General features: G+C 57.9%; 6 protein-coding genes across 27 annotated transcripts in view; 2 read left to right on the plus strand and 4 right to left on the minus strand.

Moving 5' to 3' along the window:
- Positions 1–9626: 9626 nt before the first annotated feature.
- On the plus strand, positions 9627–11410 carry IL17B (interleukin 17B). The gene is made up of 3 exons (XM_074604480.1): positions 9627–9683; positions 10632–10918; positions 11145–11410. Exons 1-3 carry the CDS (start codon positions 9663–9665, stop codon positions 11401–11403), a joined length of 567 nt encoding a protein of 188 aa, XP_074460581.1. The 5' UTR covers positions 9627–9662; the 3' UTR covers positions 11404–11410.
- A 999-nt stretch (positions 11411–12409) lies between these two features.
- PCYOX1L (prenylcysteine oxidase 1 like) lies at positions 12410–15778 on the minus strand. Its single transcript, XM_074603635.1, has 6 exons — positions 15643–15778; positions 15096–15302; positions 14449–14623; positions 14148–14359; positions 13910–14050; positions 12410–13318 (listed from the first exon to the last, which is right to left on the minus strand). Exons 1-6 carry the CDS (start codon positions 15731–15733, stop codon positions 12660–12662), a joined length of 1485 nt encoding a protein of 494 aa, XP_074459736.1. The 5' UTR covers positions 15734–15778; the 3' UTR covers positions 12410–12659.
- A 2864-nt stretch (positions 15779–18642) lies between these two features.
- GRPEL2 (GrpE like 2, mitochondrial) lies at positions 18643–31230 on the minus strand. Of its 2 annotated transcripts, XR_012589465.1 has the most exons (5): positions 31096–31230; positions 25655–25823; positions 24685–24766; positions 22472–22928; positions 18643–20975 (listed from the first exon to the last, which is right to left on the minus strand). XR_012589465.1 is itself a non-coding variant. In XM_074603640.1 (4 exons), the coding sequence occupies exons 1-4, from the start codon at positions 31152–31154 to the stop codon at positions 22573–22575; spliced, it is 666 nt and encodes a 221-aa protein (XP_074459741.1). In that variant the 5' UTR covers positions 31155–31230; the 3' UTR covers positions 18643–22572. The 2 variants fall into 2 exon arrangements, 1 of the variants encoding a protein (XP_074459741.1); XM_074603640.1 differs by having other exon boundaries at positions 18643–22928.
- Positions 31231–32293: 1063 nt separating this feature from the next.
- AFAP1L1 (actin filament associated protein 1 like 1) lies at positions 32294–56833 on the minus strand. 3 transcript variants are annotated; one of them, XM_074603637.1, is made up of 19 exons: positions 56770–56833; positions 42489–42617; positions 41856–41939; positions 41384–41481; positions 41109–41220; positions 40614–40712; positions 39706–39917; positions 39172–39351; positions 38359–38445; positions 37996–38089; positions 37698–37850; positions 37032–37243; positions 36492–36637; positions 36012–36090; positions 35764–35878; positions 35427–35591; positions 35004–35182; positions 34612–34740; positions 32294–34265 (listed from the first exon to the last, which is right to left on the minus strand). In XM_074603637.1, exons 1-19 carry the CDS (start codon positions 56783–56785, stop codon positions 34242–34244), a joined length of 2313 nt encoding a protein of 770 aa, XP_074459738.1. In that variant the 5' UTR covers positions 56786–56833; the 3' UTR covers positions 32294–34241. The 3 variants fall into 3 exon arrangements, with proteins under 3 accessions (XP_074459738.1, XP_074459739.1, XP_074459737.1); XM_074603638.1 differs by lacking the exon at positions 56770–56833 and adding an exon at positions 44089–44217; XM_074603636.1 differs by lacking the exon at positions 56770–56833 and adding an exon at positions 44075–44212.
- A 3194-nt stretch (positions 56834–60027) lies between these two features.
- On the minus strand, positions 60028–116412 carry ABLIM3 (actin binding LIM protein family member 3). 12 transcript variants are annotated; one of them, XM_074603794.1, is made up of 22 exons: positions 115978–116404; positions 84005–84142; positions 81487–81670; positions 80975–81087; positions 78353–78479; positions 78121–78214; positions 73185–73272; positions 71721–71779; positions 71101–71172; positions 70533–70688; positions 69332–69361; positions 68624–68753; positions 67634–67732; positions 66181–66231; positions 64722–64841; positions 64410–64474; positions 63914–64061; positions 63194–63223; positions 62694–62752; positions 62121–62186; positions 60706–60786; positions 60028–60284 (listed from the first exon to the last, which is right to left on the minus strand). In XM_074603794.1, exons 1-22 carry the CDS (start codon positions 115988–115990, stop codon positions 60171–60173), a joined length of 2037 nt encoding a protein of 678 aa, XP_074459895.1. In that variant the 5' UTR covers positions 115991–116404; the 3' UTR covers positions 60028–60170. The 12 variants fall into 12 exon arrangements, with proteins under 12 accessions (XP_074459895.1, XP_074459892.1, XP_074459894.1 ...); XM_074603791.1 differs by having other exon boundaries at positions 64722–64856; XM_074603793.1 differs by having other exon boundaries at positions 84005–84145.
- Positions 116413–127776: 11364 nt separating this feature from the next.
- The window catches only part of SH3TC2 (SH3 domain and tetratricopeptide repeats 2), a 21823-nt gene continuing 12960 nt past the window's right edge, over positions 127777–136639 (plus strand). For 2 of the 8 annotated variants that reach the window (XM_074603928.1, XM_074603931.1), the window contains exons 1-5: positions 127830–127930; positions 130526–131001; positions 134446–134691; positions 135720–135824; positions 136080–136207. In XM_074603928.1, the coding sequence (XP_074460029.1) occupies positions 130968–131001; positions 134446–134691; positions 135720–135824; positions 136080–136207 (513 nt within the window). In that variant the 5' untranslated portion in view covers positions 127830–127930; positions 130526–130967. Of the gene's footprint in view, positions 127931–127971; positions 128457–130525; positions 131002–134445; positions 134692–135719; positions 135825–136079; positions 136208–136639 lie in introns of those variants that run through there. The other 6 variants (XR_012589482.1, XM_074603930.1, XM_074603933.1 and 3 more) reach the window with 5 other exon arrangements.

The raw sequence follows: 136639 nt of genomic DNA on the forward strand, positions 1-136639 counted from the left end.
GGCACCCCTGCCCACCTCCCCACAGTCAAGTATCCCGGCAGAAGGATGCTGGAGGAGCCACGCTGTCCCCGTCCGTCCCTGCCCATGGCACGGGACAGAGCAGGAGCACCCATGCTGCCGGGGACTCTCAGCACCAACCGCCCCCCATCCCCGCTGCCCCACGCAGACAGCCGCCCCACGCACCCGTCCGCACACCCACCCGCTCCCTCCATCCGCGGGCACCTACCTGCCGCCCCACACCTGCGGCGGGACACCGTGGGGACATGGGCACGTGCCCGCCACCTCCTCCTGGCACATTATAACCCGCCACTGGGACCCTGGCGCTGCCAGACGGGGTTTTTTAAGCGGCTGGCATGGGAGCCCCCGGCGAAAAACTCCTTCCAGGCTGCTTAGAAGCTGGAAAACCTTTTTCTTTTTACCTTATATGAGCTGCAGGAGGAGGCCAGGCTGCCGACGGGCACCGCTGTCAGGGGCGCCGAGGGGATCCATTGGCTGGGGTGCCGTCACGTGGCCCTGCCGCCGCGACCCGCCGCCGCGCAGCCGAGTGTTGCTTTTACCCCCTAAGGAAGGGCTGCTTGACAATTTTCATATTTCTTCTAAATTTGGAGATTTCAGACAATGCTGGGAGGCTTGGCTCGGGATGCCAGAGGCCCATGTGGAAGTCATTAAGTCGGAGAGGGGGAGCGAGGGAAGGAGGGCTGGGGGGAGCGGGGGGGAGGAGAACGGCCAGGGCTGCGCCGGCTGCCAGCGACGCTCCTGGGAACCCAGGCCATCCCGCCCGGAGAAAGTTGTTTGCAATAACTGACTTCCTCCCGGTCCCGGGACCGTGCTCGGGGAGGGGGGGGACACGCACATCCCACCGCCGTTGGGCGGGGGTCCGGCGGGGCAGGCTGGCCGGGGGGACGGGGAGCCGGGGCGGCGCTGGCATCTGTCCCGCCGGCCGGGGGAAGGAAGCGGAGATGCTCCCTGGCTCGGCTGGAGGTGGCTCGTGATTCCCATTACTTTGAAAAGCTCCATCTGGCCTGGGAAAAAAGGCGTTTTGGCGGCCCCAGGGCTCTCTCCAGGCTGCCTGCGTGCACAGGGTGGGAGCCCTGAGCACTGGTGGGGCTGGGACCCCCGTGGGACAGTGGTGGCGAGGCCAAGGCTGCAGGGCTGGATGCATGTGGCCCCTTTGGCTTTTGGCAGCACGGGGAGCTGGTGTGGGAGCTCCATCACCATGGGGCTGCATCAGCCCTGGCCCCTCCTGGCCCTGCGTGGACCATGAGTCCGTGTATGGCCTCGAGCCGGCACTGGGGGCCCGTTAATAAGCAGCTTGTTGGCAGCTCGGGAGGGAAACACCCCACGCCAAAGTGCCTTCATCTTCCTGCACCAGCCATCAGCCCCTGGCATGGCCAGGAAGGGGGTCACCTCTGCTCCGGTCACCACTGCCCTGCCCCGAGCCCCGCCGGGTGACAGAGCTGTTTGCAGGGCTGGGCTGTCCCGGGCCATGAAGCCGCAGCAAAGGAGGAGGAAGCAGCCGCTGCGGGGTCCTCTGCAGCCAGCGGTAACCGAGGGAGAGCTGAGGAGCAAGGGAGGGGGGCACCACTGGCGTCTCCTCTGGGTTTTCCAAGGCAGTGTCAAGGGGGGAGTAAAGAGCTGGCCTCTGGGGTGTCTTGCCCTGAGAGGTCCCCTGGCTCGTGGGAAGGCGCTCGATCCTGAGCCATGCACAGGCACAGCGGTGGCAGCAGCTGCTGAGCACTTCTGGTGCCCGGGGACGTGCGTGCCCTGCCCTAGCCCCAGCGGGGACAAACGTGAAGTCTGGCATGGCAGGACTTCCACTAGCAACACATTCTGGAGGGGCCAAGAAAGGAGAGGGGTTCTACCATCCTCAGACCCCCCGAGCCTGGGGGCTGGGGACAACCCCAAAGCCAGGACCAGGGCCCCTCATGCCACACTTCATACAGGGACGGTGTGGAGTGCTTGGTGTCCCTCCTGCTCCCCCCAGGGTTACGCACCACCTCAGCACTGAAGCCTCTGCTGCAGGAGCAGAATGTTCCTGTAGCACCTCTGTGTCCCCCATGGGGCATCCCTCACATGCTGAGACTGTGGCTGGCCACCAGCTCCATCAACCCACTAGCCCCATGCCCCTGTAAAGTGGGTGGCCGCCAGCCTGGCATGGCTCTGGATGGCTGCGGGCATCTCTGGGGGACGAGGGCTGGAAAGGAAGCCCCGCTGCCCACCGCTGGCAGGGAGATGGGTGCTCAGAGTCATCCAGCTCACCTGGGGGAGGTGAAAGAAAGCAAGCAGGCAAAGCCAGCTCTGAACTGGCTGGCCTGGTTTGGCTCAGCTGCTGGAGAAACACCCACTGCTGGAAAGAGGGATTGTGGGCAAGTCACTTTGGGAGATAAAGAGGTGAGGAGAAGAGGCAGCAGCTGGCCGGGCTGCTGCAGAGCACCCAGCCGCGCCAGCTGGCTCTGGGGACGGAGCCCTGAGGTGCGAGCTGGGGGACAGCGGGGAGCAAAACCAGCGCAGAGGAGTTGTAGCAGCAGCAGGGTTCAGCCGAGGGAGGGGACAAGTCGTCCGGGAGGTTACTGCCCTGCCAGCTGCAGTAAAGAAGCAGCAGGAAACGAGACTGTGCTTTTTGCACCACTACACACACGCACACGCTCTCCCTCCGCCCCAGGCACCCTGCCGCAATGAACACCGCGGCCAGGCCATCACAAAACAGGCAGATGTAGGAATCGCTGAGTGCTCGGCCCTGCTCCCTGCTCTGCAATGGGGACCGCGGGGCCAGCGCTGCCCGGCAGGGTGGGGACAAGGCACGGGAAAGCAGCCACCAGCACAGCCCTGTGGGATGCTCAGCAGCTGCCAGGAGAGCAGGGACTGGAGCGGCAGTGCCTGAACCTGCCAGCAGCACGCTCAGACCCAGGGGAGAGAGGCAGATGGTGCCCTCCAAGGAGCCAGAGCCACCATCGAGGTACCTGCCCAGGAATACGAGGGCCTTCCCTGGCAGCAGTCTGGGGGAAAAAAACAAACCTGCCAGTTTCATCCCCTGCATGCAGACCGGTCCAGTGGCCCCGTGGCAGGACAAGCCTTGATCGTGCCATGGCCCAGGAGCAGCCGGCTCCCAGCCATTCTGCCCTCACTCAGCGGGGCACGGGGCCGAGCCCAATGAAGCTGGGCACACGAGGGGAGCACAGCCCTGCCGCTCGCTGCCCCACAGCAGGGGCATCCCCCTCCTGCTGCTGCAGATACACACAGAGCTGGGACAGCACGTGTGGCATGTCCCCAGGAACACGCTGGGGCTCCTCCCTGGGCACAGAACCCTCCCATGTCGCGTCTGACCCCCGTAGTCCTCGCTGTGTTGGGCATCCCAAGCCTGCGGGTACCCAGCTTATCCCCATCCCGTGCCCTGGGAGCCCAGCAGCCTCCCCGGGAGCGAGCACAGAGCCGGCATCTCCCAGCCCCCCCACCTCCGTCCCTCTCCCCTCCGCACAGCCGTCCAGCCCCTGCTCTCGGTGGGCTGGCTTTGAGTGAAGCACAACTAACTGCTGCCATTAAACAAACCCTATAATTAGAAACCAGGTTTCCTAAATGAAGTGAAAAATGTAACGTTAGCCTCTGTTTGTTCGCTGGATGCTGCTCTCTTGTTCCATGACCCAGAGGGGTCATGCCCTGTGGTTTCTGAGAAGCCTTAATAAGGTAATGTTTAGGAGGTTACTATCTTTACAACTCTTGTCTTATTACAACTCCATAAGAAAAACATTTGGGGCAAAGCAGGATTCCTCGGCGCGGGTTTGTTTTTGTTACTCCTTCGCTAAGATGCTGCCCAGCGATCCCTCCTCGTGGCAGATTCAGTTTCAGTATCTCCACAAAAATGCTTTTTTTTCCCACCCCCCGCCGACCTCCAGTCTCCTCGGCTGGGTGCAAGGGCCCGGGTGGCCGGGACAGCCCCTCTCCCATGCCGAGCAAGCGGTGAGGGGGACCGCTGGCTGCCAGCCGCGCACGGGGCGATGCCGCAGGGCAGTGATGGAGCTGGAGCCCCTGGGCAGGCTCTGCGGGGATGCTCCCTCCTTCCTGAGAGCCCAGGGAGCAATAAGAGAAATCCCTCTCCTGCGAGTCCTGCTAACATCCAAACACACCATATTTACAGCCTTTTCATCTGCTGCCCGAGATCAGAAGGGGCTGCTGGGGGGCAGGCAGGCGTCTCTCAGCCTGTATATTATTACAGCCCCTGCCTCCCTCGCCCCTGTGCATGCGCCGTCTCTGTTGCAGGGGCAGGATGGCGTGATTAATGGGTGAGCTGGGCTGGAGCAGCTCTGAAGGTGACCTTCGGGACTGGCCTGTGCTGCTTTGTAAATCCCTTCCCTCCACAGACTGCTAGAACAGCAGCACGTAGGAGCAGAGGATGGGGAGCAGGGCCGGAGACTTTCTGCCCTGACTTCAAACCATGGGTCCCCCCCCTGGTGACGACTGCCCAGGAGCTCGGGGGTCCTTGCATGTGCTGCAGTGGCCCTGAGCCCAGGGCTGCAGGGAGGAGAGGTTTGACTTGAGCACGACTCCTCAGGGCAGACGTCAGTGCCACCGTCGAGCTTTCCGTTTACCTCCGCCTGCTGCCTTGCCCTGGGAAACTGGGAACTTGGACGCCTGCCCACAAGCAAAAGCCACCAAAGCCCTAAAAATAAGAGGCTTTTTCCTCACAGACCCTGGAAGCACGTCCCCGGGAGCTCCCTCCAGCCCCATGGCCTTGCAGGGAGGGCAGTGGGGATGGCTCCAGGCTGCTCCGTGCACCCCACAAGGGGCTGGAGGGCCAGCCCTTCCCGCAGCCAGGATGCAGAGGGCGAACTGGCAGGACAGTGTCTCACCTTTGCAATCCAGCATGAAATGCAGCCAGCCCTCCAAAGCGCTCAGGGGTTGGTGTCCGACCACCACGTTGGCTGCCCTAGGCTGCAGCGGGGAGAAAAACTGAGTTGTTTGGAAACCCAGCATTGCCCACCTGTGCTCTGCGCCGGTGGGCAGCGGGGCACAGCCAGTACGAGCTGACGCCAGGAGCCCAAAGGGCTGGGGAAGGCGGGAGGGCAAGCGTGGGGGAGGTGGATGGAGCAGGGCATGGGGCCAGGTGCCCATCGGGCTTGGCAGGTTGATGGGGCCTGTGCCCGGGTAGTGCCTCAGCGGTCCCTGCAGCCTCCCTGTCTGGAGAAGACCACGGGGTCCATCCCATGGGGAGCTGGAACTGCCCTATGCAGAGCACCCAGAGGTGTCCCACTGGGATAAGGGTCTGTCCTTGCCGTGCCCTCGCACCAGCCCCTCCAGTCCTCCCCCGCTGCCACCGTAGGGTGACCTGGATGCAGGGCAGCAGGGGCAGGGAGCCGGCGGGGCAGCTGCCTGCGCCACACCGGGCGCTGTGCCGGGCAGGGGCGGAAGGAAGCGGGTGTTTCCAGCACAGGAGAGCAGGCTTTTTCCATCAGGTGCTCTCTGTCTCCAGCAGCAGAAAGGAAAAGAAAACAAAAGGCAGGAGAGGAGTGGGGCAGGAGGAACCTGCACGTCTGGATCGTGTAACTGGCGACGTGCTGTAAACGCTGGGCGGCTGATGGATGCGCCGGCGAGGCCGCGGCAGGATGTGCTGGACACGCACCCTCCCTCCCGCCCCGCCGTCCTGGCGCTGCCGGCACCGCTCTCCCGACGCCTCTGGCCCCCCTCGAGCCTCCTGCCCGGGGGCGGGCAGGCTGGGGTGCTGCCGGCCCCGCGGCCCCCAGCCCCAAAGGACACCCCTGCAGAGCTCTGCCTCCCGACGCCAAAGGCTGGCTGTTATCTCACGCGCGTGATCCAAAGGGCGTGATTTACTGACAGCCCGGAGCATCACCCAGCTCCCCGCCCGAGGAGGCAGAAGGGCCGCCGAGCCAGCCGGATTAGGGCTATATAAATAATACCGTCCTTTGATGCAGAACTGAGGCGCAGGGAGGCCCCGGGCTGCTGACAGCTCGTCCAGCCCCTTGCGCAGCCACCGCAGTCACCCCTCCTGCCTGCAGCACCCCAGCACCTCGGGGCGGCTCCGGGGCTGCAGCACCCACATCGGGCAATGCCCCTTCCCTCCCATGGGAAAACCTTTCCCGGCCAGGGTGGGGACTCTGGGGACAGCGCCGGTATCACAGGGGTGTGGGAGGAGAGGGGTCCCTGTCCCATGGATGGCTGCCCAGGGGAGGGCACCCACCCTGCTCCGTGCCAGCAACAAATTCCTGTCCGCCCTCGCCAGCTGGGTCGTGGCTCTGTGTTTATGCAACGGCAGAATTAAGCACTTTTTGTTTTTCCCTTTTTTGAGAACGGGGAGTTTTAATTCCCACCAAACAATGTTCTTTTTCCAGCAAGCTTAAAATAAGCCTTTTTGGCCCGGGTGTCTCTGGAGCCGCTCACGTGCTGAGCGGGCCTTTGTGCAAATATGGCTGTGAGCACCGTGCCACCGGCTCGGCCGGGCACTACCTGCTGGGAGACGGCGGGGGCTACTGGGAGGGTCCCATCCTGGGCCCCCACACCGACAGCCCCAGCCCAAGCCCTCCTCCTGGCCATGGCGCAGGGCTGGCTCTGACGAGGCCAGCTCACCAGAGTACGCTTACGTTTGATGAGTGGAAAATCTTGCTCATGTGGAGATAGGAGGTGCCGTGGCCGCGCCGGAGCCGGCCCCATCTGCCTGGTCCACGGGTGGGTGTGTGCTCAGGTGCGCTGGGGCATCTCAAACCCCGCAGAAGGTCCAGGAGCAGCTTGGTGCCTGGAAAAGCAGCCATGCCCTGCAGCGTGGCACCAGCAGTGATGCTGCCCACTGCCCGCCACGGGTGGAGGGGACCGCAGACCCCCACATCAGCGGCTCCCACCCTGGCAGGGACATTCCTGCTTGTGAAAAAAGGCAAAAAGCTATTTTCCGCCAGCATGGGAACCGTGGTCTGATTCCCTCCATTCCCTTACCCGTGGCCCCCGTCGTGTTCTCTGCCACGTGCTCCCTGGCCAGCGCATCCCTCCTGCTGAGCACGGCACAGCACGGCCACCCTGCATCCCTCTACCCCAGGAGCTCAGGCACGGCAGCGGGTTCCATGACAGTTACCCTGGGAAACGTGCGCCTGGGTTTACTTGGGGCAGGTAGAGCCTATCTTCACAGACCCTCCTGCCCTGTTTGGGGGCCTGGTCCCACTCTCCAGGCTCTGCTTTCCACCCAAGTTTCCTGCAGCAGTGGGGTGAGATGGTGGGGAGGTAACAGGGATGAGCACATACAACAAAACCTGAAAGCACATCCCTTCTCCCCAGGGGAGCCATGCAGGGATTTCCAGCCTTTCCCGGCCACCCGCTCCCTCACCTCCCCCCGAGGGGCTGACTGCAGCGCATCCCGCTCCCGCAGGGGTGTCACTGGGGCTGGCACAGGCACACGGAGCCCGCCGGCCACCCTGTCCCAGCCTGGAGGCAGGGGCTGGCCATCACCCAGCTGCCCGCGCACCCTGGCCCCTTCCCTCACGCGAGGCCGGTGGGGAAAAGCTGCCTGCGCCCGCCCCCGCCTCCCCCAGCTTATCAAATTTGGCCATGTCTGTAAAGCCCTGGTTTCCTTTTCACCAAAAAAGATCAAAACTGGGTAATTGGCTGCTGGCGCAGATGCCTCTGAGCCTCTCTCATGTGTAAACAGCATTGCCGAGCGCTGACACAACGCAGGCGGCTGCGGCACACGCAGGCAGCCGGCACCCTCCAGGCACCCCAGGCCCGGGGCTGCTCACTGGTCCTTCTTGGGGGATCATGGAACAGGGGCTGAAAGCGCTGGGGTGCAGGCTCAGCACCCCAGAAAAGGCTGGTGGCGGAGGGCTGGGTGCTGCCGTGCTGCTCGGTGCAGCAAAGGCAGGTGGCTGCAGGGCCCCTGCTACAGCCAGGTTCCCAAGGTGACAAAAGGGACACGCTGTGCCCAGTGCAAATCATCAGACTTCACCCAAGGGGATGGCAAGGACCCCGAAATGCCATGCTGGAACTCTCCTTGGGGATATTAATGTGGGCTGGGGCTCCCCCGTGGGCGGGAGCAGCTGGGCCGCATTCCCTGCTGCACCCCGGGGATGGCAAGGCTAGGAGGGGGAGAGGGGCAGCGTGAATTATGGGGGGGATGCAGTGAGTTTTACCATATTTGCGGTGTTTTTTCTAGAGGCCCAGTTCATGGACTGGGAAAAGAAGGTGGAAATTTCCTACTGCCCTGCAGATCACAAGGGCCTTCAAACCCCTCGGGAGGTACAGCGAGTCGGGGGGGGGGGCAGGGGGAAACTCAACACCTAGTGCTGCCACAAAAGCTGGTGGTGCTGGGGAGGGAGCGTGTGGGGGGGTGCTGCTGGAAAGAGGAGGCAGAAAACACCAAAGAGAGGTGGAGCAGCCCCCCCAGCGCCGCCTGGCCTCCGGGCACAGCAGCCCTAACGGTGTAAAGGCCCTTCCAAAGGAGCAGGGCAGACCCTGCTGCCCCTGAAGGTGGGGAGCACCCCTGGCTCCCGGCTGGGGCTGGCAGGGGAGGAGGGATGCAGTGGGGGGCGGAGAGGAGGAGGGATGCAGGGATGGAGGGAGGGATTGAGGGGAAGAGGGATGGAGGGAGGGAGAGCTGGAGGGGAGGAGGGATGCAGGGATGGAGGGAGGGATTGAGGGGAGGAAGGAAGTTGCGGAGGAGGGATGCGGAGGGGAAGGACGGCGGGCTGGCGGTGCGGTTGGGTGGAGGACAGCACCATCGTGTGGCACAGCGGCTGCCTGGCCGCAGGGACGGGGACAGCCCGGGGAGAGGCGGGGGGGGCTGCGATGCCCAGGCTGCTGCAGCCCCTGGCCCACGCCCAAGGCCAGCCCCGTGTCCCCCATCCCTGGGATGGGGCATCACAGCCGGCATCCCCCTGCCTCAGTTTCCCCCACCGCAGCACCCTGCATCCCCAGGCTCGGCCCCGGGAAGCCAGAGCAGCACGGCGTGGGGTGGGAGCAGCACCCCACCACTAACACCCCCCACCCTGTGGCCCTGGAGATCAGCCCCAAGGCCGGCTCTGAGCAGAGCTGGTGTGTCCCCAGGGGTTGGGGACAGGTTTGAGGACAGCAGGAAGGGAAGGGTTTGGGGACAGACAGACCAGGGGTGCAGGAAGTCATGGGTGCTGTCGCCTCACTGCTGGGCAGAAGGGTCAGGTGGCTCCTGGGGACAGCAGAGCTGGTGGTGGCACACAGATAACGTCAGGCCCTCAGCTGTTCCCACAGGGACAACAGGACAGCCCCAGGCTCCCTGCACACCTTGCTGCCAGCACAGAACACAGCCCACCCCCAGTCCTCCCGCGAGCCCCTGCTCCCCCAGCCCAGCAGCTGTGTCCCCCCTGTGACCATGCTGGTGGCACCACCAGAGCCCAAACCCCCTCCCCAGGGCAGGGCTTTGCCCATGGAGCCCCTCTGGGCTGCCCACTCCACTGGGGACCCGCCACCGTCCACGGTCACAGCCGCAGGTGGAGCCAGCGCCCGGGGAGGCGGCGGGTGGCCGAGTCCCAGACCACGCTGGCCCCCAGCCCCGCCGGCGCCGAGGCTCCCTGGCACCTCAGGGACCGGACACACCTCCGGCGGAGCGGAGACGGGGGCTGGGGCTTTCCCTTTTTAGCTCCCAGGCTCGCCAGTGCCAGCCACACTGCAGGACGACGGCCGGCAGCCCCTCTGCAGCGATGGAGAGGGCTCCAAACCTGGTAGGTGACTGCACCAGGCTTGCGCCTTGTTTTCCTTCTTTAATATAATTACTTGCACGCTTGTTTACCTGGGTTTGTTTGCTTTGGAGATGCATGCTGTGGCCCATCGCTCCCACGCCTGCCATGGCCGGGATGCAACAGCCTTGGAGAGCAAAGCCGGGACAGTCCAACCGGACAGTCCGGCACCGAAGGGGGAAAACAGCCCCGGCTGAGGGGTCCCTGCCCGGGACACCGCACGGCCGTGGGAAGAGCTGCAGGATGGCAGGCAGGGCTGCGGGACAGCAGGCAGGGTGCTGGGCTGGCTGCGGGGACACGAATAGCAGGGAACAGGACTACAGAAAGCAACTTTGTTCACCGCTGGGCAGCCTGCCGGGTGTCAGCACACGGGAACTCGGCCCTGCGAGGCCGGAGGGAGAAGGAAAGGAAAAAGCATCTTTCTTTCTCTCTCACCGTCCTCGGAGCACAGAGGGAGGGAGAGGAGGGTTTGTATAAAGATCCCATTCTTGACTGTCTCATCTCTAAAGCTCTTTTTAGACCAGAGGCTGCCCAGGTACAGCCCGAGCTGAGGGTGTACCCATCCCTCCCAGCACACAGCCACCTCGGGGTGGGCAGGGAAGGGACCAGGCACAGCTCGGGCAGGGGGACTTTGGGCAATGCAAATTGCCAGCTGCAACCAGGGTGAGGGGCTTTGCAGCCACACGCATCACCTGGGGCTTGGGCTAGGGGCTCACCATGACCCTGTGCCCACCACCCCTGCAAACTTCCCTTGTGTGCTTCCACGGTCTTGCCCGCAGGGATAGAGTTGCCCTTTAGGGGTTGCGTGTGCCACCCCAAAGTCATTGTGGTCCTGCCATGTCCCAGTGACCCATGGGAAGTGGGAGACCTCCCCTCCCATCCCAGCCCTCCAGCCCGGGCAGCCACATACCAACCATCCTCCTCCTTCCTTAGCTTCTCCTCTGCATCTTCACCTTTGCCATGGTCCTAGTCCCTGAAGCAAAGGACCAAAACAAGGCAGCGAAGGGCAGGAGAAGGGGCCCGACGCGGCCCCCCACGGCCACCCCTGCCCTGGCCTGGGCCCCGGATGACTCCTACACCTCCATGGCAGACTACGAGCGCAGCATCCAGGACATGGTGCGCCAGCTGAGGAACGGCTCTGAGCCGGGAGACACCAAGTGCCAGGTCAACCTGCGGCTCTGGAGGTCCAACCGGAGGAGCCTGTCCCCCTGGGCCTACAGGTGAGCTTGGGGCAGGGACCCTGGGGACATGCACAGTGGCTCCGTGCTAGCAAGCACCATGGCAGCCACAGCTCCAGCATCATGAGGCTGCGGGGGCTGCTGGGGGGTGCGATGCGACACAACACCCCGTTTCACCCCCAGAGGCATTGCCCTGCCTATTCCCAGCCACCCACTGCCTCCCATCTTACCACCTCTCCAGCCTCATCTTGCTTTCCCTCTCCTCCAGCATAAACCATGATGCAACACGGATCCCGGCAGACATTCCCGAGGCCCGATGCCTCTGCACTGGCTGCATCAACCCCTTCACGATGCAGGAGGACCGCACCATGGCCAGCATTCCCATCTACAGCCGGCTGCCTGTCCGACGGCTGCTCTGCCAGGTGCCAGGCGAGGTCGGGCACAAGCCCTCTGGGAAGAAGAAGTGTCACAAGAAGTACCAGACGGTCATGGAGACCATCGCTGTGGGCTGCACCTGTATCTTCTGAGGTTGCAGAGCTAACCCCTGCAGCCAGGCATGGGCATCTAACCAGCTTGCTCTTGCTTCCTGAGCTTGTCCAGCCCTCTGGGAGAGGGTCACAGAGAGCCCCTATGCAAGGAGATGACAGCTCCAAGAGCTCCCCAAAATTCCCCTGCACATTCCATCAGCCTCAGCCCAAGCAGCCACTTTGAGGACACCAAGCTATGCAGCCCTGCAGTTGGTCTCGCAAGACACCCCCCCAAAGCCTTCTCACCTCCAGAGAGGAGCTCATTAGGGTGGCCTGGGGAGAGAGGGAGGTGGCTGTCCCCAGATCCCTCTGGCTGGGCTGCATCAGGCCTCCTCCCTCCCCAAAATCCCCATGTGCTTTTGTCCACCCCATCGGCGCAGAAGTTCTGGGAGCGCCTGGTCCTCCCCAGCCCTCCCCTGCCCACCTACAAGTTCCTCTGCGCTGGGCCAGCCAGCCCAGGGACCGGGACAAGCGGCCGGTGGTCTGGGTGGCTTCTTGAGGTCCTCAATAAAGTGCATCGCTGGCCCCCGTCTGAGCTGCCCCTTGCCTCAGCCGGTCGCGCTGTCCCTCCGCCCCTGCCCGCCCCGGGGCACGGGGCTGGGTGCTGCCCAGCTTCTCCCAGCAAGGCTCTTCTGCCCGCCAAAACACAGCCGAGCCCCAGGCTCAGGGATGCCTGGAAACAGGGAGCACCCGGCAGCAGGCACTTGTCACTGCAAGCCATGACCTGTGACAGCCCACCCTGCACGCCCATCCCCGGGGCGCCGGACCAGTGAGCGAGGCTAGGCCCCATGCACGCATGGCATGGGAGAGGTCACGGGACCTCCTGTCCCAGCCGGGGCCAGCCCTGCCGCTGAGTTTCCTGGGGACAAAGCCGGGAAAGCAGGAGAGCCTGCGGGGCGAGACAGGCAGCTCACCCATCTGCTGCTGATCTGCTGATGTCAGCCAGCCTTGTCCTTGAAAGCCCCCTGATGTCCCTCCCCAAAACAGATGCACAGTGACACTTTTTCACAGGAAAAGGCACAGGATCCTTTCCAGTAGAACCTGGGGAGAGGGAACTGGGAAACTGAGGCACGCGGCACAGACACACAGCAACACTGGGCAGGGAATGTATTCCTGAAGGTGACGCATGTTTGAGTCACGCGCGACACAGCCTGTCCCTTCTCCCCCAGCCCCAAACCCCCTGGTGTCCCCAAGGCAATAAATACTCCCCAGGCTACTACACGCAGAAGCTCCCAGCCCACCACCTCCCCTGGGCGTCACAGCTCGGTCTTCACCTTGTGCATCAAGTCCTTCTGGTCGATTTTCTCCAGGTCCTGATGCCAGCGGTTGTAAGCCAGCAGGGCCACATTTTTGGCTGCCACCGCTATCATCTCCATGGAGCTGGCCACCCACTCCACGCCACTGAGGTAGAAGAGGTTTTCATGGAGCACGATGGGGGGGAGGGACTTGGTGGCATCGTAGCGGGGATACGCCTGCCACTCTGTCACCTGCACCGAGTAGTAGGACCTGAAGAGGGTCTTCAGCTGCTGCTTGTCCAGCGGCTGCTGGGAGAGGACACGCCACACCGCAGCCTCCTGGGGCTGCTTGCGACGGAAAGCTGCTGAGATGTTGACGGGACAGATGTTGTCCATGGCGTTGAAGAAGAGGTCGGGGGTGTCGGTGGTGAGGATGCTGGCAAAGGGGAAGAGCTTGGGGTCGGGGAAGCCGAAGTAGGAGGAGTTGAGGTAGCCGTGCACCACGGAGGTGACGGAGGGCTGGAAGGCTCCAGGGAAGTCGGCGATGGGTGGCTCAAAGTTCTCGAAGGTGAAGTTGCTCCTGCTGGGGCGCAGGGGAGTTGTCACAACCACCATGTCGTAGAAAGCTGAGCCCTGGCCTTCACTGCCCTCATAGTGCACCTGGTACAGGGATCTCCCCTCTGAGAAGAGATGTGGACAGTTAGGTGTACCCATGAGCCCCATGCTGTATTGCCCTGCCCCCCTTTTTTCTAGCACACCCTCCATCCCCTGGTTTTCCAGTAAACACCAGTGCTGGACCATAGCACTTGACAGTTATGGATGAGTTGATGATGCTTTAGGGTAGCGGAAAGAGCATTTTACCAAGCCTGTGGGAGAAAGCTTCCAGAGAAGCCCAGTCCAGTGGAGCCAGGAGGACTGGGGAAGCACAGCCCACCCTCCAAACCCTAGTTACCAGCCCTTCTGCTGTGCTGGATGGGGGAGCAAGCCTGCAACAAGGACGGTGCCATAAAAGAGACCTGAGGGACCTCAGGAGGGAGGGAGGGGAACCCCAGGGCAGAGGTCTGTACCGCAGGGCCCCGACCACATTAGATGAGGGGAGAAGATGGACAGACCCTGGGGCCATTGCCCAAATGCTTTAGCAGGACCAGGATGCTCTCCAGTCTCTCTCCCACGGCTCCCTTCTCTGCCCCAGCATCCCCATGCTGCCACCACCCCACCTCCTGCCCTGATGTGCTGGTGGCACCCAGAGCAAACCCCATGCCCAGGCTCACCCGAGCTGTGCAGAGAGATGCCCGTCACCCTGGCTGGGATGACATTGGCTTTGGTCAGCTTCAGCAGACCTGAACACACCAGCTTGTTGCCTCCTTCCACTGCCCAGGTGCTGCCCTGGGCCCCCGCCAGCGACATGGCTCCTGGGGAGAGGAAGAGGAAGGCAGCTCAACAGCCTGCCCAGGGAGGGGACGCTGGGAAGGAGAGTCACATGGGAAGAAGAGGGGTCCCCGGTTTCACCTGCAAAGGCGGGCACCAGCACCGATTGCCCATAGCTTGAGCGCAGGACGGCCGCAATGACGTCATCCACAAAGCGCTGCGTGACGCCCACCTCTAGCAAGGACTCGGCCACTGAGCGCTGCGTCATGTTGATGAAGGCATCACCCCCCAGCGAGCGCAGCAGCTCCTCCAGGCTGGAGAAGGCGTAGCCGTGCGCCTGGTACTTGTAGATCCTGGAGGGGACAGGAGCATGGGGTACCTGCTGATGCCCCGGTGCTGGGGAAGCCCCCCTGTGTCTCTCCATCCACCCAGGCTCTCCTACCTCATGAACTTCTCCATCACCTCCTCCACCCACATCTGCAGGCGCAGGAAGCTGATGCCATAGTGCCACCAGAGCCGGAAGAGGTTGAGCAGGTACCAGTCGGTCTCCTCCAGGACAAAGTGCTCCCCACTGAATATGGCACTCTTCCCCGCCACTTCACGCCGGTGCTTGAGGCCTGCAGGGAGGAGAGGGGCCTCAGCCCCACCAGGCTGGCAAGCCTCCCTGGGCATGGCCACCGGGAAAGGCCAGCGCCAAATGCCACTGCAGCAAGGATATGGGCAAAGATGCTCTTGGAGGAGCATCTGGGAGCGTGAGATCCCAGGACACCGGGACCCCAGCCAGACCCTATATGTTGGGGCAGCCCATGGAGTTGCTGCTGCCTACTGGGACAAAATGGTAGGAGTTTGTGAACAAATCCCCCACATTTATTCCACCGGGACCCCTTGCCCTGATGCTCTGCTGGGCCACCCCCTCCCTTTCTCTTCCAGGGTACAACAGGGCTGGGGAGCAGGGACAGCAAGGGGGTCTCTCCATGCCCCGGGGTGCCGAGGCAGACTGGAAGCAGCCCTCCCCACGTCGCCAGGGTGCAGCCCCCCGAGCTCAGGGAGGGAGGGAGGCCATGCAAGTGCCGGGGTGCATGCGCTCACCCAGGATCTTGACGAAGTCCTGCATGTGGAGGCTGAGGGCGTGGATGGAGGCTCCCCTGCTCTCGTACTGCTGCTTGTTGACGGTGACGGTGGCCAGCCGCCCACCCACGCCCGCCGGCTCGTACACATCCAGCTGCACCTGCGGCCCGAAGTGCTGCTGCAGAAAGTAGGCGACGGCCGAGCCGCCCAGCCCGGCGCCCACCACGGCTGCCGGCGGAGAGGGGCGAGGGCGGCCGGGTCAGCAGCGCGCCCCGAGAGAGCAGGGGGTCACGGCTGCCCCCCGCCCGGACCCCGGGGTCCCCGGCCCCAGGATGGGTGGGGGGTGGGGAAGGGGCCAGCGCCGCCTGCGGGGACAGGGATGCAACGGGGATGGCGGGGGGATGCAGCTGGGAGGGCGCGGGGATGCTCCCGCCGCGGATGCGTGCCGGAACTCCCCTCTCCCACCCCTGGAGACAGGCAGGGAGGAGGCCGGGTGCTGCCGGTACCCGCGATGGGTGCCCCTTCCCCGCCTCCCTACACTCCCCCCCTTCTCCCCTCCCGCTCCTACCGATGCTGCGCGGCGGGGCGCGGGCGGCGGCGGGCGCGGCCAGGAGGGCGGCGAGGGCCGGCAGGAGCAGCGCGGCGGGCGGCGGGGCCATGGCGCGGACGGCGGCGCGGAGAGAGGGTCCCGGCAGCGCCCGCCCCGGCCCGCCCCTCGCCGCAGGCTCGGCCCCCGCCGCCGCCCCGCCCCGCCCGGGCACCGGCTCGGCCCCCGGCGAGCGGAGACGGGCCTGCCCCGGCCGTGGGAGCCCCGGGGCAGCGCGTCTGGCGGCGGCGAGGAGCGGGGCGAACGTGGGGAAGGGGGCGGGTTTGGTGCCGCAGGGCCTCGCAGGGCTCCCCGGCTGCGGGGAAGCAGTACGGGGGCAGCGGGAGGCTCACCGGAGGTGCAGCAGCGGTACAAAAGCCGAGGCCTTGTGATAAGTTATCTCCCAGCACTCAGCCTGCGGGAATGACGCTGAGGGTCGGGGGAGACCCTCAACATCCCAAAGCCACAGAATCACAGAATGGCAGGGGGTGGAAGGGACCTCTGGAGATCATCTAGTCCAGGCCCCCTGCCAGAGCAGGGTCACCCAGAGCAGGCGGCACAGGAACGCGTCCAGGTGGGTTTGGAATGTCTCCAGAGACGGAGACTCCACCACCCCTCTGGGCAGCCTGTGCCAGGGCTCTGCCACCCTCAAAGTAAAGAAGTTCCTTCTCATGTTTAGGTGGAACTTCCTATGCTCAAGTTTGTGCCCGTTACCTCTTGTCCTGTCCCTGGGCACCACTGAAAAGAGCCTGGCCCCATCCTCCTGACACCCACCCTTAAAGTATTTATAAGCATTGATAAGATCCCCCCTCAGTCATCTTTTTTTCCAGACTGAAAAGGCCCAAGTCCCTCAGCCTTTAGAGATGTTCCAGTCCCCTAATCATCTTGGTAGCCCTTCGCCGTACCCTCTCCAGCAGCTCCAGCCCCGGGCACAGCCACAGCGGGGATCCTCAGTGCCCTCCCGTCCTCACACACCAGCTGCACATCCACCAGGATGCTCAGCAGCATCCCACTCACAACCAACCCCATGGTGATCCAAGAGCCCAAAGCCAGGAGCTCCCTCCTGGCACCACCTCTCTGTTACTGTGCCTGAGGGCAGCACTCGGGCCAAGCTGCTGATGGAGCACGTTTTCCATGTGCTCAGTCTGCACATGGGCGATGGCACAGGGTGCCCAGTGCCCGGCTGAGGGGAGCAGGCTGGATCCTGCGTGGGCGATGCATCAGCAAGGGCTTTTCAGGCTTTCGCTTCTACTTTCTGCCCTTGGCAAAACAAGGTGCCTGACAGCAAGCACATTGTGCCATAGGCATCCCACCTGGGAGCCTGCTGCTGGGATTACAAAGGATAGCAAAGACGGAGTGAAAACTCCAGAACAGGTAATTACAGACTCAGAGCCTGCTGTAGCCCAGGGCTGGCTCGGTGCCAAGTCGTGAAATTTAGTTTGGAAACCTGTCATCAGAACTTTGTCTCAGGAAAAACACAACACAAGCCCTGGCCCCATCCTTTCTCCCTGCCAGGGGCTGCTTCAGAGTGCCTGCAGGTGGGAGCACCCACAACCCAGAAACTCACAGGTGAACATTTTGGGGAGGCACAGACAAAAACTACCGTTGCTCAATCCTTACAATGGGCAGTATCAACCCACCAGGATGGGGAGGCGACGTTCCCAAAGCAGCCTAAAACACAGCACACACTTATCTTTGCAGCATGCCTCGGGTTTTAACAAGCTCTTACTTAACCGGTCTGATTTCAGCATGGCTGTGGGCGACGAGAAATCTGTCTGTGCAGGCAGGAAGGCTCCTGGGAGTGCGGGTCAGCACCGCTCCCATCGCCTCCCTCTCACGGCAGACCGTGCCCTGCTTGCAGGCGCTCTGCAATACCTGTCCCATAAGCAAAATGCTCTTCCCCTTGCTCACACGCTCCGACGCTTTTCTGCAGAGGGGGGTGGCTGTGGTTAGAAAACTCCCAACTCTCACTGTCGCTGGCAGAGAAAAACCAGCAGAACCAGAAATGACTTGTGTTAGGCAGCAGTACTGCCGGGTCCAGTCCGGCTAGCGAACACCAAGCAATGCCCACACGTTTTGGGCAGGATGAGGAAGAGCCCCTATCATGGGCCGTGACCTCTGTGATCACAAGGGGACTTCGCTGGCAGACCTTTAACACAGAAATATAGATCTCGCCCCATCTGTAAATGGTCTTTCGCAAAGTTTTTTGCCCGGGGCATTCAGAGTTTCAGGAGAACAAGGCAAGGCCCGTTGACGTGGCACCAAGTGTTACGAGACCAAGGAAACACCAGGAATGGAGGCCTGGCTATTTTTGCAGAGGACGCGTAAAGGGAGAATGAGATCTGTTACAACACACCCCTACAAAGCCTGTTCTTCTCTCCAACAAATCCTTGAGATCATAACCCGCCTGCGGATACCACAAGCGTCAATGCAGACTGTATATTAAGCCATACGAACCGAGCTGCCATACAGCACGACTGCTACAACGCACCACACACAAAAGGCAAAAAATGCAGCAAAGCGGAACAGTGAGAGTACAGAATGACAAAAATAAAACCAGGTATCCAGTCTGTCAACTGTTAGCAGAGCTCTGCAGAATGAACTGCCACTAAAGGCTGGCAGACAGCATTTCTCTACGCAATGGTCCACGGGTGGGACTTACCAGGAACAGAGAGAAAAGCAGGCACAGAAGTACCAGAGAACGACACACCTGGGCAGTTTATCAGTGCAGAAATCCCAGACAACTCACCTGCGCGAGGGAAGATGACACACGTGCATGTGTGCATTTCTTGGAGTTCACCTAAAAGATTGTTAATAACATCTTCGACAAAGTTCTCCAATACCATGGACTATAGCCCTTATTGCAGACAACCAGATCAGGAATAGCCAGAAACATTTCAATCCACAGTCCCGCTTGATTAAAGTAAAAGTCGGAATGAGCTGCAGTTTGGGGCAGGGGAAAAAAGGAAAAAGCAACTGCAATTCTTTTTTTTTTTTTATTAGCAAATGGACAGTATCTGGACATCTAAAGGAAATCAGCCCTTTCCAACATTAACTCAAATGTCGTTGTCAATCACTTGCACCGCCCCCACACTTCAGTCTTTGTCTTTCATATAGCCAGAACCTTTGGGTAAACAAAGAGCACAAAAACACACAAAAAAAATACAATATATACAGGTTTCCCACCAACTAAATGGACTTAGATTTTTGGAGATTAGCGACACTTTGTTCATTTGACTTTGCAAATAATATCAAAACATCTCAAGTTTTAAAATAAAAAAATACTACAATATTCACACTATAAAACTTAAATACATTTGTTTAAAAATTAAAGGACTGCTAATAGCTATTGATTTATCACAGCTGTCTCTTTCAACAGCAGCTCTGCTGACGAAGCGCTGAGAATTTAAGGTTCACAAAGCGACATTCACATTCTGCACTGCTCCTGGTCAGAGTTAAGACGCTGCCATGCTCATGAGGCAGTGACACTCGCCCAGGACTTCAACTCAAATACGTCCCACTGTCGGGGTATGGCAAGGTCACAGACCAAGGCAAACACCCACGTAGAGTGGGGCTGCCCGTCCCCCGACAGCGGGAATGCAGGTCCCCACATCACCACCACACGCACGTCGTGTCTAGTTGTCTGCCTGCCCAGCTCGAGCTCGTCAGTTCACGGCTGGGCGAACAGAGTGGAAATGACTAAGAGGTACGTGACACTTCCTCTCCTCTCCTATTCCGTCCCTGCTAACGCACTCCTGTGTTTTATTTAATAGTCATTGAATAAAGCGACCGGAGAGAAAAAGCTCCTCTCTGGCGTAACTCTGCAGAGTGCAACAGAACGGCACCAGCGGGGACTCTGTCCCGGCGTGCTGAGTGTGCAAGCTTTACACAAACAGGGCGGACGAGGGAGCAAGAACCTACAAAGGAGAAATTCAATCCATCCTTACGCAATCTCATCCACGATAAAAGAGATCATTAAGTGTGCTTGAAAGGCAAGAGAATCAAATTTTGCCTAGGAAATCTGGATTCTGTGATGGAATCCAGGTTTGGTTATTTCATTTTCACTTCACCATTTAAAGGAAGCAGAAACTAGGACAAACAACAGCTACAGTATTTTATCTCTTTGGTAACTTCTGTAAAAGTGTCTCTAAGCAAAGGGTACATCTTACAGTAATCATCATAAAAGCCCGATAAGATCCTGTAGAAGTTTCATAGATTGAAAAAAACTGGGGCATGAACTGGGAAAACAGCTTGCCCAAAATTAAACAGGGCCTGTGGGAGAGTGAGGAAGATCCCACAGGAACTGGATCCCTCAGCTTGCTGCTCTAGCCACACAACAGTGCCTCAGTGAAAGCGGATCCCCGATACACAAGCTGAATCAATAACCTCTTATTACAGACAGAAGGTCTGGAGTGCATTTTAGGATATTTCTTTAAGGCAAAAATGGGTGAATACTAACTGCGGGGACAGGCAGGCCTGCCAAAAAGTCCAAAAGTGGATCAAGTAGGTGTAGTATACTTTCACAGTCAAGTGGCTCCATGGGCCAGTTTAAAGAGGATCTGTATTTCACCACTTCTGGCCACACACTCCTTTTAAATCCAACTCAGGTAAGCCCCAGCCTTTCTATAACACAAAACTACTTGCTGCGTAAAATGCCTTTGCTTTTGTTTAGTTCCTTATAAATAAAGTTTCACATTCAAAGTTAGTTTCCATAACCAGCTCTCCCCTCGTATTGCAAAAAGACTCAGCTGATAGAGCAGGGGCTGAAGAGGCAGCAGAGATCCTACCGCACCTTCTGGCTGAAGACAGTTTCCCCAGAACAGGCTGCAGACAGTCTTGAGGCAGAACAGCAAGACTTGCATTGCCACGCTTCGCATTTTCCCTGTTCTTTCATAACCTGGTGACCCAGTCAGCATGGAGACCAGCAAAACAAGGAACACGAAATCCTGTGTATCTCTGAAATTTCCAACAACGTGATAAAACAAGAGCACGGAACAAGAGGTTTGTCCAAAGCGATCTCATGCTGCCATGAAGCACTTTTTCAGGGTTGAAATCTCAAGTACCTGCCTGAAAAACTCACTATGCAGAGGCAGAAAACCGCACTTCAGAAAGTATCCACTACTGAGTCACCCCTGTACGGCTGTCACTAAAGCAGCTTGCATGGAGCATATTAGAAATGTGCGTCTTCCTTAAATTTCTGGAATGACAACCACCTAGCTGCACATAGCCATCCCAGATGAAAGACTGTCGATAACTGCTAATTGAAGGCTGAGGTAATCTTGAAGTCCACCACAAAAGGATCATGCAACTGTAGCCTGCAAAGGAATGGGAGAAGAATAAGCTTTCTTCCAAACCAGTGATGACATCCACCATAAGTAAAGAGTTTTTTGAAGCGGATCTCAAGTTAACTGTCAGGCCACAGATCCAATTCCAGGAAGTAAAAAGGCAGGAATTAACGAATCAGTAAGAAAAAATCTGAAAACAACTATTCCTGCCTTGGTTTTGTGTAGTGCAGACCATAGGCTGGTTTATGTAACTCTTCTGTCGCTATACTGCTTGCTGCTCTGTAAAGGGTTAAATTCTGATCTAACTGGGCGACTGCATCCTTTCAGCTGAGATAAACGGACTCCCAGGCAAAAGGACCACTGGGAAGTACATATGCCATGCTGAGACAACAACATGCCTCCAACTAAGAAGATGGCTTGAGGTCAGCTTGCACTTCCCTCAGCCTTCTGCTGCTCTTGCTTTCTTGTCACCGCTGCTAAAATTGGTTCAAGGGCACTTGAGACTTTTAGTAGAAAAGATTTTTCTCCTTGTGTCAAAACCCAAAAGGTTTAATATTTACTATGACCACGCAAAAGTAGAATCCGAATGTGCACTGGAAGTTTGTGTTATCCAAGTACCATTATTAGAGAGCTGAGAAAATAAAACAGTCCAGATTTCCTGCTTAAGGGCACATCTCCATTTTGCCAGCAGCTGCAACAACGAGCATATAGTTTATCGTGCTTGAAAGCTGCACAAATACCCATCAGGGAAGAAAGATTACTCTCCTCTAAAATATACTTCTTCGGTGGAGAAAGAGAGATTTGATAACAGTTTTCTGGCTCGATCAAGAACCACTACTCCCTGTTTTACCTTTAGAAACAGGGAGGCAAGCTGAAGTTTTACCTGGAGAACAAATATTAACACGTTAAAGTCTGACCTAACAACTGAATTCTCTTTAAAACCTCATCCTTATTCACCTGTAGAATGACAGAGATTTCATTAATTCAGGATTGTTTTCCTGAAGTGACAAGAGAAAAAGCTGCCCCTAAATGTCATTTCAACTGATCATCCCCACCTGAGGGGTCTGGGGGACAAGGGAAGACACCAAAACCAGCCTGGTAATAATACTCAGCCCTTTGGGCTTGTCTTCTTCCGAGTGCATTGCAAAGAAAAAGCCTCACCACATCCCTGTGAGGTAGGTCAGTATTATTAAGTTCCCTTAATACAGATATGGAAACTGAGGCAGAGGAGTTACTTTCCTGAAGGCCACTGCAGGAGTCTGTCTCAGAGATGGAAGTGGGAGACAAGATCCCTTAGCTCTCAGAGAATTTCCCTTTCTCTCCCGTATCTCCCCTCTTCCCCATACAAGTCTCAATGGAGAAATGAGCAAAGGAGAAAGGGGCTACAGTGCCACGTTTCTGACAAATAGCAGGACTCCTAGTTCTACTCCACGTACTCCAAAAAGGAACATTAAATATACAAGTACCCTAGAATTAATGGCAAAATGACTGCACACATTATAAAGAAGCCAACATACAATACAAACCTAGCTTAATAAATAAGTAAAGACATGCAGCTGCACTTGTGACTGAGTGCTGAGGGGTCCTCAGCTCAGTAAGGTCCCAGATGCCAAAGGATAAGCCCATGTCATTCCTGTGACTCTACTGCCACGCCGACGAGCGCGTGTCTTATAGTGCGACCATGGAGTTTATAGCCATCCTGAGTCACCAGTGCTATCGTGCCCGGCTGCATTCCCTCGGCTGGTACATGGCAGACTATTTCATGGTCATAGGGATCATATTTGCCACCAACAGGGTTCATCTTCTGAAGGCCATGTTTGGCAAATACACTTTGCAATTTGGCCTCTATGAGAGAGAGGCCTTCATAGATTTTCTTCAGGGTTGGATTTGGATTACTAGGTTCCGCTTCTTCTGCGGCACTCTCGGCAGTCTTCTCCAAGATATCTGCTACCTCCACAAGGTCCCTGCAGAAACTCTGGATCCCTACAGGCACAAGGAAACAAGAAGTAAATGAAGGGCAGTTTATAGAACATACAGAGCTACAGCACCAATGACAGGCACAAAGTCACAGCAGTTTGAAAGCACCTTTAAAGCTGCTAATTGATGTGAACTGCTACTTTAGTGAGAGCAGACAGTGTCTTTTGTATCCTGTAGCCAAAGCTTTATCATTACATGGGTAAGTAATCTAAAGACTCATTTACCAAATCAAGGTAAATGCAGAAAAGGTACATCTATACACATCAACATATATATATATATACACACACACACACAGAGTATACCTGACAAAGCAGAACATTAGTATTTCACTCCAAAAAGCTTTTGCAACTAAGATGTGCCATTTAGGACCCTGTTCCACACCCTCTCATACAGTCCCGCAGATATAAACGTTTTGCCAATCAACTCGCACAAATGCCTGTGCACATGGGGAACAAACACAACAGGGGGAAGTAAAAAAAACTGAAAAGTAGATCCACAATTTTATTCAGAAGTTAAAACTACTGTGAAAGGACTGGACAAAATGGTCCTTGGATCAGTCATGAAAAAGTCACGCAGTCTTTTTCATTAGAAAAATGGGTTTAGATCATACACATTTGCAGAAGTGGTGTATTACACTGTGCAGAAATTTCAGAAAAATCAGGCTCCCTCAGTTACACAGATGCCGTAACTGACTTACTGGAAAGACACATTAGGAAAACAGAGAAAGAAAAACAATACTGTGGCGCTGTCTATACCTGTAGACACATGTTTAAACATGCACGGAACAAAGAAGCATGAAGGAGAAGCAACAAAGGAGCAGACAGAAGCAGACTGATTACCAACCATTTCCTCTTGCACCACAGTCTGTTTTAATGCTCTACAGACCCCCGTGCCTCACTTTAGGAGCAACTTCTAGTAAAGAACCGCATTTTTCTTCAAATCTGAAGCATAATGCATCTAAAATTCAAAGAGCTAGAAAAAAAACCACCAAAACACCCCAAAACCAATGGTGCTGATTATCCCAAAACTCAACAGCCATTTTATAGCACGATGGGTAGAATGGTAAGAAAAATATAGCAGCTCTAATTTCAAAGCTACTGGAATTAACTAACAAAATGCCTCCTAAGGTTCACGCATCATGAGGAATAACAGTTTCTCATTCTCAGAGACGGTGCTGGCAGAGTCCAACAATTAAATAGCAGTTTCTTCCCCCTTCACCTGCCTCCGTTGCCAAAGCTACAAATCCAGCTCACTTCATCGATGCTAACATATTTATTACAGAACTTTTAAAGAACATCAGATATAAGAACTGACAACCTTTGACCCACGCAGAATCTACCTCCTGAAAGCTAGAGCAGAAGAAAAGAGGCTGTTAATATAGTAAAGGATATCACAGCCTGATGACACAGCTAAGGGCATGAAATACACCCTGCCAGAGGCAATTCTCAGGGTACAAAAGAACCTGTAATTTCAACCAAGTCAGCAGAACTACACTTAATTGCACTGGGCCTGTTTTATTAAAAAAAAAATAATATAAATATTAAAAAACAGTCACTGAGATAAACCTGATAGGACACAGCTGGACGTACAGAAAAAATAGCGAGTAACCCAGGAACACCAACAGTCCAGGCCAAACATCATGCCAGACTTTACAATGAAAGAGGGCGGGACAGGGGGAGAGAAAAGCCGTTGGTCAGCATGTTATGCCCAGGCAGGCAAGCCACTTGCCGTAAATACAGCTCTGCCTCACTTTGCTTACCAAAGAGCTTGGCATCTTCCACAAACTTCTGCGTTCTCCTACGGACATTCTCAGAATCTGCCAAAGCTTTCCGGTATCGCTCCTGTAACCACAATAGCAAGGGGAGACATCAAACAAAGAGGTAAAACCCATTTCTGACAAGCTGACAAACCCTTAGAAACGATTTAAAAACAGCCCGTTTCAGGTCAGAAGGCTGTGCTGGGCTCCTGCATTCTCATCACATGCAAACCCAAGTCCCCCTCCTACTGATTAACCAGCACAACTGCAACTCCCTCAAAGGACCCAAGTGAAGGCCAGAAGCATTCAGGGCGCAGCGCAATTCAACACCGCAGTGTCAGGCTGCTGCCTTTTGCATGACTCACTGCGGCTACTGAGACACTCCTTTCTCCAGCGGGCAAACTGGTGGTCTCAGCAACAGATCGGCAACCAGCTGATTTATCACTTGGTGCAGTAGTACTCTCAGGGCGATTATCTCCAGAATTGCCCACCCAGTGCTGCGGTATTTAATCCTCTCCTTAATCACATCTCTTCTTCAAAGTCCCTGTAACATGATCCCTACCATTTCTACCACACCACTGTCACTAAAGAAGAGCTTCCTTGTGCGACCATCTGGATCCGGTGAGACACAATGTGTGATGCTAAACTAGGACAATGCTATTGCCATTCCCTCCACACAATGCTGTGGAAGAATTGACCAGACCACCTCCAACATGCAGTTTTGCCTGCCAGGACCATACTACCAGTGTCTTGCTCCTAGGTACTACCGACAGACGGTGTTTCTGGGGAAGGCAAGACCGTACCTTCACAGGGCACTCTCTCACACTTGGAGCACAGCTGCTTTGAAGGCTGCTATAGCACAGCGGCGTTGTGTGCATGTTATAGATCTTACAGAAAATGCTAGGGCTGAAAGACAGACCAAGTCAAGGGGACTGAGCAAAAGCCATTGTGATGCCACCAGCAGCATACTCACAGTTAAATCCCGGACTTGTTCTTCCAATTTGATCGCTTTGTGCTCTAAGGCACAATCAGAAAGGGGGTGTTTGGGCTCATCACGGGGATCTTCTGGGCCACACTCATCTCCCGTACTTCTCTGCTGAGCTGCAGTGCTGAAAACACATGGGGACCCCCTGAAATACAAACTAGTGACAAAGAAGGAAAGTTAAGTAACAACAGGGTCAAGACGGAGGACTCTAGTTTAGTATCATTACTAAAAGCAGGCTCTCTTAAAAAAGGTACATAGGACTCTAGATAAAATTTTAGTTCTTTTCAGAAAATATGGACAACTAGCACAGAAACATAGACACACAGATGTTTTGGAAAATTCTTTTATTTTAGACTAACATGTCACTACAGAGGCTGTATACCTTGAAGACAGTCACATTTTCATAGGAAAAAAAGTTGTGTGTTGCATTTCTGCTGACCTCCCAGTACCCTGTCCTAGGTCAATACTGGATGACAAACTTCAGAAACATTTTTGCAAGGTAGTCTTGGAAAGGAAGCAAGTGGCATAAAGATGTTTTTACAGTTATTTAAAAAACCCCAAACGTTCTGAGCAAAATTCAGTAAGATGTGCAAACTCATGGCACTTAATGAGCCTAGCTTGCTACTTAAGATGGTACCAGTAACTGCACCAGCGGAATGGCTGTGCATTTCTGTGCAGCAGTTCAACGAGCAAGGAAAGACATACACATCTCAAACTGCTGGATAACAGAGGATCCAATTGTCTGATGCTCTGACCTGTTTTTTCTCCTGGGTGTAAACAGACATACTACTTAATGTGTTCGGTTTTCTTCCTATTGAGTGGAAAGGAGGAGAGTTCGAACCTTTTGCCAATCAGTTCTTCTCACAAAGTAGCAATCGCTAGACTGTACCCTGCTTTCATGTGCACTGCACAAAGAACAGTTAAGAAACTAAAGAGAACTGTCAGAGACATGACCAAGGTGAGTGCAGCCCAAATATTCTGAAGCCTCCCACCAGGACCTTCACAGCTCCATTAGTTGCGTTTGGAAAAGGGACTGAGCATGCCAACTGAAAATTGTCCCTAATATTCTTTTATCTCAACTGGCAATGAAAGAGTCCCAAAGGCAAAAAAAACCAAACAAAACAAGCCCAAGCCTACCTTATTTCCAATGACTTTTTCATCCTAAGTACACTTTCCAACTAAAAAGCACACTCATCAGTGGTTTCTGTTGGTACAGCAGGTGGAGCTCACCCAGGAGGCTGACTCCACAACTTGCAGATGAAATGATGAAACAACCAAAGAGTCAGATAATTGGATTGAGCTCTATAAACACTGCCTCGCTGCTTAGAAGCCTATTCTATACTGTAACAATCTCACAGGTTTCCCAAAAACTAGATAACAGAAGTCTGGTTGAAAACAGTTTGGTCAAAAGGTGATCAAAACCAGCATGCTAGACACTTTGAAAAATAAAGAAAATGTTTTTCAGTTCATTCTGGTCTTTTCTAGAAAGCCCATCGCTTGTGGTAACAATGCTGTTACTCCAAGAGCGGAACAAAGAGTTTTCACTCCCCTCCTACACCACCTGCTTTTAAAAACTGACCTAGACAGGACCCGTTCCTGCAGCATGAGGCCAAAGCCTCAGCCCACCTCCCTCTCATGCCTTTCACCAGGAACAGAGCGCGCAGAAGAAGGTTCAATTTACTTCCAAAACAGCTCCAATCAGGAAACATTTAGTATACGCTTAACAAGGAAGGGCGTTTTGTTTTTTGAGAACACCTGAGCTCTTTCCCTGAGCAGGGCTTTCAACATCCCCTTTAATAGAGGGGTTTTGCATATACTAAGCGCACATCCACCCAGTGAAACACAGCATGGCACAGAAATCACTGTGCTGGCACCGACTCAAACTTCTCTGTTTATACAGCACAATTCAACACTGCACACAGATGCTAATTTAGGCCCCAGAATCGATACAGCTGAGTTCACGTTACCAGGCCTGTACCATTAAGCTTTCTTACTTTTCAGCAAGGCTCTATTGCTTGGGTACAACGTCGCAGAAGTGCACAGCTTTTGTTTCTGGGTCTATCAAATCAGTCAGGAGACCTAAGTGCTGTTCAGCAATCCAGCTAAGCTGAGCTTATAGAGGCACCTGGAAGGGACAGGTTTGTTCCCCTTATTCTACTACTGGAGCTGTGCAGAATGAAGGTTCAGGGAGTTAAACCAGCTGAAAACTAACCCTACAAAACAAAAAGACTTTTCTGTCTATGTCCCCGAATAGGTTTTGCTGACAGATCAGATGAGCACAAGTGCCAGTACAAAAGAAAAGACAAACACGTGAAGCCTGGTGAGATGTGGGAGTGAGAACTGTACCCCTTTGGGTGGCAGCCAGGGCTTAGACTGGCTCAGCTCTATGGCCAAAGGACAGTTTAAGAGATTCATATCTGCCCAAAGACCACCAAGCATCTCCTACCACTCCCTGCTTAGCAGCCCAGATGTTCCCTCATTTTATCTTTAATACAAGGTTGCTAAACATCCCACAACAGTAATGACAAACTTCCTTTTCCCACCTGAAGACAGTTGCATATGCAATTTTTTTATTAAGTGGGTACTTAAAACATGATCTGTATGTTAAATTGCACCTTTTCAACACATTACATGCCAAATGCAAGTCTGAAAGTGCTTCTGCGATGAACACTTGCTCTAGAATAGGACATTCCTTGCACTAATCTTTAAAGAACCAGGTGAGTGGCTGTCACTAGGCTCCTTTCAAAAAGCTGCCCAGCCATGGCAGTTTTGGGTTCCGGGAATGCCAACACAGAAGAAAACCCTACATTTTAACCCTGGCTGCAGAAAGATCTGTTTCAGGGCACGAGACCCCATCTTGAATGATTTTTAAGATGTTTGTCACATTTGTGTTGCTGATTATAGCACTTTTTCAAAGTTACACTGGAGGTGAGGATGGAGAAGGACCCCCTTCACCAAGTCTTCAAAATCAATCTGTAAAGGTTTAAATAACTGCAAAGCTTCCTTTGTAAATAAAAGGTGTGTCTGTGGTAAGCACCAGCTACAAGCTTTGTCCTTTATCATCTTGCATTTCGTTTGAAGAGCTGCAGGGATGGAAATTAGCCATGCTACAGATAAACCTGAAATGCAGCTGAGAAAGCAGCCTTGCTAGGGACCTCACAGGTTAGACTCCTGTGTCTTAACCAAGCTAAACAAATGAGTTAACTTTTCTGCATCCAAGAAGCAAAGGTTAGCGAGTCATTTCCCTCTGCAAGTGATTTACACTATACAAATGGGTGTGTTTCGGCATGTAGGAGGAGAGGGGCATGAATGAGCTGGTGCCTCAGCTCCGGGGACCTGCCTACGTGAAGCAGAGAGCTGCCTTCATGGATCCTTTCTCCAGCTTGTGAAACCAAGTCACAGAACACTCCCCCGTGCAGTGAAATGCTCCGGGTATCACATGCTGTTCGGACAAGCCTGCCTTAAAAGTTGTAGCCAAGAAACAAAAACCACAGACTGACTCCAAAGGGAATTCTTAAGGAGGACTATTATGCAGAATTGAAAATGCCGCTCAATTTGCTTCTTCCTCCAGGATGAAAGAAATACTCCACTAAAAAGGGCAAGTGCTATTTATAGTCTGTCCACTGCACTGTGCTCCATCTTCTAAACACAGTCACAATCGCAGCAGCACCAAAAATAGGCAGAAATCCCACTGGGGGAAGTTGACACATCCTGAAGTGACAGACACGTGGAAGTCCCAGAACATGTGAGGGGATTATACAACTAAGCTGGTCATACAAAAAGATTTACAAACTGGTGTCACAGAAAGCCAAATAGATAAATGAGGCAGAGACATTGATGGTATCCATATGGTTTAAGCCATCTGTCCTTAAAAGATCAGAGTTTAAATGATGAGAACAGGTCTCTCTGCTTAGAACAGTAGTATCACTTCTCCTTCTGGAGCACCAGCACGATACCTGACCATCCCAAACTGACTGTCATGTTCCCTCTGAACACAAGGGTCTGATCCCACCTCTCCTTAAACACTTCCCCTTCCTCCTCCTCCTCCTCCCAAATCAGCATGACAAAGCACGCAAGTTCTGGGACACAAAGAAACATCTGCATTAGTGTTTTAGCACTGATGAGTGTGCTTTGGAAGGAAATCTCCTAATTACCACCAATTACTCTGTCTCATCAGGGAGTGATACCAGAGATTAATATTATGTGGATTCCTCTTCCATGAAACTGGAGAACAAGCTTGTGCGGCCCACCTTAACACAGAATGGCTGTACAAGGGCAGTAGGCTCCCAGACTGCAGCCAGTCCGGGGTAGGAAGCCCCTGAGATGCCTACAGCACGCATGTCCAGGCCCCACCACCCACCGCTCTGCTGAGTAGAGCTGCTCCTCCTGGCTGCGACGCAGGCATGGCCACAGAGAACGGGTGTACAAAGAGGGGTTTCACAGCGGTGGCAGATCCTGGTGATGCTCCACGAAGGAAAGCTGCTCAGCTCCCGCCGGACAGTCACCTATTTCAAACTTGGTGCGCGTTTTGAGAAGGGAAAAGCAGTTTTCACAAGCAGAAAAGCACGACTTTCAGACATGCGTCTTTACATTTAGTCCCAATCACAGATGCTTCCATTATGTGCTGCAGAATTTATTGTATTTAAATGGTCTTTTGGGTGTTTTTTTTTTTTCATAGAGAAAACTCTAGGATAAACTAGCATGTGTTTTGACTTTGTTTTCTTCTCGCCTGCCCACTTGAATAACCAAAACAACTGTTATGGGTTTCACTTTTAGAAGCCACACTCCACAAGGTCCAAAAATATGACTGGACACTGTTTTTCTGTCTAAATATTGACGCAATTAAATGGACCCTCGTCCTGTGACCATCCAAAACACGCTGAAAGTACAGGCGCCACACCATCACCAAAAATAAAACTTGAGGAGCACGTTAAAACACATAGCTGGCAAACAAACGGTCCAGATGGGCAAGACGCAGAAATCCCCCGTGGATACGCAGGAAACAACCTCGCAACGTGACTTACCCACCACAGAAAACGCTCTTCCCTATAAAACGAAATGATTTTTTTCCCCTCAGGATGCCAGTTTTCCCAGGAAAGAGCTGGCTTATTGAGGGCCTATAGTTTGTCCCAGGCCCTTCTATAGGAGCTGAAGGCCAAGGGGTGTCCCTCATGAGGGGTAAAGAGGGGTGAGGGGATGGCGACCTTCCAGGGGGGACTCGCACCGGCAGACATCGCCCCGGGCCCGGACCCGACGCGGGGCCTCGTCCCCGCCGCCGCCGTATGGCAGCGGCGGGGACGAGGCCCCGCGGCGGGCCCGGGGCGCTGCCACGTCTCGCCCCGAACTCGCCACAGGCGAGGAAGGGGGACGGCCGCGGCCGTTGGCGACCATTAACGGCTGAGGGAGAGGGGTGCCACCGCCTCACGTACCTGCCGGGCCGCGACGCGCCGAGGACGGTCCCGAAGCACCGCAGGGAGCGGGCGGCCATGGCCCTGCCGGAGCGACTAAGGGAAGGAGGGAGGGAAGAAGGGGAACCAGGCGCCGCCCGCCCAACTACAGCTCCCAGGAGCTCCTGGGCGGACTACGAGGACCGGCGGGCAGCGCGGCTGGGCGGGAAGAGGCTCAGCCGGGGGTGTGGGCCGGTAGCCCGGTGATGGCGGCACCGGGGAGCGCCTCAGCGCGGGGTGTCGGCCGGTAGCCCGGTGATGGCGGCACAGAGGAGCCCCTCAGCGCGGGGTGTGGGCCGGTAGCCGGGTGATGGCAGCACCGGGACCTGATACACTGCACCATCTGTGCAGTTTAAGGGGGATGATAATGCCACAGGTTTCACCTCTTGCTCAAATGGACTGCGAGAGGCTGAGCTGTGGTGGAAGAAACTGCGTTTCTTTGCCTCACGGTGAACTCAGCATTAAAAAAACCCAAACCCAAATCTTGGCCAAATCTACCTTTCAACCTCCCCAGGGGGCCTACAGGGAAGATGGGTGTTCTGGTTTGAGCAACACAGGGCTAATTTCTCTTCTAATGCTTGGGAAAACTGCACTTTAGAAGACTCTAGTGCCTGAACTTGTGAAAGTATTTACTTCATAGCCAGCTAGGCTATGTGGGTTTCAAGATTTCCATGTTTTCGAGCCTTGCCAGGTGCAGGGATGAGGAGGAGCAAGACCTGGGCACTTGACCCAGGCTGGCCAACAGGATTATTCCATACCATGAACGTCACATTCAATATAAATGAGGAAGTTTGCTGCATAGTTTCTCTCTCCCTTGATGGCATCGGTCCAGAGAACTTCTTGCCCGGTGCCGGACCCCTGAGCGCTTCCCTTCCTCCAGAAGCTGCAGTGCTCGCAGCGTCCGACATTTGCTGTCCCCTGCTGGGAGTGCACAGCTTCCTGTGATAGAATGGGCTGAGTATAATCCTCGTATATTTTATGTTGGTATCAGGATCAATATTGATTCTTTAGTATTATTAATGTTAATTATTTAGTCTTATCCTATTAAACCTATTTATATTTCAACCCTCATGTTTCCTTGTTTTTCCCTGATTCCCTTTCCTGGGTGGGGAGGGATCATCAGGTGATAGAATAATTGTCTAAACAACAATAAATTGTAGGTTTCTCAAACCATAAAAATGGGGAGGGACTCTTTATCAGGGAGTGTAGTGATGGGACGAGGATTAACAGTTTTAAGAAGGTAGATATTAGGAAGAAATTCTTTACTGTGAGGGTGGTGAGACACTGGCCTGGGTTGCCCAGGGAAGTTGTGGATGCCCCATCCCTGGAGGTGTTCAAGGCCAGGTTGGACAGGGCCTTGAGCAACCTGGTCTAGTGGGAGGTGTCCCTGCCCATGTCAGGGGGTTGGAACTAGATGATCTTTAAGGTCTCTTCTAACCCAAACCACCCTATGACTCTGTGACATGCTTTCACAGGCTGTGGTGGTCCAGCTCCATTTCTCCCCACTGTGGGCACAGGCTCCTCGTTTCTTTAGCAGGAGAGATGATGCTTTGAGGAGAGGGTTTTCACCCTTTTCTGAAGTGAAATGGAACAGTGCGGCTCCAGGTCCCAGGGGGACAGGAGCAGTGACAACCAGCACAGGAAACTGCTGCCGAGAGGAGGACGAGCACGGTCAGGAACGGGGCTTTCCTGCACCTCCTCCCTGGGAGATGGGGAGCCCCTGCAGCCTGGGCAGCAAAGCTCACGGCTCTGAGCTGACCACCCTCGCTAACCTGGCAGCGTACGAGATTCACCCAGCCTGCCCGCCCCGGCAGCCGCTGCCCAGGTGTGCCAAGCCTCCCCTAGACCCTCCCAGCTCACTTCACTACGAGCAGGAGCTGGTCACCCACCCTGCTCCCTGCAGCCAGGGGAAGGGGACGACCAGTGCCAGCGTTTTTATTAAAAGCTGCTTACCTAGTTACTAACAAGAGGGCTTTGAAAGAGTGAGCTCCAAAGGTTAATTGTGGCAGTTGTTAGCATGAGTGGGCAACAGGCCTGCTCCCTTGTTCCCGGCACAAAAGCCTGGACCTTTCCTTTTTATTCCCGTCCCTTGTTTCTGTGTGTGCTAAATGACCTTCCTCTATTTCTCTTTTCTTTTCCAGTCCCCTCCTTTGAAAGCACCTTTTTTTCAAAAAAATTTTTAAACTTCCCTTCACTCCATTTTGACCACATGCCTTGGCAAACTGTGTCTGACTGCAGCAGCAGTGTGTGAATGTGCTGTTGGCCAGGAGACAACCCTGTCCCTTTGCCCGCTCCCCCAAAAGCTGGCATGGGGCTAGGGCCGAGAGAGCTGGGCTGCCTCCAGCCTCAGCCCTTTGCAGCACTTCTAAGCTGTTTAGCAAGGTTGAAAGGTGTCCGCTGTTAATTTGCTTTCAAATGCTGACACGTGAACTTTGTTCATTCCCAAGGGAAGACAGCATGCCCTCATCCTTACTGCCTGGAGGACAAGAAGGAAATATTGGACAAGGGCACTTGGTTGAGGCACAGTGAGCTCGAGACATGAGGAACCCTGAGATGAGACCCTGTGGAGCTGGGAGCAGTAAGCAGGGCTAATGATCAGCGTCTCTGAAGTGTCCGGTCCTGAGCAGCTCATGAACTCCAACACCGAGGCAGCCAAAAATCCCCAATGAGTCCGTGGTTACTTTGGAAAGTGTTAGCCTGGCCTCCAGTGTCCCCAAGGTGGCACACGCTGATCCTGATAAATCGGAGTGCTGGCCAGGCAGCGCCGACTGCCAGTCCCCCGGCAATCCCCTCCTTCCTTCTGCACCACCATGGGCAAACACACCATGCGCCGAACTCCCGGCCCCGTGGGAGGCTCCCCCTGGAGACGGGTTTCTCAGTAGTATGCGACCCTGATCCACAAAGGACTCCCCTTCCCCACCCGCCTCCCAAATCCCCCTCCCGCCCCCTTCCCCATGGTTTATAGTGTTGCCCACGAGGCAGACGGTGCCGCAGCGGTGGGGCGTGGGAGGGTGGCTCTCCCCCCATGCCTTCCCAGCACCCTCCCGGCGCCTCGGAGAAAGGGGGCTTGTAGCTTCTCCATGAGCCCATGTCTGGCGAGGGCTCGGCAGGCATTCCCACAGCCTGGCTTAAGTCTGCTTCTTTTCCCATTCCTGTAGAGAAAGTTAAAAAAAACAGGGGATGAGGAGACCTCGCTGGAGAAGCGAGCACTGAGCCCTTCGAGGGCATCCCTCCCTACTGGCTGCTTTGGACCACCCCAGCATCTTCAAAGGCTGGGGTCACCGCTGCCCTAGGCATTGTAGAGGTGATGCTCTCCCCTCTGCCCACCCAGCCCTGCACCTCCCAAACCTCCCTGCATGCCGGGCTCATGCCAGCTTGAAGGGGGACCCTGGCAGTACCCCTCGCTTCTGCGGTAGGGAGTATCTCTGGTCCCCAAATTTCATGGTCAGCAAGGAGAACCCATGGGGGCCAGGGAGAAGAGGGAGAGCGAAGCAGGACCTTGGCCTTCCGCAGCACGTTTCCCTTGTTGGCAGGGAGGATGGAAGGACTTCTCTTCCTCAGTTCGGCTGCACAGTTAACAGGGACCAAGTGCTCAGGGGAGGTCCCGTTTGGCTTGTTTGTAGCTTCCTGTGGAAAAGGGGCAGCAAGAAGGAGGAGGATTTAGGAAACCCAGGGAGTAAAGACAGACAGGGGGAAAAAAAGGACAAACTGTCATGAGTTCAAAACTGATGTGGCCAAACCTAATTGGCACTTTGCTTCCCACCTCTGTCCACAACAGGACAAAGCAGCAGGGATGTCCCCTCTTCTCCGCGTGCTGCTCCCACCACCACCCCAAGCACTGTTGCTGGGGGAAGCTGGAGCTGCGAGAGCGAGGAAGAAGGGATGCGTACCCCATTCTCAGCCTTGCTGGTCACAGCCAGCCCCAGGGCTGGCCCTCCTGCCAGCGACTGCTTCAGCCGCTCCTTCACTTCAGTCAGCTTGAGCTCCAGGTCGACGCGGCGCTCCTCCTTCTGCCGGCACTGCTCCTCCAGCACCACCACCTGCTGCTCGAGGTCCTGCAGCTTCGTCCCTGCTTGCACAAGAGCACCCAGCTCAGCGCCTTCTCCCAGGGAAGAGGCCACAGGGGTGGAGAAGCCACCCATCCTCCTGGATGGGGACGCTAGATGGGGCTGCCAGCCCAGCAGTGTGCTGCAGCCAGCCTGGCTCACGGCCACAATGTCACCGCCAGCACAGTGTCTACATCCCGCCCTGGCTCTGCAGCCTGTACCTGAGTGCCTTCGAGCAGCTGCAGTGCTCGGATGGCACCAACCTACCTGTGCTGCCCTTCATGGCTTCCCGCAGCTCTCGCTTCTCTTTCCGCAGCAACAGCAGCTCACTGCGGATCGATGCTTTCTCCTTCTCCAGCTTCTCCTTCTCTGTCAGAAATCGTCTGGCGTCTTCCTCGGCCCGGTTCTTCCCGTACCTGTACTGGTTAGCATCTGCACACAAAAGGAGAGCCTGTCATGAAGGCTCTGGGCCTGGCTGCATCGATGTCACCTGTGCAGCACAACCCATCGCTCATGTGCCAGAGCCGGTCAAGCCCCAGCCTGGCCACCAGACCTCCTGCACTGGTCCCCGCACTGGGGTTTGTGTCTGAGAGCCCCCACTCACTTGACGCATGTCTCTTCACTTTGACTTGAGGGTCCACCCGCCGTGACTTCTCGCTGCAGGAGGAGGCATGGCGCTTCACCTGGGCTCCTGCCGGCCGCCCCGGCTCCTCCTCGGCCTGCGTCGGGGGCAGGAGGGAGAGCGTGCTGAAATACCTATGGGGCCACCGCAACCCAGCCAAGGCTCCCCAGAGCGTCTTCTGTAGCCTGGCCACAGTGATGGGAGAGGGCAAACCACAGAGCCACACTCACCTGAACCTTCTCGTAGGGGACGTCATCATACACCACACGTGACGAGTCTGGCCGGTGGTCCTGGGAGGAGCTGGCCCACCTGCACGAGAAGGGAAGGGGTCTTTCTTTCCAGGACATCCTTGCCAGCCCCTCAGTGAGCTCTTCCATCTCAGAGGGCTTTCTGTGTTGCTCTCCCAGCTTCACTCACAAGCACTCTACCCTACCCTACCCTTCCCACCCTACCCTATCACACATATTCTTTAAGTCCTTCCTCAGCGTTGATGAAACACCTTCTCCCTTTCATCCTGCCTGAGGGAAGCTGCCCTGCTTTGGGTACCACCAGCCCCTGAGGATGCTGGCTCTCTCTGAGATCACAGCACAAACTGTGTCCCAGCCCACGTGTTTTCTAGGGAGCACACAGGGGTCACCATCCCCAGCCCAACGCTCTGCCCCTGGCACAGCCCCTTCCCAGCTCGTGGAACAGCAGGAGAACAGCCTTACAGGTAGGAGTGCCTCACAGCCGTCACTATGTTGGCAATCGTCTCCACATCCACGTAGTCGTAATGCAAGGCCTCTGGTGCCGTCTGTGAGCCCGTCTCCACCAAGAGGAGACCCAGCCAGCGACCCAGGTCTTCGGAGCAGCTTGCCTGCAGGAGATAGGAAGGGTTGGGATGCATGCCCAGCTGCCGTCCACTCGCCCTCCATGTGAAGAAGGGTCCTCCGACACAAAGCATGTGTGCAAGACTTAGGAGGGTCCAAGAGAAAGTGCACAGGCACGTGCGGGAGGTCCCAGTCCCAAACCCCCAGCCACCCTGCCTGCTTCAGCCCTACCAGCCTCCTCCCTGCCTCCAGCCTGCAAATACCTGCGCGGCTGCCCCCGGCTCACCCAAATGATGCCCTGGGCTTCCTTAATGTGCAGGGGAGTGGAAAAGAAGGCACCATTTGCATGCAAGCGCTGATCATCACAGGAGATGCTCCCCCAGCTTGGCAACTGCCTCCTCACGGGACCGGCACACCCTGCCCACCCCACTGCCCGCTCACCTCCAGCGCGGCCACCTCCTGCCCGTTGCGAAGGATGCGGAAGGCGAAGGGGTGTTTGGGGCCCAGCCCTGGGACCACCTCGCAGCCCCGAAGCATGATGGCGTTCACATGGGTCCGCAGGTCAGTGCGGTCCTTGTGGAAGTAGAGGGTGTTGCCCTTCAGGCGACACCAGCGCTCCTTCCAGCACTGGTTAACCAGGACGCTGAGGTAGCCTGGGGGTGGCAAGGCCAAGGGGAGGGTCTCAGCACCTGCTCAGACAGACCTTGGGCAAGCTTTAATGAGACAGGCTGGCCAGAGATTACGGTATGGCTCCCTACTGTTTTGGTCCTTCTGTGCCTCAGTTTCCCCACAGAGCAGCAGCTGGGACCCCTGGACGCAGACAAGGTGCCAGCTGAGTGCCACACAGTCACCCAAGCCTGTTTTCTGGGAGGACATGGGTGACCCCTTGCCCCTTCCCCACACACCATAGGAATTTGCAGAGCCAGGACCAGGCACCATTTCGTATCCCAAAGGAATGTCACAGTTCTCCATCAGCTCGGTGAGCCTGCCCCCATCCAACCACCTCCTTACCCCCATGTGGCCAGGCCTGGGGGGAGGATGCCAGCTCCCCACCGCTCCCAGCCCCATGCAAGTTGAGCCCCATCTCTGCCCCCCGCCGGCACGAACCGCAGCAGGGGATGTCCTCCTCCGTGGAGGAGGTCTGCGTGTCCTCAGGGGAAGGCTTCTTCTTGGAGAAGCTGATGATCCTGGTGATCTTCTTCCCCGCTGCCCGGCTCATTGAGCCCTTCAGGTCAGCCAAGCCACTCTTTTTGCCTTTCCCTGGAAGGACAACAGGGTAACTGTGTGCCCCCGGTTCATGTCACAGCATCCCTCCTTGCCGGGAGAGGATGCTCCCCAGCTGTGGTGCACACAGCTGTCCCCCCCGGCAGCGGACAACCCGTCTGGCTGGGGGCAGGGGCCGTACCATGCTCGCCAGGCTCTCTGCGGGCTGCTGGGGAGCCGGTCTCACCCGTTGCCACACTGTCTGAGTCCGAGGTGTGCTTCTCCTGTGACAGCCGCTGTGGGGGGAGCAGAGCAGGCACCCTGTCAGCAGTGTCACCCTGTGTAGCCCCCAGCGATGGCCGCTATCAGCCCTTCGTCCCTCCCGCCTGGGGCTAGGACATCTCCTGGTGCCAGGGGAGGCCCATAAGCCCTGCAGACCTGCTGGGAGGATGGGAAGGGACCCCGCGCAGCACTGGGAGCTCAGTGCTCCCCCTGCTCCCCATTCCCCAGGCTTGGCTGCAGCAGCCCCACGCAGCACCTCGTCAGGGCGGTTAGAAACCATCACCTTATCCAGGTCCATCTTGCACGGCATCACTGGGGAGGTGGGGGCTTCCATCCCGCCCGCTGCCGGGCTGCTCGCTTCCTTTATCACCTGTGGAGACAGCCCCCAGCAGCCATTCAAAACGGACCCGAGGGCCAGACCTACATTCCGTGGCTCAGCACACTCCTTTTTTGCCACCAGAGCCGGGCTGAACCATGGAGAGAGAGGTCCTGGTCTCTGCAGGACAGGACAGCGAGCCCTGCTCGGGGCACTGCCTGGTTTGCCTGGGGGATTGCACACACCTTCACCCCTTCAAACCTGCAACCAGTTTTGTTAAAGACTTTGGAAATCTCAGAGGTGAATGACTTGGGTGCCAAGCCACACAGCCATCCTGCCAGTACAGGGCACCTCAGCTCTCCTGTTTTACAGGCAGGCACAGCGTGGCTTGCCCAGGCCGTGTAAAATAACCCTGTTGTCCCACATTTGGGGTACAGCTGAGTTTGTGTACAGAGGCTCCTTTCCCATCCGCAGCTTCTTCCCCATGGCCCCCGCCTCCTGCCCCTGAACAAAGGCAGGAAAGGGCCATGGGGAAGAGGAGGGGGAGAGCAAACATCCCCACCCCACAGGGGCTATCAGCGCCGGAGACGCCCAGGCCCTGGGAAGCAGCTGGCCAGCCCCCCCGACCTCGACTGATAAGAGATGGGAGCAAAGCCCCCTTCCCCTTCCAGAGGGGCAAGGCTTTTCCCAGGGCATCCTCCTCCCTGCCTCATCCAGGGAGGATGCCAAGGAGGGTCTGCGGCCCCCCCGGGCGAAGCGGGGGACAGCCATAGTTAGTACCTTCAGCCACTCCTCAGCCTGCTCCTTGCTCTGCACGGCCAGCACCAGCGCCTCAGCCCCCGGTAGCGAGAACCGCAGCTCATGCTTCTTGCGCCGCCCATCCTTGGGGACATAGATGACGTTGCAGGTCCCCAGGGGCACCTCCACGTGTGGCTGCCGGTCCTTGGAGCTTTTGTAGCACTAGGGGAAGCAAAGGGAACTGCTCAGGGCTTGGCCAAAACCTGCCTGTCCCGCTGCTGTGCTGGGCAGAGCTGGGGTCCCTCTCAGGGTCCCTCTCAGGTGGCACAGACAGAGGTGGCTCAGTCTCTGCAACAGCCTCGGTGGCGGAGGGCTGCGGGGTGCCCCCCTCACTCCCCAAAAGAGGGGAGCCCTCCATTTGCTTGCAAGGGAAGCGAGGGCAGCCCCTGCACGTGCTCTGCAGGGCAGCCTTGGGGCAGGGTCTTGGCTTGGGTAGTACTAGTTTTCTTCATCCTGGACCTGACCTCCCTCCCAGTGCACCAGTGGGTTTCTGTCCCCCACCAGCTCTGGGCTCACCAGCAGTTTGCTGTCCCGTATGATGGTGAGCTGCTTGGCCCACTGTCCAAAGCGCTTCTTGCGCAACAGGAAAGCGCAAATCCTACAGTCCTTCACCAGGTTCATGGAAGCTTCCTCCGATGGCCACTGGTGTGTCAGCTGCTGGCTCTTCCCCTCCTCCTCCTCCTCGTCATACGACTCGTAAGAGCTGCTCATCGCATCCGAGTCATTGTCTGGAAGGAAGCAGGCGAGTCACCCCGAATGGCACCCCGGGGCTCTGCTTGCCAGGCACGCTCACACACTGCTAGAGGTCCCCGTGCCCGGTGGGCTCCAGCACAGGGCCTGGGCTGGGTGCCGGGATGGATGGATTCCATGTCATCCTCTGAAAACAGCAGCATTTTGACCCCAGCCCTTTCCATTTCCCTTCTAAACCAGGCAGGATGCTCGTGGGCCAAACGCCAGTCCCAGGTGCGTCTATCCAAACCCCTGGGCTGCATTATTTCTTTGCAAGCCTCAAGCTTTGAAAGCCTGGATTAAAACTTCTACCTGCAACAGAGGATCACCTGCCAGCCCTGGGGGCATGGAGAAGCAGAGCTCTGCAGTGGTGTCCCTGCCCCAGCTCTCCTCCGCCATGGCAGAGGCAGCTCACGCAGGGCATGAGAGCTTCATAGCCAGGGACACCTCTTCTCCATGCTGGTGACAGACACGGCACTGATTTCATCCATTCCGCAGCATGAGGGCTGTGGATTGCATGACAAACAGCACTCCACACTCTTTGCTTTTTGCCCAGCAGCTTCTGACACGTGAGAGGTCCTCCAGCCTCAACCCCACCGGACTCCGGCCCAGCCCAACTGGACCTCAAGCCCCCATCTTGGGATTGGACTTTGCCAAAGTTCTCCCCTCCCTGGAAAGGGCACCTGGATACCTACAGGAGTTTTTTTGCTCCCCGTTCATCCTGGTGACGGGGTAGTTGCTGTCTGCATCCTCGTAATAGCCATCCTCAATGGAGTTGGGGGGGCTGGAGCTGTCTGTGGAGGAAGCAGAGGGCAGCTGGGGCTGTTACACCTGGTTTTCCCCCAAGGATGCTCCGAGCAGCGAGCCTGCAAGCTGGGGCAGAGCAAAGCACACCCTCCCAGGGCATCTCAGCATTGGTCCCCCCACGGCTCCAACCTCTCCCCCATCACCCCCTTCCCAGTTGAGCCAGGGCAAACAACTCATTGCAATAACAGCGCAGCAGGATGGGAAGGAAGCGGGGCAGGAACGATGCCGGTGGGAGCAGCAACGTTTCCTTCCCCAGGAGGAGCCGTCATGCCCGGCCAAGGGATGCCTGCTTTGCCGGGCGGGCAGGCAGGCGGGGGAATGCAGCAGGCAGCTTGCGGGGCTCCCCCCACCCTCCTGCCGCCCTGACATGGAGCAGGACTCACTGCGGGAGGTGATGTACTCGGGTGCCTTGCCGGGGCCCAGGGGCAGAGCTTCCTCATAGTAATCCTCAGGCGGGGGAGTGGTGGGCAGTGGCGGAGCAGGGTCCACAGGAACCTATGGCAGAAACACCACCGGCATTAGCCAGGCAGTGGAGAGGGTCATGAGTCCCAGCAGCTACTGTGGTGGCAAGGGACAGGAAGGGGTCCCAGCCCCGGCCACCGCTGCCTCCCCATGCAGGTGCAGGGCAGACCTCGCAGGTGGCCATTCAAGGACTTACGGCTTTTGTTGTCTGGCTCCTTGCCAACTCCAAGCCAACACCATCGCCGGTGTCCCCCTCCTCCTCCTGCATGTCCTGGAGATCCCGCAGGTCACAGTCTGCCCGGGGGTAAGCGCAGAGGGTGAAGGGAGCAGGAAGCCCTGGAGCTGGCCTCCCCAGCCATGCGCTCCAGGGATCCCCAAGGCAAGTGCCTGTGGCCCTTCACTGGGAAGGTGCTGGGAGATGGGCACCACTGGTGAACGCAGCTGGGCCAGAGTGTCTGTGGACCCCCCATGGCCGGTCCCCAAGCAGCTTCAGGGGAGTGGGAACAAGCACCTGGGGTGATGGTGCCCACCCTGGACACATGGATGCAGCTTTCGCCCTCCTTCCCCAGGGCACCCCAAGAGCCCCTGCTGTCAGCAGGGACCCCAAGGCCAGCATGGCACCCACCCAGTGGGACCCCTGGGTGTCACTCCGGGTTGGCCACACATACCGAACTCCTCAAAGAGAGACTCCACGAAGCTGGTGCCGTTGCTCAGGGACGCTGTGTTGACGTACATGTAGTCCATGTCCTTCCCTGGGAGAGAGGGGGATGCTTTCAGCCCAAGGGTGGGCAGGGTGGCAGCCCCCCTCCCCGCAAACACCAACCCAAGGACACAGGCAGCCCACCCCACTGTGCCACAGGGTACTCCTCCGGAGCAGGCACCGGGGGAGTGGAGGAGTCCCCAGGGATGCTGCCACCCCCTCCCCAGAAGGGCAGGAAAGTGGGAAGGCTGTGAAGCCCCAGGTGCACATCCCTCCTGGCCTTCCCACGGAAACCCCCGCGCTCAGCAGAAACCGATGGCAGGAAGACCTCTGCGAAGCGGCGTTTCCGCAGGGAGCAGCCCCCCCGCAGCCATGGCAGGGCTGACGCCAGGGCTGGAAGAAGCTGGGAAGCCACAGCAGGGAGCAAAGTGCCCTGAGGGGGCTGAGCAGGCGCTGGGTGCTGGGCACACAGGGAGCTCGTCCCTGCCCTGCAGAGGGTTTTCCCAGGTTTTTTCCCTGGGGTTTTGGCCCAGGACAGCTGCTGGGGACACCCACTGTCCCTGGGGACAGCCACCAGGCACTGCGGGAGCAGGACACAGACCTGCGGGTGGCTGCAGCTTCTGCAGGATGGTGGAGACGGCCATCTTCTTCTCTTGCGTGGTGGCACTCAGGTACTCATGGTCCAGCAGCTTGAGCAAGACGCTGAGCTCTGGCAGGAGCTGGTCCAGCACTGGGGGGAGCAGGGAAAAGCCCGTCAGGCAGGGTGGTGTCGGGGTGCTGGGGTTGAGACATGGCAGAAGGGTCTGGAACGTGTGGGAGACCCCAGGACGGGAGTCTCTCTCAGCTGGCCTAGCACGGCTCAGGCAGTGTTTGCTAAGCGCATACGTGCTCCTTCCACGCACAAGCTCTTCCACCTGCACGCAGATGCTGGGATGCAGCCTGCTGAGCCCGTGAACGGAAACACCAGCTCTGCAGGGCTACTGGATCGCTATCAAAGGGCTCACACATATTTTTCCATGCAGATAAAACTACACCTCTCTTCCCCCGATAACATATCGTTGCCGCTGGTGCTCCCTCTCTGTGACAGGCACCGGGTGGTGGCGGAGAGAAAGAAGGAAGGAAAGAAAACCCACATGCCATCTCCAGAGCCACCCGGCAACGCCACCCGGCAATGCCACCCAGGGAGACGTCCTCCCACCCCTTGCCTGCTGGGGGACATTCTTATTCCCCTGCTGTGCTCAGACCACCTGTGACTTCCCAGCACAGTGCCACCTCCTCAGAGTCCCCATACACAGGCTACAGCCTTCCTCCCCACACTCACCAACAGCAGCTCCTCTGTTCTGCTGTCACTCCTCCCTGTATCACATCCCAGCTCATCCACACCACTCCAAGGCCACCCCACTCTTCCCTCCAGGCATGGAGTCACTACCCCAAGGGACAGTCCCTGCCCCACACAGGTGGCCTGATAGGTGCCCAGGGAGGGGACGGGGACTGCAGCACAGGAGGGGCTCTCCCCATCTGGCTCTGTGTTAGCCGAGCCTCGGTCCAACACACATGGCCCCAGCAGCGGCCAAGAAGGTCAGAGCAGCTGAAGTCCTGGCCAAGAGGAACCGCACCAGAAGCCGCTTCTTATCCGCTTTCCCGTTGCTCTGCCAGATCCCAGCACCTGGCAGCTCCCAGGCTGCCACCACACCTGAACACAGCATCAGCCCAGCAGATAGAACCAGGCAGGAGACATTGGCAGAGCCACTCACCGCAAATCACCGTTACAGGCACAACACATAAAAGCATGGGTCTTCTCTTTGATGTTGTGATTCATGGGCTAGTTTTTAGGAAGCCAAAGCACACTGCAGCTGTGGGGTTACCTGTGCAGCAAGGCTCCAGAAAACACTTGGGGGTCTGCATATCACAGCAGGGCTACAAAAAACGTTCATCACTGAAAGCAGCATTTATGGTGCTGGCAGCAGCTGACTGACAGCTCTGGGAAAACATGTTGGCCAGAGATGGGAAGGATGGGGAGGACTTGAACAAGGTGAGCTCTGGACTCCAAATCTCTCATGAGCTCCCACACCCCCAATTCTGCACATGCACCGACATCCTCATCCCAGGTCTCTTCCTGTACCTTATCTGCTCCAAGCAGGATAAGACAAAGCTGAGCTGGATCCAAAGCCAAACTCCCACTTTTACCTGGTACCACACACCTGCCCGGCTCCACTGGCATCCAGGGTAGCTCCTGCAGGGTCCAGTGCCTGCGAGAGACAGCCGGCATTGGAGAGGCCAAGCTCAGAGACACCAGCAAACCTGCAGCTCTGGAGGCTACAGAGGGTGGGGAAAAAAAGCTGCTGTTTCTTCCAGTGCAAGCATGAGCAGGATCCCTTCTCTTGGCAGCAACTGAAAGTCATCACGGCACAGCTGGGGCAACACGCAGCTGGCTTTGGGTCTCTAGGGACAGGAGGAGAGGCCAGAGGTGAACACAGAGGCAGCTGGGATGTGCTGACTGATGGGGATGGTTTGCAAGGAGGGGACAACATGTGCCCCAGCAGCACGGACCACTGAGGGCACCCTGCCTGGGCTGTACCCATCCCTGCCACTGCCCCTCGGGGCTCCCAGAGGAGCAGAGCTGGGTGGCAGCAAGGGCTGGCACGGAGTACATTTCCCAGGGGAAGGGCAGGATGCTGTGCTGCTGCTGCTGGGATCCTCGTTACTCATGTTCTTTAACGAGCTTCCACTGGGCCCTATCCAAACACCACATCCACTCTGCCCAACACCCATCAAAAACTGGGCTGCTATGGGTTTGACTCAGGATTTTGGGTGCCCACCTTCCACCCCACAAGCCACAGCCTGGAGCATGGAGTGAGTCCCACAGGACCAGGCTGTCACTGCTGCCCAAAGCGGGGACAGCGCAGCAAAACCAGCTGCTGTTTCAAAGCTTTTTGGCTGAAGGGGAACCCAACAGGAGCCGGTTGATGTGGATCAGTGCCCAGCCAAGACGAGCCCCCGGGCAAGGAGACAGAGTGCCCGGCTCCAAATCGCTGCCTCCCCGGGACACAAGGCAGGATGCAGCTCACAAGCCTCTTCCTGCTCCCCCAGCCGATGGGCTTCTATCTCTGCAGACCTTCTGCTTCCTCCTCCCTCCCCAGCGCCAAGCTAAACAGCAGCCTTAGCTCTCTCAGCAAGGGCAGCTTTGCCAGCGCCCATCTCCCAAGGGCAGGCCAAACTGGGACAGGTAGCCCCCAGGCAGGGGGAGGAGCCTCAGCACAGCTCCAGAAGGAGCAAGGAAGCCTGGGGAGCTGGCAGCATCCCCCAGCCCACGGGAGAGGAAAGGACAACCACAGGGGGAGCAGGACTCCTGCTCCCAGAGCTGGAAAAACACCCCACAGCATACAGGCAGCCATGGGACCCAGGTTCTGCTGATGCTCCACTTGCTGTCCCCCTCCAGCATGCACCTCCTGCGGTGAGCACCTGCTCTGGCCACGCGAGAGCCTCATGTGTGTGATGAGTGAGCGTAAGCACTTGGCTCCACGGCCCTCTTCTTGCCCCTCTGCAGAGGCTGGGAGGGAGGGAAGAGGGGCAGATCCTCCCTGGGGTGTTTGCAGAGCGCTGCACAGGCAGGACGGGAGCAGGCTCCTGCTCAGCAACATGGTGGTGGTCCCCAGGTGAGACATCCTCCCCTGCTGTGCCCAGGGCACAGCTGCAGGCCTTGGTGGGGTATAGGGCTAGCAAGGAAGTAGCCGGGACAAAGAACAAGATGCCCTCCTGTCCACCCAGCACCTGCAAGCATCTGTGGAGACACTGCCCCAGCTCAGAGTCTTTCAGCTGGCCATGAGCTTCTACAGAGGAGATGGGGACCACGCACACACCCTCCATCACTCTCCCACCGCACACCGAAGCCCAGGCTATGGTGCTCACCAGCATCCCCATCCCCTGCCATGTGCAGGACATCTCCCATCACAGCCACCAGCTCCTGCGTCAAGGCTTCGGACCAGCTGAGGGCAAAAGGGTGAGGGGGTTTCTATTAATAGCAACAAAGCAGGCGGCGTGCGTGGCGAGGGGGGCAAGGAGACCCCCCCTGCCCAGGAGAAGCGAGGGCGGCCGATAAGCGTGGCAGGCGGGTGAGCTCATCAGCAACGCCCCGAGCGCCAGCTCTGAGCCGGGGCGCACGAAGCACAGCGAGCACTGAAGGCGCCTTTGTTTCCCCCCAGCTGAGCCGTCCCCTCCATCTCCCTTGTTACACAGCCTCCCAAATACAAGGCGGGGGGCGGGGGGGGGGTGTCAAGTCAAAGAGGCCTGTGATCCTGGGAGGGTGCGCGGCCCGCTGAGCCGAGCCTCTGCCCGGGGGAGCAGAGGAAGGGAAGGAATTAATTTCCTATGCTCGTTATGCTCCCAGCCTAAATAAGGTTAATGGGGTGGCAAGGGGAGATTGCTCCAGGGTTGCTGTGTAGAGGACAGCTGGTGACAATGTGACCGACCCAAGGTCACCCGGCGAGCAAGGACCAGCACATTACTTCTCCAGTGGCCATCAGGAGCAAGCGGAGACCCCGCACCAGCCTGCGCTGGTGCCCACGCCACAGCGGGCAGGGGATGGGGCTCTGGTCCCGGTGCACACCCTTGCCCTTGGGGCTGTGGCAACCACACCACGAAAACACAGAGCCTGGGGACGGGGGCGGTGGCAGGACATCAAAGGGCTCCTGGGGGGAAGGCGGCACGACATCAGAGCGGCCATAGGCGCTGAGCAGGTGACCCAGCGTCCCCCACCCACAGAGCCACGTCTCACTCACAGGACACCTCCGGCCTCACGCCTGCCTCTGGCACTGACAAATGGCTCCCACCTGCTGCTTTCTTCAGGGGCTTCTCTTGAAATCAAAATCCTGTGGGACTGCACCGCTTCGCTGGGCTCAGGCTTTGGACGCCAGGACAATGAGCGACGCCAGCCTCCCCTCCTGCAAACTCACTCCTCTCCACGTTTGCAGCCTGATGGGGAGATGTCAGCGAGGTCTCCGAGCCTGGGAGGCAGGGAGCCATGGCAGCCGATGGCTTTAGTGTTAGCTAACTGGGGCTGGATGGGCAGAGGGGACCCAGGGCAGCTCTGCTGGGACGGGGTGAGCCGGGGGACCAGCACCAGGACGATGCTGCCGTTCAGGACAACGGGGCAGTGTTTCCCCTGCTGCTAAAGCCTGCCCTAGAAGCAACACCAAGCACGGTGCTGGCAGAGGAGCTGCGTCCCCTCTAGCACCCCACCACCTCTCTCCACCCTGCACCCAGGTCAGCTCTAATTTTAGACCGCGTGAATGCTATTCCCCTCGGGGACCCACTTCCACAGTGCCGAGATAAGGGTCCGGGCACAGTCTGCAGCCGCAGAGCCCATCTCCCCCTCCCTGGCCTCTGCTCTGTCACAGGAGCAAAATTCAGGTCTTGCGCCAGCAACCTGCAGAGAGGAGGAAGAGAAGGAGGAGGAGGAAGAGGCTCTGGCCAAGCCAAAGCAGGAGTTTCCTGGTTTACAGACCCAGCTTTTGCAGGGGAAGAGATAAGGCAATGCACGTGCGGTTGTCAACCCAAGCAAAGCTGGTCTGCGGCCTGAAAGAGAGCCCCAGGGAGGGGAGATGCTGTTTCACAGCACCATAAGGCTGCAAGGATGCTGCAGCAGGAGGTGCATGAGGACCCCCATCCTGTGGCCGCCGCTCGCTCGTCCTCCGCCTGCCCCAGCCACGCTTCCTCCCACACCAGGTGAAGGCTGGGGGTGAGGGGGGCCTGGGGGAAATCGGATGTTGGGAGTAACGACCATTGTTTGTAGCTAAAATAAAAACCAAGGAAAAATAAATCCTTCCTGTTGCCGTGGGCAGGGCCCTGGGACGCTCTGCCTGCCTGTGCAGGGCTGCTTGGAGTCGCCACCGGCAGTAAACAAACGTTTATAGCTCCTGGGATGCCATAAATAGGTGGGGTGTGGGCCAGGGAAGGGGGGACAGCCGGGGGCTTCCCCAGCACCCAGTGGCAGCGATGGAGACGCCCCAGCCCCAGGAGGAGCCCTCCAGGGAGGTCACCCACCCCGTGGGACAAACAGACCCAGCACCGCCAGAGGAGCTGCTTGCAGCAGACAAACCACTCTCTTCGCCATGGGCTGATGTTGAGCCGCCTGCAGGAGACATCCAGGCACTGGGACGTGTCTCCAAACCTCCCTGCCTGCCCCCAGCATCCTCCTGCCCCAGCATGGGATGCGGCCATCACCAGAAGGGTGATGCCCGAAGTGGGTGTTGACAGCCTCCTCCAGCCCCAGCGTGCCATTTCCCACACCAGTGGGGCCAGCTTTCCCCCACCACTGCTCCTTGAGGAAGGCCATGGCCACCCGAGCCCTTTGCTGAGCTCCCGAGGCTGTTCCTGTTCCCATCCCCATTCCCAAGGAGGTTCCTTTCCGACGGGGAGGAGGCAGGCACGCAGCCGGCGAGGAAGTGCCTTGGCGGGGGTGGCGCGGCGCTCCCAGAATTGTTCCTTTGTGCAGAAGACAGGAGGAGAGACTGCCGCCTGCCCGCACCCTGCCTGCGGCCACTGCTCCCCCGGTGCAGGCAGGAGCAGCACTGCCAAGCAGGCAGGAGACGGGCAGCACTCAGCCCCCGGGAGGCGGCAGGGGCAACCAGGGCATCCTTGCCAGCTGCCTGGCCAGCCATCACCCAGATGGGTGTGGGGCAAACTGGGATGACTGGGACAGGCTGGTGGGGGCCAGGAATTCCAGCCTGGGAAGCACCTCCTCTGCCCAGCGCGGCTGTCAGCTATGGAGCAACTTGGCATTCTCCAACCCAGAGGGTTTTTAAGAGAAAAGCCAGCCATTAATGATCACACTTGAGATCTGACAACATCCCGTAGCAGTGGAAGATTTGCTAAGGGGCCACTCCATGCACATGAATCATCTCCTCCCTGGAAACAAGGGCCCCTTGAGTGGGGCGGATGGGGGGAGCGCCTCTGACTCGGCATCCAACAATGTCAGCAAAAGCCTGAGTGCTTGGGGCTAGCTCCTGGCGTGGCTGGGAACCCCCCCACCCTCCCCAGCTCTCCAACTGCCCCAGCCGGTACGTTTTCCCGCCCCTCACTGTGATTACCATTGCCATTAGCCCCAGGACCCCAGCTGCCGTCCCTGCTCCCCCAGCAGCTCCCAGCTCGGTCACTCGGGTGCTGCAGCATCCCTGAGCATTGTGGAGCTCAAGGTGAGCTCAAACCTTTTGACTTGTCCCCCAAACACCCAGCACCTCCCTGCTGCCTCCCCACCACCCCACGGCTCACCCCACAGCCCGCCAAGCCAGGCTGCAGCAGGAAGGGCTCGGACACACATCTCCTGGGGATCTCATCATCATGACCTTAGAGTAACTAATATCCTTAGCTGATAACCTTGGGAAATCAATCCTGGGAGAAGAACGTGAAACTCGCTTGCTCAAGGGGGCAGAACGTCCCCCACCAGCCCTCCCTCCCGGCAGTCGCCCAGGGGCCTTTCAGGGCTCTTCCATCCCGCTCCAGCCCTGGGAAGAGGGGGAGATGAGCAACCAGAGACGTTAAATAGCAAGAAGGCTGCCCTGGCTGTGTCTACTGAGCCACCTTCATCTTTTCCCCCCATCTGCTCCAGATGCACACCCCAACAGCAGCTTGGGGCAGGGGGGGGACACTCGTTTCCCAGCAGCACAGCCGGCCCAGCCGCTTTCAGCAGCATTTGTGTGAAGTGTCCCGTGTCTGGCCCCAACGCCTTTGACAGCACCAGCTCGTCTCCCCAGTATAAATAGCTCTGCAGAAAGCCTTATCGCATGGCCTTGCTCCCAGCCGCTTGCCCATCCCGGCAGAGACTGGCCGAGCAGCAAGTCCAACCCGGGCCAGTGGCAGAGCTGCCCTCTCAGCCAGGCTCTCCCCAAGCCCTCCTGACCCTCTGTCCCAAAGCAGTTTCTTGGAGTCCTTGCCACCCCAAAAAGCGGAGAAGAGCAAGGGGAGCAGTGGCACACACACGGGGCCGGTGCTCTGCCCAGTGTACCCAGCCAGTGCCGAGAGCGCGGGCACGAGGGAATTGGCTGCAGGAGCGAGATCCCAAACGCCCCCATCCTGATGCACTCTTTTCTGGAGGACAACCAGTTTCACATCCTCCCCACAGCCTCATACATGGAAACAGGAGTCCTGAAGCGTAATTACAGGCTGCCAGAGCTTGCACAGGGCAGAGATTATCACCCGCGTTCACGCCCCGGCCAGGTCACACGCTGCAGAAACCATTGCTCACTGCAGTGGGGCCAGTCAAACCTCTTCTGTGTGCAACTGGATTAAAGGAGAAACTGGGGAACAAGGGGATCATGGTTGTTCCCTTCCCACCCACGCCAGCAGCGCACCCCTGGCAGCGCGGCCCTGAAGGAGGGCTGCTGCCCTGCAGCGAAGCCCCAGGCTGGGCTGAGGCTCTCCCGGCCATGCCCACACTGGGTGCACGGCTGCGGGTGGAAAATCTCACCCTCAGCGGCAGCGACCGCACGCCCAGGGCTGCGGCACCCTCACCCCACCGGCTCCGCTCATGGAGCAGTGACTCACAGAGGGGTGTCACCTCCCCAGGGAGCCCCCAACGGACCTCGGGGCATCGGAGGGGCCGAGGCTCTCTGAACTGGCATCGCTGCTGGAAGAAACCCCGAGGGCAGCTCACATTGGGCTGCAGGGTACGTCCTTCCTCGCAGCAGCTTGCATCAAAGCACAGCAGCTTCACGAGCCGGTGCAGGTAATAATTAACAGGCTGATTAAATCACCTACAAACATCTCCCGTGACGTGACCCAGGCAGATAACGACCCTCCAGTGCCCCGTGCTGCCGCAGGAGTCCTGCGCTGGGGGCCGTTCCCCCTTCACTGATGGCTTCGCAGCCCTTTCTCTGCCTCCTGGAGAAGACCGTGGTGGTTTGCTTTAGCTCACCAAAAGCAAACTTTACCCCTCTAACCTGAAGAGGCGGCAGCTGCCCCCAACCCAGAGGAGGAGGGGGAGGTTTCTGGCTCTTACTGCTGAGCACAGCAAGAGGTCGAGCAAATAAAAACACCCAGGTGAGATATCGCTGAGTGACCCTGCTTGTGTCCCGGGGCAGCCGCCTCCCTCTGCCCCCTGCGCCCCAGGGGGGCTCCCAACCCCAGGCACAAGTTGTTTCCAGCCACAGCTCAGCCCAATCAACGCCATTAGCTCTGCGTGGACCAGATTCAGCGCTTCCAGGAGACATTTCAAAACTCGGCGCCAGCCTCGGCAGGCGCGTGGCAGGATGCTCTGCCAGGGCAGCCTGGGAGCGGGGCTCAGAGGCTGCTGGCTGGAGAACACGTTTAAATAACAAATGAAAAAAGAGAGGTTTGAGATGCCCTTTAAAGGAATAGTCAGGCAGGGGCGAGACCTGCTGAGTAATGTATAAAAAACAAGCTTCAGGCAGAGGGGAGATGTTAGGATTAGTTAGAACTCAGAATAAACTGTCTTTTCTCCAACCAAAATTTTGGCGTCGGTCTTTTCCAAACAAACTCTCCAGTGCAGGGAGCGGCAGGTTGGCCTGGACTCGCTCCCGACACCGGGAGAGGCTCCGGGACCGGTGCCACAGCCATTTGCCTACCCCTGCGATGGGCAGAGCACCGGGAATCCTCCATGGGTCGCACCTTCCTGCCTGCAGCTTGCTTGGAGCTGGGCGACCTGAAGCTCTCACCTCTGTAGCCCTTCGTCTCGCCTGAACCTCAGCCTCCAGGAGAGCAGGAATTACAGCTAATTGCAGGGATGGGGATGGGAAACCCGCCGACTCAGCACCCCTGTGCCCAGGCAAGCACGGCTACGTTACCACCCAGGGCCAGGCGGGTCCTCCAGCGCCCAAATCTCCCAAATGGACACCCCAGCCCCACTGATGGGAGTGGAAAGCTCTCTGCATCCCAAAAGGCTGCTCTCCGTGTCCCATACATCCCCATTCCCCGAAGCCCAGATCAAAAACATCTCAGATGCAATACCCGACCCACAGGAGTGAGACACAGGGAGGCTGGAAGGGCTGATTCGTTTGTAGTAGGAAGAATCACACGAGGTGGTTGTGCACGGACCCTCAGAAGCAGAGGAGGGTATGGGACCCTCACCTAGCAGGGTGCAGGCAGGGAGGGCATGAGATTTACAGGAAGGAGTTGGTGGATTATCTGCCAGCCAGCTCCACTTTCCCAAATGCCTTCACCCATGTTGCACAGCGCAGACCCCTCTTTTCAGAGGAGGTGGGAGGAGAAACCACAGACCCCCTGTGGGGAAAATACCCCCACAGGGTCAGGGGGAGGGAGACAAGCCCCCAGCCCCCAGCCTCCTGTGTTAGCAGGCGCCCGGGGGCATCCCTGCCCCAGCCCCAGCCAAGCCCAGGAGCCCCAGGGCACTGGGGACAAGTCCCCGCTGCCCAGGACTCAGTGTCCACCCCAGGCCTGTCCCTGAGGGAGAGCGACGTTCCCAGGGCGGTCAGGGCATGGCAGAGGGTCTCTGTCTTGGAGGGGGCCCTGCTGCCCCAGAGGACCCTTGGAGGGCAGGATAAGCGTATTTTCTCAGCTGAGAACAGCCCTTCCGTTTCCTTCCCTTGCCCGGCTCCGCCGGGAGCATCAGGTGCAGCAGCAAGGCCACCGGCCGACAGCATTTCCTACCCGCTTAACCCCTGCGGCGCGGGGGCGGAGGGGCAGGAAAGCCAGTTTGTCCCGCTGGGAAGCTGACAAGCCTGAGCACTGGGGAAGGTGCGACTGCCCTGGTTATTGCCGATGGCTCCGTCGGTGCCGGGACTGGTTCACCATATCTGCTTTTAATCCAGGACACAAAAGTCAGCTATCAAACCTGTTGCTACCTAACTTCTATTCCTGGCTCCGTCCTTCCCAACCTTGGTTTCCCAAAGTGCAAGACGACACTGGGGCGACACAGAAACGGGAGGCTGAACCCACTGGACAAGAGCCAAAAAGGTGCTGTTCCCCCATCACCAAGTTGAGTGGGTTTAATGTTAAAAAAAAAAAAAAGCCTAGAGGAAAACCAAAGCCGTTCTTCAAGCTGCTCCTTGCACATCTCCTGCTAATTGCCAGCGATCAGAGCATACCAGCAGCTCCCAGAGCTCCCTCCTATCACTTCCAGGATCACATACACATGAAACCCACTTCAAAAAAAAAAAAAAAAAAAAAAAGTATTTTGAGCATGGAAATCCCTTGCAGCAAAGATCTGTTTTCGTTCCAAACTGTTACGAAATGTCAGTGTTTTCCCCTGCCTGCCAAAAAGCCTGCCTTTGATGAGATGGGAAGCGTATCAGGAGCAAAAAGGGGCTGCAGCAGCCGTGCCGTGGGGGGGCCCTGGGGAAGGGAGGGCCAAAGGAGTTATTTTCATCCTTCCCCACTGCGGAGGCTGCAGATCATCAGCGCGGCGGCGTCTGCGGAGGGACCTGAGCTCCCCAAATGCCGCCGCTTTCAGCGCCGCAGGGTGATGAAAGGCAGGCTGTTGGTGGCCGCATGGGTGCCCTCCCCGCGGGTGGCAGGACCTGCTCTATTCATCCCCGGGTGCCCTGGCAGCGGGTGCCAGCCCCTCGTTTGCACGGCAGCAGGACAGGGCTGGCAGAGACAATGCAGAGCTCCTTGGGAGGTTTCCAACCAAAGTGTCCTGCTGCTGCCCTAGAAGAGTGATATTTAGTAGATATTTTGCAGAACTGACAGCTGTGCCATTAATTTTCACTGGAAGAAGGTTCCTTATATGCAGGAGATGTGTGTTCCTTAGGAGAGAGCTTTAGCTGTGCCAGACTAGAGAGTAGCTGGTGTAGGGAAGGGTTAAGGGCTTAGGACATTGGTCTGGGATGCCAGAAACCACTTCAAGCCTCCACTCTGCTAAATCATTATCTCCTGTCCCCAGCAAGTTATTTGGCTACTGAACAACAGGCGAATCTTGGGTCAAGCCCAGTTTTCGCTCCCTGTCCTCCTCTGAAGAGCCTTCCCACTGTTTGGGATGAGACAACTTCTTCAAAATCTTAAACAAACTTTTCCTGGGCTGGGATAAGCACCACCCGCCAGCTGCAGGCGAGAGGATTTCAGGCCCATCGTGGCTCAGTGCTGCTCCATAGCAAAGGGCACGTCAGCCTCGCAGCGCAGCACATTTGCACCGGAAAACAGCATTTCCAGGTCAAGAGCAAGCGTGGAAAAGAGGCAGGTTTTCCAGACAGCCCGGGCAGATAGGACAGTCTGCAGGGTCCCCGGCTGGAGAACGCTACCCCCTCAGCAGTCAGTAAGGGCACCAGCCCACTCCTCTCCAGAAGCCTCTGCCGCAGCAGGAACTTGTGATGGCAGGTCTGAGACCCCCAGCGGGGATCCAGTACCCACAGCGAGACCCCTTTCCCCCGGCTAAGGGCAGTGTTGCACATAGAAGGATATTGGAAGATACAAAGGGGCAAAGAACTCCAGCGCTTCCCCGCTCCGCTCGGCGCCACCATCCCTGGGGCTGTCCTCCCACCCCTCTTTGCCCAGCACGGTGGTGCCGGGGCAGCCCGTGGGTGCTCAGCCCCCTTCCCCGCACGCTGCCCGGCTAGAAACAGGCGGTGGCCCCGGGCAGCTGAGTTTCCAGCGGAAGGAATGGCTGCAATGCGGGGGAGAGCTCGGCACTTGCCTGGCGCGCTAACAGCTGGCCCGATCTGTGTTTCGCACCCACTCCGCACCCCCTTCCACCGGGCTACGTGCGCGGGGCGGGAGGGATTCCTGCCGCCAGCTTGCAGGCGGCAGGTCGGGAATGATCCCGGCTCCCTCCCACCAACCCTACAGCCTTTCCATTCCTGCGGGCGAGCTGGAGCCAAGTTTATCCCTGACACATCTCTGCCGGCTTTGCTGGATTTAGACCCCGGATAACTTTGGTGCAGGACCTAAATTCTGGTGGCACGAAAGGTCAGGGGAGAGTCACTAATGAGGAGAAGCTAGAGCAAAGGCTTGTAGCACAGAGCACCTTCCAAATCATGCACTTCTCCATCAGCACAACCTGAAATAACTCCACAGACAGCCCACAGCACCGATTCCCTGGGCGAGCTGCTGGTGGGAGAGCTGAGCCCCACACTGGGTGCTGCCCAGCCTGCCGGGGCAGGCAGCAGGCTCAGCTACAGCATGGAAAGCTATAAAGAAGCTGGTGGATCATAAAGTAAGAGCAAGTCAGGATATACACAGGGGCTGAGCGGAGCTCCAGGTGAAGAGTGGCTCTGCCAGAGAGCAGGCCTAGGCTGGGAACAGGGCACAGAGCTCCTGCCCACCACCAGACCTAGCTCCCCTTGCACTAGGGAAGGGAGTCTGGCGAGACCCCCACACCTTCCCCCCATGAGCCGCAGCCCCCAGAGGGATCCAGTGGCTCTGGGCGATGAGCGGGAGGGTCTGGAGGAGGTTTACATAAAGAGCCATCCAGGAGGTGCCAACAGCAATTCATTACAAGCACTCAAAGCAAAGCAGGCACTGCCATCGCTACCATAGAAGGCGCCAACGAGGGGGATTAAAGAGCAGCTCTCCCCCCTCAGGGCCAGCCTGCAGAGGGGCTGCACCATGCCCGGGTCTGTCTCCACAATGCTCCATGATGGTTTCCACAGTGTGCTGGGCATCCCCTGCGGTGAGGTCCCAAGTTTGATTTTTGGGGTGGGCTGGGATGCAAACAGAGTGGCCTCCCACCAGCTCACGCAGCAAGAGAATGGGTAAGCCGAGACCCTCTGCTCTCCCCATGGGTGGGGTCCTCTGGGACCTTGAAGGACAGCTCTGGCATCATGTGTCATTTGATAACACTCCCCTCCCTCAACAGCATCCTTCTTCAGAGCTCGAAAAGCTGCTCTGGCTGGCTGGCAGGCAGGGCGAGCCACAGCCACAGGGGAAGGCTGTCCCTGTCACCATCCCTGTCCCCTCCCAGGCTGCTGGGCACTGGCCCTGCTTGCCGAGCACCGACACCACGAGCGGCGGCCCGAGAGTCAAACTCCTCACAACCGTGTTTCCACTGCGGAAACGCCACCCCATCCTTTTACATCGGGAAGGGGAACTCTTGACCCTCGGGTCTTTCTGGTGCTGACCCAGAGCTGCAGACGCAGCACTGCCTGAGCCGCCCTTGGGACTCCAGCGTGGTCCCAGCCCTCAGAGCCAGAGTGGTGCCCCTCGCCCCCCGTTATCGTTTTTGGCTGGTGCCTCTGTAGCACCTTCGAGGACCAGTCAAAGGCCAGGACCTTTGTGCTACGCCATGTCACCACCTGCTCCTCCTCTGCAGCCCCAGGCCACCATTCAGCAGCAGCAGGCAGCAATCCCCCTGAAACCTCCCTCTGGTCCCTCCAGGGACCTGCCAACCCCAGCGGAAAGCCAGGACCTTCTCTGCAAAGTTGGCCCAAAGCCCCGGCAGGTTTATTCATATCCCAGATCAAAGCCTAACAGCTACGTGAGCCCCATGCCACAAGCTGCAGGCGGGAATCGCACACATGTGGGAACGCAGCAGCTTCCCAGCAGGGTGGGGATCAGGCCCTCCATGGCTTTACGAGACCACCGGCATCTTCCCCAGCTAGGGAATCTCTTTGGATCCCATCAGCTCCAGCTAGAAACACCAGCCACCTCCCCTTCTACAACCATAATTTCCCCTAACAAGTGCTTCCACCCCCACAGGCTTGCTGCCTTCTCACCCGTCTGACCAGCAAAGGGGAACTGGTACCAGTTTCTCCCTAACTGGCCCTGCCGCAGGGCTGCTGGAGGGGGGCAAAGGCACCCGGTGGGCAGGGTCCCACATCAATCCGGTGAGCTACACCCGCTTGGTTAGGAAGGGATGCGAGACCCCCCAGCCCTCCGGGACCGGGACCGGCATCCCCTCTCCCCGCCGTGCCGAGTCGGCACGGCGGGGAGAGGGGATGCCGGTCCCGGTCTCGGTCCCCGTCCCGTCCCCTTACCGCTGAGACGGTCCATGGTCCCGGAGCCGCGGGCAACACCGGCCGCCCCGGGAGGCGCGGGTGGGCGAATGCCAGCGGTAGAAGCCGCCCAGCGGGGCCGGGTTTCGGCTTCGGAACGGCCAATCGCTTCGTCCGCCCCTCCCTCGGTGCACGGCAGCGCCGAGCACCGGCACGGCACGGCACGGCACCGAGAGACCTCCTGGAGGGGTGTCCCGGGGTTCCTCACCCCACCCTGCTCCTGGTGCATCTCCCCCAGGTGATACCCCACACCGGGCATGCATCTCCCCCTGCTCCCGGTGCTGCCCTACACCGGGTGTGTTGTCCCCCAGGTGATACCCCACACCGGGCATGCATCTCCCCCTGCCCCCGGTGCTGCCCTACACCGGGCATGCGTGTCCCCCAGGTGCTGCTCCATGCAGGGCATCCAGCATCCTCAGCAGCGGCAGCACCCGGAGATCCCCCCATGGAGGGTGGGGGTCCAGAGCAAGCCACCTCCACCTACCCATGGGGGTTGCTGGTTTGGGCAACTTCAGTTTGGGCAAAGATCCAGAGCCAAGCCCCCCGCCCCGACCCGGCACTGAGCAAGGACAGTGACCCTACACCTCCCCGCTCACCCCTACTCCCCAACCCCTTCCTATCTGCTCCCTCCTGCTGTCCCCTCATGTGCCCAGCCTCTGCCTGGCCATGGTGCTCATGCCACCCATCACTGTCCCTCCCCAGGAAGGACCTCAGGGGAGACCGGGGCTTGGGAGACTTGTGGAGTGTGCAAGGAGCGTCCTGCCCATGGAGAGCGTGTGGCAGCAGGGACCGTGACTCCTGATACCCTCAGGACAATTCCTCATGGCCTCCAGACTGCAGCTGAGCCCTCTTCTGGGGACAGCAGGCTGCGACAGAAATGTGATTCGGTTTCACACGTACCCAATTATCACTTGGCAAAGCAGTAATGGAAACACTAGACATGCATTAGCAGCTGGCCTCCAGGGCTTCCCCATTTGGGGCACTCTTAGCCCAGGACATTCGGAGGCAGTAGCCCCCCTCACACCGCCCCGTGCCCAGCGGGAGCCAGCTCTGCCCCGCTCTCCCCAGGCAGCTCCTGCCAAGATGCTGCTCCCTGCCTGGCCCGTGTTTGCTGGTCCCTCCCTTCTGGATCGATCCCCATTTCCTCTCGTAACACCAGGTCGCCTCCAGGGCTGTGGTCAGGCCACAGGTGGCCAGAGGCACTAACGCCGCCACCCGCTGGGCTCCGCCTGCTTTGTGGTTGGGACTTGCAAAGTAGCCAAAGGAGAGTGTGGGCTCAGGCAGTGGTGACTTCCAGGGCAGGCGCGATGGGTGCTCGCTGCGCACCCCAGGGTGACAGGAACCCACAAGGGTCCCATGGGGTGTCTGCTGCCCCCGACCGGCCTGGGCTGGAGAGGCTTCCTTGGCTCTGAGAGATAGCAATGAGCCCTGCCTCAGTTTCCCCATCTTTGCCATGCAGGTAGTTGTGGGGAACAGTTAGTTACTGTCCATAAAATGCTTTGAAAATGAAAAGACTCCCTCTGTTGTGTTATTATTATTAATAATAATATCCTCCAGGCTTTATCACTGAAACTGCTGCTGGAGATGGAATTTTTTTATAGCCACAAATGGTTGAGCTTGATTTATGGAGCTGTAGTTTATATGGGTGAAATTATTATAAACACAATTGGTTTATTTACTGCCGCACTAAAGCAGACGGCAGCAATTACCAGTGCAATATCGCCATCTCCACTGCAGGCCCCAGCTCCTTCCACACCAGCGTAAAGCACCCGGAGCTGGGGGCTGCTGCTGATGGGAGACCTCCTGCCCCGAGCACCCTGGCAGACCCCTGCAAGGGGCCCTGTAAGTCTCTCCTGCGTCAGAAAGGAACCCCTTGATGGCTTTTTTGGGCAACAAGCTGGGCGGACTCGGCACCCAATGGTGGTGGTGCTGATGGCAGGGAGCGCATTCGATCCACCTGATGGGAGACACCAGGACAGGAGGGTTTCAAAGACCCCCAGACCAGGCAGAAGCAGAGCTGGCCTGTGGCACAGTGAAGGTGAGACCTTCGCTGTCCCCTCAGAGGAACCCTGCTGACCCAGCCCTTGCAGAGGTGCCCCGTGGCTTGCTGGCCTGTTTGGGACTGCTCCGTCCTGCGGTGTGCCTGAAAATTGTTCCAAACAAGCAAATAGGAAACCATAGCACCACCGATGAGACCAGGAAACATGTTTGTGTGGAAATAACCCTATTAGTTTAAAAAAACGCAATATGCAAAAGCAAAAAAAAAAAAATCCCAATAGTCTGCAGTGGAGTGAATGCTGAATGTTCCCAGTAATGGCTTTAATTCCTGGAGGTTGCAGAGGGATTCATCTGGGACAGACATCAGCAATGGGGTAACTCAGGAAAACCCCCACAAAAAGGGCCAGCAGTTAGTGGGACTGGCATCCCCTGCCCCAGCCTTGTCCCCAGCTCCCGGCTGGACTGCTCCCACCGCTGCTCACATGGGTGGTGGGGTGGCGAGACCCCCAGGTGCTCACACCACCCCTGCAGGGCCTGATGCGTGGTGGCCCAGGACTGGGTGGCATCAGAACTTGTCCCCTCTTGAGGCTTCCTGGCCCTGGACAAACCTGAAGTGCAGCAAGAAACTGCCCAAGGGAGGAGGTGGCTTTGGCTGTTTTCATTTAAGAAGGGCTTGGTTTTGGGACAGCCTGGAAAGCCACCATTCCGGCACTTTGGGAGGAGTAGCCTCCCAAGCTCCCTCTGTAGCAAGACCAGGTTTGCAGGGAAAGCCACCAGCTCAGGCTGTATCAGGGCTCAGGCTGGCACCTCGACCCATGGGGCTGCACCCTGCTCCCCACGGGGTCCCCACCGCTTGTCCCCTGCCCCAAGCTCTGTATTTCTGACCCTGAGGGTGAAGCTGAAAGTGTCCCCAGTGCACGGCCAGGTTAAAGGCTGGGAGGGCAATAAGGAGCCCATGGTGCGATCTCTTTTTCCTACAAATGTACCCAGGACATTTTCCATCCCGTAAGTAAACACATGGACCAGTTGAGCAGAGGGAGATAGGATGCTGCCATCCCAGCCCAGAGCCCCATTCCCCCCCAGCCCTGCGCGCTGTGGCTGCTCCAGGAAAATCCTCCCCTCTGGGGCAGCAGTGACAGACGCCAAGTTGCTTTGGGACCCACGTGGCTTTAGCCCCTGGGAGAAGCCAAGGGTGCACACAGAAACAGTGTTGGAAAAGAAAAGAAAACAAAGAGCATAAAATGATCTGCGAGACTCCAATTCACTCTCAGGGGTGCAGAGGGCGCCTCTGCCACATACAGCACCGAGAATCATACAGAGCTGCAATATAGAGATCTTTCTATGTATATATTTATAGGTATGTATATATTTATAGTGCACTGCATTTAAAAGAGCCGGGCCTGCTTCTTCAGCTCGTTCCTCTTCCACAGGGCCAGGCGGTCGAACTCGGCGATGGTCATACCGAAGATCTGGTAGAACTCCTCCTGGGAGAGGTGGCGCTGGGGAGAGAGGGGATGCTGGGCCAGGGCTGGGGACCGTGGCCACCACCTGGGGCCAATGGCCACCACGTGGGCTGTGTGGTTGGGGAGGGCATGCGAGGGGGGCCGGCGGCATCCCCTGCCCAGCTGGGTGTGATGGGGTGCTGCAACCCCCATCAACGCTCACTAGGCAGAGTGGGAGCACCCAGATGCCTCATGCCTTGGGCACGGGAAACAGCTCTGCCCGGCCAGCACAGCAGCAGGACCACCGTGACAATGTGGTGGCACATGCATGCTCCTGGGGAGCTGTGAAGATGCTCCTCACACGTCCATGAGCCCCTCGCAGCCCCACACTGCCTGCCAGAGCTAAAGGGACAACCCATGGGACCGAGTCCCTCTGAGCCCCGAGGAGATTGTCCCTGGTGGAAAAGGCTCTCCTCACCTCTAACCGAGTCCTGTCCACATCTTTGGGCAGCTGGTTCCTCCCCCTTGTCTTCACCAGGAGCAGCTCATAGGGGTATATCTGCACGAGGACAGGAAGACCATGGGGTAGCTCCAGAGCCAGAAAAGGACAGTTAGGGCACACATGGCAATGAGACCTTGGGGGCGACCAGGACAAAGTCTTCCCCCGCCATGTTTAGCAGGTTTTGGGAGGCACAGCTGCCTCCAGCGCTTGGATGGGACAAGACAGAGGGGGTACTTGCTCTCAGGGTGACGCTAATCCACCTTAAGTCACCTCAGTGGCTCTGGAATAGCCTGCTCACTCTGCGAAACCAGGAGTGACCCAGGGACAAGCGTGAGTAGGGAACCACACGCACAATCACCCTTCTCTGTTCCTCACCCAGGAGACAACTGTGCTTGGCCAAGTGCTTGAGACCCTGGCAGGAGGGGAAGGACTCTGGTCCGAGCCCCACAGTCCTGGGACAGGGCTGTCAGCTGGGGGATGAAGGTAGGATATTGTGGGCATAGGACTAAGCTTCCTCCTGAAGGGCCTGGGGACACACAGACATGTCTCTGGGACTCCCTCTGGGTGGTACTCGCAGCTCCAGCTGCAGCTGCTCCTTGGAGCGGGAGCATCTTACCTTGTACTCTGTAGAGAGAGAGAAAAGACAGGAAAGACATGAGTCACGCTGACCCCTCCACTGCCAGGATCCTCCCCCGGGGCTGCAGGGACCCCCACCTCTCTCCCCTCTTCTCCCTCCAGCCTGAACCTCGTTATCCCCCTCTACTCTGCACTGGTGAGGCCACAACTGGAATACTGCATCCAGTTTTGGGCTCCCCAGTTCAAGAGGGACAGGGAACTGCTGGAGCGGGTCCAGCGTAGGGCAACTAAGATGATGGAGGGACTGGAGCACCTCCCTTATGAGGAAAGGCTGAGAGAGCTGGGACTCTTTAGCCTGGAGAAGAGAAGGCTGAGGGGAGACCTTATTATGGCATACAAGTATCTAAAGGGGGGCTGAAGGAGGATGTCGCCAGACTCTTTTCATTGGTTCCCAGTGACAGGACAAGGGGCAATGGGCACAAGTTGGAACATAGGAAGTTCTGTTCAAATACACGGAAAAACTTCTTTACAGTGAGGGTGACAGAGCACTGGAACAGGCTGCCCAGGGAGGGTGTGGAGTCCCCTTCTCTGGAGATTTTCAAGACCTGCCTGGATGCAGTTCTGAGTAATGTGTTCTGGGCAATCCTGCTTTAGCAGGGGAGTTGGACTAGATGATCTCTAGAGGTCCCTTCCAACTCTGAAGATTCTGTGATTCTGTGATCCAGAGCTGCCTGTGGTGGGGTAGGCAGCCCCACGGCATCTGGCTCCATGCCTACAGGGTCCCCTGCCCACGCTGCTTCCCAGCCCCGCAGCGCCTTACCTCGCATCCCCCAGTTGACTGCGTTCGTGCTGTCGTAGTGGAAAAGCTCGGCACTGGGAGGCTGCAGGTGGGACACAGGGAGAGAGGAGTGAGAGGGGACACCCTCCAGACACGCAGCACAGCACCTCCCATGGCCCCAGCAGGGAAGGGACCCACCCACCCCAAAGAAGGACCTACTCCCACACACGGCAGTGGGGAAACCGAGGCACGAGGCGGTGAAGTGACAAGCCCAGGTCACACGGAGGCAGTACCAGATCTCCCGATCCCCAACTGTCGCTGCCCCAGGGTACAAAGCAAAGCTCTAATCCTGGGAAGCAACACCAGAGTCCCTCTGAAATGTGCCTGGCAGGGTGTTCAGGCACCTCTGTCCTGCAGTGCCTGGACAAGGCACTTTGGTCCCCAATAAGGGTCATTTTGGATTGGCACAGACCAGCAGCGACAGCAGGGATGCAGAGAAGGGGGGAGCGGGACACCCTGGTCCTGAAAGGGGGCTTTGAGGAGTCTGAGGAGAACGATGAAGGGTGCAGAGACGCCTGGCAGCGGCAGAGCACAGGCAGGAGGCACTTACCCTGTGCAGCCCGTTCCTCCTGTAGGCAGGGAGGGACGCCGACTTGGAAATGAGGGGATCTGCAAACAAGCCACCAAGGTGCATAAGGGAAAAGGCAGAGGTGAGCCCCACACTCCAGGAGAGCACCCCTGGGCTAACCTACCCCTGTGCTCCCACATCCCTGCCCAGCTCCAAATTCACCCAGCTCTGTCTCTTTCCAGCTTCAACCCATTTCCAGCCTGGCTTCTTCCTGTGCTGAAATCCCTCTCCCCAGAATCCCTTTCCCACAGCAGCTCTCCTGCCTCACCCTTCAGCTCAACACAATCTCCTCTCAGTTTCTCTGACCCGTCCTCTCCTGGCACTGCCACCAGCTCTGCCCCGGTTCAGCTCCACCCTGGCCCAGCCTTTCAAGGGCTCCTTCTTCTCTTCCCTTCATTGCCCCCCCGGTCCCAGCATCTCCTCCAGCTCAGGCTCTGGACCTCACAGCCACGGGGGCTCAGGCTGTGGGCTCACACACTCACCGCTGTCAGCCAGGTAGTGTGTCCGGGGAGCTGCAAGGAGAGCAAAACTGGGTGTCAGGGAGGACTGAGTGCCCCACGCCACGCAGAGGTGCCCGTCTGCCAGCCCCACGGGTCCTCCTCGGGGGTCCCGGGAGCCCAGCGGGGCTGAGGGGATCCCTGAGCATCCCCGAATAGCCCCAGCTCCGTGAGGGCAGACGTGCCATGAGGGAGGAGAGCACGAGGCGGGCAGGGGTGTCTGTGCTGCCAGCCTCCCCAACGCTCCCGGGACCCCCTGCAGCCCCGAGGGGAGGGGGGCCAGGTGCCCTGGGTGCTGCATAGTGGCAGCACTGCAAGCAAGAACGGCAACCCTGGGGACAGCCAGCAGGTCTGGGGTGCCAAGAGATCCCAGATGTGCTGTTAATGAGGAGGTACACAGGCAGTGAGCCTAAACCAGTGCAGCTGTGCTGTGAGATTTCCAAGGGACCCTTCGACCACCTGGTGAGGCACTTCACCAGGCTGCCCAGACAGACTACGAACACCCACCGGGCGATGCCCCATCCCAGCCAGGGCACAGGGAACAGATAGAGTCCTCCAGAGAGGAAAAGAGCCTCCCAAGCCCAACTGCGGTGCCCAGCATTTCTCCCACCACCCCTTCCCAGTCCCCTTGTTCTTCCCTCTCCACCCCCTGCAAACTCCCGACAGGGGCTGGGGCCACTGACAGACGGACAGGGTTGTCCTTACAGCCGTTGAGGGAGCCCTCGTAGCCAGCCGTGTGCAGGGCTTCTCTGCTGCTGGCCGAGCTGCGCGGGGGCGTCCAGGGGTCTGTGTAGGAGTTGGACCGAGCCTTCATCTCTTCCCTCAGGATCAGCCTGCCGATGCCACTCTGGATCTGGGCAGGGAGGGAAAGCCACTTCACGTCCCACCTTTCCCTGCCCAGCCCTCCCTGACCGCTGGCACATCGTGGTAACGATGGCACGGCACCTCCTGGCATGGACTCGGCATCTCCTGTCTGCTCCCTTAACCCCAAGAACAAGGTGCCGGGGTGGGGTGCGCTCCCTCTCCTTCAGGCCCCGTGTTGCGGGTGGCCAAGGGGGAAGAGACAGCAGAGGGCAACAGGGATGGTGGTGGCCCCTTCTTGGGTGGCGCAGCTGGGCTGAGCCTCCTCCCCAAAGCCAACCACCATGGAGGCAGCTTGCTCCCGGCTGTCCCCTGCCAGGAAGGCAGGGAGATCACTCACCTTGTGCATGCCCCGGTCGTACCCGTCCTCCTCACCTCCCGACGAGAACCTCCGGGCCCGGGGGGCTGCAAGGAGACACGTGGAGGGGTCAGATGGGGATGAAGGTGGAGGCAGGTCGAGAGGAGACACTCCCCAGCTGCATGGGAACAGCTGAGTCCCAAGGACTGCTAGGATTTTGGGGTCGCTTTGGCAGGTATCTCGGCCCAACCCCAACTTTGGGTCCAGACCCAACTCAGGGGGGATTCCCTCCCAGGGAATGGCCGGGTTTGGGGGCAGGAATGGGTTTCCCCCAGCCTATTGCGCGGCTGTTACCTTTGGGGGAGCCTTGGAAGGACCAGTACTCCGACTCGGAGTGGTAGTACGGGTCCGGGGAGTAGGCAGGGCTGTACTTGGATGACTGTGCGATGTCTTCGCTGGTTTTGCTTTTCGTGGCTGCAGGGAGGTTGTCTGCGAAAGGATGAGGCAGAGCTGTAACAAGGACCCTGCCTCCCACCAGCAGGACTTGCAAAGATCCACCCCAGGACGAAGGCGAATCCTCTTCCCTCCCCTCTCCCCAGTGGCCCCCAGCAATTTATGTCCGGGACAGCACAGAGCAGAGCTGGGAATAATCCATTTTCAAACTGCTGACACCTCCTGGAGGCAAGGGTGCAGAGGCAGACAGTGGGGACAGTGACAGGCAGAGGGGCCGTTGGGAAGGGACCTGAACGGTTCAGAGCCCGGAGGACCACGATGAGCTCTGGCTCCTGCACGGCGCCCCAGCCCCAGTGCCACTAATCTCCCCGTGCCCCAGGCTGTCCCATCACCCAGGGGCTACGACTGCACAGGCGGGAGGGGACGCAGGAAGGCTCCGTTCTGGCAGGGGAAGGGCTCTCAGACGTTACAGCCAGGGGAAGGCGGCAGTGGGCTTTGCAGCGGGGGGAGCAGAGGGGTGACCCCGGCAGCTCCGGCTCTGGCACGGCCACACACAGAGCTCTGCACGGGCTGGGGACTGAGCCTCGGCAGCACACGTGAGAAACCCAAGGGTTCCTTCCCCCAGAGGCCAGGAGACCAAGGGCAGGCTGTGTGGCAGAGCCATCCCAGCACCCCAGGCGGGCGCAGGGGACCCTGCCAACAGCAGCTACTTACAGCAGTGGGTGCAGCCAGCAGCGGGGCGGTGGGAAAGGAGAGCCCAGGGAGAGAGAGGAGACACAGTTACTGCTCAGCAGAAGCTGCTGTCCCTCTACACACAGAAGCAAGCAGGGACAGTGCAAGCCAGCCCCGCTGGGAGGCACCAAACACCCCTGTGCCTCCCCACCCCAGCACCCCCCAGGTCTGTTTCACCCTGGAGCATCCTCCCAGGATGAGCTGTGATTTGGTTCCAGGGCTCCACACGAAACTGCAAATCACATTTTTCATCCCTTTCTGAGGCTGCTCTGCCTCCTAGCATCAGCAAACAACAGCCACCCTTGTCCCCTCTGCCACACCTCTATGGCCTCGCTCCCCCTCCCACAGCTATCTCTGTCCCCGGCGCCGCTGACAGCCTTCACCTCCATCCCTCACACCAGGGATGTGGTCCGAAGCTGCATTTTTCTCCCACTGAACCCTGCACTCTGCTGCCTGGAGGGGAAGCAGGAGCATCACCAAAGCCCAGCACCCCAGCATCTCCCCTTGCCACCTGCTCCCTCCTCCCACCCTGCCCCTAAACACAACTCACACAGCCCAAGCCCCGCACTGGTACCCTGCCCCGCTCCCCCCACACAGCAGAGCCCGGTGTGCGGCGGGCAGACCCTACCGTGTCGCTTATAGATGGGGGGTTTCCGGTAGATGTTACTCTCACCAGCAGCTGGTGGCAGAAGAAAGAAAGAAAGGGAAGAAAGAAGGAAAGAAGGGAGGAAGGGGAGGTCAGCGTGGGTGTGCTGAGAGCGGCCAGGACAGAGGTCCTGCAGGAGATGCTGTCCCCACACGTTTCCGTCACACAACCGCCTCTGGGTCCACACGTCCCATGGGAGCGCAGCACCAAGCCACGGCTCCGGGACGGGCAGCAGGAGCGTGGTCCGGGCGCTGCCCTCGGCAGCGGTGCGCGCGGAGGACATGCAGTGAGCGCCCCAGCGTCAGCATGCACCGCGGGGTGGCCGGCACAGCCAGGAACCACCAGCCACCCCTGCCAGCCGGCAGCAACGCACCACGGCTTGCGCTGGTGCAGGCTCTCAGGATGCCAGCGCCTGGCAGAACCACCTGCAATCTACCTGGGGTGAAACAACATCAGCCAAAGCCTCTTTCCGCAGCGGAGAGAGAAAAGAGCGAGCTGGGAGGGAAAGCGAGCTGGAGCCCGGTGCTGAGAGCTACAGCCCCCGCACAGGGGCCAGGCAGCGGAGCTGGCGGAGCAGGGAGGGGGCCATCCATAAACCACCGACTGTCAGCAGGAGGGCAAGGCAGGGCAGGCGGTGGGGCCAAACCCTGGCAGGGAGGGGATGGGAGCAAGGGACCATGGTGGGGAGCCTCTGGGTGTCCTCACGGTGCTGTCCCAGGGCATCAGCTACACACTGTGGAAGGTTCCAGGCTTTGGAGAAGGACAAGGGCAGTGGGAGATGCCTACAGCTGAGCAGGGTGGTCTGGGCTCTGGCACCACTGCACGTGCTGAAGGATGGATGGGCAGCTCTGCCTGCTTCCCTCCCCACTCTCCCCTTCTGCCCACTCCGTCCCCATCCCCGTGGGCTCTGTGTGGCTGGGAGTGGGTGGTGGCCCTTACCTGGTGGCCCCCTGCAATCCCTGCAGAAGGGGAGCAGGCATCTGGCAAGCCCAGAAGACTCTGGGGGGAGGGAGCAGCGGGCCCTAGGGGGAGTATAAAATAGTCATCTGTAGCGGATGGGTGCGGAAAGGCCTCCGGCAGACACGCTTCGGCTCGTGATCCTGGGAGGGGGGAGGCATGGGAGGGGGCAGGTTCTCTGCAGGGGACTCATCTTCGTGTTGGGGGGGTGGAGGAAGGTCAGGGAAGAGGAAGAAGAGGGATGTTGCAAGGATCAAGCAAACTCCAGGCGGCTCTGGGACGTCCAGGTGGTGATGGGGAGGGAGGAGGGTTCAAGCTGCAGGTCCTGTTTATGGATGGCCTTTACCAGGGGTAGATCCTGCTGCCAGCTGGCTCTAGGCAGGCGGCAGAGCTACGCATGCGACACAGGGGGGACGGCACATGCGGGCATGCCACAGACACGGCGCTTCCCCAGGGACCGGGGTGCTCCAGAGCCTACCTGGGATGTGGAAATGCTTGGGTGCTTGGTATGAGGTTGGAGTGGAGGACCTCACATCTAACTGGCTATAGTAGGGGGAGCTGCGCCCGCTCTCGGTGCCTACGCGGTGCCGAGCAGAAGCAGCCATAAGTGACCGAGAGAGAGAACAAGAGGCAGAAGAAAACGGGTGTTAAATGCAGCGGTGTTAGAAGAGCAGGTGGAGACCCACGTGGTGGGGGTGAGGGGGACGTGCACCAGTCCGTGGTCCAGGATGGGGCGTGATGGAGCAGGGGGAGGTTTCCCGCATCTCCTGAGGAAGGTGAGATGCAGAGGAATCCCCGTGTGCGGGTGCTGTTAGAGGGCAGCAGGCTGCCCCGCTGCCACGAGAGGAAAGCTGAGCGTGCTGCAGAGGCAAACAGTGACGGGCCCTTGGCAGTGCAGCGCAGGGATAGCTCAGGGAATGCGGGACCTCCGGACTTACTGACCTCGGATTATCCCAGTTGTTCCTTCCCGGCTCCGAAGGACAGGAAACACGGCACAGATACACTCTGCTTCCCCCCCAACACGCTCCAGGGTGTGCACACACGTGTGTGGGTGTGTAAGGATGCCCCCGTGCAGCACTGGCTGGGCACAAGCACTCTTGTGCACATCCCTCCCAGAGCTACCAAGCCAACTAAGGGGTCTTCACTGGACCTGGGGGTCACCTCCCTCCCCACCCCATCCTTCATGAGCCCCAGCTCAGGTCTGAGCCAGGACAAAGCCCACGTTGGCCTCTCCTCGCTGCTCGTGAGATGAGAGTCAGGGAACTGGAGGATGTGCACAGCAGAGTTGGTCACTGCCCCACAGCTCCTGCTGCTGTCAGCCCCCCACAGACCCTCCAGGCCTCCTGCCTGCTTGCCAGAGGAGGGACCACTGAGGTCCCCTGCGAGAAGCAGGGGACAGTTTGGTGATCCCCATTCCACCTGGGAGTCTGCTCTTAGCCCAGTCTGGGGTTGCAGCTGAAATCCTCACCTGAGCGGTAGAAATGGTGGGGGGACCTCGGGATGGTGGGGGACATGCCCTGGCGGCTGTAGGTGGGGGAGTCGATGTAGCCAGGGCTGGAAGCTCGCCTCTGCCGGGTGTCAAAGCTCTCGTAGATGTCCTGGGGACCGGGAAAGGTGTGCAGAGAAGCAGAGTTAGAGCTGGTGGGATGAGGGATGAGGCAGGTCAGTGCCTTGCCAGCCCTGTGGGGAGGTGTCCCGTGGCTGAGTGTCCCTGTGCTTGTGGCCGCCCAGGAGGGTGCATGCTCTGCGGTGTGACAGGCTGGGCAGCATGCGTGTCCTCTGTGGCTGGAGGGGGTCCCCAGGCTGCTCTGCCTCCCCACCACCAAAGCGCAGGCAGCGAAGCCCGAGGTTTGGGACCAGGTGATGGTGTCCAGCCAGAGGATTTCACCCTTTTCCCTGGAAACATCCCTTTCCCCTGAGCTTGTTCCCAATTTCGAGTGTCCCCCTCCACGGGGCAGAAGCCATACTCCGGGTCCGCTCTGCCAGGGAGGGCTCCACACTGCTCTCCCCGGGGCCTGAAGGACAGGACCCTCCTGGAGGTTCCCCCATCTCCCCCCACCCTGGAACAGCACCTGGGCAGGGGGACATTCCGCAGACCCCCAGTGGTCCCTGGGCAGAGGGACACCCTGCGGTGGCAGCAGGTGACAGACCCCTCGCTGCCCGCCGGGGGCATTACCTGTGAGTACGGGGAGAGGGTCCCCAGGGACTGGAGGCAGCAGGAGGCAAAGGGGGGAAGAGAGAGAGAGACAGCACACAGTTAAGGGGAGCAGTGAGAGATCGAGGTCCCACAGCAGCTCGTCCCACAGAGCTCCCATCACAGCTGCCAGGCAGCGAGGGGCACAGCCAGAGTGAAACCATGGCAGGACGCCCGTGGCTGGGAGGGCGGCTGGCGTGAGGATGGCACCTCCCGAATCGGCAGCCTGCGCCCCTCCTCGGAGACCTCAGTGGAGCCCCTCAACGCATGCAGCTGCAAGGGGGGAAGGCTGCTGCGGGGCCATGGCCATGCTGCCTGCACTGTCACTGGGTGAACTGGAGGGAGGCAGGCTTGTGAGAAGCCTTGGGACTGGAGATGTAAGAGACATTACTGCTGGCCATTACAGAGTCCTCTTCCAGGACCACCTCAGGTTCCCCCATCTCTGTGTGAGCTGCTCAGACCCTCTTCTTCCACAGACTTACTGAAATCATCCAGCCCAAGCCTGCCCTGGGGAAGAGCAGGGCAGGGGAGTCCCATGCCACATGCTGCCTGGGCATCATCTCATCACACGCTTGCACAAACGCACTGACCGAGCCCCCTCCCACCTCCACCCGACAGGGGCAGCCCTGCCGTGCTCCAGAGATGCCATGCCAGGGCTGGGTGGCCTGGGCCAGCCTTACTCCCCACTCCAGCTAACGGGGAGCAGAAACCTCGCGTGTAGGACGACTGGCTGCCAGGGCCAGGCTCTGGGCTGCGCCATTGGGCTGTCCTGCCAGCCGTCTGTCCCTCCAGCCTGAAGGGATGCACGCGTGCTGCCTGCCCTCCTCTCATGCAGTGGGCTGCGATGGGTGAGCTCCCTGAAATCTCGCTCCTGAGGGTGACATCTCCTCCCCCGCTGCACCGTCTGTCCCTGCACGTCGGGCTTGTGGCACAGCGTGGGCAGGGTGCGGCGATCAGCTAAGGTCGCTGGTTTCCTTCTTACCCTACAGCAGCAGCATCACAGGTTCCCTTCCAGCCCTCTTCCCAGTGACGGAGAGCCTCCAGGAGAGGTCTTACCCTGACTCCTGCCTCCCTGCAGCATTCCCACTGGAGCGAGCAAACCCGTATGCAATTTCCCCCACTGCCCCAGACTGGGGCCCAGCTCCCTGCACAGCCCAGCACCGGGCGTATCGAGGCTCAGTACCTCCCCATAGCTATATCTCTCCAGCGTCTCATCCGATGTATATCTGTGATAGGGCTCGTAGGAAATGAGGTCGGGACGCTGCACTTCATAGATGGCTTTAATCTTGGGAAGAGCTGCCAGGTCTTTGTAATTAAGGATCTCATTATCCACTTTAGCCTACGGAGAGGGAGAGACAGAGACAGGGAGACAGAAAGGAAGAGGAGGAGAGAAAGAAGGGGAGGCTGGAGCACACAGTGCGGAGCCGGCACAGAGCAGAGAGAGCCCACCGTCACACCAGCAGCAGAAGAGGTAAGAGGAGATGCCCAAGAGGCAGCAGCAGGAAGGGGCAGAGGAGCTGGGAGGGTAGGACTGTATCCCTCCAAGCGCTCCCGGTCCGTGCCAACAGCACTGCCAGCACAGCATGCTGCTGGGGCGAGGGGGCACGGCTTGTCCATGCTGTCCCCAAATGCTGTGCTCATCCCTGGGGGACACCTCACGCTGCACAGCAGCATTGGGAACTGTGGCTCCCTTCCCTGGGGCCGGTGCATTTGTCGTGCCCCACGCAGACGAAGGGCAGAGCTGTACTTACGCAGATGACACGGTTTGGGGAGCCGATGCTGGAACCAGGGGGCGAGATGGAGGTTTCTGACGTCCTTCTGTGCTGTGGAGGCAGAAAAGCAGAAGACAGGTGAGAGCACGGCAGGGAGGGACCCCTGAGCAGGCACAATGCAAGCAAATTGTTGGCTGTGGGGCTGAATTTCACTCAGGGTCCAGTTTCTCTGCCCCTTCATCCACTTGATGCCAGTGCCCATGGCTGTTGCAGGCTGTCCTGCCATCCAGCTTTGTGTCCTGGCCTCTCTTAGGGCCAGATCTGGAGTCTGGCAAGTGGCCCGGCAAGACCAGTGGGCAGCTGTGGCAGTGGCCAACCAGGCACAGAGAGAGAGAGAGCGAGCAACACCTCGAGGGGCTGGTGAGGGGACTGCTGTGCTGCAGTGTGGGCCGGTGCCAGCCAGGAGGCAGGTCCCCACTAACAGCCTCTGCCATGGCCACCCGTCATCCTCTGGGCAGCAGGGACGGAGCTCGTGCCAGCCTCCGGAAGCCACCCTGGGCTTGGGCATTGCCACAACAGTTCACCTCCAGCAGGGACTCAGGGACAACATCACCTGGGACGTGCCACCGCTCGGAGATGCCCCTCACCCTGCTGCCTACCTTTAGCTTCTTCTCCGCTCTGGCTGCCTGCTTGCAGATGGGGTGCCACACTTCGGAGCCTGCAAGGCAGCAAAGGGAAAGTGTTTCAGCTCTGCGCACAGCCCAGCCCTGCTGCTAGGGATCCTCCAGCTTCTCCTGCCGTGGGGGAGTCCCATCCTGTCCTTGCCGCCCCCAGCACCGACCTGCAGCCCGCGGTCCCCAGGGAGGACGTGTCAGTGCTCTCTCCAGCAGCAGCTGCATTGAGCAGCCAGTGCTATAGGAGTGCAGCCCCTGCGTGCTGGGGGGGCAGCTCCTGGGGGGGGACCCAAAGGAGCAGGAGGTAGGAACTGGAGTCTCTCCATGGGGAGCAGAGGAGAAGGGAGGCGGTGAGACCGAGACCCGAGGATGCAGAAGTGGGGTCACCTGCTGGGTCCCACTGGCTTTCCTGGGCGCTTTCTCCACTCCAGCGCGGCCACAGGCACGTGCTGACTGGGAAGGCAGGGCAGTGGGGACAAAACAGCTCTCAAGCACTAAGATGTAGTGACCAACGCTACTAGACTGGGACAGCAAACCCAGGTGTGGTTTTGGCCCAGCCCAAGCAGTGCTCAGCCAGGCAGCTCCTGCTGGTTAGACACTGGGTAACACCGAGCTCGGGGCACCCACAGTCCCCCACACCCTCCGGGATGGCACCAGCAAAGCCACCAAGCTTTGTCCAGCTGTGTCCTGGGACAGATGCTGAGCACGCTCATCCTGCTGCCCATGACAGGGCCTTGCTGGGACCCCGGCTCTCTCAGTGCACAATTCCCCCTTTGCCACTCACGGGATCGTTAGTGACTCAAGGCGACAGGCAAGCACAGGTTACTGAGAGAAAACAAACCCTCCCTCTGTATGGAAATAGTCCCTAAGGCAGCTCTAGGCAGGGATGAACTCCGTGCCAAAACCAAACCCAAACCACCCGGCTGTGCCAAGTGAAAGCCCTACTCCTCCGCTGCTGCTCGCAGCATAAACTGGATGGGGGGAGTTGGGGGCGGTGGGAAAAGGGTCCTGGACCACCTCCCCTGGGACTGGGAGAGCAGGGAGCACGTCACCCTGTACCCACCCCAGCCTCTATTCGCTGGGCGCAGGCCAGGGACACATCCAGGCATGCCCGGCAGCACCCCCCAGCTGCGCAGGGAGCCTCGCAGGGAGCAAAAAGCTACCGTTGAGGAACAAAGTCTCCTCCAGCTCAGTGGCATGGAAGGTTTCATGGAAATAAGTGATTGCTTCGCGGCCCAGGAAGAGCGCAGGGGCTGGGGAGCAGCGAGGGGTCTCTGGCATTGCGGGTGGGCACCGGGTCTCTGCTGCACAGAGACACCCTTTTGGCACTGATCGCCATGAGGACCCAAACGGCCCCACAGCCATCACACCTCTGGGCAGCCATAGACGGCTGGTCCACACCCCGACACGGGGCAGGGGAGTCCTTCCTCGCCGCAGCAGTATCCCTACCTGTGAGGTACATCTCCTCTCCTTCCGTGAACATCTGGTGGCAGCGGACACATCTGGCACAGGTGGGGTGGTAGTGCTTCCCTCCTGCCTGCAAGGGCGAGCAGAGAAGAGGGGTCCCTGAGCAAGGCAGGACATGGTGACCTGCTCACAACCCTGAGGGCGAGCGGCCCCAGCATGACTCACTGCTGCAGACAATGACAAGGTGAGTGGGGAAAAACTGCTCAGGGTGGCCTTGGAGACCACCACAACACACGGAGGAAACCAGGGACCACTTCATCACTAATGCTTCTGACTTGCTGTATTAAAAGTCAGACTGGGAGCCTTCTGCTCCCCTCGAACTGTCCAACACACAGGAAAGCAGAGACGGGAGGTCCCAAACCCCCAAGGAAGGTACCCCTACAAACCTCATCCCTAATAAATTGTCCTTGGATTCTGGAAATAACTGAGACCCTCAGCCAAACAGCCATGCTTTGCACCAGCTCCTTCCCTTTACAGAGCTTTGAGGAGAAAACAGCAAACTTGGCCTAGGATGTCGCAGCAAGGAAGCAATAAAGGGAAAAGACGGGTCCCAAAGATAAACCTCATAAAGCGTAGGCTCCTCTTGCTGTCAGATCCTCCCTGGCCACCATTGACAGCCCTTCTCCTGCTCCCTCAAGAAACTTTTCTCCTTCTGTGGAGCCATGCCCAAACTTTGGCACTAGTGACGTGCTATTCCCCAGCTGAGCGGGAGCTGGCCTGCTCCCTTTGCTCTTTGACAGGGATAATAGCTTTAATTGGTAGCTTGTTGCCACTCAAAGTGTCTGCTAGCATTTCAATTACAGGTTCATTTTCTGGGCTGGGACCTGGGAGGCAGGAGCTGGCTCAGGGCAGGAGGAATCCAGGCTGCACTGTTAGAACTCGACCCCAAAGGACATTTTACTCCCATAATAATCCAAGAGAAGAGGAAGGATAATTTAAGGTGGCAGAAGGAAGACGAGGCTCTGGCTGACAAAGGGGAGGGTTATGACAGAGGAGGATCAACAGGAAAATCTGCTGTTGAGGATAACTGAGAACCTGCCAGGTGATGACTGCCCATAAAAATCAACCTGGAACTCCATGTCCTTGGGGCGCAGACGGCAACCAGTCGCTTTTTCTCCTCCAGTTTATGCCAAAAATGAGTGGAAGGTTTTAGGGCAGGCAGGGGAGATGAGTGGGAGAGTTTGGACCCCTCTTGCTCATTGCAGCGCGCCTCAGCCCAGGGAGGGGACAGCCCTGCACCCCCGTGCCAGCTGGCAGCAGCCCAACCTGCTTCTGGGCTGGCCCAAGTGAGCCCACAACCTAAATATGCCCCATTCACACCCAAAAGCTTGATAACAGGGCCAGAGAGTCACCGGTGGGAGGGCTGCAGAGACAGACCTGCTGCAGAGGAGCAAGGAAGAGCTGGCCCCAGTCCCCCAGGAGGGATGGGAGAGGTCCCTGTGGGAGCCCCAGCAAGCAGCCACCTTGAGCCCTAGCCCAGCCATAGTGCCCCACGGCGCCGTCCTGCCACGGCAGAGGCTCCCTAAGGATGGCCAGTGCCTCCTGCTCTGCTGGAGCCCCTGGGCACAGAGCCCTGCGTGGGCACAGCACCGTGCCAGCACCCGTCTGCGGCAGGCACGCCGAGCCGCATCAGTTGGAGGAGACGGACATAAACACAGGGAAAAGAGATGAAAAATAACCCAGTGAAAGCCCAGCTCCTAAGTACCTCAGGCCAGTGTGCCCGCAGTTCCCATCGCTTGTATTTCCAGCTGGCTAGAGACAGCTAATGCAGGGGACATGAGGCCCTGATGACTGGTGTGCCGCCTCCCCCCATCCCTCTCTGAATCTGGGATGGTTTGATGCTCTTGGACCCTCCTAGTTCCCCCAAAGCCTTGCTGTGCTGACAGTAAGGAAAAAAACCCAAAACCCCACATCTTTTCCTTTCCTATCTAGACTATATGGGCTGTACCAGAGGTCAGACCACGTCAAAAGGGGATGCTTTGCAGATCAGGGTGTGGATGTGGAGGGAGGCTGGCTGCTCCACCAGCCCAGTCCCACCTTCTCCAAAAACCACCCAACATCTCAACACCCACCACTCTCTTAAGGACCAACTCTCCAAAACACGCGCAAACCTTGTTCCTTTTATATTGCTTAATATTACAGCTCGTAAAAGGCTGGTAGAGGCTGCAAGGGAAGAGATCTGCTTGTTATCACTTGTGGTCCCTTAAAGACTCATTAATCATCCAAGCCTGGTCGCACAGCTCGGAGTGGTTGGGAAAGCCCGGAGGCTGCTGGGATAGCATGAGAAGGCTCCTTAAGGCTTAAAATTATTTAAAGGCGCCCGTTCCATTTTGCGCTCTGCTGGAGAAGACAATTAAAGTCTCTGTTTTTACAGGAGATGGTTCAATAGCACAAGCAGGCATGCACCCAGGGAGGGTGCGCTCAGCCCTGGCTGGGGGTGGGGGGGGCGAGGGGGTGCCTGCAGCACCCACGGGCTCCATGGCGATCCCCCTGATCCCCCAGCACAGCCCCCTGGCACACAAGCCTGATGCTCCTCTGGGCTCTGTGATGGCACCTGCGAGGAGGTGGCACCTTGGTTCTGCCCACAGGGACCTTCTGGAGCTGAGGCACATTGCTTCGGGCTCATTAAGAGTCCCAGGGCTCCCTGGTCTGAGCGCAGGTGGGGCAGGAAAGGTGCTAAAGCAAGATGATGGCCATTCAGAGCATCTCATGGGATTCAGCCAGCCTCTTCTCACATCCCACCAGCGTTGGCCAGCCACTCCAGACAGGGAGAGACGACGCTGCGAGCAGAGCCTGGGATGGAAGGCACAGGGAAGAGGCAGAGGACAAAGCTGGAGGGAACGTAGAACTAACGCTGGGAGAACCACCAGCAGAGATAGAGGCAAGGGAGAGCGGGGAAGGCTGCCTCCTTGCCACCGCCCAGGGCTGCCTCCAGCTTGCAGGCAGGCTGCCACCACCCGCAGCCTGTCATGCCCTGCAGAGCTGCGCTCTGTCCGTCCCATCAGACAGGCAGCAGCAGGAACATCCTATGCTCATCCTGACTCCACTGTGGTTGCACCAAGTGACGAAAACCCCGAGAGTGGTGCAGCGAGGAGGCAGCGGTGCCTGAGGGTGCCAGCCAGGCTGGCAGCACAGCCTCCGAGCTCAGGGCAGGGGTGCCAGGTCCTCTCTGGCTCCTCTCACCCGCCCTCATACACTGGACATCCCATACCATCCATTGCCCAGCCTGCTCGCCCTGCTGGGGTGGCTGAGGATGCTCTGTCCTGGCATGGGGTTATCAGGGACCAGACTGCCCAGGGAAGCAGCTGCAGGGATTCAACCTCCGGAGACCCCCTGTGGCTTCACCCTGCTCTGCTCAGATGTTTGCTAATCAAGTGGCCCCACGATGGGCAGCCAGCCCACAGCAGCCGCTACAGTGCTGAGCTCATGCTCACCACAGCCAGTGTTGGGATTGCTGCCGAAGCCTGGAGTCAGCAAAAAGCCTTCCCAGGCAGAGGCAGCTCCCTGAAGAGGGGGAAGATGCTGGAGGGCTTCTGGCACCCAGCTCCAGCTTTGTGAGAGGTGCCCTGGCCAGGCTGGGTGCTTTCAGGCCAGCCCAGCTGGCAGGACCAGAGGGGGTGACCACTTCTTGGTAGTCTGTGAGTGAAACAGGCTGGAGATGTCCCGGAACAGCTCTCGACAGGCTGGAGACCTACACAGCCACCACCACTCCAGGCCCAGCACCCACAGTCTGGCTCACTGTGGAGCCACAGTACCTCTGATTTTGGGACAAAACTTCCTATCACTGCTGTCTGGAGATAAGCAGGGGTGTGGGTGCCAACGCCACCCACATCTTCCCTTCCCATGAAGGGAAGGTCTCAGGAGTGACTGAGAACACTTTCAGCATTGCTCTGTTTCTACACCGCCACAGCCCAGCCCCACGGCATCAGCAGGGGGTCTAAAAACCACAACAGGTTTAATTCTGATATCTTTCTCTCTGCCTCCTGAGCCTTTAGTTTGCCCTCAGACCAGATTTTCTGGCTTTTTCTTTTCCCCAGCAAATGTTGGGGCAGAAACAGAAAGCATGACAGGACACCTCACCTCCAGGAGCAGGGACCACAGGAAGGACCTGACTGTCTGGCTGACAGAAGGACCAGCCCTGACGGACCTCTCTGTCCCTCCCCAGCAGCAAACCCTGCTCCCTCCACCCCTCCCACCGGTGCAGCTCCACCATCACCCAAAACATCCTCCATGGCCACCTGCATCCATGCCTTGCTGTGGGATGCCCGTGGGATCCCTACATCCCTGGGTGGCTCTGCCAGAGCAGCTTCTGCTGGCCAGCAAGGTGATGAGCAAAGCTCCCTCTGGATTTGGCCCAGGGCAGGGGACCCCCTGCTCAGGTGGCTGCCCTGCGAAGGGGTGTGCTGCCCGTGGGCAGGGTGCTGCAGCCCCTTGTCTGGGCTCCTCTGCAGCGGGCAGCCGCGTGCTGGATGTGTTTCCAAGGCAACAGGCAGGCTGCCTGCACAGGGATGCACTCGGAAGGTAGGCTGGGGTGAGAATGGTGGGGACACTCCTGAGCCAGGCACGGCAGGAGCTGGTTAAGGCTAGTGTCCCCACATCTTGGGCTCCAGACATGTCCCTGCACACCCAGGCCACCGCGCATTCTGGCTGCTTCTGGAGCTCCAGTACCCAAGCCACCTCTCCAAAGGTCTGCAGCATGGTGGTGCTCCTTCCCCCACTCCCACCTTCCAGAGAAGGTGGTCAGACTGTGTCCACACACCACCCCAGCAAGAGCCATGGCCCCGAGAGACCAAGGGCAGCATGACATGGGTGAGGGATGATGAAACTCCCACACCTCCCCAAGGCATGCAGCTCTGGGCAGGACGCACGCGGTCTCTATTACAGACCAGGACGGGGTGGCCATGGCCCCGGGACTCACCTCCAGGACCCTGCCGCTGATGTACCGGTCACAGGTCTCACACTTGATGCCGAACTGGGCATGGTAGTCAGACTCGCAGTACGGGATGCCATCCCTTCGGGAGAGGAAGGAGAAGGGGGTGAGTGGCGAGAGACCCGGGCTGGGCACCCCCTCTCTGCAGCCCCAGCCCCGGGGGGCACAGCCTGGCAATGGCAGGCACGGCCAAGCTTGCCGCCGGCACGGTGGCACTCACTTGCTGATGTACTCGCCGGTGAGGATGATCCCGCACGTTTGGCACTTGAAGCAGCTGACGTGCCACTGCTTCTCCAGGGCCAGGAGGGATTGGCCTTGCTTGATCTCCTCCTTGCAGCCTGCGCAGTCTGGGGGGCACAGAACGGGGTGGGGGGTGTGGGACCACTGCAGCTCCCCATCGAAGGGCTCGGCAGCGTGGCAGGAATGCCCACATCTGCAGCCGCACGCCGAGGGACCCTGGTTGTTTAACCTGGTGCACCCCTCGCACCCCGAGAAAAGCCCTGCCCCAGAGAACCCCCTTTTCTAGAGGATGCTGCTGTTATAAACACCCTGCTCCTGAGACCGCTCCAGGGGCAGCCCCTTGGGGATCATTTCTTTATGGAGAATCTGCCACCTGGAGAATGTCTTTATGGAGAATCTGCCGCCTCTGCTTGTTCCCAGCAAAGGAGCCAGGAGGACAGTCTCCTGCTGGAGCTGGGACCTCTGAGGCGCTGCTGGCACCCAGCCACCCTGACCGAGCACCGGCCGTGGCACAGAGCCGGGTCTCCCTGCCGGGCGGCGAGCTTGCGCCAGGGCGAGTGCATGGCCACTGCTGCCCTGGCAGATCCCTGGGGGCTCCCCTCCGGGGCGGGAGCGGTGGGAAGTGTTGGGCAGCCAGCGCAGCAGAGGAAGGGCTGTGCTCTCCGGCAGCCGCGTCCGGCCCCGCTGCGGTATTTACGAGACTCCCTTCCTTCCCCACTTCCCCTGGCTCCCGTCAAGGCTGGGAGCAGGAAGCACATGGGCCTCGGACCCCTGACCTTGACTCCTCCTCATCCTCTTCTCCCCCTGGGCAGCAGGTTTGCCCGGATGGGGTTTCTCCTTAACCCCCTCCCTGCCGCAGGACCAAGGAGGAGCAGCAGCGCGGCACAGGCAGCCCGAGCAAGCTTTTCCACCCTGCTCATCCCCGGACAGCTTTGCACCACGTCCCTGCCCACTGGACAAAGCTTGAGGGAGGAGGATTTTTGACTCCTGGCAAAAAGCAGGCTGGCCAGCTGGGCTGAGCCGGGATCCATTCCCTCTCTCACACAGGTCCTGCTGGTTTTTGAGATGCTCACAGGGCTGGGGCCGCAGGGAGAGGCTCAACGTCCTTCTTCCAGGGATGTCCTCCCTGCAGAGGACTCCAGCTGGCAAACCTCCTCTGCCATCCCTTCTGGGAGGCCCTGCCAGGGCCACCTGGGCAGCAAGGGGCACACGCAGGCAGCAGGCCACATCTGGCTGTTGCCTGCAGCTGCCTGTGAATAAAGCATGGTGCCCTCGGGTGACCCTGCGCTGCAGGCTCCGGAGGAGAGCCAGGGAAGGGGATGGGAAGGGAGAGGAAGGCAGGCGAGAGGCAGCGTGTGGCTGCCCTTCCCCTGCCTGCTGCCCCAGACCTGCTGTGGGAGACAGCGGGGTGCTGTCTGCTGGCCACAGCCTGCTCTGGGCCGCTCGGGGTGCCCACGGAGGAAGATGGGGGAAGCCCCGTCCTCTGGCTGGGGCTCATTCAAACCCCACCACATCTCCAAACTGCGTTGAGGCCACGGTGAGAGCTGGGGGAAGACAGCTTGGGGTGGCTCCCAGGGACCCATCAGCAATCAGTAACTCAATCCAAACAGCCACCACAGTGACCAGGTAACAAGGATCACGGGTGACACCACAGTCCTGGGTCCAGCCCTGGCTGCAGGACTTGGCCCCAGGCACTGATGCTCCAGGGCTTGCTGAGCCGCAGCAGCCAGGGCCCCCACCTGGTCCCCCCACGGCTCAGACTGCTGACATGGCAGGGCTGGGCACCACGGTGTGGCACAGCTCCCGGCTGTCCCTGCCCTCTGCCCACACACTGTGCCGAGGCGGCTCCCCGGGGACTGACAGCAGCAAACATGGGGCACACGGGAGACTGCAGCACGGACGTTAACACTGCAGCCCCCTCGCCCCAGACACGGGCTGAAGCGAACCCCCCGTGCAGCAGCTCCATGCTGCAGGGATGCCCTGCCAGCACCCACAGGATGCTTCAGCGTGGGGCTGAAAGCCACCGGCAAGGAAAGGCTGGGAGAGGACAAATCCCCATGAGAGGGGAATGGCATGAAGAGAGGAACAACCTGGTGTCAAAACCAAGGCCAAATCCACCCAAAAGAGCTTGTCCATTGTTCTTGATAACTTTTAGCTTAGGTTCGCCAGCACAAGGGGTTGAGTATAAAGCAGCTCATAGAGGCAGCGAGTAACAGCAGCGTCGGGGCAAGCAGTCCCGGGACTGGCACTCGGACAGAGACCTTGGTGCAGCTGGACACAAAGCAACATTTGGGAACCGCCTCAGAGCAAACTCAGCTCCAAAACCTTCCCGCTGCCCCAGACAGTGCCGGCCTGGGTGGCGGCACCCGCCCAGGTCACCAACAGGCCAAGGGAGTTTCCGAAACCAGCGGTGACCTGCAATCCTGGGTGGAGCTGCGGGAATACCCTGTTCCTCCTCCGAAACCTCCACAAACACCCATGGCTCCATGCAGTGCTGCACGCTGGCCCCAAAGGCCGTCCTGTCACCGCCCACCACACGCATACACACACACACGGTCCCTCCCCTTGCAGCCACCACGTAACACGACAGCAGTCAACTTACGGCTGGGCCCGTGGATCTTGATGGGTTTGGTGCTGATGAGAGAGTGGGAGCAGTTTTGGCAAACACAGTCCTTCCCGCTGAACGTGACCTTGTCTCCGATGGGGAATGGCTTCCTGTGGCCAAGGAGAGGTGGAGAGGTGTGAGCCGCTCGCTCCCCACCATGCAGTGCTTGGGGCTGCCCTGGGGCTCCAGCAGGACTCATGGTGCTGGGGAGCAGAGGGGCTCCAGGCAAGGGCTACAAGGGGAGGCAGAGAATGTGCACATGTATTGGGGCAGGAAGACCAAAGCAGGCATTAAGGCAGGTCTCCAGGCTGCAAAGGGAAGGGTCGGAGCTATTTCATTGCCTCCCAAGGGTTTCCACTAAGGAAGTGCAGAGGAGGTGGCTGCTGCAGTGCTGAGCGGGGAACGAGGGGCTGGGGGTTAACGAACAGTCCTCTACCTGGAGCACAACCAAGGGCTGCACAGGGCTTCTGCAGGGGGGTCACGCACCATTGATGATGGCTTCAGCTCACCTGCAGGTGCTGCAGACAAAGCACTTGGGGTGGTAGGTCCTCCCCAGGGCAGAGATGACCTCTCCGGTGATGAAGTCCCCGCAGCTGTCGCAGCGGGTCCCGTAGAGCTGCTGGTAGTCGTGGGTGCAGATGTACTCCTGGTTCTTAAAGAAGAAGCCCGACTGGGCCAGGTCGCAGCCGCACACTGCAGGGGGAGGACACGCACTCGTCAAAGGGGCAGCGGGCAGGTGCAGCCCCGGGGCCAGCTGGGATCTCCCAGCCCACCTCTGCTGCCCCTCCAGCAGCAGTCCCAGGGCACCCATGAAGACCCAACTTTCTGCAGGTATCTCGGAGGGTTTCCCTTCCCACCGGACACGCTGGGGCCTTCCCCCAGCACCACAAGATGTCAGTGTTGGGCTGTGGTGGGTGCAGGATGGGGCTGCCCAGACGGCCGGGGCTGGGCATTCCCAGAGGAAAACCTGGCACTGGGAAAGGAACCCCTGCAGCCCCTACTCATCACGCATAAACCATGCCCAGGAGGGTCTGTAGCAGCCCGTCCTGGACCCACAGCACTTGGATGGGGCTCAGTTCCTCTATTTGACACTCACATGGTGTCAGGAAGTCAAGAACAAGACTGGAAGGAGTTGGGCATGCCCTAGGGACAGCTGGGGAGAGGTCTCCTCTACACCCTGGGGCATAGCCTTCTCTATGATGAGCCATCTGCAATCCCTGGCCTGGACAATGAGGCCGTGCCTTAATGGGAACAGGTCCTGGGACACCCTGGGTTTGGTGTTCTCACTGCTTCTTTTTCCATAGGTGTCCAGCCCAACATCGCTTCCTTCCCTGCTGTGGGAACCGTGGGTGGTGCACAGCCCATCAGAATAATCCAAGGAGACGTAGCAAGCCCTGGCCCTCAGTGTCATTTCCCTCCTACGTCTTCTCCATCCAGAGAGACCTTGAGAGCACCAGATCCTCTTGGCACCTCAGGAGCAGCACAGGGACCAGGTCCTAGGGCCTCTGCATGATGCCCATCACCTGTCCTGCAAGGTGATGGGGTGGAGGGGAGAACTACAGAGCAACTGAGGACCCACTGACACAGCCCCTCTTGGTCTCTGCTTTACCCTTTGTCCCCACGCACCCCTCTGTCCTGTCCTTGCACATCTCACCTGTGCCCATGGTGGCACAGCAGCCACCCTCCCAGGGCACAGCTGGACCCGCCGGCTGCAGGGCCCACAGGGCAGAGATGCAGCTCCTCTCCCGCAGAGCATCCCCTGGATGCTGCTCCCTGGAGCTGTGGGCAGACAGCCGGGGGGTACAGGGCCAGCACGCCCTGCTCTCCAAAACAGCCCGCCAGCCTTTCCTCATCAGCGATGAGGGACAGGCCACCTGCTCTGGGACAGTATCAGGAAGCAGAAGCAAGAAAAACCGTGGCAGGTCTGGGCCCCGTTTGCCATGGGACCCGGAGCACATCCCCAGTCGTGCTGGCACGGGAGGCGGTGGCAGCCAGCCTGAGGCAGCAGGGGCTAAGAGCTGTGAGGGAAGGTGAGACAGGAGGATTTCCTCTCATTATTTATTCCCTTTCACTTGGAAATCAGGCAGCGAGCACTGCCAAGCTCTCCCTGCCGGCTCCTGGCCCCTTTGAAGCCGGTGGCTGTCTGAGCTCTTTGTCTGGATGCGCAGCTTCAGCTCCATCCTGCACACTGAGCAGGGAGAGGGCTCGGCACAGTGCCCCGAACGTGTAGGTCATCCCCGAGGGCAACCTGGGGCCCACACCCCCTCCCAGAGATCTGGGGCTGCCCACCCCACGGGGGACGGGGCTGCAGCAGGGGTGGTGACAGTCCCCTCCAGCCAAACCCTCCCTCCCCGAGGAAGGAGCAGCAAAGCATGGCCAAGGGGACAGGGATTTATGTCCTGCTTAGCACAAGGTGCTGGGAGCTTGGAAGACCAGAGACCTTTAAAAAAACCCTGGTAATGGGATGCTTTACAACCTACGGAACCAGCCACTGGCCTGGCTGAGAATGGCTGGGCTGCTTTAACGAACGTGCTAAGGAGCCCTTCAGCATCAGCTCTGGGCCATCAGCTTTTACGGTTCCACAGATCTCTTGTGCTCAGGGAGGATTTGAGCAACCTCTCTCCTCTATTTCCACCAGCCCGCGGGGGCCGCCGAGCCCCAGCTGCAGCACTTGGCATCCCAGGGCACCTCGGTCACATCCCACGTGCGGGTGGCAGCGATCCGTCACCCACCCCCAGCCCCGTCAGGAGCCGCTCCGGCCATCTCCCCCACATCGCTGCCTCTCAGCTGGATTGGTGACACCTCCTCCTCCTGATTTGGGAGCAGGCAGGCAGCTGAAGGATGCAGTGCTCCCCCCCGCCCCAGTCGCAGACAGTATGTTTGGGACCGGTACAGCGCAGGCTGGTGGTATTCAGGGAGCTCGAGGGTAACGATGGTCTTGGCCACCCCAATTCACAGCTCTGGCATCATGCAGGGACATGCGATGGGGCAACCTGGCCACCAACTCTCTGAGTGTCACCGTCCTACCTTGGCAGGTGAAGCAGCGGATGTGGAAGTGATTGCTCTGGACACGCACCACCTCTCCCTTGCAGGTGTCCCCACAGCGGTAGCACTGGATGACGGTGGAGCTGCTGCCAGGGGTGTAGGGGTTTTGCTGATAGGGAACTGCTGGCAGAAAGGAGGGAGGGAAAAAACGAGAGAGGGGAAGGGTCTGTTAGCATTCAGGACACAACCGGGCATGGTGGCAGTGACCCCAGCTGGGCAGCTACAAAAGAGCCCTCTGGAGACTGTGACACAGCAGCAAGACACCTGACGATTGCTAAGGGCAAAGCACAGCCGAGACCACGCTGGCGCCCAGTGACTCTGAGCTGGGTGCACGTCCCTGTCTGGATTCGGGATTTCCCTTGTTGGGCTCACAGGTCTGCAGTCCTGAGGGCTGTGCAGTGCAAGTGCCCGGGCACCCCTCCCTGTCCCTGCACGGATAACCAGGTCACCTGCACCATCGCCCCAAAGCCATGCAGAGCTCTCTGGATGCTCTCCTGTCTTCTAAGCACCTGCAGAAGGACAATGCTGGGACCAGCTACCCACCGGCTCTGCTCCGCTCAGCCCTGGGGCAGCCCTGGCTCGCTGCTGACCTGCTCAGAAACATGCCAGCGAGCACTGATTTGGCAGCAGCATGGGAAGGAACTGTTGTTTTTTTGGAGCTTCCACTTGTTTGGTTAGGAACTGGATGGAGAAGTCATTTTTCAAGGAGCTTTCAAACATCACAGCAATTGAGTGGTTAGCCCTGGTGGGACTCTCACCTCCTCAGCAAGGAGCAGCATCCCAGCCCCGCTGCTCCTTCCGGAGCGGCACCACGGCGCGTGCAGGCTTTGCGCCAAGCCAGGGGCCGCAGGAGAGGGCAACGTGGCTCCCCCGGAGCTCAGGGCAAGACCCGACCTTCTCCTGCTGCAGACGGTCCGGGGACTCATCTCCGCTCCTCATCCCCGTCCAGCAGCTCTGCAGACCACCACGAAGGGCTGATGCTCTGCAGCCGCCCCCCACGCTCCAGGGGAGGGACCGTACAGAGCTGGGGATCTTTCTGCTGTCTCAGCACAATCCCCAAACACACACAGAAAACATTTTAAAGAGCAGCTGCTGCTTTCCCTGCCCCACCTGCAGGTGCATGGGCTGCTCGCAGGAGTTCCGGGCTGGCTGACACCATGCTAACCACGCTGCAGGCAGGGGCCTGGCAACAAAGCACTTTGTTTGCTGTAAGACTTGAGAGAGGGAGCTGTAATTCGGGCAACTCGAGCAGTGACGGGGCAGGATTTCAATGGACCAGAGACTTTCTGACCCAGTGCTGAAGAGCATTCCCAGGAACAAGAGAAGCAGCTGATTGAAACCTGGTATGTGAACTCCCTGCGGAACACGGAGGACAGGGCACAAGACAGAGGAGATCACTCATCAGAGAGGCTCCTCGTTCACCGTGGGGCAGATCATGTGGCGGGGAACAGAAAAACAGCCCATTATTAGCTTCAAAAGCAAAGAAAGAGAAGTCAAAGTGACATTGAGACTGTCTCACATCAGTAAAATCCCATCCCACGTGCCAAGTGCCCAGAGACACACTCTACGGACATGCAGCACTTCTCACCACTGGGAAAATGGGATGACCCTCCCTGACTGCTGCCCCATCCCCTGGGATAACGGAGCTGCTGGGGACTGGTTGCCTTGCCCAGCCTGACCTGAGAGCTGCAAGGAAAGCCGAGGTGCTTTCCTATGAGTGCCCCTCAGCAAAGCTCAGGCTCCAGCCTTGACATGAACTTCCAAGAGTTGCTGGGACTTCCCTCCTGACCACGCTCTTGCAGGCTGACAGCTCTCAGAGGCCATCAGAGGTACCTGAGGTACTAATGGGTACTGCAGTGCCAACAGAGGAGCTATAAAACAGGAGTCAGGCCTGGAGCTCAGACCAGCAGACACACTAACTAGTCTAGATCTATACACTTTGAGGTCCCAAATAGGATGAAGGACACCTGTAAAGGGAGCAGGGTACCCCCAGCCATGCTTTTGCAGGCATGTTCCGCAGGGAGGCACAAGCCCTGGGAAGAGGGGTCCAGGACCTCCTGCAGCAGCATCCCGTGCTGCTGGCGGGCACCCATGAACTCTGCAGCAGCCTGGGGGGACGCAGGCCTGACCCCAACACCATCTCCCGAGGCTGGAATGAACTGCGGGGGATCTCTTCTGTAGGGGGTCTCCAGCAGAGCAAGAGTTACAGCACTGAAACCTCCTCCCACGCACCCCGCGCTCGCACCCTCTCCGAGAACAACGAAGCAGGAGCCAAGCCCTGGGACACAGCTACGGCAATCCACAAAGCTCGTAGAGAAAAGCAGAAGGGAGGTGGGGTGAATGGCTGGGAATTAATGAACACTTAAACAAACGATAATAATAAAAAAAAAGGGGGAAGAGAAAAAAAAAATAATGTCAGAAAATGCAGGCATCACTTATTCCGGGCTTCTGGTCTCTAGGGGAAACTTCTTGGTGTCCATAGCAACAGATCGCCAAGCCCCTGCGCCGGCAGGTCTGATGGGAGGGAAGGCAGAGGAAAAGGAGTCCAGGATGGAGGAAATGCTTACAGCTGTGCTACACCGCTGGCAGAGATGAAACCATACGGTCACTCCTATTTGTACCCACGGAGATGGGTCAGGACCCGGCTTAGGGCACCATTGCCCTCCCGCCTCCCGGCTTTGTTCAGCCCTAAGCCGAAAGCTCCCCGATTTGCGATTAACCTCCGGCCCATGCTGGAATTTTGCTCTGGGAACATTAATGCATTGTTTTGCTGGGGCTCTGCTTGTTTTTGAGCAGGCAGCTGCCCGCCTCGTGGCCTCGCGCAGGAAGTATTACACATCACAACACCCCTGAGCAGAGGGACAGCTGAGCAGGGCAAAGCTCATTACACCAAAATAATCCAGTAATAATGTAAGTAGCATTAGCAGCCTCGCAGGCCGAGATACAGCAGTCGGGGCGAGGGGGCGGGAGCTGCCCAAGGAATGCCTTAATCTCACCCCAGTTTGCTCCCGCTTCTGCTGGTAGAGCGGGAAATTAAGCTGGCCTCGCTCAGCTATTAATGCATTTGTGCTCCACAATGCAGCACAAAAGGCTGCCCAGGGCCAGATTCCTCCGGGGCTCTCCCCATGTCCCAGCTGGCGCCTGACCTGCGGAGCCAGAGGAGCTGCTGTGGCCACGGCCGGGCAGGGAGCTGCTGCGTGGGCACACAACGGATTTCCCACTGATCTGGATTAAGGTGGCACCTCCGGTCAGGGATCGGTGCCCTGTGCAGCCTTAGGGACAGACAGCGGCTGCCATACGTAAGCAAGGGAGTTGGCAACGTGGTGGGGGGAGAGACGGTGCCCCCAAACAACACCCAGGGCTGTGAAGAAGAGCTGTGTCCCCTGGGAGGGCAGAGGGACCTTGCCCAAGAGATGCCACGCTGCGGTGAGCAATCTGCAGGTTCCTGCTGTGCATCCCTGGTCAATCCCCGTCCTTCCTTCCCAGAGCACCCACCTTCCGCTGCAGGAGGGTCAACAACCTTGTTTGCCTTCCTGTCCTCTTCCTGCACCGTGTCCCAGCCCTCCACCGAGGAGGAGCAGGACAGGGGAGCGCTGAACCAGTGCCTCTGGAATGCTTTAAACCCTTCAGGAGGGGGCAGAGATGACAAGAGATGATCCCAATCTACCTTGGAGGGACAGCAGCTCAACACCAATGCAGATAACGTGGCACAGCCCCCCAGTGTGGGCTCCAGGATGGAAGGCTGGCACAAAACAAGCTCCTACAGCTGCCTGGGACCCCCACCCAGACAGTCCCACAGACACATACCCCAGCAGCAACCTAGAACCAAGCCTCCAGGGACACAAGCTGCAAGGAACAGGACGCCCAGGGGCATTTATAAAGATCCATCCATCGTCCCTTACTGGGATCAGACCAGTTCCTGCTGGTTTCCCACCTATCTCCCTCTCCCAGCCCATTAGCCCTCCAGGAAGATCAATTAGGTAGAAAGTGTTGCAGGTGGGTTTTGCATCATTAGCAACAGGCAATTGGAAGCTCCCACCCAGCTCGGAGACCCTGCCCTGGCACAGTGTTTGCTATCAGCGTGTTTATGAGACAGCATCTCCACAGGAGGATGGGGAGGCCTGATTTAATTAATTACCAGTAATTAATATTTGCACAATGCTGGGAGAGCCACAGGTGAAGGGGATTGTGGAAAAGAAGCAAAGCATTCACCCTTTAATTAATAACGAGAGGCGGTGCCACCGTGGGTGGGGGTGCTGGGGCTGAGGGCTGGCATGTGCTGGCCATGTGTGGGGGGGATGTCCCCGCTGGGCGCTGGGGGTGCCAGCATGGGGCTGGCTGCAGGGGATGCGAGGTGTGCCTGGGTGAGACCCGAGCGTGCTGGGGGAGCTGCCGTGGTGTGTTGAGGGGTCCTCACACCTCCATGGGGCTGAGCCCCCCCTCTTCCAGCAGCCGCTGCATCCCACTCCTCCCCGCTGCCTTGCAGTGAGCCATTCACCACAGCCATCCTCTGCATGCTCCCTGCGCCGACTGGGGCTGTAAATCATCCTTGTCCCAAAAAAAACACTGGGGGTGGTGGGACCAGCATGGCACGGGGGGTGCGTGGGATGCAGCTTCCCCAGGGGGGGCGAGGGAAGATGGGCACCCGAACCTCAAGTTGGGAATGGCTGGCAGAGCCCGTGCCTTCGTGTCCCTAGGGAAGGGACGATGCCACGCCGCTGGGAGAAGGTGAGGAGGGGCCCAGGAGCATGGCGGGGGCTGGGGCGGCTCGGGAAGAGGAAGCCCAGCCCTGCCAGCGTGCCGGCCCCGGAGGTGTCGAGGCTGAGGGGCGGCAATGACTGGCCAGAAAGGAATTTTGCTGGAAGTGCTGGAGGCTGAGGGAGAGGCTGGGGCGAAGCTCCAAGGATGGGACACGATGTGCCGGGCTGGGGGCGGAGAGTGAGAGGACGCAAAAACAATCCGCGGCTGGGATGCAGGGAGGGAGAGGTGGCACTGCAGGAGCCTGCACCCCAAACCCCCTTGCCTTGGCAGGGATGCGGGGCAGCCCAGCCCGCTCCGAGCCCTGTGGGAAGTGAGGGGGAGGATTTCTCCTCCAGACAGGAGCCGTGCTGTGTCCCAGGGGCGGCCGGGGAGGAAGGGTGGGAGCTCCAGTGGCCGTGGGATATGGGTTTCTCATCAGCAGCGGGACTGAGGGCTCCTGCCTGCTGTCTCGCACAGCCAAAGAGCTTGACCATGGCCGTAAAAATGCCTTGGGGAGGAAGGGAAAGATGGGCTCAGAGCCAAATGATGCCGGTGCCATGGGCGGGCACGGGGATTTCCACAGCCGGCCATCCTGCAGGGCTGCCTCTGACCCCGGTGTGTGGGAATGAGCTTGCTCCGGCTGCCGGCCCACGCCGGCTCCCAGCCGAGAAGGTGACGATGGGGAAAGGCGCTGGGGGCTGTTGGCAGCAGGAAGCCGGGTAAGGGGCACGCTGCTATGCCAGCACTGGTGGCCCAGATGAAAGACCAGATGAATTACCCCTGAAATAGAGGAAGGGGCCAGCAGCTGGGATGTCCAGCTCCGGGGAGAAATCTGATGCCTGCTGCATGGCCATCTCGGTGCTCAGGCAGCTGGCCACCGCTTTCCGTCGAGCTTCTACAGATAAGTCATTTCGATCAAGGAGAAAATTATATATTTACCTTTGGTCAATATGTTTTCTCTTTTCATCTTTCCCCTAAGTAAAATCCAGAAGTATCATGTGGTTCTTTATTGAATATTTAGGTTTTTAGGCTGGGGCAGGCCACGTGCTCCCAGTAAAGGACGGGGCTGAGGGCAGGTACCACAGATCTGCTGTGGGATAGTCTGGAGCATGGAGCAGCTCCGGCTGCTTCTCCTGACATTCGCATTGCGTGCGCTGCTGTCCCCACGCGTGCCGCAGGAGCGGGCAGGGACAGGGAGCGTGGGCTGGGAGCAACAGCGACCGCCCGCCTTACACAGACCAGGCACCGAGGTATTTCCAAGCCATCAGAAAACACTCCTGTTAGTCAGCACGGAGCGTCGTGCAGGCAGGATTATGAGCCCCCGGCAAGTGTACGCCAGCCTCTCCTCTCCCAGCTCGCAGGCAGAGCCATCTGCGGCTTACAGCTAAAAACCCTCCACTGTGTCACAGCACCTAATCTAGCCCTAGGCTTCCCTAATTAGATCACGACCAATTATTGCTTCCACCTGCCTCACGCCGTCCCCTCGCCCCCCACCACCGTCACTCCTGCACTGTGTCACCTCGCTCAGCGTGACACAGGACACAAACAAGACGTGGGTGTCGCGAGGACGGCAGCCAGCGGAGCCCGAGTGGCAGATGCCAGCATGGGCGAGGGCACATGGCTGTCAGCAGTGGGATGGGGCTGCGATGGGGATGCTGGGCTAGCACCGGCATGGCATGGGGGAGGGAGTCCGCTCTATCTGGGTATCATGGGAGGACCTGAACGAGCGTGTCTGGGTATCACAGAGGGTAACGGCAGCTCCATCCTTCCTGGCTGAGCTCTGTGCGATCCCTCTCTTAGCAGAGGTAGGTGAAGGACACGGGCAGAGGTGCCACCCCCCAGTACCCTCACTGCTCCCCATCCGCTGTGTGCCACCGCCCAGCCCGTCTGCGCCTCCCCCAGCCCCTGCCTCCCCCAGGAGGGCTGGCAGCCAGGCCAAACCCCTGCAACAGCCTCCTGATGAGCCCAAATGCACGCTCTGGCCCTACTCCAGCCCCTGAACCTGGGGCTCGCTGCGGATTTGAACCTCGGGATGCTCAAAGGCTCACGCCCTGCCTTGGCAGAATGGCAGGGGGGGAGGATGGGGGCCGGGGGTGTGGGCACAGCCCAGAGAGCCGGCAGTACCGTGCTTCACACCCTGCGGGCAGCGCTGGCCATGCAGCGGGCAGGACCAGTCTCTCCCCTGGCTCTACTCCCCAAGCTCCCAGCATCCGTGCTGGGGGGGTTCCCTAGTGCTGGGGGGGGGTCTCCCCAGAGCTCATGTCAAGCTGGAGCTGGGAGGAAGCAGCAAACTGTCTCTGTCACACAGATATGAGCGGTGGCAGCCACTGTGGCTGGCCAGTGACGTGGGAAGGTGCCCAACAGTGACTAACGGCAAGAGCACGGCAGGACTATGTGCCAGGGTGGGAGTGGGTCTGCGGGGGGACACATGCTGCTACCGCTCCAAAAAGAGAGAGGAGGGAGGTCAAAAACAGTTGGAGGAGACAAAAGAGAAGGGGAAAGAGAAAGAGGGAAGAAGAGAAAGAAAAAGGATAGAAGGAAAAAGGAAAAAAAACGACAGAGCAGGGAACAGCGAGGTTCCTGCCTGTGCAGCAGAGTTTGTTTCTGGCTGCGTTCATGGAAATTATTGTCCAAACGCGAGCGCTGAGGAAGCCGGCGATTGTCTCCCCGCACTGACCCGGCTGCCGGCAGCTGCCCGTGCCTGCCTGCAGGATGTTTACTTCCCCAGCGCGGGCAGCCCGGGCTGTAACATGCCGGGGAAACCCACAGACCCTGCTGCCGGCGGAGGCTGTGGCGGGTTTTAACCCCGTCCTCTGGGGAGCCCCCCCTGCCACCACCCAGCCCGGCAGGGCCATGGGGTGTGCTGGGCGAGGGGCCCCAGGACTTCTCCGGTTTGCTGAAAGCACCGACTGCCCCACTTGTGATTTTTCCAGATTCTCAAGAAAAAGAGGAAAAAGTTGTTCTTCCAGTTCTTGCAGCTGTGGGGAATTTCGAAGACCTCGGTGCAGAGCAGCGTGACAACAAAAAGCCTTGTGTAGCGCTCCCGGGCTTCCCCAGCCTGACAGCTATTCCCTGGGCTGCCCGGAGCTGGCGAGCCAGGGACCACACTGTCCCCACAGCCCCCAGCCACCCAGCCCGGCAGCGGCCAGGGGGCACCACCGGGGACAAGCCCATGTGTGGCATCCTCACTCGCAGGGCTGCAGTGACAGTCACACCCCGGGCGCCACTCATGCCAGAGCCATCGTCCAGGGAAAGAGGTTCCTTCCGCCACTCGCCAGGCAAAGGAGGAGGGCAAGCAGCATCCCCAGCCCCACGCTGATCTGTGCCATGGGGTGGGTGCCCGGAGCTGGGCTGCACCCCCCACCACTGATGCTCTCGCCCTGGTAGCAGCTCAGAGGCACCAGTGATTTTAACAGCATTCACTTCCCAGCGTAGAACCACCCTTTAAAGTTTAATTGGCACTCACCGGCCCCTGCTACTAAATAAATGAAGAAGCGGAGGGCTCAGTGGGTGCGAGCCTCCACTGCCTGGCAAGCGCTGCGGCATGGGGCCGGCACCTCTTGAGAGCTTCACTCACACCTTCCCTTTCCTGCAAGGGACCTGCCAGGATGGCTGCGGGGGGACTGGAGGAGGGCGATGGGCTGTGTGCCCCCACGCATGGCAGCTCGGGGGGCACGGAGCTCAGGAGGGGGCTGGAGCAAGACAGGAGTTCTTGGGGATGCAACGCGGGAGGATAATGTGTGTTAGACTGAGCTTAACATGTGCGGTGGAACACACGTGCTTGCAGGCACATTAGTGCATGGCTTGCATGGTATGTATGTGCCCTCCACGCTGGTTGCTTTGCTCCCATCTCCAACAAGCACTGCCATGGTCTTTTTTTTCCCAGATAATACTTGTACAGCTTGTCATGGCAACAAGATCTCCTTGAACTGCAATTGCAGCCGGGATGCCTGGTGCTAGCACGTTTGCCTGTCTGCAGACATCATGGCAGCCCCTTCCAGCAGAGCCCTGGGCTCCACACACCCCCAAACTGTGTGAGAGCAGGACCCCCAGGGGAGGGCAGCAGCCCCAGCTGCCCCCCAACTGGGATGCAACCGGGTTTGGGGGATTTTTTGCAATGACTAACAGAGAGCACCAGGCAGCTCCTCCCATTTCACGCCCTCCAAGAAGGGTCTGTGGGATGCTCAGCCCCGCTGCGCTGGACCAGCCGCTCCCCACCTCGCCCACAGCAGCAACCTGCAGGAGGAACCGAGGCACCGGGCGATGTGGGAGAAGGAAGGCTGTGCATCCAGCATCCCTCTCCCGCAGGCAGGGGCTGGGGCTGCTCCCCCCACTGTCACCCTCCTGGGCACAGTGCTCGGAGGCAAAATCCTCCCAGCTGCTGCCCGCCTCTGCTCCCAGCACCGTGCCCGCTCCAGGAACCACTCTCCACAAGCTCTTCTCATCCTCACACGCGGTCTCACGCCCAGAGCCCCCCTGTCCCACCAGGGCCCCGGGATGCACCCCAGAACTGGCACCCAGTGCTGCAGATAACCACCCAGGCCAGAGATGAGGAGATCAGCCCCTCCGACAGCTCGCAGAAAAGAGATCCCCCGGCACCTGGTGCACCATATCTGCACGCAGGCTGAACGTGCCGCAGCTGCCTGTATATCTTACATGGCATGCCCAGTCTCCCAGGCAGGCATGGTATTTCCACCAAGCGTGGGGCTGGAGACGTAGTACTCAACAGGGAATCACAGGCTTTAGGAGTGGCAATAAATCTCCAAAAGGCACAGCTCGAATTTCACAGTAACTATTTAATTCCCCTCCCTATTATCCCTGAGAATATTTTAGCGGTTCTTGGCGTCTCGGGGAGAGGAAGAGAAAGGACAGATTGCATTTTAATTAATAATGGCTGAAATGCATGGCTGCCCAGGGTAGGAGCTGTGGTGAGCCCAGAGCAGGGAGTTATGCCGAAGAGGAGGGGATGGCACAGCAGTCCCGGGGTACCGGAGGGATGGCGCTGGGTCCTGCCCCAGGACGGCTCCAGCAGGACAGCTGGGAGCAGCCTCCTCTGCCCCACTCCCAGGCAGGAGAAAGGATGCTCTGCACCTCTGCAAGCCAGGCGGCTACCTTCCGTGCTCCCTTCCTCTTAAAATCTTTGTGGAGGACACTAGGTAGTCACAGCCCTGAAGCTCACAGCCCTGTTCTGACACAAGGTCAGACTCATGAAGGAGTCCCAAAATAGCCCGGTGAAGGGGGAGCCGCCCCGATGGCGAAGCTGGGGAGCATGGCCAGCCCTGGCAGCAGTGCCTGGAGCCAAGGCTCTTGGCTGCCGGAGCCTGGGCTCAGCGGGGCACCAGTGAGGACCACGGCAGTCCCAAGCACGCTTTTGGGGTGAGCAGGACCGCTCCTTGCTGGTGTGGCTTCCCAGGATTTGGCTACCCAACTGTTACCCAGATCCACTGCAGTGGTATGAAGCCCCCACTGGCAACTTGGGACCAGCAGTGCTGGGAAGTGAGATGCTTCCCCCAAAACATGGGATACACATCTCCATCTCCTGATGGCTACGAGGTGGTCTGTGCTGCCAGCTCTGCTGGGTCTCCCACCGCCTGCAAAAGCAGCCTGGCCAGGAAAGCACCCTGGCTTGCACAGGTATGAGGTGCAGCAGGGGTGGAGGGGGCCAGATCACAGCTGCTCTGGCCCCATGAGCAAGTCTTCAGGGCCGTGGGCCATCACTGCAACACGGCTGGACCAGATCTCAGTTCCAATGGGCTCCCCACAGCCACACTGAGGCCCCTGCACAAGGCACTTTCACCCCAAGCTTGAGAGCCTGGTGGCTTTGGGTGCCACAAACCACTCCTCATGGGACATGCAGGGCTCAGAAGGGCTTCATTCAGGCACCCCAAAGCACCCAAGTGCAAATCAGGAGCTCAAGTGCCATCCGCAGTCCAGGAGCTGGCCAAGCTGTGCAGGGACCGCCACCAAGCCAGGAGCACACCGGGCTACCTGGCACAAGCTGATGCAGGGCCAGGGAGCCGCGTGGAGCCGTCCGCGATCGTGGGCAACTATCGATTTGCTTTGCTTTAAAGAAAAAATGGAGCAGTGAAGCCATGGGGGAGAGGGGCGAGAAGCACGTGTGGGCGAGCTGAAGGAGAGATGGAGGATGCAGACAGCAAACAGGCTTCCCCAGGGGCCAAATCCTGAGCACATGTGCTACCCACAGCTCTTCTCTCTGCCCCTCGCCCCAGCAGATGACAGAGGTGTCCCACCACCGCGGGGGCACACGCACTCAGACGCCCCGAGCAGATGTCTGCACGCACGCACATCAGCCCTTCACCCGGGAGGCTGCTGAGACGCTGGATCCAGGCCCAGAAAACCAGAACAGGTCCCTCTTGGGGGATTGCCTCTAGATTCAGAGGGTCAGCTGCAATTTAGGAGGTCTGATGAAGCAATAAGCAGCAGGAGCGAAGCCCGGGGTGACATAGAGATGTGGTAGCCAGCGGAGAGCTGCTGAGTGTCCCCAGCCTCGTGCTGCGCATCCCAGCCCTTAACTGGGGGGTCACAGCCCTCCGGCTCCACAGCCCTTGCGGCACCTGCCAGGAGAGGCGAGACTCGGCTCCTGCAGCGCTGCCCAAAACCCACCCTTTTATGTACGAAACCAACAACAATCTGGCCAGGGACATAGTGAGAGCTGACAAACATGCCCCTGCCCTCTCGCCCCCGCGCACATCTCTGCAGCATCCCATCCCCTGCCTGCCGTGTGCAGCCGGGGCACAGCGCCGGGGCTGCTCCCGCTGCCGGCATTTGTCATCTCTCCCACCGTCCACCGCCTCCCCAGCAGATGTGCACCACTCTCTGAGATCAGCTTTTTGGGCTGTGGAAAGGTTTATTTGAGGCGGGCCAGGAGGGATCCCCGCCGAGAGGCTGAAGATGGGATTTCATCCTTACATCTGGTTCAGCTTAAAAAAAATCTTGCCCAAGCTGCTCTAGATACAAATAAATTGTGTATGAGCGAGGGGGCGTGAGGCAGATGAGTGCATCCTGCACAGAAACACATCGCACGTTCACAGCCACAGCTCTGCCGGGGTCCCAAAGCAGGGCTGGGGTGCGGGGACAGGGATCTGGGCAAGCACAAACCCACCCGAGTGGTCATGGAGACACGTGGCTGCTCTTGGTGGCCCTCTGTGGATCCCAGGTGCAGGAGGACCACCTGAGGCCACATTCTCTGGAGGACACTGTGCAGCCAAATCCTTGGCAGCAGCTCACCCTCTGTGTCTGGACCCTGCCGACCCCAGGGTACGCGTGCCTCACGGGGTGACGCAAAGTCACAGCCCCAAACCTCCAGTGTCATGGGATGCTGCAGAGCAAAAGCAAATACAAAAGCCTTCCCCATGTCCCCTTCTCCACCGTGCCCATCCCATGATATCCCCCTCCCTCAGTACACACGGCCACTCCATCCCACCCACCCTCTGGGTGCAGGGCCAAACCAGAGCTGCCACCCCCAGCAGGGAGGTGGCAGGAGCTTCAGGCCACCTACTGGCCACAGAGCCCCCACCAGCCTCCCCCTCTTCCTCCTCACCGCTGCCCTTGGCCACCGGGGCTGATGCTGGCCAGGGAGGGGAGCTGGCAGGGTGGTCTCGGGGGAGGCAGCCCTCTCGGCAGCCAGGCGCCGGTCAGAGTCCTTCTCCTCCCCCAGATTTCATTCACGAGGCGTGACAAGTGGGTGAGCTACAGCCAGCCAAACAGCTCACCCAGCAGCCTCAGACAGTGAGAAGGCAGGAGGAGCACGCCTCGGCGCGGGGGCTGGACCCAGCCCACACCATGCTATTCTCTGCTCTAACCGGGCTGGACAGGTTTGGGACGTCCATGCAGGAGGATGCCCTTGGGTCCTGAAGCTAAGGGGTGCCAGATGTGCGTGGGTAGAAGTGACTGAACTTGAGGTCCCGGCCAAAAGATGAAAATTGTTAGCTCGTCATTTTGCTGAGACCAAATTTCCTGGTAAATAGAGGCTGTGTTCAAGGCTGGGAGGCAGTCCGTGCCGCACGGGAGTGCAGTGAGCCCAGGGGGACTCTCTCCTCCGCTGCCAAAGCCCACCCACCGCTGCCAGCCAGGGATGCGGGAGCCTGGACAAGCTTTAGCAGGAGGGATCCATCCCAGCCAAACAAGAAAAAAAAAAAACAAACAAAAAACAACCCAGAACGCAGTAAAGGGGCTTTCTGAGGAAGGGAAAGGAGCTGTCAGATGGTCCCCGACATGGTGGCATCTCCCGCTGGGCCTCAGAGAGGGCTGTGGAGTCAGTGCCAGGGTGTCCAGGACAGGAGCTGACACAATGGAAACATTCAGGCTGGTTCCTCACACGCACACGAACGCGCCAGAGACAGCCAGGACAGAACGGAGCTCGTTTCTGGCTGATGCATGGAGGGGTTTTCTGTTTGCTGCTGTGTTTTGTATTTGTGGCTTCCCGTATGGAAATGCTTTTTCCCTTTAACCTCCACCCACAAGCCCAGTGGATTCTGTTGCAGTTTTCAAAACATATGGTGCATACATCAAAAACATAAAAGATGCTATATTTAAAATATTACAAAGCAAGCCAGGAGCCAGCATTTTTAAACTAGGGCAGTGTCTGAGAGTGAAAAATGTGGGGATTTAGGATTTTCTGTACCAGATCAGAGAGAACAGCCCCGTTAGACAAGATAGAGCCAGGCTGGCAACCCGCCACCTTGCAGCAGACTGTTGCTTGCCTAGTCTGGTACCCGCTCCTGGGAGAGGATGCGCCCGGCCAGCCCGCGCGTCTGCGCCCTGCTATTTCCCAGGGACCATGGTGCTGCTGGGTGCAGCACCTCTCTGCCCCGATCACCGCTTCGAATCCAGCCCATACTCGGCACGGTGGTCCGCACGTGATGCTCTAGACAGACAGCCCCAAACCATCACGCACTGAGCTAATTTCTTCCTGGTTTGTTCTGCGATCAGTTGATTCCCTGATGGGCTGCATACCTCCTGTATTACTCCACTAATCTCTCTGTGCATAGCATCATTTATCAGGCCAATACAAGCACCGCAAGGAAGAGAAATTCTTGCTTTCTGCAGGCGGGGGTTAGACCAGAGACTCCTCCATCTCATTTCTCCAGGCTGGAGCTTGTTCTCCTATTCTGCAGAGTGCAGTACATTCACTTGTTTTATTTTAAACCATATTCACGCTGGCATTGTAACTCCAACCTGGGAGACTGCGTCATAGCCAGGGAATGAGGGGTGTTGGATTTGCTATTTTTAACTCCTTCTACTCCAAGGAGGGAACTGAAATCAAATCTCTATCCAGAAACACTGTATAGATATTAATGCGATGAAATGGGAATTTGGACTGGAGGTGACAGCTGGCAAAGCGAGCCCTGGCGTCACAGAGGGGACAATCTCCCCATAAATAGGATGCATGGAAGGGGTGTATGTTTCAGAGCAATCTCAATGCCATCAGTGCGTGCTCAGAGGTTCAAGACCAGCCGCCCCCCAAACCAGTCCCATTCCAGGGGATGAATTACAGCTCAGGGCCGGCAGCAAAACACCATCAGGATCTTCCCTGGCAGGCTCCAAATTCCTCTATCCACTCTTATATCCCGGGAAGGTGTTTTCTGAAACAAGTGGGATCTCATCAGCTGGGCCCCTGGAACGTGGGGGGGGCACACAGCCCAGGCTGCAGCACGAAGGGCACTGCCACATCCCCTTGGAGACCTGCTAAACCATCAAACTGCCTGCAAACCATGGGGTCAGAAGTGACAAAACATACACCTGCAGCCAATTAATACAGACCATCCCAAAAAACAGTGCAAACCCTCTTTCTGAGAGGGGCTTAGCAGAGCCCCAGCCCCCCTGGTCCCAGCGGGGTCCCGTCAGCCAGGAGCCGTGCAGCGCAGAGGGTGTTTACTGCTTTTCTTAATCTACTGTGATCCCCGCTCTAATTCTGTTAGAGGCAGCAAATGGAGCCTTTAAGTGGTCATAAAAAGATTGTACCCACCCCCCATGGAGCTTATTTGAGACACCTGGCCACGCATATGGGTGGTGGAGAGGGGAGTGCAGAAGGCACCGGGGCTGTGAAGGTAGTGGGGTGCAGCAGGGGACAGCACCGTGCCAGGGAGACCCCCATGGCCACCAACAGGCTTCAGGCACCACAAGCACTGCAGGACGGCACAAGGCATCAGACAGGCGCAGCGACCCACAGGCACCTCACAACAGCACTAGAAAAAAAGAAAAGCCACAAAAAACCCCCACTATCTCACCAGCCCCTTGCTGCCCAATGTCCGTCTCTCCCACACCATCCTTAGTACCTGTGGTTAGGTTAAAAACCCCACGGGACAGAGCATCTTTCACAAGCTATGAAGAGCACAGCCCCTTGGCACTGCAAGGGCCAGCAGAAAGCTACGCCAGAGGGGATGCTCCCCTACCAGCAGCACCCCCGAGCTCAGCGATGAGGGGCTGGCCAACAGCGGTGACAAGTGCCCGAGAGCAGCATCTGAGGCCTCTCTCCGAGCCACTGCCCCAGTCCACCTAGCAGAGGTGAAAGGTGGGTTCAGAGGGAGGAAAATCTCTCCCTGCAATGCAGGGATGCACTAAGGAGTCCCCAAGACAGAGCAGGCTGGAGGGGTCACAAGCCACCCCAGCGCAGAGCCAGCATGGGGCTCCTGGCAGCCTGCAGCTGCAGACCCTGCCCATGGCTGTCTCCTAACGCATGTAAGTGTGCACTCACACAGGCATGCACGGCCAGCCACCACCGCAGCCTGGCCTCGCCACCCCTCCACCGGTGGCTGCTGCAGGCTCGGGTCCATCCCGCTGTCCCCAGAGAGGCAGATCCTCCTCTGGCCTCTGCAAGGGCTCCCAGAGCTCCCGTGCAGGCTGGCGAGGCACCCAGGTCTCGCTCAAAGGTGTTAGCATTTAGCTTCTGCCATGTGTCGGTTTCAGTTGGCCGGAAACAGAGCTTTCAATATTAAAAGACAGCAGTTTTTGTTCTTCTTGCCATCTGTATGTTTGTGTATTTCCCCTACCACCATAATTAGCAGGCTGGGCTCCAGCCAGGCTCAGGAGGAGGTCTTAGTAGATGTCTTCCCAGCAATTTGAGCAGCTTCATCATTTCTTTTATGGATCCCCTAGCGCAGTCCCCATCACCGAAATCGTCACAGCCCAAGCTGACGCTCCTGGCACCCCAGCAGAGGCAGCAGGGATGGGGAGGCTGCGCTCCGAGAGCATCAGACCCTGCAGCTGCCAGAGCTGAACCCCTAAACCATGAAAGGCAGCAGGAGGTTTGCTGCACTCCTGCCACGTTCCCCAGCAGCGACCCACGTCACCAGCCCCTCCGCAGCTCTGCCAGAACAAGCCCCAAGAGCTCTTTGCCCTCTCCGGGGTCTGCACCACTGCAGCTGGCTGTATACTATGTGCAAAAACAACACGATAAAATAAATCGATGCAGCCTCAACAACAAACAGAGCCCCGCTGATGCCTGGAATCTCCCTCCAGCTCCAAAGGAAGCCGGCAGCACCACGTCCTACTAGTCCAGGGCCAGCTGCCTCCTCCCAGCAGCGCATCCTTGTTTCGTCCCCCTCTTACCCATCCGCCAGCACTAAGGATGGCCTGAGGGTTGTCAGGACCCAACCAAGCCCAACAAGACCTCGGTTTCCATCCCAGGCTAGTGCTGTTGGAAGCCTCCGCACAGGTTTCGGCAACTGCATCTCCTCCCTGCCTCTCCCCAAGCACACCCACGTCCTTGGGCAAGCCCGGGATGCTCCAGGTGCACAGCCTCCTACGGACGGTCCTACTGCCCTCACTGCAAACCCCAGCACAAGGAGAAGGGCCAGGGAAGGGCTGTGCACAGTGATGTTAGCAAAGCACTTGTGTTTGAGCAGCTCCGGCAGCGGGAAGCCGGGATGTGCTGGGTTCTCCATGCAGGACCACAGGAGAGGAGCATTGCTGTTACTGTAACTGCTCCGCCTTGGCAAACCGTATTCTGGTTTCGAGCTGTCTGATAAACAGACATGAGCTTGCACATACACAGACATCTGCCGGAGGCAAACAGCAGGACAGAAACGTACAAGCAAATTTGGCAACTTTATGTGAATTAAATGTGCATTTAATTAAGATTTATGGGGGGGTTGCAATAGCAATTGATTATCAAAATCAGATTATTTATGGGGGTTTAGCAACTATACAGGAGATTAACGTTGTTTCCAGAATAAATCCTCAGTAAATATATGTTTCCCCAGTAATCAGCTAATAACACGTCATTCTAATTATCTCATGAAAGGGGCACAGAAGCTCTGACAAATACTGAAAAGATATATTGTTGTCTGCAAAGCAGCAACAGAAAGCCACAAGCCGCGCTCTGCCTCCAAACCACAACTCCACTTGTGTCCTCCAACACCCGGCCATGGCCAGGGGACGCATCCACATCCCTGCCGCCAGCCTTAGTCCTCCACACGTCATGGGCAAAGCCTAGATCTAGGATCCAGATGACGCTTTGCCCAAAGACATGGGTAGGGTTGCGCCCTGGCGCCCTGAGCCTGGCCAAGGCAAGAAAAAGTCACTGCAGTCACTTGCATAAAAAACACCCAGCATGTCTCCTAGGGTGGGAAAAGGAATCTTATTCCCAAGAGCAAGAGGAAAGGTGCACATGTCCTGCAATGGGCTGCAGCTCTGTATTTATGTAGTTGTATATTCCTCTCTGCTGGCACGTGACGGTGCCCCATTAAACCTGAAGGGACTGCCTGGGCTGCAGCAGCTCCTCTATTTTCCTTAAGTAGCGCTTGCTCATTAAAAACATTTATTGAAGATTAACAGTTCTGGCAGCAAGAGGCAAGTAAAGCTGTGCTACACAGCCAGCCCTGCCACTGCCTCCCCCAGTCCCCTGCACAAGGTGCACCCTGAGCTGGCGAGGGCCACCCCATGCCCTGACCTCTCCCCAGACACCAGGATGTGTCTCAGGGATGTCCCTAGAGACCTCCATCCCTGGGAGGAGGGGGCACCTGGTCCCTCCGAGGGGCAGGAGGGTGCCCTGCCACTCCCCACGGCCAGGGCAGACGCAGGACCACTGCTCCGGGATGCAGAGATGCTCTGGCAGTCACCATGGCAACCCCGGTACACAGCCGGGGCTAACAAAGCTGACAGGAGAGAAAGAGAGGAAAACGAAAGAGAGAAGAAAGGGTGAGAAGGCAAGAAGGAAGGAAAGGGATACACCCTAAAGTCATGGAGTGCAGGCTGCGGCAGGAAGGAGGGAGGGACAGATGGGGTGGGAAAGCACCAGCACTGTGGAAAAGGAAGAGCAGGAGAGCGGCCTCTGGGCATCTCACCTTGGGATGACCTTCAGCAAGACAACCCAGGGTGTATGCTGAGTGCACCGTCGAGATGTTATCCGTCAGCCACGTTGCGACTGTCCCAGCAAAGGCTCCCTGGCATATGCCCCTGGCGGTTCCCAGGCTGGCAGCCCGAGGCTGTGCTGCGGGACATCCCGCTGCAGCGCGGGCGGGCAGCACCCTGCTAGAGGCTGCAAGGAGCCCCGAGGCAGCTCTCAAACCCCTAACTGAAGAAACCCTTAAGGTGATGGACAGATGGGTGTCTGGGGCCAGGTTATTCAGCACCTCCCTTCTTCCCCGAGCACAGATGGATGGGCCCAGCCTTTGGCTCACAGCACATCACACACAGCACGCTGGCTCAGGGCTGCCCATGCTCCCACTCCCCACTGCACCTCAGTTCTGGGGTCCAGGTCCATTTCTCAGCCCAGCTGTTTGTCCCGCTGCTTTCCAAGCAAAGCAGGGCTGCCCATGTCCCCTGAGCCCCCAAGAAGGCATTTCAGAGGCCAGGCCACCAAGACTCACAAGTGGAAAACAGGACCCTTTGGAGCAATAGCCAGTCCCAACCCCACAATAGTGGGCCATCTCCACGTCTGGTTATAAAAGGAGCCTCGAGACAACAAGGGACAAGGTACACTTTGTCACATGGCTTGGGGCTCACCTGAACCCCTAACCCAAGGTCAGAACAGGAGGCAGAGATGTAACCACAAACACTGATGTAAGTCCTTGTACTGCAGGAACACGAGCTGTGTCCACCACTAAAGCACGCTCCGCTCTCACCTCTCCATCCCGCTTCATTGAAGGCAGACAGTTAGAAAATAGACATCAGGGTTTGGGTCAAAAAGCAGCAGCTACAACCTCTCTCAGCTGGAATGGAAAATAACATCCCACTTGGCTGTTTATTCTAATGAAATAACAAATCCCAAAGGGAAGCTCCCCCTCTGCTGAGCTGCCCCTCGCGATAGCTGAGCGGTGAACACAGAAACAGCCTCTTGCAAGCAGACAGCAAGTGCCAGGGTGGTGCCTCAGCACACCCATCGCGGGGACGAGAGCAGGGACCTGGGGAGCAGGAGGCCATCAGTGGGGCCAGCTGTATACAAAAGCCTGGCAGGAATGGAAGAAAAACTGAGAAAACTCCTACGAAAAGCACTGGGTGAAACAGCTCAGCCATTTTAGCAGAGAGAAGATGAGAGAAACCACTGAAGTAATTAGCGCAGATGCTACAGGAGCAGCTGGAGCAGGGCAGCAGGTGATGGGCACCCGGAAAGCTGCTGCTGTGGGAGAGGAGTGAGGCTGTCTCAGCAGGTAGACCCACACCTCTGTATCGGTGCTCACACAGCACAACACTCTCAAAGGGGGCTTAAATTTCCCCCCCAGCCACATCCTAAGCCTCCACTGGTAGGACATGGGGTGCCCCAGCAATGGGGCGAAGAGGTGCCAAGCAGTGCTCAGTGCTGGGCAAGGACAAACCTGGCTGGGGACAGTGGGAGGCACGGCACATCTAGAACAATAAACCCCCATGAGCGTATGAGGGGGTTTTGGCACAGACGTAATCCTCTCCCCTCCTCCTTCCCTCACTCCTGCTCTCCCCAGCTCCTGCATACGCCCAGAAACCCGACTTCAAAAGGAGGAGGGGGGGCTGCCAGTGCGGGAAGCGGCAGGCAGGCAGACGTGGCTGTCTCCTGCTAAAAGCCTTTGGTGCCTTTCATCAGGGCCGGGGGAAAAACAGCCTTCAAGCGTCAGGCTGAAGGCAAACGGCCAAGCGCTGGCATCAGCTCCTGCTGCCCGGCAAGCCCTGTGCTCCCAACATGGGAGATTTAACCCATCCTCCTGGACAGGGTGGGTTTAGCCCTCCCCATCCCACCTCCCCTGCTATATATACGTAAATAAATCCATCTGTGTACGGTAAGCACCAGAGATCCTCTTAACCCTCCACGCTCCCTGCTTCAGAGTCAGGGCTAAGCGCTGCCACCCCATGCCATAGGCACAGGAATTGGGGCATTCTCCAGTAACAAACCCATTCATGCAGCTCAGCTCGCCCGCACCGAGGTCACAGCTCCCTTCCCCGCTGAGATGTCTGTCCCGAGCCGAAGCGACAGTCTGTCCCCAACAGCCTCTGGAAGCCACATTTCCCAGCTCCTCATTAGCGACAATTAACAGGCAATCAACAGGCCCAGCAGAGCTGGCACTTTCCAGGGAACAAGTCCCCTTTCAACGGGGGAAAATGAACATGTGCTTTGTTGTGCATGCTTCTGGCTTAAATGAGCCAAAAACCGCCTGCCAAGGAACAGAATTATTTCCCAAACCGGACCCTTTATGCCACCTGACCAGCCAAGCAGGGAGCGAGGGCTGGGGCAGCCGCAGATGACCTCTCCTGGCAAGCCCCCGCTCTGCCACGCGCCCACGGGATGCTCTCGCGGCATCCCGGCACAGGGAGGCGAGGCGGGAGCAGGGTCTGGGGGTACCCCCTGCCCAGGGAGGGTACGGGGCACTCGCCAGCATGGTCTGTGCTGCTGGCTCAGAACCACCCGCTGCTCCTCCAGAAGTTATTCCAGACCAGGTGAGAAGCTCCTCAGAGTCAGCAGAAGCCAGGCATGGCAGGAGGCACCTTGTCACCCTCCCCAGGGCAGGGGCTGCCCTGGGCTTTGGCAAAGGAGGTAGAGACCTCAGAGCATGGGTGGGCTTGGATTTCACCTCCTGTGCTACCGCGCTAAGAAAAGCTGTGGGCTGAGAATTACAGTGAGATCAGTGCACAGATGAGCAGCAACCCTTTGCAAGAGGACCACGCAGCACTCACTCTCCAAAGTCGCCATCCCCCAGCCCAGAGCCAGGCAGGGCTGACCCATCACCAGCCTCTGCTTCCCTGGGTATTCGCCTAGCTGATGAGGAAGGAGAAAAAAAAAAAAAAGGCAAGAAAGCAAGCAAAAGGGAGAGGGAGATGGCCTGGACGTGACAGGCTGGCAAGTTTGACAGAGGAGTCTTGTTAGCAGTGTTTTTTCCCTGCAGTTTGAGCGGGGGAAAAGCCAAGGAACGCTTCCCAGCAGCCTGCACCAAACGAGCCTGGCTGCACAGAGCTTTAATTGCCAGTGGCAGAGCAGGGGCGGGCAGTGGCAGCTGAGGGGTCTGGGAGGACAGACGGCAGAGCAGTGCCGACGGCTTCTGCTGCAGCACGAGCTCCATCCTCATCCCCCAGGATGGGAAACTCCTGTTCTCTCTCCAGCCACCCTTCCTCCGGCACAAGGGGCGCATCTGACTGCGCTGTGCCTGCTGGGGGCTGAGCTTGGGGTGCTGCACCCTAAGGCTGCAACACCCTGATGAGAGCACAGCGTGCCTCACACCACCAGGTATTTGGGACTGCAGGTCTGGGCTAGCTTGGGTGTAAGCCCACAGCCCAGCAGGGGCCCAGGGATGTGGGGATCAGCAACCACCACAGCAGACCTCTGCTGGCTCTCCAGGCGAAGGAGAGGAAGGATCTGGCAGCTCTCTAAGCTGACTAAGAGCTCTGCATGCCCAGTGGCTCTGCTGTACCAAGCGCAAGCCAAAGCAATTAGCATTTCTTGGAGACACTCCTTGTAATCTTCCCTGAGTGATGGGGAGAGCTGCCACAAGCACAGGGACGGGCCTCGAGATGCTTCCCAGGGCCGGGGAGATGCCGCGCCGGCAGTGACACAAAGCAGAGCAGGGCTGTCCTGCTGAAGGGACCTCCTGCCAGCGGCTCTGGCACCGCTGCTCCAGCCCGGTACAGGGCACTGCACGCTCACCCAGCCACCACAGCTCTGCCACAGCCCCAGGCCCACCGCATCTCGCCTCCGGGTGCCGCAAGCTGCCAGGCAGCGGAAAGCCAGAAGACAGAGCAGAGAGGCAGCTCTCAGCATCCTTCCCGGAGCACAGCCCAGGTGGGAAAGGCCACCCTGGGGAAAGCCAGGGCCAGGACCAACCTCATCCATCAGCTCCCAGGCAAGGCCGTCAGCCTGAGCCTCGAGGCAGGGAATGGAGCACAGATGAGCCTGGAGTTGTCCGGGGAATCACGGAAGAGCAGCGGCCGCCAGCCCAGGCCAAGTCATCCAGGAGCTGCGGATTATTTTTAACAGCTACTTGTAGAGCGCAGTGAGTGTCTGCAGGAGACAGCCCGAGCTGATGCTCACCCCATCCCTCTCCCCGGCACGTGCAAGGAGCATATCTCACAGCCAGGCTTTTTATAGGGTTTCCCGCTGGGCATGCAGCTCAGTATGACCACACCACCCCCTCCCTCCCTCAGTAATCACTCACATGCCGTTCACTAAAGTCTTTCCATTCCCTCTCTAGCTATTTCCTCTTCTCTCCTTATTAGGGATCCACCTACCTATCCATCTTCTCATTCTCTCCCCCTCTGTGGCTATTTTTAAAATGCCATAAAAGCTTTCAACTGGTAGCATCCTCAGGGATGCGAGGGATTTTGTATGTAACCCATCACGAGCCGTCATCACCACATAATTCACCATGCGGGCAGTGACTCTTCTTTTTTCAAGAGCAGGGGAGGAGAGAACATCCAGGCTGGGTCCCTGGGCTCTCCCTGGGCAGCTCACCCAGGGCAACACCACCAGACACCTCCCATCCCAAAGGGGAAGGATCGGGTCCAACCCACACCTCGCTCAAGGGGGTGGCTGGGCCAGGTGGTGGTGCCAACAGCAGAAGTCCTCTCAAGTAGCATCTGTGGGTGTATGGAGGGATGGTTTTGCTCACTGAATAAAAGGCTCTGAGCTGGGGATCATCCAGCTTCGTGCCTTAGCATCTGCTGCCAGATGAAGGAGGGCTTCCTTGCTGAGAAGATGGCTGTGTTTCTCCTTGTATGCCCATGCGTATGCAAGCTGCTGTACTGCCTGGTTCCCAGGCTGGTCAAGAGGTGATCTGAGCGAGTCAGGAGGTAGGGGATATTTTGGTGCTGCCAGCAAAAACCCTTCCCAAAGGCACAGCCTGCCCCAAGAACTGGACCCCTCTGGCAACAGCCTGGATAAATGGGAAGGACCAAGGTTTCCTGATCAGCTACAGCCCAGCCTGGATGGAGGGAGGGAGCAAAGGAGCGTTCAGGGACCACACAGGCACTCCACCAGCACCATGAAAACCACTTCTCTCTCCCCAGTCTAGTTATTCCCTACAGAAGAGCTGCCTTCCCCTTCCCTCCCAGAAGGCTGGCCAGAGACCCAATGCACATACTACCAAAGACACCCCCTCACCCTGGCCCATCCATGCCACCTGTGCCCCGGCAGAGCTTGGCAAGAGCTGAAGGCAGGTTGCTAAGCCTCTGCTGCAGGGGGAAGGCTGGCTGCTGCAAGCTGTCTGGCGGCTGCTGCCAGCGAGGTGCGGGCACGCTGACCCAGCCGCGGGACGCCAGCCTCGGTGGCTGCCAGGCAGGATTAGGCTGTGCATAACCTGAGAGGTGTCCTGCCGCGCACTAATGCGATGACACGCTCTGTGTCACCAGCAGGAGCCCTCTTCCATCAGCTCCAATGACCAAGCGCTGGGTGTGCCTGCGGCGGAGGCAGCAGGTCCCCAGGAGCCCGAACTCGGTCACATCACTCTCGGAGGATGCCTGGGTGACGCGGCTATTTATAGCGTGTAGGAGGTTAGCGGGAGCTCATCTTACCTTGCTCCACCTTCTTCATCCTCTGAGGACCAGGAGGTGATGCAGAAGGTGCCGAGGCGGAGGGGGGAGCGCCTGGCAGGGAGGGAGGTGTTTGCGGGGACCAGCGCCATGCTGTGATCTGAGCGCAGGCGAGAGGCTGTGCGAGCGCAGAGGAGAGCTGGGGGAAGCCTGTACTCTATCACACTCTGAGGATTGCTGCGATGCAAGCAGAGAGAGGGAAAATCCGGAGCAGAGCTGCCTGCTCGGACGGCAGGAGAAGCCGGTACCAAGCTGCACAACACGCTGCCTGCCCAGACCTCGCTCCCATGGCCCTGTGCAGGCAGCTGCCCCATGTGGGCTGCATTTGAGCTGGGTGCTGAGACCGAATGGGGTCTGCACCAGCTCCAGAGGGGTTCTGAGACCTCTGCCTGCCCCAGCCCCCATTTCTTTGGAACAGGCAAGGAGAGCCTTTCCATGCCTTTGCTGTACTCAGCACCTGACTGTCGATCCCCAGTGCACAGGGCAAGCACAAACAATGGGGACCTGCCATAGGTCCCTCCTGGCAGGCCAGAGACCTGTTTGCTCGTGTACTCACGCAGAGGCATCCTAGTGGATGCAGACCTTGCAGCCACACCAGCCAGGTAAGAAAGTCACTCACCACCGCAGCCACCCACCATTGTGGCCAAGCCAGACAGGGGTTATTCTACCCAGGAAGAGCACTCCAGGATTCAGTGCAGGAGGAGACGGGCAGGGCAGTAACCCAACAGCCAGACAAGACCCAGTCCAGCCCTGCCCTTGCGGCCAAGACAAGGAATCCCCTTCATTTGGGGAGGGCGTCCTGGGGGGAGGCAGACACTCCCCTCACACCGCCCTGGGACTTGGATGTGTTGCAGCACCTGACATGCAACAGAAGTGGGTTTCACACACAGGTTCATTCCCTCCATCTCTTCTGAAGCTTTTATCACAGAAAAGTCCTTGACTGGGGGGTGAAACACAGCTGCCCTGGGCCAGCCAGCCTGCCAGGACCCTCCCTGCTTCCACTGACAATCCAAGCTAGGGAGCAGCTGTGACTGGGAGATCCCCTCCACGGCACCCGACATGTCCCAGCAAGTGCTGTGGAGCCAGGAAACAGCCCGCCCGGTCCCCAGCTGCTTTAAAAATAGCTCCCATCACAAGCAAAAGCCCCTGGGCCAGGCAGTCCTCTCCGGCACGCCTCGGGGCAAAGGGGTGCCCAGGGCTAGCAGGGGGATGGATGCTAGGAGAAAAGCAGCAAGATCTTCAGGGTCAGCTAGTACAAAACACAAATGCTGGGAAGAACACGCAGGGCCTTGCAACGTGCTTTCAGGAGCGAGATGCTACAAGCGTGTCTGTGAGGGGTGCTGTACTGCGGAACCTGGCACATGCCCTCTGGGAGCTTGCGCTTCGCATCCTGGTCTAGGTTACGCTTCTCTTGTCCTGCAGACTGCAGCCTGGCTGCATGTATCTGCAAAACAGTCATGTAGCTCATTACTGTGAGAACAGGTCAACCCTGAAACTTAAATTCAGATTGCAACAGACTCAAGTTGAGCTGAGGAAAGGCTCTAGGGCTGGCGTTGCACCAACACAGCCTTTCTTGTCCCACAGCAGTGTGGTGCTCTCCAAAGTGTGCCGCTTGTTGCCAAGGAAGAACACAGAAGCCAACAGGATGGCTACAAACCCTCAAGCACATGCTCCCCTCTCACACTGTCCTGTTCCTTAGAGAAACCTTCCCCCCAGGGACTTTCCCAGTTGTCCAGGTCTCGGAGACAAAAATGATTCAAAATGGAAATGGAGTAAAATGTCCATGAACGGAAAAACAAGTGGTGCCTGGGGCTCAGGAAAGGACTCTGCCAGGGTGAAAAGGGTAAGAAGAAAGGAAGGTCAGACAGGCTGCATAAAGAAAACAGAGTTATCAGCTCCTTTTTCTTTCAGCTCTCCACGCCAGGCAGAAGAGAAGGCACATCAATTCCCAGCCCAGGGCTTACAGCTGATACTGATGCAGCATTCAGCAAACTACACCCGAACTGAAGTATAAACTATGCCTACCAAACACCTGAGCCACCATCAAATATGAGAATTGTGTGCCCCAGTTTGCTGCCACGCTAGATCAGGCTGGTACTGTTAAGCTTCAGACAGCCCTTTTCTAGAAAGCAAGGCATGTCCATCAGGGATGTGCACCAGTGCACTCAAGCTCTTCTACCTCCCCAGTGATTTACCAAGCCTACGGACTCGGAGAGCAGAAAGGCTGGGCACAGGAGGACTTGGGACAGCCTGGGAGTCCTCCAAGCAAAACCCACCTTCTCTGCTGCAGGTTGCCAGTCACCCTGCCGTGCTTGTCCTGAGCTGCTCACAAGTAAACTTCCTGGGCCTGAAACATCTGGACTTGGGCACTGCATTCCCTACGGCTACTGTGGTCACTCCTAGTCCCCTTTCATCCTGCAAAGCCCACTCCTTCCCCCATCACTCTCCGCCTGAGTCCTTGCCATCACCAGTCTACTCCCAGGATGTTTTCCGGGGCTGCGGCAGTGCTCACAACTGAGGCTCACTGATGTATTTAGTCTAAAAATATCTAATTAGATGTTCCAACCACTTCATTATGGTACCATCGTGATAGGACTGCAGGGTCTGGCAGGATCTTGGTGGGTTTGCCTTCAATTCTTCGCAGCGAGCAAAGGCAGCACCACACCAACTCCTTGCTGATAACAGGACAGTCTGCCATTAGTCCAGCCTGCTGGCATCACAAATAGAGTTATCTGGCTAAACCAATCGTCACCTTGTCATTAGAAAACTTGCTATTTATTTTATAAGGGCATGGCAGGCCCTTGAAATAATTCAATTGCTTCAATTGACTTTATAGCATGCACTTTATTGGCCTGCAGGGCCACTTTCCATGGCTTCTGCTCTTCAAAGGGCAAGCTGCCAAGAAAGATGGTTTGCAGGAGAGCCCGAACGAAGCTTGGGGAGAGGACAGAGTCCATCCACCAGCCTGAGGACAGAGAGGAGTTGCCTGGACTCTGAATTTTCTGGCACCGAAGTGAATGCAATGATGTTTGTCCCTTTGCTAGGCTGCCCAGGAGAACAGCGGGGACAATTTGTATCAGGTTGTTTATGGCAGCAAACTCAGGCTCGGGTGTTAATTGAAAGGACCAAGATGTGGGTGGAGAACCTGGAGCTACCCTTGGTGCCCCAGTTCTGCAAACTCAGTGCTAGAGCCTTCCTTGGAGAAGCATGGACGCCAGGTAATGTTCATGGCTGGTTTTGGAGAAAACATACTAGGAAAAAAAAAAGCTACCGCTTTTCATCTCTTGCAAGACTCTGTCCTGCATTTACATTCCTCCTTCTCTGTCCCACATGTGCCTTGAACTTTGAATCTATTTCAGCCTTCCTGAAAGCTCTCCCCTTCTACAAAACTCCTCCATGATAACCTGACCAAGAAGGAAGAGCTCTGCTTGGAGACCTGCCTCTTTCCCTGTTGCATGTGAAGAACCTGTCCAGCAGCTCTTGAGGGCAACCAGGGATGAGAAGCGCAAGGGCTTATCCGGAGCCAGAGTCCATCTCACCAAGTACCCAGAGACTAGGCAGCATCTCAACTCTGCCGGGTCCTCCCTCACTGGAGCTATGCTTGTCCCCCATTCACTACATGCCTGTGGCCACCTCCAGCATTGCAAAGATGAAACAGGAACCAGCGTTGACCAGGAACCATGAGTGCTACGACTGAAAAAGTTCATCACTACCATTACACCCCAGGCCTGGTGCCACTCCTGCAAAAACTAAGAGTCTCTTCACAGAGAAGACACTAACACCTCATCGTACCCACAGGCTGATCCCTCTGGGTTCACTGCACTTCTGAACACAGCAGCAACACCATGTCCTCCTCTGCAGGTCCTGCCCCACTGGGTGGGGAGACCCAGTGAATCACCCTGCCTGAGGAGCTCTACAGGGCAGAGCTGGAGCTCCCAGAGATGTGCAGCACCATGTGATTCCTTTTTAATTACACAGAGACTTAATAGAGTTTGCTGGTAAACACCTTGTAACCACATGTGCCTAGAGATTACTGCGTAATTATGCTTAGTGGATCACCACGTAACAGGCAGCATGATTTCGGAATGACAAAAATAACCAAGCAAAGACACTGCCTTGGTCAGTAGCTGTTAAGCCTTCCTGCCCAAATGCTTAGCTGGCCAGTCTTCCCTCATGTCTCCTTTCCCAGATTTCTGAGCCTAGTGGAGCCTCTGAGCAGGAATTTAAGAGGTGCCAGGGGTTGGGATAGTGTGGGGAAGCTTTCCACCGCACATACCAAACCCTCTGCAAGAGCTCTCCTTGCTGCGAGAGGCCGTCACCTCAGCAAAGGGAAGAGCACAGGGGATAGAGGGCATCGGTTCCCCCCACTCCAAATTAACTTGGCATGGGGACAGATGCTGGTTTCCATCTTCAGGATGCACACTGGAGACAGAGGGGTGTCTAGAGGATGTTTAGTTTGCAAACCAGTTTCAATTACCCATTGCAACCCTGATCCAGTCAAACCAGATTCAACCCAGGAGTTCACCGGGGTTTAACCTCCTCCAGGAGTTGTGAGCAAAGATGCTCACACCAGGGTGGCCCATAACAACAAGGGGCACCAGTGTGAAGACTCCCAGCAGACCCTCTCCCACCCCAACAGAGCTGGGCCAGGAGGAATGATGTATAAATGCCATCCCCCACGGGTCCCACAAGGGTGACCCCTCTCCACAAGCCATACACACCACATGGACCTGTGGCACCCAAACCTGGTGGCTACCTTCAAAGCAGCAGCAGGCGTTACTCACACATTTCAGAGAGTCTTAAATCCCTGGGGCAGCTGACAGCTTCAGCCCTTTGCCTTTCAGTGAGTGCCAATTCAGCCACGTTGGCCAAACATTGGCCACATCAGCCTCCCTGCACCGGGCCAGTTTCTCAGGGAGAAGCTGAAGCCAAAACCTAGGGGACTTAAGGGAGTCATTTCAAGGGATGTTCTCTTGGCCAAGGGTTTGTACTACAGGATCCAGCATCAGTGAAAGTGCAGCACAGCACTGATAGACCTGTTTATGAATATATGAATCTATTTGCAACCAATTAGCAGTGCTAACCGGAGTGGGAGGTATAAATAGCTTAGCTAATGTAAATATCAACACTGTGCCCTCCAAACGCTCGCTGTACACCTGGTGAGCCCGGGAGGAGGCTGCCTGCCCAGCCAGCACAACTCTTGCACCCTCAGGGCCACCTGATCTGCTCTGCAGCCCCAGGATACAAGTTTACACCCAAGATCAAGGGCCTTTTCCTCTTCCCCTTAAAGCAAGATTTCCATATGGCTTTGCCTTCCCTGCATCATGGAACAGGAGGTGACATGGGGCCACCAACCCCAGGACTCATGGAAAAGCAAACCCCTGTCCCCTCAGCAAGGGCAGGCGAGACTCCTGTGTGCTGGCCACGAAGCGTGTTCAGAGATGCACCTGCACAGCCCCGCAAATCCTGCGCAGAGCTCCCCTGAGGCCTTGACAATAGTTTTGCACAACAGCATGGCCTGAGGCCAGCCGTGGCCCACAGCCCCAAGTTTCCTGCCTCGCGTCAGCTTTGGACAGGATAGAAGCATTATCAAAAGGCACCAATTAAAATGGAAAGGAGCATGGTAACTCACAGATCAGATGCACAGATGAGGAAAAAATGCCACCATTTCATTGCTTTGCCAGCCTCAAAACCTTTGGTTCCTGCAGCCACAGGTACACCTGTAGGTCATCACCCCATGCACAACCTGGCTTCATCATCCATTCTGCTCCTCCTCCACCTGTGTCTCCCACTCTCCTCACATCTACACAGGTAGGGTCCCACGCACCAGGAGAAAGACCAGAGTACAGCTGAGCCTGCTGGCTGGAGCCCCAGTCACTACAGGGGCTGGGGAGAAAAAAAAAAACAGTCAAAAAAAAAATCAATGCAGAGAGGAGCAGAGTTGGCCATGCCTGGGAGGCAGAGCTGCAAGCAGGGCTGACCGACAAGTGGCACTAAGCTCCCCTGAGCCACTGGCCACTAGCTGAGGGCTGCAAAAGCCATTGCAGGTCACTGCCAGGTAGCATCAGTGGGGTGAGACAGAGATGGCACACAGGGCACTGACACAAAGCTCCTGGCCTCCTTTTTTTTTTTTTTGCCTCCCAGGCACACGGACCTGAGAGATACAGGCTGGGTAGGGATGCGCAGAGCTGGGCGAGGCAGCAGCGAGAGGGGAGATGCGGCTTTGGCAACATTCACACCAGCCACAGAAGACGCTGACGGAGGAGGCAGCCCCACACCCTGCGCCTTGCTCACAGAGCCAGCTAGGAGGGGATCATGCCATTGCTAAGAACAGACACGAGGCAGCATTTGGGTATGGCAAGCCCTACTTTGAGTCTCTCAGTTTCCGAAAAAGTGCCTGGAAGCCTACCAGAGCAGAGCCCACTGCCTTGCAGGGTTTGCACAGCCCTTGTACCAGGTGTGGTCCCAAAGGGACCGTAAGTAATCTGTAAGTGATCAGCAGCTGTCACAAAGTTCCCAAGCCTTTACTAAAACACATGGCTACTTCAAAAAAGGTAATGGCAATATTTAGGCAAAGATCACAAAGCCAACCAAAGCACTGGGCAAGGTGGCAGCCTGCTGCTGGCAAATCCAGAAGCTGAGGCACAGCTGAGTGATGTGCCCAAGGTCACAGAGCAAGGCAGTGGCAGAGGGAGGAGCACCTCCCAGGAGACTCCCAGCCCTGCTCTTGCCACCTGCCCGGTGGCCTCCTCCCATAAGTCATGCCAGAGCAACAGGCAGGCGGCATGTTTGGGTTGCTGGCACCTCTCTGTGTGGGGGAGGACCCAGTAAAGGAGTTCTGCAGCACCATCAGATAGTTATAACACACCAGCACCATAAACACGCCTTATCACTATCATCAGCCAAGCTGGATATTAAGAGCTGGAAAGGAATCCCAAAAGGAACCAACACTCTTTTGTCAAAATTGGCTTAGAGGGAGCTTAGCAGCCCCACCTGCCCACTGATCCCTGCAAGCACCGTGTGCCATCCCAGCCTGCGAACCGGACCGGAGCTCGTCACCCAGAGAGGCGGACGACCCTTTGTTATCAGGCACCCAGCAGGCTCAGAAAGAACCAGTCCCTATTGTCTCCTATCTGGGCACCACCAGACCCGCTCCCCAGGGAGGGGGGCTAGCTCCTGTCCCAGGTGTGGCTCGTGCAGAGGGCATCTGGAAAGTTTTCTTGCCTCTGACACAGCCCAACAGAGCTGGAATCACCTGTTCTGTTGCCTTGCAGCATGCCAAGGCATTTTTCACAGTGTTTTGCTTGGGAAACACCCCAAGCCCTCGGATTGAGAAACCTCAACGCACCAATGCAATGGAGAAGTCATTGCTCTGCCGCTTTCTGCCTGGGGGAGTCCTCCTCGCTTCACATAGCCTCTGGGACCCACAGCAGGGAGGGCACCTTCCTTGGGCAGGTTATCCCAGCAGGAAGACCCTCAGGTGGCCATCAGCATTGACTCCTTTGGCTGGAGGCTCACTGCTTTTAGAAGAATGCATCAAAGCTGTACTAGCAAGCTCTCTCGCACATCACACCAGTGAGGAAAAAGAAATTGATTGTGGCTTGATCAAACCTGATCAATCTTTCCAGAATTTGCAACAAGGACACAAAACCAGAAGTAACCAGACTAGTACCAGGTGCCAGTTCTCATCTCATGCAGCACATTTCCAAGCTCTGCTTCTTTAGCAATTCATACATAGCACATGAGTGCCTCTGTCCCTGTCTCTCTCACACACACAATAGAAACACCCACATCCCCAGCTGCAGAAGGTACATGTTTTTCTGTGCTGCACCTGTGCTTTGCTCAGGTCCCTGGTTTCTGGGTCTCTCCTCACTCTGCTCCTCCTCATCGGCTGTTCCCCCCGTCCATTTATATACAGGCAGTGGCATCAGCAAGTGAGCCTGCTGCCTGTCAGAGTGCTCCTGGCTCCCTCTCACCATGTTGCATATCGACATTTTAGTCCATGATCTGTCCTCCAAACCCAGGAAGCACAAGCCAAGAAGTACTCAGTGGAGATAAGCACCATGGCTCAGCCCACATGAAAGAAGGGCCAGCAAAGCCAGACCCTGTCAGAAAGCAAAAGGCAGGCAAGAAAACAATAATTAAAAAAATCCATCCTATTAGCCTTGTCAACGCTGTTGTGACATTTTCCTTCCAATTCCTCACAGCCAAATCAGTCAAATATCAGCCCCATCCCCACAGCAAAGGCTGGGCAAAGCCATACTTACTGCTGGTGCTCATCTTGCTGGTCCTTCTCCGTCCTTCTCATCCAACAAAGCGGGCAAAGATGCTCTTTAATTCCTCTTTTTCTCCCGCCCCCCCTCCCCGGCCAGTGGGAGGAGGTCGCCTCTCTCCTTCCTAGGAGAAATATTCCAGCGCGATCCGCCGGCTAACGCATCCCGAGGCAGCTCCGCGACCCAGCCCCCGATCCCGCGGGCTGCCGGACGGCAAGGTCAAGGCTGTCGGCGGCCGGGAGGGGGCGAGGCGACGGCGGGCACACCCGGGGGAGGGTCCGGGAGGGTCCCGGCGGGACGGCGGCGTCCCGGGCGAGGCGCTGCCATGCACTGCGGAGCGCGGCCGCGGCCGCTCCTCTTATAGCGGGGTGCGGAGGCGCGGCGGGGGCCGCGCAGCGCCGCTCCGCGCCCGCCCCGCCCCGCCCCGGCGGATGAGCGCGCGGACGGCCGCGCCGGGCGGGGCAGCGCGGGGCGGCGCGGGGGCAGCGCGGGGGACGGCGGAGCGGGCCCGGGGGGCGGCTGCGGGGCGCGGCGCCTCGGCACCGCCGCCATCTGCTGGGCACCGCCTGCCCGCAGCCCTGCCCGCTCCCCTGCCTGCAGCCCTGCTAGCGGTCCGGCCCTGCCCACTCCCCTGCCCGCTCCCCTGCCCGCAGTCTTGCCCACCCGCCGCCCTGCCTGCAGTCCTGCGTGTGATCTGGCCCTGCTCACTCCCCTGCCTGCACTCCTGCCCATGGTCCGGCCCTGCCTGCTGCCCTGCCTGCAGTCCTGCCTGCTACCCCATCTGCTGCCCTGCCCGCTGCCTTGCCTGCTGCCCTGCCCGCCACCCTGCCTGCAGCCCTGCCTGTGATCTGACCCTGCCCGCTACCCTGCTGCAGCCCTGGCTGCCACCCTGCCTGCGGTCCAGCCCTGCCCGCCGCCCTGCCTGCAGTCTGCCTCCAGTCCGGCCCTGCCTGCTGCACTGTCCTGCCCTTCCCACTGCCCTGTCTTCATCCCTGCCTGGTGACCTACTCGCTGCCCTGCCTGCGACTCCCGGCACCCCCAGGCTGGTCCCTCCTTGCCCTGGGGCTCCCACCCCTCCTGGTGCTGCTCCCATCCAGCCCTGGGTGGGACCGGCTGCCAGTCCCACACTGCTCACTCTCCACCTTGGCCCTGTGGTGGCTGAGCGTGCAAAGAAACGCTCTCCCAGGACAGAGGCATGGCAGGGAAGGATAGAATTCATGCTGAAAAACTAGATTTCCTCTACTGCCAAGGTTCCCCTCCAGCAGCTGTCCAGACTGGCCACCCCCGGCTGTCTGCCATCCCACGCAAGGCAGCCTCGGTGTCTGTCCCACACCGGGAGCAGGGAAGGGGCCGTGGGTGTCTGCACGGCGCCTTGCTGCAGGATGGAGAGGGGGTCCTTCCCTCGCGAACAGCAAGCAGCCGGCAGCACGTCAGGGTTCCTGGAAGGGCTTCAAAGCCATTAGCTCCTTGTTTTGTTTGTGAGACGCTATCTGTCAGAATAAAGCCATACCCAGCGGAGCTGCTCGCAGGCTGTGAGGGGAGACGGGGCTGTGCCCGCCCTGCCTGCAGAGCCCCCAAGAAGCTGCGCTGCGATGCAAAGAGGCGAGCTACGATCTCACCGCTAATGAAAGGGGTTTTTCATGCGGCGTGACAGGCGCCGCATCCCTCCCGCTCCTGGGGCTGGAGTGCCGCCCGGGGAGGGCCTTTTGCTTTCCCTTTCTCTTGCTGGTTTATTTGCGGCAGCAGATGTTTGCGGTGACATGACAAGACAGGTAGTAGGTCGTGTGAGCTACGCCTGTGCTGCCGGTGACGCAAGGCTTGCTGCTCGCTGCAAGCGCTGCTGCCTGTCCCCTCTGGCTCTGTCCCCTCCCGAGAGGTGTTGGGTGGGTGAGAAGAGCAGGACCAGCAGTGGGGGCTCAGGGGTCCCTGCAGGGCTGGGGGGGGGCAGGCAAGGGGAAAGCTGCTGCTACGGCACGGTGGGGTGGCTCGGGCTGTCCCATGGCGCTGATTTGGGGCCCTTTGTGAAGTTTCCCTGTGCCTGAGAAGTGTCTGGGGTGTCCCCCCTCCTCGAGGGAAGAGCGCAGGACCCTGTCGCAACGAGGCTCATGCCTATCGTATCAGTAACGTCCATTCGGGGAGTCAATAAAGCAGACACGATGTGAGCTGGTCCCCACGGTTCAGCAAGCTAATTAAGCTTCTTCCGCTGACCTGGTTTCCAAATCTTGTTAACTTGCTGCCTTCAGAACAACTTGAAATTTCCAGCAGAGACAGGCTGGGCTTGCAGAGGGCTGGGGAGGAGGACGGGGTGCTTTGGCGGAGCCCAGGGGGCTCTAGCGCAGAACCTCTTGCCCTTTGTCCCCTCACAGTTGGACAATCCCAGCACCGTGGAGCTGAGCTGTGGGGAAGGGGCAGTGGGCGCTGCCAGCGGGGCAGGCAGGGCATCAGGTGTCCCCCGCCATGGCATTTTTGGGTTTTGGCACTCATGAGCTGACAGCGGGGAGTTCAGACCCCTGCCACCCCCTAACCTCGGCCACTGGCTCCCGTGCAGGGACCTGGCCCCTGTGTGGGCTGCGACAGGGTCCCATGGTGCAGGGCACTGGTTGGAGCCCCTCACCGCCAGCACTGTCCCAGGGTGTTTTGGAAATCCCGTTTCCTTTCCTTTGACTGAGGAAACGGGCTGCAAAAGCTGCCACAAAAGGGTGTTGGGGATGCCTGAGACAAGAAGTCAGAAATGAGGAAATGTCAGGATGTTAACGCAGCCTCCTTTCATCCCTTTGTGTCTGTGCGTTGCAACACAGTCTTTCACAGCAATTATTAGATGCATATTTTTCCCATAAGGCGCCTGCCTCATTCCGTACCCAGCATGTACCACGTAGCTCAGGCTGGGCAAAGGAAGCTGCTGCCTGCAGGACCCTGCATCGTTCCGTGGAAAGGGCCACGATAGTGATGGGGGTAAGAGGATGGAAGAAAAAAAGGTGCCAATTTCATTGAATTTTACTGATTACTTCCCTGGACACAGGTTTTCTTATCTCTGCCTCTGTGCCCCTGCTGTCTCAGAGTCACCTGAACCAAACTTTCCCTACCCAGTCGATAATTGTGTTTCTTTCCCTAATTCCTGGCTTGACCACCAGCTGGCTGATCACTGGGAGCACTGGAAGTTGCTGGCTGCACATGGAATTACAGGGAGCTGGGCTCAAAATGTGTCTTGTGTTATACCAGCACCAGTAACTCGGAGAAATGAGGCTCGCCACCTCTCCAGCTGGTGGCTTGGGAGGCCACCGCCCATGTGGTTCCATGTGAGGCTGCATTCAGACGCTGTCCCTGGGAAGGGATGTCGGTCCCCAGGGCTGAAGGGGCAGCCCCTGTGCTGCTGCCACAAGGCAGGGTGCCAGGGGAAATCCCCGAGGAATGGGGACTCACTTCTACGTGACTTGGGGGCCAGGTGAGGAATGGAGAGGGGAATGGGAGGGAAATGCAGGTCCCAAGGCCAGGAGAGACAGGGTTAGGAGAGGTCAGAGAGTTAAAAGATCACATAAGCATCTCTGTCCTCAAAGCACGTGGGGGGATGGCTCAGCAGCAGCCTTAGCTCCGGCATTTCTGGTTTATTTGAAACCATGGCATCCCTTTCAGCACACCTAGGTACAGACACATGCGTACACGCGTGTTTGCAAACACACACACATACGGTCGCACAGAACGGCTTTCAGAGGTCCCTCTGTAGGAGCCCCAGGCTTTCCACCCCCTTTCTTTCCCCTTCCACTGGTAGTCATCTTGGTGAACAACCTTCGCTGCTGGGCCTAGTGGATCACGGTTGCAGGAGGAGTGGAAATGCCTTGGCCAGAGATCCTGGCTGCAGCCCTTGCTGCAGGGTGCCGTAGCACGCGTGTGTCTGTCTGTCCCAGAGGCAGCAGCTGGCCAAACGCAGCCCTGCCAGCCCCTGCTCCTGGCAGACCTGCCTGCATGTGCGCTGGCAGCAGAAGGCTCTCTTTCTCAGTGAGACGATTTAAGGCCAAACAACGGCAGCAAGATGCCCGTGGGGACCCCAGCACGGCGCAGCCCGACGCCTCACGCAAAGCACTGGGCAAGCTGCAGAGAAGCAGGACTATGACTCATCACAAGCTGGTGACATTTTCCAAAAAAAGCCTTTAAGTCCAGGGCTGTAATGTTCCCAAAAGGCAGCAGAGAAGCCTAAGGGGTCTGGAGACCCCATTATACCACAGCACACTGTCTGTGTCATGGGATGGAGGAAATTCTGCGTCGCTGGGCAGTTCCCCACCCATTTTTCTCTTGTCCTGTGCCTCCCCTGTGATGTGGGATCTGGCAGAGGTAAAGTCAGGAGTGGTCAGATGCTGCTGCCCACTGCCGAAGTGCAACGCCAGACTCACTCCTCTAGTGATGACAGAATCGCTTTCCAGATGATAGAGATCAGCATTTTACTTTGGGAGTCCCTGGAAAACATGGCAACTGGGACCAGAGGCAGTGAACTGGGCAGTGGGTGTTTCAAGCAGGGGCCCTGGGAGGCCATGGTGGGACCTGACAGCACAGCTGGTGCCTCATCCAGCACCGGACCCTGCTCCTCTTCCTCAGTCACAGCAACCACCGAGTCATTCGCCAGGGGCTTGGCTTTCTTCCAGTTTACACAGCAGCACAACAGCCCTTCCCAGCAATTCCCCGTGTCAGCAGGAGGAGACACAGACAGGCAGAGGCAGATGTTCCCCAGGCTGCCTGCATTAAAGTGATAATCAAATGATAGATTATTTTCAAGCAAACTCCCATTTTCAGTCATTAATTTTAGTGCTGTGCAAATAGTTTCAGGGGAAAAAAAAACCCTGGACAGCGGAGAACGGTTGTGAGTTGGATCTGCTCCAGGCGATGCTGGTGTGCACCGCAACCCATCTGTAACCTGTAGCTGTCCTGCAAAGCCAGAAAGGGATGCCTCTGCCATGCACAGGAGGAGCTACGGGTCCTCTGGCATTACCCATCTTATCATCACAGGGGCTGAGTCCCTCGGTCAAGTGCAACAAATGTTCCCAAACCAAAAGCAGATGAGTGAAAGCAAGTGCTGCAGAAGCTCTAGAGTGACTTGTCCTGCATGTTGGGCGCGCTGGGCCTTCACCTCCCCTCCTGAAAGACCAGGACACCAGGAGAGGAGAGGTGCTGTGTGAGCTGCCTAAGGGAGGGGTGATGGCAAAGCCTTTGGGGCATTAGAAACCAGCGTTTGTCCTAAAACCTGCAAGAGCCTGTCACTCTCTAGCCCTTCAGGAGAGCTAATGTCCCTGCACACACCTCTGCCGCGTGAGGAGCACACTGCAAGGTATGCAGCGAGGCTGGGGCTCCCGGGCAGTATCAGGGCTTGTTGTCAGAGCTCGGGCATCTCGGGGCAGCTCCGTTTCCGTGTAGGTGAGTTCGTGCACATCGTGCTGGTGCTGCCCCTGCTCCCGGCCCCGCGGCGGGGCGAGCGGGGAGCCAGCGGGGATAGCTGCACCGCAGAGCCCGGCCAGCAGCATCAGCAAAGCCATGCAAAGGGACAGCCGTACCAGCTGCAGCTCTGGCCCCCGAGGTACCTGACCTGCTTTCCCATTGCCAACTATGTTTCAACCCATTAAAGGTCATCGGAAGTTGGGTTTATTTTTAGTTTTCCCTTTTAAGTTGCCCTGAAGCAGCGAGGACTGATGGAAGGAAGAAACATCCTCCCTCCCACCAGCCGTTAGGGCAGGATCCCGAGATGTTCCCGAGCCGCCTGTGAGAAGCCCAGCCCTTGGAGCTCTCCATGGAAGCTGCCTGGCACACCTCCCATCTTCCCAGAGCTCCTCGGGGAGCACCACCTTCTCAGAAAGAGTAATTTAGCCTTGGCAAATGCTGCTTCTTTCTTATCGTTGGAGCGGTGTTATCAAGATAACTTGGTTTTCCTTCTGTTCCTCATATTGTTTCATGGGGAAACTGAGAATCAGGGTGATCCCGGGAGGATTTGGGGGACCTTCAGGCCGGAGCATGGCACTCCTTGCTCCGGGGGCTGGCGGCAAAGCTCAGACCAGGTCTTCGGACCATGCTGCCCATGCAGGTCAGAAGGAGACCAAACAACGTAATTAGGAAAAGATAATTTCTTTTTACTCTTCTAAGCATACGAAATACTGCAGAATGGCTAGCCCCGGGTACGCAGCGGGTTATCTCTTTTCTAGGAAATCTCACTTTTTTTTTTTTTTCCCCTGTTCTAAAAATGGAATGCAGACACTTAAAATAAATTCCCGGAGAACAAAACTGAGAAAACACAATGGGATTTGAATCAAAGTGTTTGGATTAATTAGCTTAAACTGAAAGCTTTCATTCTGATTTCAGCCTCGGCTTTACGTACAAAAAAAAATTAAAGCAGCAAAGCTTTGTAAGTTGAAAAATCAAAATGTTCCACCCTGCAAATATCAAAACGAGATGCTTAGCCTCACTGAGCTGCTTTGTTGCTTTCTAAAAGGAAATGGCACCAAGACCAACACCTTTACAAGCAGCTCGGATCATTAAGAGCTTCAAAAAAACCCTGGATCAGCATAAGCAATTAATATCTTAACCAGTTTTTCTCTTTTTCTTCCAGAGGAAAGTCTAAAAATACTGATTTTTTTCCAAATTATCAAAAGATTTCTTTAAATATGTTCTCTTTACTGTGTGGCTAAGCTTGAGCTTGAGCTGTGGGATTTAGATGGGGTGGTCCACAGGACCCCCGGCTTTGCCCAGGCTCGGTGGCGGGCACTGCCCGTATCCCCACGTGCTGGGCTGCCGGGGGGGAAGCAGCACTGGATTTGCTTTTCGGTGCTATATGGGCAGGAGACGGCTATTCAGTAACCCGTATCGTGGATCTTGGAAGGAAAAGTAATACGGAGGTTGGGATTTTATACATGTTTGGAGTCTGAAGATGAACAAAATGCGTTTTTGTGACCATTTTCCTACCACGGGTGAAATTGGAAAATGAAAAATTGGAGATCTGGGGGGGTTGTGCTCACTTTGTCATTTTTCGTTCTCCTTCCTTGTGCTGTTCATTTCTGTTTCAGTGGCAAAATAGGAACAGTGTGAAAGCAGGCGCAGGGGAGAATAATAAAGGAAAAGAGAGACTAGACGGGAGAAATACAGGGAAACTGAGAAGTTAAAATGAAATATTTTGACACTTTGATTTTCTAGAGATATTTACAAATGAAACACATTTCCTTTGGAAACCTCTCCAACTTTGACATTTCGAGCAGTTTTTCCTTCTGATCTTCAGTCAGTTCTGTCCAACGCGGCACCCGACCCAGCCTTGGCTGCAGGTCCCAGGCGGGGTTTGCCTGGCCAGTTACCTGACCCGTAGGGTCTTTAACGCCGAGACAATAAAATCGCCGCTGGAAATGAGCGTGGCTTCACTGTCTGCTCGTTAGCACGGCACACGGACACTCGCTTTTGCAAGTCAGCGACCGGCAGTTCCCAGCTGGGTGCTCACAGCAGTCCCTTGCAGATGGACTCCATCAGAGAGTTATCTTCCCCGGGGGTGTCCTTTAGACCTGGCTGGTCATTCTCATGTCACCGCTGAGCCCGACATTGCTCCTCGGGATGCCAGTCCCCTATTTCGGAGCCTTCCCTTGTTTTCCCTTGCAAACCCATTTCTGCAGTCCCACAGCGCTTGCCCCTTCCCAGGGCTATTCCCCCACCCCGTGGACCAGCTGCAGGCTGCTGGTGGCCGGGGGCTGTGGGCAGCAGGGCTGGGCCTGGCTCCAAGGCCGTTTGTGCGAGGCTCGGACCGCGCAGGGAACAGGACACTGGTGGCACGGTAGTTGCTGCCACCTAATGGCTCTGACAATTATTATGCTTGGGGGGGGGAGAGCCCGGCTGTACTGTGCACTTCCAACGCTTGGTTGGTGGCTATCGGCTAATGAGCTCTCCCATGGGGATGCAGGGGGGGACCAAGCCTGAAAAGCAGCACAACATCCCATAAGGTGACACTGGGCACAGAGGGGAAGGCAGAAGTTGTGCATTTCTATTTCAAAGCCAAGGACAAGATACTTGTCAAAGCAGGACGAGAGGTGATGCTTGCTGGCCCAAGCAGCCAGTCCCACTATCACACCCTGCGCCTGCAAACTCATGGAAGCAGCAGGATTTGCATGCTGAAGGTCTGCATCCCAAACTCACCTGGGGAGATGTGATGGGAGCCTCCCAGCTGCCAAGAGCACCCCTCAACCCATCGCCCCTTTTGCGGCAGGGAGGTGGGCAGTGCAGCGAGTCCCAGGCGGGGCTGCATGTGCCTGGGTGGCAGGGACATGGCTGGAGACCCCCAGCCTCCCAGATGGGGACCCCCAGTCCCCAGATGGCAGAACCCCAGTGCACCCAGGCATCTCCACTCTGCCGACAAGGGCAGCCCAGTACTGGCTGCGGTGCCCTGACACCAGTCCTGCACACATCCTCGGGTGGAAGAGCAGCCGCCTGGCTTGTGTCTCGCTGCACACCAGCGGCTCCCAGACCAGTCTGCAGCTTGCAGGAAACCAGCTCAGATTCACCTCTCTGGGACACATAGACCTCCTTCACAAAGAAAGGCACAGTGCCACCTTTTTCCAGTTTATTAGATGGGAATGGCACGGCCTCTGGGCTTAGCAACAGCTCCCCAACACACAGGAGAGACTTCAGAAAGACCTCCCCAGAGCCTGATAGCTGTGGGCAGCCTGGGGCCATGGGAAAACCTGTCCAGCACATACAAAGCCACAGTGCAAAGGCTGAGATGGCCACTTGCACATAGCCATGTCCAGCCAGCACTTTCCCTGTGTACCTCTGTCTTGTGAGCAGCGATCTCCTGTGGGCCAACAGAGAGGGTCCTCTTCAGGTTACCATGGGTCTGGTGAGGTGGGCTCCCAGCCAGCTCCTGCCTGAGCTCACCACCCCAATGTGGGCTGCAGGTGCTTATCTGCACCCCAGGTCCTGCCTGGCCACGCTCAGGGAGGTCTTGGTGTCCCTCAGAGGCTGGTAGCTGTCTACAAGCTACCTGCCATCAATTCCTCTGCATTATTGATAGGGTTAAGGCCATTTAATGTTCTGGCCAGTACTGGGAAGAGATAATTCCAGCCTGGGAGAAGAGCAGGGATGAGGGACCAAGGAGAGAAGCTGTGACTGGATGGGGCAGCAGGAAGGGTGGAGCTGGGAGACCTCTTTGCAGCAGCTCTTCCATCAGCCAAGAGAGATCAGGTGGCCAAGAGACACTTTTCATCACCTGGGGACCCTCTTCTGCTGTGAAGACCGGGTGGATCTGGCTGCCAGCTGTGAGTCCATCCCTGTGGGGCTGATTCCTAGGATGGGTGGCCATCTTGGCTGGATGCACGGCAGGGACAGGGCTGAGAAAGTAGTGCTGGAGGTGAGAGGGGGCACAACGGCCCCAGGGGAGGCACTGGTTAGAGGGGCGGTGGGAAGGGCTCCTCTTCTGCAGGTGACATGGAGAGCAGCCCCTGCTCCATCCCAGGAGAGTCAGGGGTCTGGGACTGGGCTGCCTGGGGACATGGGACAAGCTGGCAACATCAGAAGCTCATGACACCTCTCCTTGTGTTCCCTTGTGCCCTCCACTGGGGCCAGGCGTCCTTGCGCAGGATGGCATTGCTGTGGGGCAGAGAGCCTGGCCCCCCACCTGGCATTCCTGCAACCTTGTGGTAGTGCAGGCAGGAGAGACCTGACTGAGAGACCCTGAGTCAGAGGGAGCTGGGAGGAGTATCCCGAGGGTGTGCAGCAGTTTCGCGAGCTGTTATCTCAGATCTTGCAGAGGACACGAGGTCCAGGCTACCTCTGCGACCTTGGAAGACGCTGTTCTAGAGGCAGGAAGAGTTTTTCCCCGATAGTCCTATGCCTAAAATCTGCTGTGACGTGGGATGCTGTGGCTTGTCCCTCCTGCAACCGTTGCCGAAGCAGTGGTGGTCCAGGAAGGTGCTGTAGCTCTGCCTGCGCCTGGGCGAGTGTGTCTGCCCAAGGCAGTGCGCTGGAGCAGTGCCTGCTGCGGGCAGGATGGCCAAGGAAGGGACGCAACGACCAAAAGAGCTTGAAAAGGCTCTGAAAGGTGGCACCGTGGGGCTGTGTGCTTGTGACTGCTATTCCTTGCTGCTCTCCTATACCTTGTCATTAAGCTCTCTACAGCAAAACGGGTGGCTGTGAGACACCTGCGCGTGGAGCATCATTGCGGGGCTTTCCCAAAACCTTCCTGCAAGCTGAGCTGGAAAAAAACCCAAGCACAGGGGTGAACTAAAAGGCTGCTTTCAGCAACACAGTCTCAGGCAGGAGCCCCAGCGATCTCCAAACCCTGGAGCTCAGCTGGCTGGCTGTGGTCCTTCCTTCTTCCTTCCCATGCCTTATCTGTGGCCTCCACGTCCCTGGCTCTGTCTCCGCGCAGTCTGGAGGCTCCCCTGGGCGGTGACGCAGCGCCGCTGCCTTTGAAGCGATGGTCATGTTGGGAGAGCTGCCGGCAGGAGCAGGGAGGATGCTCGGGGTTCACACCCCGATACCAGGGAAGAGATGTCACAGCACTGCTCCCTGCACGGCTCCCTCCGGTGCCAGGGTGGCCACTGTATGTGCCAAAGGGTGGTCCCAGCCGCCTCACCCACCCGAGCACGGCCAGCACACACGGTCTGTTTTCCAAGAGAGCTTACTTCCTCCGCCCCTGGCTGAAAACAATGCGAGAGGAGCAGGCCTCAGCATTTCTGAAAATTAAGCGCTGAGTTCAGCTTAGTTCAGCCCCGGCGCCCGCTTAACCCTGTAGTTGCAGGACGGAGCAGATTTCCCAGTGCAGGCAGCAGCTCTGCATTGCCGTGTGCTGCATGGGACGGACAGGAGAAAGAAGGGTCTTGGAGGTGGAAGAAAAACCTTTGGTGAGGGCCATCAGTGAAAAGAAATATCTGAAAGCCAGGCCTGTCTGGCTGCGTTTCAGTGACTTGCCACGCCGGTTTTGCTGAAAAATGTTGCATTTCCCTTGTGCCCCGCAGCCGTGCGTGAACCCTCTCCTTCCCGAGCTCCCCTCAGCTGCCGGCACACCAGGAAAGATGCTGTCCCAGTGCCACCCCGCCTTGGGCACGCAAAGGCATCCATGGAGGTACGTGGGGGCAGGTCCCTCTCCCCAGACTCTGTCCCCCCACCCAAGCTGGTAGGCACTGGCGTGCAGCCTGAAGAGCCCAGGATTGCGGGGGGGGCGGGAGCGGGGCATGGCACGGGCAGGTGCTTATCACCACCCTGCACCCATTTACAGAGGGTGAAAGCAAAAGCAGAGAGTGCAAGAATGAGGAAATGTCCCTGCTGGCCCTGGTCACTCGTGCCAGTGTCCCCACGGCTCTCCCGGGCAGAGTCGGTGCTCGGCTGGGTTTTCAGAGGAGGGAAGGAAAATGCTGCTCCACCTAACGCCACAACGGGTCCCCCCACCCACATCAGAGAATCAAAAACATGAAACAGGAGTTTGTTTGACCTGAAACAAAATGTTTCATCTTATTTGTTTGCTTTTCCCCCCCACCCCGACTGAAGTCAGGTTTAGGCTGACTTCCTTTTCTTTTAGGTTCATTTTTCAATAACAAAGTGAAAAGCAATGAGGCTTCGTTTTGAACCTGCCGAGGAATGGTCGACTTCCCAGCGCTCCCAGAAGGAAACAGGGATATTAGAAAAGCTTGATAGTAACTTTTTCATTGTTTTCAAAAGAGAAAAAAAACAAACACAAAATCCCTGTAGTTTTCTCTGCTAGTCCCGTTTGCGGAGTTTAGCCGGGGTGCACAAATACTGCTGGGTCCACAGATCTCTTGTTCTGCGTGTCCGTATTTGCATTCTGCCAGAGAAGAAGGGGGTTTCAGAGCTGAGCGCCTCTGCCACCTCCCCGCGGTGCCCGGACCGTGGCGCAGGTAGAGCTTCTCCCTGGGGCTTTGCTGGCGCACAGAGAGGACGGAAGGTCCAAGGACGCCGTGCAGGGGCCAGGAGCAGGGGCCAGGTGAGTCCGGGAACGGCTGCTCATGCAAAGCCGCCGCTTGTGATGGGAGGGAGCTGCGGCTGGTGCAGCCACGCTGGGGCTGAGCTGCTCCCCGACGCCGTGCCCATGGGCAGCCTCGCTGGCCCTTGTTTACTGTGGAGCCAGGGCGAAGGTGGTGCTGGGGCGTTCGTGCTTCCCCTCGGGAGCCGGCCGTCTGCCGGCGTGTGGGGCTGTTTATAGCATAACTCCGGGTAACTCATTGACCTCCGTGCCGGCGGCTCTGCTGGGAAGCGGAGGTTCCCAAGATGATAAGCCGCTCTTGGAAGAAATTCCTTTCCTCGCGCGAGGGAGTGGCGGTGCTGGGCACGCTCGCAAACACGTACACAGCCCTGTGCACACGCACGGGCGCGCGCCACGTCCCGGTGCCGGCAGCCTTCCCTCGGGGGACCCAGCTTGGAGAGGTCGGAGCTTTGTGGCCAAGAGTTCTCCGGGAGGGAAGCGGTGCTGGGGAGTGGAGCAAGGGGCCCCACATGCGGAGGAGGAGCAGGTCAGTACAGCCGCTTGCCCCCCTCTGCCCTTCCACCGCTCCCACCATTACAGGTCTCTCGCTTGGGTGCCGGTCGCAAACCTGCGCCCTTCGTCCCCAGCTGAGCAAACACAGCCGGGACGGGGCGGTTGCAGGTGGCTGGAGCCGTCCAGTGCAGGGACATGGCTGCGGAAATCCAGGTTGGGGCAGAGAGTTTGTATTTTTGGTTCCGGCTGAATTCGCGTCTCAGGTGCGGTGGTGATGGGCACTCTGGGGAAGGACAGGTTTGCTTTGCGTTCTTTGTACCCAGGAACTGACAGGAGAAGGACAGGAGAAATCCCAGCAGACACGCTGGATTTAGGAAGGTGGATTTGGTCCCAGGGAAGGGTTCTGCTGTATGACAGCCCTGGAGACAGCGGTGTCTGCAGCAGCTGCATCCCCTGGACAAGGGGTGCCGGACAGTCGCTCTGCCTCCCATTTCGTGCCCTGGGGAGGGAAGTGGGGCCGGCTGGGTGAAAGCAAAAGCAGAGAGTGCAAGCATGAGGAAATGTCCCTTCTGGCCCTGGTCACTCATGCCAGCGTCCCCACGGCTCTCCTGGGCACAGTCTGCAAAGGGAGCAGAGACCCTGGAGAGCTGGCACAGGCAGAGAGCCCCCAGCTAGCGCTAGCTGAAACCCCCGGGAAATTGCCCCTGTAGTTATCAGGACGGGGCTTTCCCGGGGAGGCCAGACCGAGGGCTTCAGCAGCAGCAATGGGGGCTCTCCGGGGGAGATCCGGGGTGGTAAGCAGCGGGGTAGGGAGTTGGGTTGCTGGCCAAAAGCAAAATTCCATTTCAGGTCAAACAGGAGGTTGATACCTTTGCTTGTAGGAGGGGTGGGTTTGGTCACCAAGTTTTCTAGGTAAACTTAAAAGCAAAATGAAATTTCGAAAGCACAAAGGAAAACATTTTTGGTTTTGTTTTGAAAATTAAACATAACATTCTGTTTTTTTAAAAAAAGCATTTTCCCCTGCGTAGAGAATTGGACTCTAATTGGTGAGCAGGTATTGCTAAAACCAACAGCATTCTGAGTGAAGCAAAAAGCTTTGTCTCAAAGCACCTGCCCTGTTTGAGCAGTGACCGCTTTGACGACATGGGCCCAAACCAACATTTTTCCTTTAAAGATGTGCCTGGCTCCATCACGGAAACTTGGGCTGTGTGCTCTCAGCAGTGGCAGGCCAAAACCCACACCTGGATCTGAATTTCCCCTCTGCTTCACGCACCTTCAGAGCATCCCTAGGTCAACTGGGGGAGTTTTCTAAATGTGGAGCTTTCCAGGGCTGGTGTGCAACAGGAACAGACAGTGTCCTTGCCACAGGGAGAGCAGTGGTGGCCTGTCCCAGCCGCTCACCTTCCTGCAGGTCCCCGCGGCCGTGCAGCTTTGCGTGGGAAACATCAACTTGACTTCAGCACGCCAGGAGTGAGCTGCAGCGCTTTGCACCCTGACGTCTGGGGCTCAGGAGGGCGAGTGAGCTGCAGCAAGGAGGATGAGGAGGGCGGTCCCTTCTCCAGGCAACCCCAACATTTCAACATCTGGTTTCTCCTGATGAGGGCTAGAAATCCCCACTCTTTCAGCCTTCCCCTGGGCAGGCAGGTTGGTTCCTGGCCAGGACTGCACAGGAGCATCACATGATAAAACCCCCCTTCAAAGTGAAGGTTTGACTTCACTTTTGTTAGAGGTTTCCCAGCCAGCTCCATGAACGTGGACGCTGTCCTGCCACAGCCTGTCCCACAGCTAGCTGCTCCTCCTGCTTTGCTGTAGGGGTATTGCAGTGGTGCCAGGCAGCCCCCATCATGGCACGGGAATCTGCCTGGTGAGAATTACTCACTGGAGTAATTTCTCACTACTCTGGAGAAGCTCAATGCCTTGCCAAGCATTGGGATGCAGCGTGGGTGTCTTGGAGAGCCAGCAATGCTCTTGGAGCACACCACAGCAAACAGGTCACTGCTGTGGTGGCACTGACATTGGCTGGGTGCTGAAGTAAATGTCCATCCCTAAAAGACCTCCCTACCTGTGACTCTCTCCCTAGACCTTTTGGTTTTTATTTTTCAGGGGTCGTGTTGCTCTTCTCCAGGGATGCTCTGCAGACATCTGCCGCCCATAGCACAGTGATACCACACAGCCGGTCCTGAGTCCTGGTCCTGGAGCCTGGGGAAGGCCAGAGCATGTGAGCAAAGAGGGAATGATACTCCATCCTCGGCAGCCCAAGGGGTAGCACACAGCAGCCAAATTGGTCCCTCCTGATGTTCACATCTGGGGTTCAGACAGTTCTGATCTCAGGGATGAGATGAGCCCTGCTAGCCCCGCAGGAGCCCACAGTGTCTGTGCTGGCAGAGGACTCATCTGTGGCTTGCCTGGACGCGGCTCTGCTCTGCGGAGGTTGGCGTGGCGGAGGCGGTGCTGCCAGCTGCCCTCGCTGTGAAAGGGGAGAGCGCCGGCTCGCTGGGCAGGAGGGTGGCCCAGGAGTGGCTGCACAGCCAGCCCCGGATGGAGAATGCTGGACAAGCCCCAGCGGGGCGTCCCTGCAGGTGAGGCAGGTGCTTGCAGTGGCATCAGCAACCGGGTTGCCTTTGGAGGGGGGGGAGATCAGCGCTGAAGCTCTCCAGAGGGGCCAACGGGAAGCTCAGGCAGGCTTGGCAGACCGTGGGACTCCCTGTGCCGCGACAGTGGGAGGAATGAGAGGAATGTGTCATGTGGGCTGGGTGACACGCTCCCAAAGGCAAGGGCGAGAGTAGAGCCCAGGGCAACGGCAGGGCCAGCACAGGGCAGCAACGCCAGCTGGCAGGATGAGAGACCCCCAGGGTGCTCTCAAGAGCACAAGCCCCCCAGCATGAGACAGACATGGACCTGTTAGAGAGGATCCAGAGGATGGCCATGAAAATGATTGAAATGAGTAGAGGGCTGGAACCCCTCTCCTAGGAAGAAAGGCTGAGAAGAGAAGGCTCCAGGGAAACCTTATTGCAGCCTTTCGATACCTAAAGGGGGCTGGAGAAGGATGGAGAGAAGCTTTTCACTAGGGCCTGTAGTGACAGGACAAGGGGCAATGGTTTTAAACGGAAAGAGTGTAGATTTAGATTAAATATAAGGAAGAAATTCTTTATTCTGAGGGTGATGAGACACTGGAACAGCTTGTCCAGAAGCCCAGGGATGTCCCATCCCTGGAAGTGTTCGAGGTCACGTTGGATGGGGTTTTGAGCCAACCTGGTCCAGTGGAAGATGTTCCTGCCCATGGCAGGGGGCTTGGAACAAGGTCTTGAAAGGTCCCTTGGAGGCTGTCTCAGGCATAGCGATCATGAAATGAGAGAGTTTTTGATTCTTGGAGAAATAAGGAGGGGGGTCAGCAGAACTGCCACCTTGGACAGTAGTGCCGGGCAGACCTTGGCCTGTTTAGGGCCTGGTTGACAGAGTCCCTGGGCAGGCAGTCCTGACGGGCAAAGGAGCCCTGGAAGGTTGGGCATTCTTCAAGAAGGAAGTCTTCAAGGTGCAGGAGCAGGCTGTCCCCACCCAAAGATGAGCTGGTGGGGAAGAAGACTGGCTTGGTTCAAACCCAGGAAAAAACAAAAGACAGTTTATGACCTTTGGAAGAGGGGCAGGCAACTCAGGAGGACTACAAAGATGTCATGAGGTTATGCAGGGAGAAAATTAGAAGGGCCAAACTCCAACTAGAACTTAATCTGGCTACTGCCATAAAAGGCAATAAATAATGTTTCTATAAATACATTAACAACAAAAGGAGGGCAAAGGAGAATCTCCATCCTCTATTGGATCTGGGGAGAAATATAGTGACAAAGGATGAGGAAAAGGCTGAGGTCCTTAATGCCTTCTTTGTGTCAGTCTTTAATAGTAACCCAACAACAATAGTAAGTTGTTTTCTGGGTACCCAGCACCCTGAGCTGGAAGACAGGACCTGGGAACAGAATGAAGCCCCCATAACCCAAAGGGAAGTGGTTAGGGACATGCTACACCACTTAGACACACACAAGCCTCTGGGGCTGGATGGGATCCATCCAAGGGTACTGAGGGATCTGGTGGAAGTGCTCACCAAGCCACTTTCCATCATTTCTCAGCAGTCCTGGCTAACCAGGGAGATCCCTATTGACTGGAGGTTAGCAAATGTAATGCCCATGTCTGAGAAGGGCCAGAAGAAGGATGAACTTCAGGCCTGTCAGTCTAACTCGATGCCGGGGAAGGTTATGGAGCAGATCATCTGGAGTGCCATCACACGACCTGTACAGGACAACCAGCTGGTGAGGCCTGATCAGCATGGGTTTATGAAAGGCAGGTCTTGCTTGACTGACCTGATTTCCTTCTATGACAAGGTGACCCGCTTAGTGGATGAGGGAAAGGCTGTGGATGTTGTTTACCTGGACTTTAGTAAAGCCTTTTACACTGTTTCCCGTAGCGTTCTCCTGGAGAAACTGGCTGCTCATGGCTTGGACAGGTGCACTGTTTGCTGGGTAAAAATCTGTCTGGAGGGCTAGCCCCCAGGAGTTGTGGTGAATGGAGTTACACCCAGTCAGCAGCCAGTCACAAGTGGTGCTCCCCAGGGCTCCGTACTGGCACCAGTTCTGTTTAATGTCTTTATCAACGACCTGGATGAGGGGACCGAGTGCACCCTCGGTAAGTTTGCAGAGGACACCGACTGGGGCAGGAGTGTGTGTCTGCTTGGGGCAGGAAGGCTTCGCAGAGGGGTCTGCACAGGCGGAACTGATGGGCCCAGGGCAATGGTACAAGGTTACATAAGGGCCAGCTGCCGGCTCCCGCTATTGAATTGCTATGATGCCCACCCAAACAGTCTCTGACTCCCATCGCCCCTGCCTCGCTGGCAGACGATGTCTGGTCAAAAGGCGCTTTGTGCATTGTGGCCTGGGCTGTGGCCGAGCCGCTGTGCCGGCCGGGCAGTGAGCTCACCCCTGACAGCGCAGCCGCCGCCGCTGGCTCGGGGCTGGCCGTGCTGTTGGACACATGGGCTGCTGCTTGAGGACCCCCAGGCAACAGGACCTGTCCCTGGGGTCCACAGGTAAGCTGTCCGTGGGGTTGCCATGGCCCTGCTCTGTCCGAGCGGGGCTGGAGAGCTCACCCCCATGACGGGGCTGCTGGGGAGACTCCGGTGCTGAGCACTGCTCCCTTTGGCTGCTTGCCTGCCTTTCCCAAGATGGCCAGTGGTGTCCCCTCCTCTTGCCGAGCACTTTCTATGGCACTCGATTCGGGTGCGTGGGGAACGAGGCAGGGCATTTTGGCCAGGGAGGGGAGAGGATGGCTCAGGGAGTTGGTTTATTCCATGCTATTGGATTTTCAGGAGCCCCCTTGCCACCCGTGTCCTGCTGCCACTGCTGCCCAGGAGCACCCCAAGCATCGCAAGGCTTGCAGAGGCCATGGGGTGCTGCTGTGAGCCCCCGAGGCACGATTCCTGTTACCAGCGTGCCCAAATGAGCTAACGGGGCTGTGCTAAGGGGTGGGAGGAGGGAGGTGGCTCAGGGACAGTGGCTGTGGCCACGTGTTCCCCAGGAGAGCCAGTGCCAGTGGGTGCCACCAGCCCTGGTGCCAGGAGTGCAGCCCCAAGTGCCAGGACCTGTGCTCAGCCCCGGGCTGGGGCTGTTTCCTGCCCGCTTTTACAAAATATTTCAGCAGCGGGGAGGTAAATGAGTCACTGGCACGACTGGGAATGACTCCTCATCAGCAGTTTCAATTGGTCTCTTGAAAAAGCTCCCAGTTCCCTTTCTGAGCCTGGCCCAAACAAAAATAAACACTGAATCGGTGAGTGCCATGGCAAGCAAACCCATTTTACCTCTCACCCGAGTGAGCCCTGGCCCCTGCCCGGCTCTGCGAAGGCCCACTAACAAGCTTTGTCATGCCACTGGCAGAGGTGGCATGAGCGGTGTCTGACCTGCCACCTCCTTCAGCACACCACACAGGCAGGGAGCATTGTGCCAGGGGTCCAAACGCCTCTGCCCACCACCTGTCTTCCCCAGGCGAAGAGTATGACTCCTACCACCCCCGCTCGCCCATGCTCCTGCCCTGCTGGGGCCGCCTGCAGCGCACCACAGCCAAGACCCGGAGAAAATGGTGGTGGAAGACCATGGCATCAGGCACACGTCCCTGGGAAAGGGGCACCCAGCCCCTGCCCACCGAGCCGTGCCGAAGCCAGTGGAGCCTACCTCCAGGGAGGAGAGGAAGTGAGGGAGGAGTGAAGCAATCGGCGGGCAAGCCCAGCCCAGGTAGGAGCCAGCTCGGGTTTAGCTCTGTCTCTGGTTCGTTTCACTTCCCTGTCTCTGTTTCCCCAAGCGTGGAGGAGGACGGAGTTGCTGGATGAAGTCCTTTGTTAAGTGTGTTAAAATCGACTGTTGAGAAATGCAAAGCCCTTTCTTTCAATTCTTTCAAAGAAAAGCTCATTCATTGCATGTCCAGCCTTGAGCCATTCTTTTCCACTGCTAACTATAAATAAGGATTATAATTCTGCGTGGTGTGCAAATAACAGTTTATTTGACTGACTAGCAAAGCTGGCTCAATAAAAAGAACTGTAGAGTATAGTTATGGTCACAGAAGTCACTTACAAAAGCTGCTGCACGTTCCAGCTCCAGATCTCTGGGGACATGTTTGTCTTACAAGTCCAATCTGATTACTGACAAAAATTGGTTTTTAATCTTGTTATCCCTCCACAGCCAATACAGCTGTGGAAGAGCAAGCTGGATTTTTATGTGCCTCAGCCTTCATTAACATAATTACCAGTTAAACTTTCAGTTCCCGAATCCTTTATGGCAATAGTTGATGATGTGTGAAGCAGAGAGAATGCAGCTTGGATTTCAGATACCGACCAGAACAGGCAGGGGAGAAAATCTCATTTTGACTGTCAAATTGATGAGCAGAGAGTTTTGCAAGCCCTTGGCTCTCTTGCACTGGGGAAGTGCTCTCGCTCTGAGGTCTCCTCCAAAAAAATCTCTGTGTCATGGAGCGATCTTTCTACCGGATCTGCTCAGCAAGGGTGTGTCCCAAGGGCAAGGAGGGAAAGTCCCCTCACTTCAAAGCCACTCCAGCACCAGAAAGAAGCCAGTCAGGTAGTCAGGACACCTCGAACCCATGGATTTTGCCTCCAGCCTTAAGCATGATGGTAGGGTGGTCCCAGACTCACACAATCCCCAGTCAGACCTGCAGTGCTTTGCTTTCAGGTGGCATGGTTGGGCAGAATATCATAGATCTCTGCCACGAAATTTGACAGCAGCTCTTCTGTGTCCCCACTCCTTGCTAGATAATGCTGGGGCATCAGAGACAACTGAACCCGCTACCGAGGAAGCAGAAGGCTCGCCGGACACCTCCTCAGAGCTGCTGGCTGTTGTGGAGGACTTTCCACCAGGTAAGATGCTGCCTTTGGCATCACCCAGATTTCCAGTGGTTGAATGTGGCATCGACCCCCCTGTCATCCCCGGAGTTTCTCATCTTTGTTGCTGGAGGGGTACGACGGGCTGGGTTTGTGGTAGTTGAGCATTGTGACCGGGAGAGGGCTGGAGGCACTGGTGGGGCTGGCTGCAGGGAGGCAGTGTGGCGGAGACAGCTCTGTGTGGCATGGAGCTCCTTCTCCTGCTTAACCCTGTGCCTTTCCTTTTTCAAGAGATTTCACTCTTCTTCTCCGTTGAGAGCCGCTCCTCACGGTGCCTCAATTCCCAGCTCCAGGAAGCAGCCAGAAAGAAGCTGTGGGCCCTGGAGAGTGATGACAGAGACGTCTGTGCCCTGTTCAAGGTAGGAGCCCCTTGGCAGGGCAGACCATGTACTGGGAGGTTCCCGGTGTGATAGGATGTGTGATGGGACACCAAACCTGGCCAAGAAAGACAAGTTTCTCCAAGGCTGCTGCAGCGTGTGTTCCTGCACACGGGGACTCTGTAGGGCACTGGAAGAATGGGGGAAATGTTACCAGGTGAGAGGCAGATGCAAAGCTGAGCTTCAGGTCATGAGCCTCATATTGGAGTCTCTGAGGTACCTGAGGGATCACGCAGATAGCCCTGGGGTGAGTCCAGTGACGGTGAGCCGTCATTTCACAGGGCTGGGATCACCAAAGCTGTGTGCCAGACTCAGGTCCCTGGTGGAGGTGACATCTTTGGACATGCACAGGGGTTCTCAGAGTTTTAGACTTCATATAGAAAAATCACTACAGGTATAGACATGTTTCCTGGG

This window comes from Larus michahellis, chromosome 11 (genome assembly GCF_964199755.1).
Source record: "Larus michahellis chromosome 11, bLarMic1.1, whole genome shotgun sequence".
NCBI lineage: Eukaryota > Metazoa > Chordata > Aves > Charadriiformes > Laridae > Larus > Larus michahellis.

Bases quoted from the DNA above. Each gene is read 5' to 3' on its own strand.
- GRPEL2 (XM_074603640.1), bottom strand. From the start codon at position 31,154: ATGGCCGCCCGCTCCCTGCGGTGCTTCGGGACCGTCCTCGGCGCGTCG. The intron at 24,767-25,654 runs GTGAGTATGCTG...TTGTGGTTACAG, and splicing joins AACAAGTCCGGGATTTAACT to GAGCGATACCGGAAAGCTTT. The intron at 22,929-24,684 runs GTAAGCAAAGTG...TTGTGCCTGTAG, and splicing joins GGAAGATGCCAAGCTCTTTG to GGATCCAGAGTTTCTGCAGG.
- ABLIM3 (XM_074603790.1), bottom strand. The intron at 66,232-67,633 runs GTAGGCTCTGGA...TTCTGCCACCAG, and splicing joins CAAGCATTTCCACATCCCAG to CTGCTGGTGAGAGTAACATC. The intron at 64,062-64,409 runs GTGAGTGATCTC...CTCCCTGCCCAG, and splicing joins ACGACCGGGGCATGCACAAG to ATCCAGAGTGGCATCGGCAG.
- IL17B (XM_074604480.1), top strand. From the start codon at position 9,663: ATGGAGAGGGCTCCAAACCTG. The intron at 9,684-10,631 runs GTAGGTGACTGC...CTCCTTCCTTAG, and splicing joins TGGAGAGGGCTCCAAACCTG to CTTCTCCTCTGCATCTTCAC. The intron at 10,919-11,144 runs GTGAGCTTGGGG...CCTCTCCTCCAG, and splicing joins CTGTCCCCCTGGGCCTACAG to CATAAACCATGATGCAACAC.
- PCYOX1L (XM_074603635.1), bottom strand. From the start codon at position 15,733: ATGGCCCCGCCGCCCGCCGCGCTGCTCCTGCCGGCCCTCGCCGCCCTC. The intron at 15,303-15,642 runs GTAGGAGCGGGA...CTCCGCCGGCAG, and splicing joins CGCCCCGCCGCGCAGCATCG to CCGTGGTGGGCGCCGGGCTG. The intron at 14,051-14,147 runs GTGAAACCGGGG...TCCTCTCCCCAG, and splicing joins GCTGGTGCCCGCCTTTGCAG to GAGCCATGTCGCTGGCGGGG.
- AFAP1L1 (XM_074603636.1), bottom strand. From the start codon at position 44,156: ATGCCGGCTGTCTCTCGCAGGCACTGGACCCTGCAGGAGCTACCCTGG. The intron at 37,851-37,995 runs GTACGGCCCCTG...TTGTCCTTCCAG, and splicing joins CAGAGAGCCTGGCGAGCATG to GGAAAGGCAAAAAGAGTGGC. The intron at 35,879-36,011 runs GTGAGTGTGGCT...CCCCCGACGCAG, and splicing joins TCCCCTACGAGAAGGTTCAG to GCCGAGGAGGAGCCGGGGCG.